The sequence below is a fragment of the Rhinolophus sinicus genome, linkage group LG07 (genome assembly GCF_036562045.2).
Source record: "Rhinolophus sinicus isolate RSC01 linkage group LG07, ASM3656204v1, whole genome shotgun sequence".
NCBI lineage: Eukaryota > Metazoa > Chordata > Mammalia > Chiroptera > Rhinolophidae > Rhinolophus > Rhinolophus sinicus.
In genome coordinates, this window is record NC_133757.1 from 37,283,197 (window position 1) to 37,427,375 (window position 144,179).

At 33.5% G+C, this 144,179-nt stretch overlaps 1 pseudogene; it reads left to right on the forward strand.

Annotated features, from left to right (window-relative positions):
• The first annotated feature begins 55,263 nt into the window (after window positions 1-55,263).
• LOC109447400 (apoptosis regulatory protein Siva) lies at window positions 55,264-55,786 on the forward strand (annotated as a pseudogene).
• The last annotated feature ends 88,393 nt before the right edge of the window (window positions 55,787-144,179 follow it).

The window sequence follows — 144,179 nt, forward strand, 5'->3', positions numbered from 1 at the left end:
AAAAACTTGGACAGGCTCTATATAAAAGGTATATAATTGGCTAATCAGCATAGAAAAAGATGGTCAATACCATTATTCATTGGAATAATGTCAACAAATTCCACAATAAGATAGAACAATGCACCACCGCTATGGAAAAAAAGACTGTGAGTAATAAGCAAATATCAGAAAATGTTTGATCTTTCATACATTACTGTTAGGAGTATAAATTTGTACAACTTTGGAAAACTGACATTTTTAAATGAATTTATTTTATACTTCTTCATGATGCAGCACTTCCATCCTTATGTTACTATTTGTTTAAAAATAAAAACCTCCACAAAATGGACTGATTACAAAAATAGTCATCGCAGCTTTATTCATAAAAGCAGTATTTTGAAACAACTTAAATGCCCCTCACTGGAAATAAATAGGTTATGATATAGTCATATAACGTAGTATCACTCAGACATTATGAGAAATGAACTACTGATTCTCACAACATGAAAATTTTTATTAAATGTTGCACGAAGGACCTCAAAGCAAAAGACTACAAACATATTAATTTCATGTACACGGCATTTAAATAGTCTACAGAGATATAAATCAGAATAGTGATTGTCTCTGAGATGAGAAGAAAGGGGAGGGGGGATGAATTTCTAAAGTGAAGACAATATTCTATATCTTAATTGGTGCATTGCTTAAACACGTGTATACATTTGACACAACTCGTCAAACTGTGTCCTTAGCACATGGGCATGTCATGATAATGTAAGCATATCTCAATTTTAAAAATAAAAGGAAATAAAAGAGTTAACACTGTTCCTCTCTTTTTTTTTTTTTTTTTTTTTTCATTTATTGAATTCTTATCACTGGTATTAAGCAGGTAGTCAGATCCTGCTGATTTGTTATTCTTACGTGGCTGATACATTTAAAGTTCAATTTGTTGTCTTTGAAATGTGTCCAAGGACTTATCCTCCTGAGTTATAGTGTCCGTGACACTAATTCCATACTGCTCCATAAGTCTATTTACAGGCATCTCATTCTTACCTGTTCTTACCTATTGCTGAGTTCATTAGAAAGCTTTCTGTGCAGCATGCTTATTTTCTCTAATTTGGACGGGTGCTTCTCCAAGGACAAAGAGGAAAATTTTGAAATTATTAATAAATTATTTGAAGAGAATCTCCCATCTCTCTCTAGGAATCTAACTCTTTATTTTATAATAATATAAATGCATCTTCTATCAAACCATCTCTTCCAAAGCAACTAAATATTATTTTCTAACATTTTTGTCTCCCTTTCTAGAATATAACAGCCAAATTAATTTCCCCTTTCAAACTATTAATGGCTTGTGAAATTGGACTCAGTGAAATCGTCTAGACAAGTCACATAAACTTTTTTCTCCCACGAAGACTTTCCTCTTTAAGTGCACTACTTGGTTTGTATTTCAGAACCTCAGAGCCCTATAGAGATAGGGGGTCAGGAAAAAGGGAGGAAAAAAGTGAAAAAAAAAAAGGACTTCTATTAAAATGAAGAGAACTTAAATTAGAATAAGAAATTTTATGATAGCTATGAAGAATGCACAGACTTTTTATTTTTGAAAACGGCAATAAAATCCAGTTTTGATTATTTAAATGTCTTGCTTATGGAATAGCAAAAGAACTTTTATGTGCTTCTTTATTCATGTATTCACTATCGATGTATATTGTAAAGTGATACATTAAAGCATTTTCATTTTATAAGAATAAAAACAATTGAGGTACAATAAAAAGTTATCAGAGGAAAAATATGGCTCACATAAGCAGTACATTCCACATTAGTATACTCATCTGGAATGAGGACTTTTCCTCCCAAATTTGCACAATTTCATGCAAATCAAATGAATATTAAGCAGAATGGTCAACTTGCAGATTTCCGTGTTAATCACTGGAAGATTGGGAAGCTTAGATACAATTTAATCTGAATAAGTGTTTCATATAAAAGCCAAATTGCATTTCAAGACATATTTCACAAGCTACCAGCTAGGAAGACCTTTAATAAGTGGCCGGCATCTCTAAAATGAGCCATTGCTCCTAGTTATAAATAATCCAACTGGATAACGCTGTTCCTAAGAATGCAGAAATGAACCAAATCAAACTCTTTCCAGAAAAGCTTTCACACAATCTTCCAGGGTGTAAGGAGCAAGGCAGGCTGCTATTGTAGAATGTTTTTAGCATGCCTCCTATTCTATCTCACTTGATCCAGGTGAGAAAATAGGAAACAAAACAATTGTCTGTTATCTTAATTGCTTTTAGTGTTATGTTGACTCTCTCTACCCCTGGAGCTATTTCAGTGTGGACAGTGAAAATGCCATCAGTTAACATCTTACCCAGTGGCATCAACTTGAACACTGACATCTTCCTTTTGCATTCTGTCCAGCTCTGCACACTCCACAGGAGACAAGGGATTCTGAATGGAAATGCTGGCACCACCTGACGGATGTTGTCAGAGCTCACCAGTGTGAAGTGCATTGCTACTAATGATCATGCCACGGACTGCCAGCAGGATATTATTAACGGCACTGTCTGAGGTCGCAAATCTCTGGCATATCAATTAGCAGAAGTATACACTATCAATTTTATTCTCCAAATTAAACATAAAAAAAGAGAGAATCTTATAGGAGGCACAGGGCGATTTTCTGGATGTTCTGAATGCTTAGCATCGGTGTTTTCTTTGTTTTAGATTAAAATTATAGTAAAATTACTCAAACTAGTCTGTCTCCTCAAATCCATTTAAGGATACTGATAGGGTGATGTTAGGAGGAGGCTGGGGGGTGGGTGGTGACCTAAAGGATCCTTGTAATAATTTAAAGAGATTATCTCTCCCTTTTTGGAAGGTGCCTGCAGATAAGGGCACTTAAGAATTCATAATAACTTTGCTCAAATGGCCTCCTTCTCAGGTACATACTACAATCATGTGTGCACAAACTACACACACATACCTGCAATTCACTAACTACCTTCTGTATTTCAGACACAGTCCCAGGTTCTGTGATAGGAATCAAATGAATAAGGCAAGACACTGCTGCTTAAAGTTTACAATGGGGTTTTTACTTTTTTACTCAAAAATCAATTAGTCGAAACAACCAAAGTTAAACCATTTCAATGACACCTCTCTCTGACCATGGACTTATTTTTGCATATTGAATTAAAAATTTCAATTCAGAAATCCCTCCATTACACAACATGATATGCTTTTGAATTTATTAGTGATTGTTTACATACCAAAGTTAATCTTTGGATATTATGAGAGAAAGAGTAGTGGCTACTATTTACCTACAATTAATTATGCGCAGAGTATTATGGTTATAATACATAATTCATGAGTTTAGTAACAATTATTGAGTTTCTACTCTTCACAAGATACTAAGCTTTGCTGAAGAAACAATGCTGAACAGGAGAGACAAGCTCATTTCTACAAGCTGCATATATTCAGGTTGGGGAGGATATATTTATAAAATAACAAATGACAAGGTAGAGAGAGATAAGAACTATAGTAAAAATAAAATATTGCAATAGGCTAGGAGCGTGTATAGCATTATACGAAAATCCTCCATGTTTTCATTCCAAATTTCCAAATGAGCAGAATTATCATGTATTTCCCTCATAGAGTTTTTCACTCCCCCTAAATTGCCAAATAAGAAGGCTTTATTCAGTTAGAGGGGATTAAGTCCATCCACCATAACCAACTGTTTCTGCTGTAAACAAGTTAAATCTCTGGCTACCTCTTCTACTTTCCTGACTCAATGGAATGATAAAGGGTATGGAAAAATTAAATCCCAAAAAAATACTTTCAATTGTGCTCTTAGTGTTTTTATTCTATTTTATGACATTTTAAATATTAGAGCTGATAGCTACAGAAGTTCAATCTTCATTATGTAATCTGAGTTTCTTTTGCCTCTTTTTGTGGGGAAAGGGGAATTTATAACATTGAAGTGTAATTACAGTGAAGAAAGTGCCAGATTATGATTTCAATTTGACCCCTCAGAGTTTTAGAATATGTTGGTTGTCAATCTTCATCCTTAGTGATGTTATATGCTTGTTTTTAAGTCTTTCTTGATATATATATATATATATATATATATATATATATATATATTAGAAGTATAGTATTAGAAACTGAATTACTGATCTAGAATCCTATTTTCTAGTTCAAAATACACACACAGACAAATATGCGTGCATGCACACACACACACACACACACACACACACACACAAACTATTTCCTCTTAAGGAGAAGGATGTACAGATAAGAGAGGCACAGTATTTTAGTACTTAATCACTTGGGATTTCTTAATCAGAAAATCCAGACAGGCATGCATGCATGCATGCAGGTATTTCATTCATTCATTCATTCAACTGAACCTGATGCCCTGGAATGCATAGCCATAATATATAAGGTAGAGGAAGCCTTAACTTCAGCCATAGGAATTCAGAAGAGATCACTGTACTCATCTTAATAATGATTTTTAAAAGCTAAATTTAAAGTACAAAGTGATAGTTGTAAAAATCTTATCAGAGATCTACAAACATAAAGAAATTGAAATAAAATAAACTTCAGAAAGCAACAAGCATTCCGTATGAGAGAAGAGGCTCAATGACTGTCCTCATTCCTGGAAGATTTGTGAGGTAAAGAAATCTGCCATAAAATGGTGTATGGCAAAAATCACCCAAACTGTTAAGGAACTTTGAACTGCCACATATGAAATACCATTATAGATTAGAATCCTGAGGAACCACATTAATAAAGTGAATCACATTATTAAAAATGAAGAAGAAAAACTATCAATGAAGAATTCTATATCCAGTGAAATTATCTTTATAAATAGGAAAGCAAACTAAAGCTATCTGCAGACAGGTGATGAGATAATTTGTTTCCACAGACTTATACTTCAGGAAATGCTAACAGAATTTCTTTGGTTGAAAAGAAACAATGCCTGATGAAATACTGGACTACAGGAAAGAATGGAGAACATTAGTAAAGGTATATATTTAGGTAAAAATAAATAAGAATATTGACTTTTTAATGCAGAAAGTATACCACTGTCTTGTGACATATATATATATATATATATATATATGTAAAATAAAAGACACATATAATTAAAATACAAAAACTACAGGGAGGGAAGGGAATAAACAGAATTATATAGGTGTATGTCCTTTACCTGGTTCACATAGTATATTTGATGGTAGAATATGATACCTTAAAGATGCATATTGTAATTTCCCCAGCAATGACTAAAGAGGAATACACTAAGGTATAGTTACGTGTGTGTGTGTGTGTGTGTGTGTGTGTGTGAGAGAGAGAGAGAGAGAGAGAGAGAAAGAAATGTAATAATTAATACTATATATTTTGGAATTAATCACAAAATAAGCAGGAAATAAGTTATAGAAAAAGAAACAAATGGTATCAATTCAAAGCAAAAGCCAAGAAGAGATTTAAAACAAATATATCAATAATTATACTGAATATAAGTGAACCCCACAGTATAATGAAAAGATACACAATAGCATGCTATATTTATTTAAAACAAAAATCCATAAAAAGCAAGATCTATATCCCACTTACAAGAAACAAACCTAATTCAAAAGGCAAATAGTTTCAAAGTAAATGGGTGAAATAAATATACCACAGAAACACTAAGCATAAGAAAACTGGTGGAGTAACATTAATATACATTAATATCAGAAAAAAAATACCTTTAAGTTAAAGAACACTACTAATGATATAGAGGAACATTTTATAATGGTAATCAAAGAAGTACACCTCACAAAAAGAAAATGAAAACACTACATTGTGCATATATAACAAGATATCTTTAAAAATTTTGAAACAAAATTGACAGAACTTAAAAGGAAAATTAGACAAACCCATGGTCCAGTTTGTATTATTTCTACACTCTGTCTTAGTAATTGATAGAATAAGCAGAACAGAACCAATAAAGTTACAGAAGGTATCACAAGTGACCTAACTGACATTTATAGACCACTACACTTACAGAAAATGAATGCATAAGCCATGAACAGGGGAAAATACTTTCAGCATGTATATCACACAAATGCTTTCTATCCAGAATACACAAAGAACTCTTTCAACTCAAGAATAAGTTCATAATCCTTTCACAATGTATACGTATATTAATCATCACATTGTACACTCTAAATATCTTAAAATTTTATTTGTCAGTTACACCTCAATAAAGCTAAAGAAAAAATTCACAGACAATTCAATAAAAAAGATAGGAAAATTTAGACAAACACTTCACAAATATGGTGGACAGATGGCCAATGAGCCCATGAGAAAATGATTATAATAATTTATAGGAAAATAACAAAACTAATAAATTTAAAAATTGGGCATGGAGTTAACCAAAATATTACAAAGTAAGGTAATGACTCACCAATAGACATGAAAAAAAGATATTCAACATGAATGATTAGCAAGCAGGAAATATTAATTAAAATCACAATGGAGAACTGACTTTGGGTAGTGAATACACAATGATATATATAGTTGATGTATTACAAAATTGCACACCTGAAATCTATGTAACTTTACTAACAACTGTCACCCCAATAAACTTTTAAAAAGCAAAAAACAACATGATACAGTTAATTAAATCAGAATTCAAGTATAAAAAAAAGAAACACAATGAGATACTACTTTAAACCTGCTGGAGTAACTTAAATTAAAAAAAAAAAAATGATTGGCAACACTAAATGTAAAGATGTGAAGTAACTGGAAATCTCATAACTTGCTGGTATACGTGCAAAATGGTACAACCACATTGCAGAACCCTTGAGTGTTTTAAAATAAAATTAAACATATATCTGTGCTATGACCCACAGATATCACTAGGAGGTATTATAGGTACCCAGCGGTACATGGTTTGAAAAGACAAGTCATATCCTCACTCTTCGGACTTTGGAGGGGCTTAAGTGTTTGGACTTGTATTGGTATTGTGAATCCTATAAAGATGCTAATTTATATTAGTAATTGATGGTTTTAATAAACTTATTGGTAATGATATGTTAGTTAAATGAATATATTAGGGGTAAGTACAATAGATATTTGTTGTATTATTTTGGCAATTTGGGATTTTGCTATTACAAAGAAGAGTAAATTGATAAAACTCATATGAAATATTAAACATGCATAGTAAGCAATCTTGTGAATTCAATTGGAAACTCAAAGGATGCAGTAAATATAGTGATTAGATTAAGAACCATCACGATTGGAGTTATATTCATTTCAGGAGAGCCAAATAACACACTATCAGACATATATAAGACTCATAAAATATCAGTGATTTGGAAAATACCACAGTCATTTGACCAATGGCTCCAGTATTCTGCTTATAATTTTGATCATTCTTTCTTGCATTTTTAATATTCTACAAATATACTGTTTCTGAACATGTAACATCTTTGGATTCTAAGTCAATGTTTTCCAAACCTACCTTTACCATCTCGGAAGCCTTAGACCAATACTGTTTCACAGAGTCTGCCCCCAGAAATCATGTTTTAATAAGCCTATATTAGGGTATAGGGAACAAAATTTTAATAGCTTCCTGCTTCCTACACAATTACATTTGATGGTTAGACGGTTTTCTCCTTAGCTAGATCAATCATAGAACCACTGACTAAAAACTATCTTGGTTTAGTTTGCTGCATCTAAACCTAAAGTATTTTATTAATTCTGGATTACTGGAATATTTTCTTACTGGAAGAAAGGAGATTAAGTGGCTATACTAGATGGCTGAGTGACATTTTAATCTGGCTCCATGTATAATATATTGAGACTATATCTCAGAATGTCTAGTGTATCAATAAAGGGTTGGCACCAATATTTTCTTTCCTGTTTCAGAACTGATACTAAGGGGAGTAAGATTCAAGGTAAACAAACGTTGTCCAGTAACTTGAAATATCAAAGAAAATCAGTTTTCTTCCATTATTATACTATGAGTCCCAACACTCTGCTCTTTTGGATATGGAATCATGAAATCATCTTTTCCCTCGATGATTAGAGAAGTTACAGATCTGGAGAGTGAAGAGGGAAACAGATGCCAAGGTGTCTGCCTCTGTAATAGAGATCATATGAGTCAGAGTTATACCTGGGGCTCTCTGTAGAACTTTGGATTGATCCTAAACTCTAACAATACATCATCATTGTAAACTAGAGATGTCTCAAAGAAAACTGGAGAAAAACAATTTACAAAAAATAAAATAACGATGGTAACTATGCTCATGAAAAGTGGTTCACAGTCATGAACCATAAAGTAAATACAAATTAAGATCACAATGGGGTCGTATTGCATACCTAGCTGATGTCTAAAACAAAAAGTAGGATAACACCAAATGATGGTGGGAAACTGGAGAAATTGGATCACTTATACATTACTAGTGGTAATAAAAACGTAAACTATAACAGTCATTGTAGCATTTTGGCAGTTTCTTAAATAACTAAAAATGTAATTACCATCTGACCCAGCAATTGCAGTCTTGGGAATTTATCCCAAAGATATGGAAATTTATGTTCACATAAAAACCTATACATAAATATTCAGAGAAACTTTGTTTTTAATAGCCAAAAACAGGACATAATTCAGATGTCTTGCCATGGGTAAACTTACCCAAACTATGGCACATCCATACCATGGAATACAACTCTATAATAAAAAAGGACAAACTACTGATATAAGCAACAATTCAGATGCATTTCCAGGGAATTATACTGAGTGCAAAAAGTCAGTCTCAAAAGGTTAAATGCAATTTGATTCCACTTACAAAATATTTTTAATGACATTTTTAATGTGGAATAGATTATTGGTTGCTACCGTAGGAGTTAGAGATGGGAGAGATCTCAGAGGGAAGTTGATGGGGTTTTACAAGGGAAACACAAAAAAATGCCTGTGATGAAATTGTTTCGTATATTGACTGTGGTGATGGATATATGAAACTATACATGTGACAGAATTACATAGAACTAAATACACACACACACACACACACACACACACACACACACAGTAAAATAGATGAATTTTGCATACAGTTATTTTATTATATCAATGCCAATATCCTGTTGTGACACTATGCTATAGTTTTACAAAATCTTACCATTAAAGGGAAATGGGTAACATGTACATGGGATTACAACTACATGTGAATATATATTCTCTCAAAAAATTACTTTTAATATTTCAAAAACATTTCTCAAATCTAAAAGATAGACATTGTTATGTTATAATTGTGATCTAAGTACTCCCCAAATCAGATAAAAATTAATCCACACAAGAGTTCATTAACATGAAATTTCCGAACTCAGGACAAAGAAAATATGTTTTCTTTGGGGTCCATCAATGAATGAATAAAGAAGAGGTAATGCACACACACACACACACACACACACACACACACACACACAGACACACACACCATGGAATAAATGGAGTACTACTCAGCCATAAAAAATGGAATCCTGCCATTTGTAACAATATGGATATACCTTTTGGGCATTATGCCAAGTGAAATAAATCAGAGAAAGACAAATACAAACCATTTCATTGATACATGGAATCTAAACAAACAAACAAACAAAACAAAAGCAAACAAAGCAACCAAGCAAATCAAAACAAACACCAAGGTCAAAGATACACATTACAAATTGGTGGTTTCCAGAGGGTAGGGAGGTGGAGGGTGGGTAGGGAAAATGGGTGAAGGGGGTCAAAAGCTACAAACTTCCAGTTATAAAATAAGTCATGGGGGTACAGCATGGTGACTAGAGTTAATAATACTGTATTGCATATTTGAAAGTTGCAAATAAATCTTCAAAGTTTTCATTACAGGAAAAAAAATTATAACTATGTATGGTGATGGAATGGTAACTATACTTATTTGGTGATCATGTCACCATTTATACAAATATCGAATTATGTTGTTTACCTGACACTAATATAATGTTATACATCAATTATAGCTCAATTAAAGAAAACCCTACTAAATTATATCACTTCTGAGATGATAAAAAGGTCCTCTTCCCCTTAAGTATATCATTCAGACTGCCTGAAGTGCCATCATTAGGCATCCTGTATTTGGGAAACAGGATAAAAATAAAATGTGAATTTAAAGACTGCACCCTGCTGTGAATTATTTGTTATCTTGCTAAAAACAAGGTCATTATAAGTACCAGAAGGATAGAACAAATTATTTAAGTATAAGTAGAAAATTCCCCAAAGCAAGATTCCTAATTTCACATATTTTCAACGTTGTTTCCAGCCACATGATAAAGGACTATCAGACATACTCTCAATATTTCTGAGGAAATCTAGAATCTCAGTCTCAAATAAGAATTAGCAGTGCAAAGTACTCCCAGGCCAGATTTAATTGTTTAGATTCTCTTACAGGTAATGACATAGAAACTCCTGAGCTCCTAAAAAATTATCTAAGGATGGAGAATTTAGCATTTCAGAAATTAGAAAGGTAGAAATGAGGTTGTATTCTGGCTTTTTTCTTCTGTTTTGTTTTTGTTTCCTTTCCAGGAGTAACGCTTAAGAATATCTGTAATTACTCAGCTGCTATGCATATATCCTCTTTACTTTCTTTCGCCATCAGAATGGCTGGAATGGGGAAAAAAAGAGAGAGAAAGAACAATATGTGGAACAAAGACAACAAACACACTTACCTTGTGTTGCCACTTCTCATTCTATGCCTTGGGAGAACTATTAATCCATCTCTGCTCTGGTTCCTACTGAACTGTATTCAGCGGCACAATCCTTATCAACATATTGACAAGGAACCCCCTGCCAGGGAATGTTGGTGCCAAAGAGATTAAATAGTTTTTCTACTTCTGCTCAGGTAGGAAATTTGACTGAAATCTAACACTGACATCTACGAATAGTGTATTATTTTTTGGGGCAGTAAGTTTAGTCAACACTGTACTTCCTTCACTTCCAACACAAAAAGATAGCAGAAGTTCATGTGGACTTAAAAGTACCGGCATCTTTTCCTTGCAATATATTAATGAATAAAAGGAATATTAATTATTAACAATAAATAACTTTGGGAGAACTGTGGTAAGTAATTTCATGGATTATATCAAGTTTTACTTATAAGAATAGTATGAAAGAGATATCTGCATTTACAGATGGGAAAACCTCATATAAGAAATGATTTGACTTTGTGGGAAAAAACATAGATATTGAGTGGTAGAATCATGATACAAATTTGGCCAATCTAAGTCCAAAGCTTTCATTTTTATGATTTTGGGTTTTACTAACTGTTGTTCTGAAAATATCCTGATTAATGTTGTTAAATACTGTCCTCCTCTCTCTAATATTTATATATTTCTATAGTTTCTTCAGTAAAAAAAAAAAAAAAGAAACAAAAAAAAAAAAAAAAAAAAAAATGATCTTTACCTGACTTTTATAACTGAGGAATTGAAAACAACAAAAAACAAAAACATGCTTTTAAACACAGAGCTATAGAGGTGAAATTTCTCATTTAATGCCTGATCTCAAAAGTGCTATTTTCTAAGTAGGATTATGAATGCTAGAATTCTGTTCAATAAAACATTTATTAGGCCAAGGTGATTGATGCCACACTTGCTCTTCATATAAAACACACTGCACAGGAAAACAGATAAATAAAATGGATTGTAAACACGGCTCCATACAGACAAATCAAATAAGTGACAAAATAATAGAGTGAGGACACCATGAAAATAAAGAATGGATTGAATGAAGGGCTTTATCTTTTATTTATACTGATGAACAAATAAAGCAGGCTTTATATTGAGAGATAAATTATCTTGAAATAAGTGATGATCAAAGAAAAGCAATAATTAATAATTATTATGCTTTTAGAAGGATGAGATGAGCTTTTGAAGTGTAAGTGACAAAATAAGGGTACTGAAGATTTTGGTGAATTTGACAATCCACAAAGTCACCTTAAGTTTGAACTTGAAACTATATTCATTCTGAATCACTGAGAGTATTAACTCTGAAAACGATTATAAATACTGGATTGCAATGTTATGTTTTTCAGGAAACATTGGGTTAAGGAAGATATTAAAATGGGCAACATTTGCTTTGCTTCTCGAAATCAAGTTTTTGTTTGTTTTTTTAATCTCACAAATAGGAAAATCTTCTAGAGATAATTAATTACACTTGATAAAAATTACGTATGGTAAAGAACAATAAGAAAAGCTAAACCCTGATTTCATTAGTTGACATATTACCATTTGTTCCAAAATGTCCCCTACTATTTAAAAGAGAACCACACTGGCTTGATGACTATATCAGCATGTTAGCCCTTGTTTTTCAAAACAACATATAGACACACAGAAAGATTTGAGGGGAAATATTTAATTTGGGTCATTGACATGCAGTGGGGAAGAAATATTATAAATTGGATATTCTTTGTCCGTCTGGAGTCCATTAAAGTCGATAAGAATGGTAAAATTTTGCCAGCAGGTAGAAAATGGTTCTAATCTATTTCTAAAAGTATGAAAGGACAAGCTCGGGTCTGTGAGTTCAGATTGATACAAGAGGTTAAACTCTAAAGCTAAATGGTAACCTCTTATAGGAAGAGCATAATCTCAAATAATCATTAGGAAAAAAACAGCTTTCAGAACAAGCCTTTCTTTGGATGTGTCCAATATTTAGAAACTTGGTATTTCATTTTTTATGCAATTTGGGAAGTATCAGAGACTGATAGAGAAGGGGTAACACTGAAAGGCTTATTGGAGCCTAGAGCGAGATGTAACAGCTAGATATGTCTGTGAGAATAGTTCTTCTGTTATTCTCTGAGGGCTCTGCTGTTTTGTATTTAGGGACATAGAGCTTGTTCTTCTATATTGAAATAGCCTATGAACACACAATGTGATATACAGATGACGTATTATAGAATTGTACACTTGAAGCCTATATAACTTTACTAAGTATTGTCACCCCAATAAACTTTAATTAAAAAAAAAAGAAATAGACCATGTTAATGTCTTCTCACACCTATATGTGCTACTATATTTGGGAATGACCCTTTGGTGGTATGTCGTAGCTTACCGGGGGCTCAGGTTTAAAAGGTGACTTAAGATTTGGTTACTAGGACCCCTCTAATCACCACAAATATCTGCCGAGCACTAGAAGGTTCTCAAGCACATGAAGTCCAGAGAAATAGCTTAGAAAAGGTATTCTGAAATTAGAACTTCATATTAATATATCTTTTCAGCAAAGTAGAAATTTGAGGTCACCTAGAATTAGGCAATATATTGGGAACCTAGAAATCATATAGGTTGAAAGTGGTCAACATAATGTGTTTCAAAACAACTGTTCAGTGTTACACACAGCAGTGCCAAAGCACCACTCTCTATACCTCAGGATATAGTTCTCAGCACTCCTTGCTGAACTGATTTTCATCCAAATTCTGCTCCTTGGGAAACCAAAGCTGGAAGTTTTCCCCAGGCCAAATAGAAATACAAGAAATTTTTGCATTCTCTCATTTGACTCATCAACCTCACATTGCTTTTTAGGTCTTTTCTCTTTTGTGTGTTGTCTTCATTCTCTGTGGTATTCTTATCTGGCATTGAAAATCCCAGCTGTAAACCAGTTGTCAGGAAAAAGCTGAACCCTGCGTCTCTGAATTTCCAATATCTTTTTCTTTCTCTTACAGATAGCATTTGTGGTGGAGAGGACAGGCAAGGGCGTTCGTTAATAATATTCATTAAAACAGATTAGCTTTTAGATGACAATTTAAATAATGTTATTTCATTTACATGAATACCTAGTTTCATTGCTGAAATATGAATATGAATAGAACAATGCCTTATTAAAGATGAATGGCCTCTAATGCAGAATGGTGAAATGCTATTGTAAAGTTGTCTTTCATGAAAGTCTGAGGGTAGTCTAAAAAAATAAAAAACAGATTGATTACAGCGAAACTTTCTAAGTGACAGTTTCAAGTAATACTATTGCAGACACAGAAGTTGGATATCTAATGAAATTACCCAACTGCCCATTTTCTCTTTTAATGTTGATACCAAAAGCATTATTTTCTTTAATAATTTGATTTCCCTTGTATGTGTGATCTGGGCTATCCTTTTATGATGTTAAGACAATTATTCTGTGTAATACTTTGTGATGACCTTTTATTTATACTTAACTTTTCATATATCTGTGCCTTTAGTCTCCAAACCAAACTATCTTGAAGTTGATATAGGCTCTGGGATTATTTTTTTCTGCAGAGAATTTTTATAATTTATTTGAGCCAAAAAAGTGAATACATCTGGAAGCAACATCACAACAAAGAAACTGGTTCTGATTTTTTTTCTTTATTTTAATCTCTTCCTATCATCTAGGAAAGTGACTTGCACATTATACAAAATTACTGATATATTTGTTTGTTGTTTGAGTATACAATTTTCTCTACTAAATGCTACTTCTGGATTAAATGTTCCTGCATTCATACATTTTTGACATTGCATAATCTATGAAACCCTAATATTTTGGAACTAGCATATTGTCCTAGTAAGTTACAATTAGTCTCTGGTATTTATCCCCAAATTTAGTAATCCTTTACTGTCCTTTGCTGGGAAGATCTTTTGACAATAATATCACAGAGCTCTACACTATAAATTTAAAAGGATTTGGGTATAAAAACAAAATTTCACCCTTTTAAATAACATTATTATAAATATTACATTCATTATTGGCCTTAGTGTCCTTTCATTGATTTAATTCTGCATCTGAGAACACTTTTAGATTTTATGATAATTTCTCTAATCGATATTCACCTATTCTTAAACTTCAGGACAAAAGGTATAACTTGATGTTGTCCTTTGATTCAAAATAACTTGGTAGCCCTAAGCTTATTATTAATTTTCAATTTACAAGACATAGTCTATAGTATTACCTCTACTGAGGCTTTAGAACGTCCATCAAATCAAGTGGACAGTTAATTTACAATGCAAAATAACAAATTCCATTATGTACCCATCTAACAAGAATTATCATCATCCTGTGTATGGGGCTCTAGATCTGTTTCACCACACATGGTAATGATAACCTGGAAATACATACTCTTGTAAAACTACTTCAAAATTATATCTGGATAGTGTCTGACAGCAAAATAAACTTTATAAAGTAGGCTGAGTCACAAGGCAGAATAGTATATTGTCCTCAAAGCTTACACATAATTTTAACTTTTGCTAATTCATAGTTGAATAATCTATATGTGTAATACAATATGATTATTCAAAGAGCAAAACTCAGTTTTGATCCACACAAGAAATAATTTCCTACAAACATGTTATCTTCCAAGGCACTCAATTTCTGAATGATGGTTTACTTTTCTATCTTGAGCACTCATCCCCAGCACTCAATTTTCCCCACCCCCATTGCATTTCTGTGAGAAATAAGTCAAATGCACTGCTCGGTTTTTCTTTCCACTTTTGAGTTCCAAGTAAATAAAGTACCCACAAAATGAAGGTAACTTACTTGCCAGCTCTATCAGAATATGGGAACAGACAAGTCCTCAGATATATTTCTAACATTATCTACCCAGCACTGATTAGTTCTGGAGATGCGCCCAGCATGTATAGCTTTTAAGAACAACGTATGTAGGTGAGAGACAGCAGGAAAGAGTGTACAGGCTTAACAAAATCATGTTGATTACCAAATGGATCATGGATCATTATTTAATGATCTGTTTTTTGAGACAGAAGTCAGTGTTGATTTAAATATGAACTATATAATATAGGAACTGGGTATTAAAATGTAATCTGCATAAATCTGATTGAGGCCAAAACCTTTCAAATCTGGAAGTGGCTTTGTATCAGAATTGAAATTAAGATGGCTCCTATTAAAGAAACATGCTTCCAGAACAAAAACACAAACAGACAAATATTAAAAAAAACAAAAAACAACAACAACAACTAGAAGCATAAAAGTTGAAGAACATGTATTTTCTAATTTTTGAAGATTCTCCTGAAGCCTCATGTATTCCAGTAACATCTGAATTCTTCAGTGTTCATAAATGAATCATAAAAGTCACCAAATAGCAACTTACAAGAAAGAGAAGGCTTTTGTCAGGATGAAGAATTAAAGTTGTGACAGCAAGCTCCACTTTTCCTATCCCACTAGCTCCACCAACATATAGACAGAGGTGAAGTCTATTGTTTAGAAGAAGGAGAACCTTAAAAAAAAATGACAGGAATTTTAGTGAATTTAGGATTTATTTTAATTTTAGGCTTTGCAAAATCTAGTAAAATCCTCTCGAGGCCAGTTTTGATACAGACATTACTTGACTACTACAGCTTGGAGGACCCTTTGCAGCAAATCAAATATCCTAAAATGTTGATGAATAAATGGTCTGTCTTAACTACAGAAACCCAGGAAGCATTACTGTGGAAGAAAGTGAAGATAGGAAAAGGGCACAGGTCATGGATACCCATATTATAATTGCAGGATCTATGAATTATGACTTGTGACTTGTAAACCAATGACTTACAATTATTCTTTAAATAAAAAAAATAAAAAAAATTGTTCAGTGTTGGAGTGAGATACCATACTAAGTGGTATAATCACATGTAAATAAGAAATGGATATATAATATTAAAGCTGGAAAGATAACATATTAGTGGATCACATAAAAGAGACATAAAAAAGTGGAATTGGAAAAATAGAGAGGGAAGAGATGTAACAACATTCCAACAAGTAAAATTATACTTCTAATTCCATCAATCCTGAATTTCAAAATCTTCTGAAGTGTTACTTTTATACATAGCATCAAATGTTTTTCTGCTCCCTGGGTCATTTCTTAAAGGTTCAAAGTCAAGTTGACTCTTGCTAGAGTAGAGAATCAAGGCAGTATCAAGGACCAGTGGCTTCTTTCTAAACTTATGCAGTCAGAGGTTCTCCATTAGATGTATAACCTGAAGCCATGACTCAAGACATGCAGGAAATGGATCACAAAATTATTGGACTTAAGCAGTATCACAATGATGGATTATTCTGAAATATTTTATACATACTCATATGTATAATTGTAAAAGGATGACTTAAACATGTCTGTTTTCTGACTTTGTACTACTTGCTCTCTGCTCAAAGAGTCTGACATCTGTAAGCTATCTCCTGAAGATTCATTCAGGTCTCTCACATAAACAACAAAGAATTTCCCTTTTGCACTATATTTCATGTAGTAAACTTTCAGAATTTTGCTCTTTTTGATACATAGCAATCCCATGTTCCATTCCTAAAAGAATTATTCATAAAAAAAAGCTAATTTTTAAATCAATAAAAATATACAAGCCTTGCCCCACAATGAGTGTTTTCTCTAGAAATTACAAAATTATGATGTGGAAATTAGACATTTTGACAAACAATTAAAATTCACTGAATAAATATCTTAGGTAAAAGGGTTTTTTGTATTCCATTATCTCACACTATCTAGTAAGATTTCTACATAACACTCATGCTGCCTACTGACCCTACAATTGGATCAAATTCTTTTTACTAAAATCACACCCTGCAAATTATTTTGAAGGTATAGCTTTAAAATAAGAATCCATCACCTAATCATTATTACTGGGAGGTATTTCTATCCATGATCCTAATATATACTATCATCTTATTTTTTTCTAAATGCTTAAAATTTTCCATTAAATTTCATTCCAGACATAGTAGGATTTAAAAACAAGGCTACAAGCAGACTATCATGACTCTTGGAAGTAATGTAGTATATATGTAGTAATCTTCAATGAGGAAATGGAGAGAAATTAGCTTGTTCCAATTTAACTAAAAATATACATATACTTGAATGTCCCTCCACACTTGTTCAAAACTACTACGAACTCTATACTTTGGTAATAAAGTTTGGCTTTGATTTGTCACTTCCTACTTTTTCTCCCATTCTCTCTGCACTCCACTCTCTTGTAGTCAGTTAGTGTTACTGAATATTTTCAATTTTAAAACAGAAATGTAGTTTGGCAATGTAATAATAATAATAATGAAATACCCTACAAGCATTGGGAAGTCAACCTAGCAACCAAGATTAAATTGCGTTTTTCTACACACTTCCACTAAAAGAATTTATATCAAAACATTTTTTTTTTCCTTTTTGTAATTGCTCATGATCCACAATGGAAATGAAATCCCTACTTTTTTGGGAAAATGTATTAGCTCTCTGTTATGGGCCAGCACAGTCCCCAAGCTATACTACACCCTTGACTCTACACAGGACCGCCTGAATGTTTATAACCGGGAAATACATAAAATCAGGTGAAAAAGATATGCTCTCATTTTAGTGTTCCACCATTTGAGAACAATTATTTTGTTGCTTTCACAGTTATTAGTCTATATATCACTTCTGCCCAAGAAAAAATAAATCAAAATGTTGAACATCTGAATGACCAGCATAGCATAGGTATGAATACATTCTCCATATGATAAGTTATTTGTCAATATTTCATACACCTACATGGTTTTCTTTGTCATAAAGGACGAACATGATTTTCATATTGTAGATTTCATTAACTTATCATTATGGAGTATCTTTTAAATAAAAATAAATTCCTAATCTATGATATTTAGAAGCAAAGAGAGATTTCGTGAATTTTTCATGCAATTCTATAGTAAGACATAAGCTATAGTGAACTATGTAAAGGTAAACAGTAATTGATGTAAATGCACACAAGAGAGAGAAAAAAAGTCCTTAAGAAGCCACTTGGGGAGAGAAACAGAGAGGACAAAATGGTAAAGTGGTATCAATCCAGGCCTGGTATCCTACTTTTAGCAGGAAAAATCTACAGATGATCTCTGATGGCTGGGATTAATTAGCAGTGATCTTATTATTTGTAATGGATTTGTGCCTCCCCAAAATTAAATTTTACATATACTTATGGGGTCATTTAGAAGTGTTCTGGTGAAGAGGTGAAGTCAGAGAAAAAAAGAAAAAAGAAAAGATCAACGCCATTTAATTCATCAGTTACAAATCTTTGTGAATCTACCTCCCCAACTATCCACCCCCACACTTTTACCATCCTGGAATGTGTTCAAAATTTATAGTTCTCCCCATTTCCCTGTTTTTCTCCCTATGGGAACAATAGTGATATACTTTCTTATTATCTGTTTATTTCTCTGACTATACTGAACACTTAACTGTGAGTCCTTTGCAGTGCTAAGAGGTTTAAGCCGAAGACTGAGCAAGACTTAAGTCTGAGTAGGGTTTAAACTAAAGCATAAGAGGTATTTCAATCATCCAAATGTTAGAATGTTAAGCTTGACTACAAAGATAAAAGTTATTACCACTTAATTAGCTGTTAGACCTATGGAAATGTTACTGTCCCTTGGAAACTTTCATTATGACGTAATTACATCTGTTTGAAACAAATGTTTTGTTGCAGATGTAATTACGTTAAGAATCTCCAGATGAGGGCATTCTAGATTAGGGTGCATTCTAAAACCAATGACAAGTTTTCTTATAGAGAAGAGAATGGGAGAAAACACACAAAGGAGAAGGCTGCATGAAGACAGAGGCAGAGACTGGAGCGATGCTTCCAGAAGTCAAGAAACAGATAGAGCCACCAGGAGCTACAAGAGCCAACACTGCAATTTCAGATCTGTGACCTACAGAACCATGAGGGAACACATTTTTGATATTCTAAGCCACAAATGTTATCATAATTTATTAGAGAAGCCCTACGGAACTCAGACAAAAACACACCTCCTTCATAAAATAAACAGAACTGAAATAAGCAATTGGCATATTTGACAAGTGGGATCACATATGTCATTGTGCTTCGATAGCCACAAACTTAAAAACTTCTGTGTAACGAATACCTAGTGTTTCAAGTGAGAGAGAACTGTGGCCTGGAATTAGTGGCAGGAGTGGAAACAGAGAGAAACCTGAGAAATACTTTGGAGGCAGAAGTGCCAGGAGTTGATGATTATTGGAATGCCGAAGGTTGAGGAAGAAGAAGGGATCAACGATGACTCTAAGGTGTCTGTATTGATGAAAATTAAATACAGGCAAATTATGCACCTACTACTCAATGTGTAAATGACAGAATAATATTAAACCAAAGGGTAAATTATATGGCATAGAATATGCCACACTCCATAAAAAATTAAGTTTGGATAACTAAAAGACTGCAATAGCTATTAAATTCTTAAAAGAATACAACTGATACTAAAACAATGCAAATGTTTAACCAAATGGCCCAAAGTATATTTAGTTGAAGAGTTGCATTTTTTTAATAGTACCTTAGATATTTCTACAGTGACATTTTACTTTAGCTCTGGAGCAGTGGTCTGAGCACAGACTTTTTTAAATTTAACATTTGAAAATCCTATTAGATTTTATCATTTTTGTGGCAGAAATTTTAAGAATGTTTGCCCTTGTTAACGTAAAGGTTATTACTCTTCACTGAGTAGCATCTCTGCTTCTACCTCATTCCGAAGACCTGTGCATTAGCGTACAAGAGAACCCAAGCAACACTGCACTGACCCTTGGTGCAGAACATTCACATAAGCATACTACAAAGGTAAATCAAAGGTTCCTGTTGTAAGCACTGCAGGAAGCATTGAAAGAGAGTGAACTAAAGCTTACAACTAGAGTCCTATTAAAAAGGTCTAGATATAATCCAGTGAACAATCATACAGCAGCATCTGTTTACGAAGCTAGTTGAGAACCCTGCAGGCGTAGTGTAGGAATGAACACTGTCTCCCTGGGAAAGCACTGGAGGACAATGGCTGTGCTTTTCTTATCTGATCAATCATTAAAGAAGAAGAAGAAAATAATGTGAAGCTTTATAATGCAAGCTTAGAAAAACAAAACAAAATCAGATACCATTTTCTTAAACAATTCTTCTGATAGAACAAAACTGTTTCACTTGCCCGGTTATTACTTTTTAAGGCCAAATGAGTCTACTCTGGCTCTGCTCTTTTATGCAATATCCATTTTACCTCTCACTGGCTCCTTTAGAAATTCACCAGTGCCTTCAAAAAGTTAAGTTAGTGCATTTTCTATTTACTTAGCCCTAACAAATCACTTGCCGTTTTTAATTTGTTGTAATTACCAATATAATTGTTTTTTCTTCTCAAGTGAAAGTGTCTTTAAGGGAGGCTATCCATTATTACTCCTATATCCCCAAACCCTAATTCAATACCTAGTGTTTACTGACCACTTATTTAGCATTTGCTAATCTGAATTAAAGACAAACTCCAATCTCATGCCATGAGATGGTCTGCTTCCATTATTTCACTCTTTACACATCTGATTCAAACTTAATCTATTCTTAGAAACAACTCAAGTTCATAGTAACTTAGTTCCCCTGCAGTCTCCAAGAGTTACAGAAACTACTGGTCTTAGAGTTGTGAAGACGATCTTAAATTTAAATTAATAACTTATGTAAATAAACTTCCAAACTTGTTGCTTAATCTTCGTTACTGTGTTATGCAAAAATGACTGGATAGATTTTAATAAATTTGAGATTGGTTATAAAATATAGACTATATATAGCATGTGTTAATAAAAAAAGCTAAAAAAAACTCCTTTAGGAAACTCTTGAAGGACATGAAGGATAGAAATATTATTCTTTCAAATAACTAGAGGTGCGAATTTGTGGAAAGAGGTGGGCAACTCTGGGAAGCCTATTTCACGTTAAGCCTCAGCACAATTTCCATATTACACAAAGGTTAAATAGGCTGGGGAGGCGAGCTTGTTTTCAATAATGAGATGCATGTCCAATGTGGGTTAAATTTCTCCATGGATTTTTTTTTTTTAAATCCTCAGATCCACATTGTCTAGAAGAGTGACTAGCAGAGCACCTAGTACATTGTTGATCATCATTTAAAAACAGCTAATGTGTGCCCTTCTTCCTGATGGGAATGTTGTGTTTGACAAAGGAGAGCTATATTCTAGTAAATTACATCCACAAAGATGTAGTCAGGATTGAAGTATCTCAAAGTCAAGGTTAAGAAACAACTTATATTCAATATAAGTTTCAACAAATGCTTTAAGATGAGTGAGTTAATACATAATATAAATAACAAATCAAACAAAAACACATGTTAACCAAATGTTCTTTTAGAAAAGATGCAACCTTTACTATGAGACCAGTTTTTTTTTATTTTCTGTTATATATTTATTTACTAAATATATGCTACCCTTAAACACTATTTTTCTTTTAACATGTCCTTTCTTCCCAATTTGACTGAGATCTTGAAAACAGATTTTCTCTCATACCACTTTAAAACATCCACTCCTGTCACTATTAAATCCCAACAATTATTTGTTGACTAAGTTGATATATAATATAATTAATGGCATTTTTTTTTTTATAAATGAAAACCCTTATGACTAAAGTTTTAGAAATTATATGCTGTCACTAAATAAGAAACGGGTAGCTTTAGTGAAGAGGAAAGCATTGTAAGGTTTAGAGGCCACATATTCACGTATAGGTCACACATTGCTTTTATCACTTTTTGGTATTGGAAGACGATTATCTCACTTTAGTATCCCAAAATTGGTTTCTACAATGTCTCTCTACAAACGCATTCTCCTTCCTCTTGATACTATGCTGGAAGAACTTTGGAATTGGGAAGAGGAATTCTCTAAATTCAGTCAAAACTAAAAAGGACTTGACAAACCAACAAAATGATGATGATGATAATGATTGATTGATGAAGACAATGATAAAGATGTTCATAGTATCAAATATGTATTGAGTGTGCACTAGGTGCTGGTTAGTTTGCACTCATTTGCGAGTATTATGTTAGGAAATCTTCACAACTATTTTTATCACTATTTACAAGTGAAGTACAGGCAGATACAAACACACCACTCAAGGTAACACAGTTAATAAAGGGTAATAGAGCCAGGAGTCTGACTCCAGAGTCTGCATCCCTTATCACTGAGCTACAGCTACCTCATCTGAGAAGTGTCACAGGTGCTTGGGAAAAGAAGATATAAACTGATGAGCATCAGTCTAAGTTCTAAAAGACTGTCATGCTTTTCTGTTAAAATGTTAATCGAAAATGTATTGTTCATTTGAAAACAGATAAGATGTTTTTGGTGTAATCAAGTGTGTAGCTTCTAACTAAGTTTACCTTCAAGAATTTTTTTTTAAAAATTAATCTCTAATATATAGTCAGAATAAATCATGATGAAAGACAAAAATGGGCAGAAAATTCACTCAAGAAATATGATTAAGAATCATGAAATTCATTAATCCAATGAACAAAGACAAAATGACTGATGATGGTGGAGGAGAATGAGCCTTCTTCGGGTTAATGATTGGATTTATGTATATGAATCATAAGACTGAAAAGTATGTATACTTTATTAACTAGGAAACTTACTTTAAAAATCCCATAAGAAATAATCATTTAAAATTTAACAAATATATATATATATATATATATATATATATATATATATATTATTATTAATAACGAGAACTTCCATTAAGCCTATGTATCTGAAAACAGGAAGTTCCACACAAGAAACACGCAAGTAAATAATGTTAATATCTAAAAATAAATTACTCCTGGTTACATGGAATTCATATTCCAAGCTTCCGTTTCAAAACATACTGTTTCCTTTTTACCAGTTTGGCAAGATACATGATATTCCCCTTGCTTTAATGCAGAATAAGTTCATCCACACATATCTCTGTCCTGCATATCATCGATGTCATTACAGATTATTAAATATGTGCCCATTTTCTAGTAATGTAAACAAGTCAAATATAGCAGTAGACTTAACTCTTCCTTACATCTACTTAGACTATCTAGTTCACGCTATTATCTCCACCCCCTCTATCTTCTCTGGTCCCCCAACCCTTGAATAGATATGTCTTAAATATTCCCATTGTTTCAACGCAAAACAGTTCATCTGCTTCTGAAACACTGTCATCAGTCACCATCCTGTTTTCCAAATGATACTTCAAGAACTTGTAAGAAACTCTTCAAAACAAAGACAGACTTTCCTTAATGGTAAGACAATATATCAATACTGCATATATATTTATTTTTTCTATACCATCAATCCTACTAGCCATTCATACTGTGCGATATCTCCCCCGCCCCTACTTTATAATACGTGGTAAATTGTTTTCAAGAAACAGAATTGTGTTGGGAAAACTGTTTTGGACACCACAGATATGAAGTAGGTATATCTTCCAAATCTATATTAATGTAAGTCTCTAAATACTAAGTTCAGAGAGGAATCTAGATCCTCAATACCACAAAAAACAAAATGCTTTCAAGAATGGATACTTTTGTAGTAGGAAAAAACCTGGGCCTGATGAAGAGATTACATTCAACTTTTTGATGAAATTCACCAGCATCATTTAGAACTATACATCATTTAACTGCTATCTATTTGTTTCTTGCCCATATATGCCAAGTAGCATGCAAACTCCATGAAGGGAGAAATTTCTACGTTTTTAAAAAGCTCATATGTTCTATTTCCTAGAACAGTGATAAGGGCATGAATGTATAATAAATATTCATTATAGCAGCAGTGAATACTTAATTCTAATGTTTTATTTTTGTTGCTGATATTATATTTGTTTTAACCTGATCATATGAATTTCTTTTTTTGACTAGGTTTACCACAAATAATTATGGAGAGCATAAGGAATTATGTGAATGCTCCGGTAAGTAAAACACCAGAGATATTCACTCTACACATAAGACAAATCCTCCATCATCTAAAATCTTGAAATTTAAATGGTTAAAAGTACATTTTAGAACAGAGACAATATAAACTTTGAATTTTGGCCCTGCCATGTCAACCATATAACTTAAGCACATTTCTAAAATTTGTCATGGCTGTGCTCTTTTGCATAAACTGTGAGATTTTCTAACACAATTGTTGACCATTAAATCAAATGACATTTCCTGTAGCTATCAATGCCCCGGCTTTTCTGAAAAGTTCTATAAATAGTAGTTCTTGCAAGGATTATCTATACAGAGATATAGTTAAGTATTCTCAAGGTTAGGCTGATTAACAAATAGCTTTTATCATTAATTCCTCTTCTGTGTGTAAAGAGAAGAGTGAGACTGGTATGTAGTTAATGATAATATAATTGTTCCGGTTTTGGACACTGGGGACACTTTAAGGTTGGCTGTATGCCCTTTGAGATAGATTGCATTGTTTCACTTATTTATTTCTGATCCCTTTCTTATTTTTAGGAACATAAGATGCCCCAGGTCATTTTGTATTATCTCTACCCTAGCGCTGGAATCAGTAAGTTCTCCATAGAGGGCTGATTTATTTTATTTTATTTGAGTGCAGGGTTTTGCTCATTGCACTATTTCCAGGAACTATATACATAATGTATACATGCTAAAATGCTCTCTTGCAAATATGTATGCATTTATATTTGCTTTGCATTTAGCAGTCTCTATGAGTGTGTATATGTATATATGAGATACACACATACATATTCATACCACAACCTCTAACTCCAATCCAACATCACAGGGTGGATTCTAGCACTCCCTCTTTTTTTTTTTTTTGTTCTTCTTTCTCTTTCAGTCAAAGAGAAATCAGTCTCATTACATACAACATATTTACATATTTAATCAATGCTAGTATACATGTAAATTAGTTCTAGAAATGCTAACACATATCTCTGTGAAAAACAAATTCAGCTACAAGAGTACAGTATTTGTGTAAAGTTCTTTTTAGTCTTTAGCCTCAAAATAGCCAAATAAACAGTGTTTTCCAAAGTTAGTTTAGCTTTCTTCTCCACACCCTTCACGGCAGTTTTGCAATTCGTCTTAATGCAGTTAGGTTTGTCCGTCTGCATTCCGTCTACATTCTCTTCACATCCTGCTTATTTTTAAATTTTTGCATAAAGTTTTAATTAGGCCCTTCTAATGAAGGAGCAGGGCCTTATCCTCCAGCTGCTCCCAAGAGAGGAGGTGCCACCCACCAAGTTAGACCCCCAGCTTGCTGCCCTACCTGGTACTGAAGGTGTCACACGATGAAAGGGAAGATAGCCTCTCGCCCGGAAACCAGCTTTGTACAGGCAGGAGCTATTTGTGGTTGACGAGGAGCTGTGGAAAGAGTCAGATCATGAGCAGGAGGTGGTGGTATATGTGGGGTCCGAAGGGCTGCCCCACCCTGCCCTACTCACTTCTGGTGCCTTGAGCCCTCCACCACCTGGGGCCATGTGCACTGGTTTTATTTACATATAGTATGAAATTTACTCTGGAGTGTACAATTCTGTGAGTTTTGACAATTGCATCAAGTCATGCATTCAACATCACAGTTTCTTACAGAACAGATCTGTCAATGCCAAAATCTTAGGATTCCCCTTTGTCATTAGCCCCATCCCTATTGTTTCTCCTATCCCAGAGTATCCCCAAAATAGAATACTACAATAAGTAGCTTTTAGAATGGTGATTCTTTCACTTAAATCACTTCAGATTCATTAATGTTCTTTTGCAAATCAATACTTCATTCTTCCTACTGTTGAGTAGTACAGATGCTTATATATAAAGTAAAGATGATCTGGTCTGTGTCCAATTACTGATGATTATATGAATAAAGCTACTGTAAACACCTGCTTACTGATATGTTTGTGAATAAAGTTTTCATATCTCTAGAAAGGGAATTCCTATGACATATCCCTTTAGCCATATAAGAAATTGCTAAACCGCTTTCCAAAGTGACTTACTTTGTACTCCCACTAGCAAAGAGAGAGAATTAAGGCTTGTCTGCACCTTCATCAAAACTTGGAAATAGCAGTTCTGATTTCTGTGTATATCTGTGTGTGCTGTCATTCTATTACGATAGGTTTATTGTGGTATCTCACTGAGTTTTGTTGCATGTTTCCCTGATTACTAATGATGCTGATCATCCTTCTTATACAATTTTTTGGCATTTCTGTATCCTCTTTGATGAATTACTTTTTTCAATCATTTGCCTATTTTAAAGTACTGACATATGATTGACTAGATAGCAACTTTTTTGAGAATTTAACCTCTGGGTAGCCGGGTAGTGAGATAACCTTGATTTTTAAAAATGGGTATGAAATACACATTTGTATTTAAGTATTGTTTTAAAATCTGCTTTTTTTTTTGGAAATTAAAATGTCCAGGCAAAGATGTAAAATTAAGTGAATCATAGTACATGCACATGATGGGATACTATGTGGTCATCAAGAAATACAATAATTACATTTCAATTATGTATTTAATGTATACTGAGTATGCATAGAAGTAAACTAATATAATATTTTTCATATACATCTACATATGTACATAGCTGGAGATATCTTAATTTTACATGTCGTTATTTTCAAATTTTTCTATGTGGATAACATATTGCTTAATAAGAAGTTTAAAACTTTTGGAGGATTCTAGAAAGTTTCAGGAAGGGATAGGTATGGTTTTCAGAGATGATTGACAACAATGATAGATTCAAAATTATCTGTTACTCTTTTGCTTTCACCTTCTCTATCAAGGAACATGATTTCTGTCTAAAATAGAGTGAATTAGTATTATCAAAAGAAACCTGAATTTTCAAATAGTTGCAGAATCGCTAGGCAACTTTTATGAAATAAATGATACCATGTCTTTGAATATGAGACAGACCAGGAATTAAGTCTTGGCACATCGATCATTACAGAGTTGGGGCGAACACGAGAGGAATCAGAAAGCTAAGGTTGGGCAAATGATCAGTTTCCCAAAAAGATGAAGGAGGATACTGTAAAATATATATCAGTGAATTTAAACCATGTGAAAATAAGTTTTACAAATGATTATTCAAGATGATTTATCAATCATATGTATAATTATCACAAGAGTGTGAGTGTTCTAAAAAGATAATTGGAATATTCTAAAAATATTAATTATATAGTTAATATAAAATAAGTTAAAAATCAAATTATCCAACATGGCTCAGAAGTATAACATATTCAAACTACCATTGTTTTAATGGACATTCTACAAGAGAGTTGATCATTCTATGATATGTCCCACAGAAAGGCCATTCATGAGATCGTGTATTTCATTCTAGGTAGCACTTATCAGGAGACATAATCTAGAGCATATTTATAGTAAGGTAATAACAACAATAAAATGAGAAACTAAAAGATTTGTTTTTCTGTAAAAAGAACAGTGATGAGGCAAGAGATATAATAATTGTTACAAGATATTTCATAATCTTTTAGATGAAGAGGTACAATGGTAAGTGACATTGGTTGTGCAGAAAGAATATAAACTAACACAAGAAAGATTTCATCTCAATAATGTGTTGATTTTTTTTATTATAGAATAAGTTATCAGGTGCTATAGCGTTAAATGAGCAACTTTTTCATCAGACAGATATGAATATCCAATGCAGTTCCATCACTTAATATATGAGTGATGCTAGGAAACTCAGGCAACCCCTCTGAGCTTCAAATTCATCCTCTGTGAAACATGGGTAGCAGCATTTCTATTGAAGTACCGAAAGGACCAAATGACAGTTTGTATAACACACTAAGGACAGTGGCTGTCACAACAGAGAATACTCAATATGTGGTGACTAATTTTATAGTTGATCTAATTCGACAAATGTGCCTCCTCAGTCAGAGTTCTGGGTAGCAAACAACAGAAATATACTCTGACTATTAGGTAGAATTAAGTTTGGCTGCAAGTGATAACATACAAATTCTAAAATGCCAGTTGCTTAGAGTTATACTCTCTAAACAAAGCATTTCATTGGCTAGCATCAGTTACTTTTATTACCTTTGCACTCACTTATCACCTTCTAAATCAATACTAGACTGGAACACACAAACTTATTTCAGAGTTCCTTTACGTGAGAAATCTTAAAACAACTAATACCAGAAATGGTCCTTAGAACTCTCCACATAGATTTAGTGGAACTGAATTACTCTCTGGGAAGATATTAACAAGGGTCTCTCTGATAATATGATAAATAGAAGGAAGACTAAGTTAACAACCCTATAGGTATTCTACTAAAAACCAGGACAATAATAGGGAAGAAGTGGGATCTTGAAACATAGGGAGTACCACTTGGCCAAATGTTTTTGAGGCCTGCAAACCCCCAAACTTCTCAGAGCACTCTGTGATAAAGAAATTCTCACCCTCTCTTGCTAAAATAGAGCTGTTTCCTCTGGCCTGGGAACTATACAAAGCTTCACTTAGGTGACAATCTCAGAAGATGATGTTTATCCCCCTCAAGATCTGTCCCAATGTCCGCTAGTTGTTCTTATCTGAGATTCTTATCAGAGATTGATATCTGTGATTGGTATTTACAAACCCATTAAATGAAATACTGCCCCTACTTGGAAAAAAGAGACAGAATAGAACTGTGGCCTTCGGCTAATTTGTACAACTGGAACTAGAATAGTATGTTTAGGAATGGATTTTTGAACCTGTTGGAGCAAGGACCCTGAGGCTTATTGAGAAGATAACAAACTCAATAACTACCCAGCTAAGAATACTGCCATGGACTTTGCAGGAAGAAGAAATACTTGTTTTTTTTAAAATCATTGACATTGTTATTCCTTGCTTGAAGTTATCTCACAACTAATATAAAACGAAACTAAGGTATAAACATATGCTATCGTAGGCTAAAGACTCGAAGTTCAAGTTCTGTATTTAGCATGCAAACGTGAAATGTTTAGAAGACACTGTCCAGTTGAAAAGGGAGGAAAAAAGGAATGAATGAGAATGCCTGGAGTTGGATCATGCTTTGTTAAGATCATAGACAGCACTGTCTCCCACAATCTTATATTTTTGCAGCTTTGAGTTAGCAATATAATTCCTGAAGACATATGGAAACTGTGATCCTCGTTTCAATGTTTGGATTTATTTTCTATCTCTTTATGTACATAATGTATTATAAATTTCCAAAATGAGTACACCCAAACCATTTCTGGTTTTCACATTGTTTAGCACAAATATGAAACCAAGAGTTCTTATGGCTTTGATCAAATTTAGTTTTAAGTCCTAGCTCTATAAACCATCTCTCTCACTAAATAAACCCCTGAAGGACATAGCCTTTACCCTGAATAATTACCAACCCCTAGGACAGTGGAGACAGTAGCGTGGAACTAATGGTCACAAAGTCTGGACCTCTGGCAGGCTAAATAGCATCTTGACCTAAGTGATGTTTCAGCTCCTGAGCTGCAAGGTAGAATGACACCCACCCCGCCCCGACTACTTTCCCATGACAGCAAACAGAGGGATACTGGAGCAGACCTCAAAACTGTCCTCAAGACCTAAAGAAATGATTTATTACCCTTTCCTGACCTCTGACCAATCAACTCCCAGCCTAACCCTGAACCCCGTAACCTACTGTGTATTGTGATTTTGCCCTATATGATCTGTACCCTACACAGCATCAGGAAGGTGGGTCTTAAGCATTAGCTCCCTGTCTTCGGATTCGCCAATTTAATAGTAAAGTATTTTTCTTTCTATACTGCAAACTTCTGCTTGTTCATTTCTTTGGACCAGTGGGGACAAGCAGATGGACTCAAACACTGGGGTCCTAGTAACAGACATGTGCTTAACAGGTGTTCATTTAGTAATGAATATATTAGAATTTCATATAATCTTTGCTTCAAGTAGAACACATCATGATTATCTAATTATTATTGCAGAGGATAGAAATATTCTTCATGGGAACTGAAAACCATTAATTTTTTTATATAATCCTGGACTCTTTTACCCCTTTTTTCCTTGTATTTGATTTTTTTTATGACTGATCAAATCTAATGTATTTGATATTTTAGTATTTATTTCATATTTGTGTTTCTTGTGCCTTGGGAACTTAAGTTTCATGTGGGTGATATTTTTGACTATTTTATTCACTCTATTTCCCCAGAGCCTAGAACAGTGTCTGGAATATAGCCAGTGATTGACAAATATTTGTTTAATCAATAAATAAAGTTTAAATATTACTTATGTAGAAATTGGAGAGATTATGTCAGCATTCAAATTTACACTGGCTACACTGTATTCCTTTAGTAGTGAAGCCATCCTGATGGAACCAAACAACGAAATTTTATCTCTCTTACTTATAAAGTCAAGTAATAATGTCAAATGTGGATATAACATGCTGTATAACAACTCTAAACTCTCCACAAACATCAGTAAGCATTTTAACAGCTTTATGAAGCTATTAATTGGCATGCAACACACTGCATACATTTAAAGAGTATAATTTGACATATGATCACACCCATGAAACTATCACTACCGTCAAGATAATAAACCTCTTCATCACCTCCAAAAGTTTCCTCACATCCCTTTGCTATCCTTCACTGCTGCTCCTTTCTGTCCATATATAAACCATCTCCAATCTCCAACCACGACTTTCCTTTCCATCACTGAAATGCGTTTACATTCAGCACAATGAGCTAGGATTTAGTATTAGCTGTAAGCACTTAGTAATTCAATAATTTAAAGCACTTAGTAATTTATTTAGCTCACAAGTCTGCCAGTTGTTTAAGGGTTAACTGATCCAGGCCAGACTTGTATGATCCATGTATTGATCATACTCAGGCAAGCAAGTTAGCTTAGGTATGTCCATCTCCTGGTGACAGTAATGGCACAAGGGAAGAACCCCAAGTCTGCAAGCGATTTTCAACTTTTTGGTCAAATCACACCCACTGACACTATTGGTCAAAGCAAGTTTTACAGTCAATCTAAAAGTCAAAGGCTGGGAGCATAAACTTTTCTTTTTCTATGGAATAAGCTGTGAGGCCACCTGGCAAAGAATGTTGACTCATAAAGGGAGGAGGTGTGAGAAGTAAAAAAAGGTATTGTTAATAAAATCAGCCACATTATGAGATAAAGTCGCTTACTCAATTTTGTGAACTCCCATAGCTTCAATAGAATGTTCTTCTGAAATTATACTAATGATGTAGTGATTCCTTGTGCCAAACAGAGCCCTAAGAAACTTTAAAAACAATTATCAACAGTTTTTGCTACTCTGTATCAAAATTTATTCGAAATTATTATATTCTATAAATTTAGATGATTTATAATTTTTAAGGCTCCAATTTCCTCAGAACATTTTTTAATATATAATAATGAAACACAGAGTCATAACAAATGATGAGTAAATGAAAAGATTACTAGTTAGGCCTTAACAAACTTATTTCATCATAAGCATTCTACTAATCTTGGAATTATAAGTAAATTTACTAACTTATGACTTCTTAGGGTTATCACGTGTCTTGGTACCAGAAGTAGTCTTTTGTGTCTATGTTACCTGTTTTTCATCTTACATTTTGCCTTCTATTACTATTTTTTTTAATTTTAAGTCTGCTTTATTTTCTTAGATTAAGCCAACAAAAAAAGACTTGTCTGTACAGATCATCTTATTTATCAATGTGCTAAATGATCAAATATAAAATTAAATACTGAACCACTGAGATAAATGGCTTGCACTGCTAGTCATAAGCAGATATCAGCTATTATGCTCTAAACATGCTAAAAGAGCTTAAGAGTGAAAAAGAATATGCCTTAGATTATTTTAGATTTTAATCAACAAAAATCAATAATGTAATCTTCATTGAAAGTTTTGCAATCATGTAAACTTTAAAATGCTAACTCATCACTGTTTAAATATTGGGTAATTGTTTTTTGTATTTTGGGGGGTTGGTTTTAGAATTCCTATAATTCTATGACTAACTAGTTAATTACATATTATGTTTTATATTAGAAGAAAAACATTTTAGAATACCAAACTAAAAATTGCCTTTCAAAATTAAGCTAATAGGGAGTGCTTGAAACTCAGCATTATACATGCTTATATCAACCACAGGTCAAATTAAATTAAGGGTCCTCTCAGAAAGGTCACATTAAATAGCAGTCACTTAGTGCAGCATTTAACCTGAATGAAAGGAAGAGACAAGAAATGAGTTTAAAGCAGATAGTCAGAGAAGAATGTAAACCAAGGAATCGGTTCTGGAGAAAATATTTGACAAAAACGGGAGTCAGAGGTTGAATGCAAATATGCAAGATTGATGTGGGTGTATGAGTATGTCCACATGTATTTCCACCAAATCTGAATGTTAGTACATAAGGCACTTTCAGATAACAGTGTGATTACAATTCTTAGAATAGTACCAGATTCAATCTATTTTACCGCACAGTCTATAACTTTTCTGTCCAATACAGTAATCATTAGCTAGACATGGCTATTGAACACTTAAACTGTAGATAGTATGAACTGAGATATGTTATAAGGGTAAAATACGTAATATCTTTTGAAGACTTAGTATCACAAAGGATCATCGAAGAATATTATGAAGGACTATATACCACTATATTCAATAACCTAGAAGAAATAAATGGACAAGTTCTTAGAAACATAGCCTTTCTAGGCTGAATCACGAAGAACTGGAAAACCTAAATAGACCGATCACCAGTAAGGAAATTGAATGAGTTATCCAAAACCTTCCCAAAAGCAAGTCTGGGACCAGATGGCTTCAGTAGTGAATTCTACCAAACATTCAAAGAGGATCTAATACCTATCCTACTTGAACGCTTCCAAAACATTGAAGAAGAGACAATACTCCTTAACTCATTTTATGAGGCCAACAGTACCCTGATACCAAAACCTGGTAAGGATAAAACACTAAAACAAGAAAATTACAGACCAGTATTTCTGATGAATACAGATGCAAATATCCTAAACAAAATTTTAGCAAATCGAATGCAACAATGCATTAAAAACATTATACATCATGACCAAGTGGGATTCATTCCAGGGGCACAAGGATGGTTCAACATACGCAAATACATCAATGTGATATACCACATAAACAAAATAAAGGACAAAAATCATATGATTATATCAATAGATGCAGGAAAAGTGTTTGACAAGATACAACATCCATTTATGATTAAAACACTTAATAAAATAGGTATAGAAGGAAAATACCTCAACATAATAAAGGCCATATATGACAAACCCTCATCTAATCTCATAATTAACAGTGAAAAACTGAAGCCCTTTGCTCTACGTTCAGGAACACAACAGGGCTGTCACCTATCACCTCTACTATTCAACATAGTATTAGAAGTCCTAGGCAGAGAAATCAGGCAAGAGAAACAAATAAAAGGCATGCAAATTGGGAATGAAGAAGTTAAATTGTCACTCTTTGCAGATGACATGATGCTATATATAAAAAAAAAAAAAACATAAAGACTCCACCAAAAATACAATGGAGAAAAAACAAAAAGCTATTAAAAACAATAAAAGAATACAGTCAAGTTGCTGGCTACCAAATCAAAGTACAAAAGTTCATTGCATTCTGATATACTAACAATAAAATCTCAGAAAAGAAAAATTCCTTTTGCAATTGCAACAAAAATAATAAAATGCATTGGAATAAACTTAACCAAGGATGTGAAAGACCTGTATACTGAAAACTATAAGGCTGTTTTAAAAGAAACTGAAGTAGACACAAATAAATGGAAAGACATTCCATGTTCATGGATTGGAAGAATCAACATAGTTAATATGGCCATATTACCCAAAGCAATATACAGATTTAATGCAATCCCCATCAAAATCACAATGGTATTTTTTTTTAAAGAAATAGAACAAAAACTCACCAGATTTGTATAGAACCACAAAAGACCCCAAATAGCCAAAGCAATCCTAAGAAAAAAGAACTTGCTGGAGGCATCACACTACCCGACTTAAGCTAGTACTACAGGGCAACAATAATCAAAACAGCATGGTACTGGCAGAAAAACAGACACAAGACCAATGGAATAGAATTGAGAACCCACAAATAAACCCACATAAATATGGACAGATAATTTTTGACAAAGAAGGCAAAAAAATACAATGGAGAAAAGACATCAATGGTGCTGGGAGAATTGGAAAGCCATGTGCAAAAGAATGAAAGTAGACTGCCACCTGTCACCACGTACCAAAATTAATTCAAAATGGATCAAAGACCTATACATAAGGCCTGAAACAATAAACTGCATAAAAGATAACAGAGGTACTAAACTTATGGCCCTTGGGTTCAAAGAGCATTTTATGAATTTGACTCCAAAGGCATGGGGAGTAAAACCTAAAATAAATCAATAGGACTATATCAAACTTAAAAGCTTCTGCACAGTTCAAGAAATCATCGACAAAGTAAAGAGGCAACCAACCGAAAGGGAGAAGATTTTTGCAAACAATGCCTCTGATAAGCGGCTAATATATAACATATATAAGGTCATAACTCAACAACAAAAAGCAAACAGTCCAATTAAAAAATAGGCGGAGGACCTATTTTTCCAAAGAGGACATACAAATGGCAAATAGACATGTGTAAAAATGCTCAACATCACTAATATCAGAGAAATGCAAATAAAAACCACAATGAGATATCACCTGAACCCCAGTCAGAATGGCTATCATCAACAAGGCAAATAGTAACAAGTGTTGGAGAGGCTGTGGAGAAAAAGGAACCCTCATACACTGTTGGTGGGAATGCAGCTTGGTGCAGCTGCTATGGAAGGCAGTGTGGAGGTTCCTCAAAAAATTAAGAATAGAATTGCCATGTGACCCAGCAATCCCTCTCCTGGATATCTACCCCAAAAATCTGAAAACACTTATCTGTAAAGATATATGTGCTCTGATGTTCATTGCAGCTTTATTTACGGTGGCCAAGACATGGAAACAACCAAAGTGTCCTTTGATAGACAAGTGGATAAAGAAGTTGTGGTATATATACACAATGGAATACTATTCTGCCATAAGAAAAGATGAAATAGTTCCATTTGTGACAACATGGATGGACCTTGAGACTATAATGCTAAGCGAAATAAGTCAGACAGAAAAAGTAGAGAACCATATGATTTCCCTGATATGTGGTACATAAAACTGAAACCAACAAAAGAACAAGACAAACAAATGAAGAAACAAAAACTCATAGACATAGACAATAGTTTAGTGGTTACCAAAGGGTTAAGGGTGCGGGGGGTTCTAAAAGAGGATAAACAGGGTCAAATATATGGTGATGGAAAGAACTGACTCTCGGTGGTGAACACATAATGTGAGATATAGATGATAAATTACAGAATTGTATACCTGAAATCTATGTAACTTTACTAACAATTGCTACCACAATAAACTTTAATTAAAACAATAATAATAATAATTCATAATATTTCAGTAATAATTTTAAATCACTTATGTCCTTGAAAGATATTTTAGATATATATTTAATTTCTAATGTAGCAACAAAAAAATTTTCAATTATATATCTAGCTGGTTTTGTATTTCTATTTGATAGTGCTAGCCTAAAGAGAGGCTCCGTCTTCCAAAGCAAATTTTCCCCATAGTAACTAATTAGATTTCAGATGTACTTAACAAAAATATCAATAAGAACATAAAAATATATGTATTACAATAGTACCTTCATATAAACTATATTTTAACAAAACTGGAAGAAGGGTATTTATTTTTTTATTTGAAACAGGCATATTTTACCAAAGATATCCCAATAATTGTATACAAATTAAAGATTGGCATTTTATAATGGTTCTTAGAACAAATGATATCAGTTATATACTCCAAATTTTTAAATTACTAAAATCAAGGAATTTGACTGAAAATATTTCTGATTCAATTTTTGTTAAACTACGGAAGCTAAGAGCGAAACTTGTGTAATGGATCACAAGAACCCTGAGAGAGCCAAATCCAGACTATAAGATTTCAGTAAAGCAAAGAATAATGTATACAATGTATATAATTCAATCTAGGTATGAACAATTTAGGCCTCAAAGAAGGAAACTCTTTAGTTTCAGTTAAATTTCACTGTAAGAGATATGGTTCATTTGATCTTGAAATACATAATCTAATACAAGTTTAAAACCCATGAAAATCAATTTTAGTAAAAGCCTTTTAAGAGGATGTTTCATGTTTTTACACAGCTATGGTTGATGTGCTTTTGGGTGAAGGTAAAACCACTTTACTTCTCTTGGCATATGGAAATTTCCTCATCTCCATTTTCTTTCTGTAACATATCCTCTCACATCCTTGGAAACATAACAGGTTGATTTTTCTTACTATGATAGTCACAGTTCATAACATAATTGTGTATAAATATGATTGAACAACTGAACCAAGCATAACTAAATCACTCAGGTAAATAAAAATGTATAAAGAGGGCAAATACCAGGAATATTCATTTTAAACATTAGTCCTTTCTATCGTAAGCAAATTTGTTATTTAAAAATACAAATAGCAAAAGAAGCCAATTTTTCCCTGCAGCCAAAAGGTAAATTCAGATATAATTATCTGACATTGAAAACAATCTTTCAGACTATAAAAGTCCCTATCATTACACTAAAATGACATTCATATAAATTTCTCAAATGAAATTTAAATACAATTAATTAAAATACAATTTATTTTTAAAACTACTTCTTATTGTACTTTGGGGGTACACAATAATTACTGTATTTATCTAGTATTTATTTTATATAGCAGTAATGGATAAGTAGATATTTAAGGTACTTTCTTTTTTTTCATAAGCCACAGGTGTAACTGGGAAGCATCTATGAGATTCCATGATGTAAGCATGAATTGGAATAAATCAGGACCAGGACTAGAAGAAGTGACTGTCCCCAGAACAGCTGTATTCCCAGAAGCAGTGAGCAGCAGGACATGTATATCCATTATATGGGCTGATGCCAATATCTAAAACATTGGATCTGGTAGCTTAGTCCTCCACATTATTGTCAATATCTATAAGCAGGAAGATGGGCCAGGCTTGGTCTCCGGGCCTGAACCCTTTGTTAAACAAATTCCACAGCCAACAGCAACAGAAAAAGATTATGGTCCCCATGGGACTCCATGCTATAGGAGAAACTTTTGCAATGGTTTATTTAGCTCAGGATTGTGTTTGGTTTTGTGTGATAAGAAGATTAAAAATGGAAGGTCAACTCAACTCAAGATTATCTAAAAGGAGTATTTAACCTTCAACCAGGTTCTTTTTCAATCCTCAGGAAGTTCTGGATATAACCTTCTGAATTATTTTGTAGACATTTCATGGTAAAGTTCATTGTTCTGAGGTTATTATGGATTGAAGTATTACTCTCATTTCTTCTTGATTTTCATTTTCCTCATTGAAAATGAAAAGATAGTATCTACCTATGTATATATCCAGGGCTATAGAAAAAATTATGCAAAATTATTATCTAGGCAATGTTTTACAAATCTCCAATTTTTTCATCACTACTATTGTTACTATTGTGATAATAATTTGGCCTCTGAACACCAGCTAACAAACCTATTAATATAAATATCTGATTTCACATTGACATGAATACATATTTTATTTGATTTTATATTATAAAGTTAATCTTCTATTTTTATGTAATGTTAGCTATTTACTTTTCATAATGTTTGTGTGGGGTGGGGGAGGGCAGGTGAGTAACACAGTCTCAGTGTCCTTAAAAAGAGAACGAAGATATCTCCTCCACAGATTTTTAGGGTCCAGAACCCACGCACAGGATTCAGTCTGCCTATTATTGGCTGCTTTCAGTATATAGCCCTGGATTTTTGATTAATGAAGAAGTGTTACTTTTGAATGATCAGTCTGTGATGAAGACTAGATAAAGAGCAAAGGCAAGATCTAAATTAAAGCACATTCCCAATTTATGTGACATTAGAGAAAGGGCTGGGCAGGAGAATTATTTTTAAGAATATTTTAGAAAATGACTACTCTAAATACCAATACGCTATACTCTCTCAATAAATCCAACACTGACAGTGTTGTTCCCCCTACCACCCAGCAATTGTAGTTTACTCTTTCTTTACTTTAAGTATCAACACATAAAGTAGTTGGCTTTTTCTTAGAAGTTATGCTGGATTTAAAACTTACAGTTACATTCTAGGGCATAAATGCTTTAGGTAAAATAGTGAATAGAACTACTCTCACTATTTAACACATTTTTCATTCTTTAGTTTTTTTCTTTATGGCTAATGATATATAGCTTCATTTGTGCAAGTAATTTAAATATGCCTTTGATATGACTTTTCTGTATGATAGAAACTGAATAAAAGACTATAATCTAGACCAAGGAAAAAGATCAAAGCTAAGGGTATAAAGTGGAGCCTGGAGGAATTATAAAAGTTGGGCAGATGCTGCAGGCTGTTGTCAAATGTACTCATAAGCTTGGCTATTGTGAGGATGCAACTACACTAGACCCTTGAACAACATGAGTTTAAACTGTGTGGGTCCACTTATATGTGGATTTTTTCAACAAATAATATAAATGTATTTTATCTTATGATATTTTAAATAACAGTTTCTTTTCTCTAGTTTATTGTAAGAAATATATATATATATATATATATATATATATATATATATATATATATATATACCAAATATGTATTAATAGGCTGTTTATGTTATTGATAAGGCTTCTAGTCAATAGTAGGCTATTAGAAGTTTCTGGGGAGTCGAAAGTTACACGTGGATTTTTAACTGCATGAGCTGTCGGTACCCCTAATCCCTACATTGTTCAAGGGTCAAGTGTATTAAATTTATCGATCCAGTAAGAATAACAATACAAGATACAAGTTTGAGGGAAGGAAGAGAGTGGTGTGAGCTGGAGGGCTTGCAGAAATTCTGTTAGATGGAGTTAGAAGGGATTATATTTAGATTATGAAGAATGTGATTGGGAAGAACTATGAGCATTGACAGGAGTAAGAATAACAGAGAAAATATATGAAGAGGAGCATATGTTGTTTGTTTTGGAAAATCATCGTATATGATTTGGAAGCAAACGTAGTATAAAAGTAAAATTTTACACCAGACATTATTAAAAACATGACAGATTTAATTTGTGCTACTGCAGAATGGGAGAGAGAGTTTAACATGGAACTGAGCTCAACTCCAAATACATCAAAGACAGTGGTGGATTTATAGTCAATGAACAGAATGAGGGTGTCAGCGGGTAGAAAATCACTAAGGAGAACTCGATTAGTTATCAAGGTTAGGGGGGATGCTTGCTAAATTGGCTTGATAGAATTCTTGCTTAAGGCAACCCAAGGATTTAGATATCAAGAGCTGAGGCACTGTTGAGAAACTGGGTTAGCAGGATTTTACTCTAAAATTGGGTTCAGGCCAAGATCAAGGTCTAGCTGAGAACAGGGCTCAAGAAGTCGACTAAAGTTTGGTCAAACAGGGGGTCCTCATCAGCAGGATAGGACCTGATTACAGAGAAATTTTCAGTCATTAAGCAGTTTCAGCTATGCAACTATGGAATCATTTTCCTTACTTTAGTCTGATAAGATATTTTTGCCTGGGGATATCATCCTGAAAATTAAACTTTCCTTCTTTTTTCTCTTCCTTGTTATCTGTTGTCTACTAACCCTAATTTCTATATCTTGCCTTTGTCACCCAAGGTGCTAAACTCAAGAACACCCACATTCCTATATAATACTCAGATTGAGGGTTTGCTCTATAGATAATGGGAGCAAGCAGAACGATTTTAAGAAGAATATGGGTGGTGTATTTCACTGAAGATTTTGAACAAATATCAGCATGTGTTACATGAATATCAACAAATTGCGTGCTTCACAGTTAATCAGAAAAGTGCTTTTATGCTAAATTTAAGTAAATTCTTATTGCTGGGAATTTAGAAATTATAGACTTCATTCCTTAAGGCAGCCTAATAGAAATAATACAGACTTTGATAATATTAATAGCAGGTATCGACAGACACTTGACTTCACAGAAATCCTGTCCTTTCCTTTATCAGGACTCTGCATACCAAAAAAGATGGCAAGATTGAGTTTTAAAAATTCAATGATTTTTTTTTTTTTTTTTCAAATATCTTAGGATAGATATTTTTTTAAAAAAATATCTAGGAAACATTGTTTTTTGTATTTGCCTAATTATGTGAAATTTATAAATTTTTATTGTAATGAATAATTCAGAAAACTCAAGTATGCAAATTTAAATATGAAGGTGTTCAACCTCCCAGAAACGTCCCTTAAGAGGTACCATAGAAACACATTAATTTACAACCTTGGAAAATTTTCAATGTCTATAAATTTGGTGTAAATAAGAAAATTATTTATATACTGCTCTGTAACTTGATGTTTCCATAGACAATACATTATCTCCATAAATATGTATAAATCAACTTAATTTTTAAAAGCTAAAGATTATTTCATTACATCAATATAAAATTTAAATAATGTATAGTACAATTTACATAATATATAGTATAACTTACATAAATGGACATGAGGTTTTTTCAATTTTAAACTTTATTCCCAATACTTTAATAAATATGCTATGTAGCTAACTGCATATTTGTGCATGTGCCCTAAGAATTCTTGTGTCAAAAAGCATATCTCAAATATTGATAAACATTGCCAAATTTCATGAAGAAATACTGCTTCACTTTATAGCCAGCCCATGAGGGAATAAATGTTTTTCTCAAATCCTTGTGAACGTATGCTATTAATCCTTTTAATTGTTGAAAAATAACTTAAAAATATAGTTTTATAGTTTACATTTGAGTATTTAATTTTATATCTCAAAAGGAGAATTTAGAGATAAATTATATATACATATGTTATATATATTACATATGTTATACATATTATATATACATATATATATATATATATATATATATATATATATATATATATAGCTTGTTTTACTAATGTACAAAGTAAAATATTTGTAAGATAGGTAGGAAAGACATGATTAAAATATTGTTTTCCTCAAAAGGATCTCTATAGTCTATACTGCTTCCTGGATTTTATAGTGACTTCTGGATTTTATATTGACTTCTGCTATAGTATAGAAATACACACACACACACACACACACACACACACATACAATTTTTTGTGTGTGATAGCCTTTATAAACACAGCCTTTGGATGTTTCCAAAATAAATAAATGTCGCTTATAAAATTGTGCTCCACTGAGAATAGATTTGTGATGTCTTCATTACATTTTAAATGATTAAACTACTCATCTGGAAAACTTGCTGACACGCTGTGTAACCTCCACCCAGTAAATTCACCTCTCTGCTGTGGACATGAATTTTCTCAACTGTTAAATGAGGGTATTGAATATATGACTCTAAAATCCCTTCTAGTGGAAAAAAAAATCTATGATTCAAAGTATAATTTTTCCTGTTATATACCCAATAAATTTGTGTGTGTGTGTGTGTGTGTGTGTGTGTGTATACTTGGGGTGTGTGTGTGTGTGTGTGTGTGTGTGTATATATATATACATATATATATATATATATGTATATATATAATTAATAAACATGTAGAGACACCTACACAAGCCTAAAAATAGGTAATAAGAACACAAACCCATGTGATTCATAGTATTCTCATTCAAGGTCTCAGAATTGTTGTTTGTTTGTTTTCTTAACTGCCTCTTTGTCTTTACAAAGTACATATGTATTTATTTTGTAATCAAAATAATTTATGTAAATCAAATAATAAATAGAACACTGAATTATTGAAAATGCTATATAGCAATGAAAATGAATGAACTATGGATCCATGCATCACAGATGAATCTTAGAACAACAATGTTAGGTGAACAAGAAATATCCAGATGGCTACATAAAGCTACCATTTATAGAACTAAAAACCTAAACAACGTAATGTAAATAATCATATGTAATAAGGTTATAAAAGTAACTAGGGGGGTTTAATCATAAAATTCAGGACAATTGTTACCTATTTAAATCAAGGGAAGAGAATGCTATAGATGAGGAGCAGGGAAATGGACACAACCTATTACTGATAATCTAAGTTTTCAGTTAAAAGTTTGTTAGAAGGAGGTTTATTTTCTAGTTATACTTTAAAAGATAAAGCTATGTTATATAGTCTTTGAGATGTATCAACAATTTACTTTTAAAAAGAAGATAATGTGAAACCAACAACACTAAGAGACATAACATACCATTTGCTACATGTTTACTTAAAGTAATTCTGCCAGACATGTGTAAGCTATATGTGAAGAAATTTATATTTATTGAAACACTTTCAAAAGAAGACAAAACTATGATTTTTTTTTCTTTTTCAAGAATATGTTATTGTAAAATTGCCGGTTATATCCAGTGTGTTTTAAAGATTGGGTGAAAATCTAAAGTCTTTCATCATAAAAAGACAAGGTTGTTCTAATATATATGAACAAAAGGGGCAAATAATAGTCAATAATGGCCTTAAAAGGGGGAGAAACTTGCCCTACTAGATAAATTATATAATTATGTAACACTAAAAATGGTCCTAAGTGCTATTTTACAATTCTGTCATCCTTTAATAATCCTTACCTCAGTACTCTAAAATTAGCTAATGCATTCCTCCAAATATTTCTGATTTTTAGCAGTGAGGTGAGCTTCGGAACAGAAAATATTTTCTTGAGAGTTTAGAGTAGTTACAGATAAGTTTAAACAAACAAATATCCTTAGTTTCACATACACACACACAGAAAGAGAATTGAATTACAGTCAGTTCTTTCCTCAAGAAATGGCCCCTCTGAACACTATTAGTTGTAGAGAAGGTTAAGAAAAAAACAACAACAAAGGTATGTCTCACAAAAGAAACTAGGTATGTTAAAGTCTATAGTGAATTACTTGCTACAGGCCGCTATTTCTTACAGGTGATTCAAGCTTCTCAATAGCTTAATAAGGAATCTGGCAAAAGTGGTAAACTTGGGCAAGTTCAAGACTCCAGAGAAAATACATAGAGAAACAATGAAAGAAATTATTTAAGCTGTAAAATCATCTTCTACTGGGGCAACAGTCCTGTTCTTTCATTTAAGATGGAAAAGCAAAACAAGATATTCTTTTTATTTTCCCCTCCAGTTTATTATTGCATTCATTCGGAGAAAGTAAGTAAATAATAGGGGCATAGAGAGTTTGAGTACTGGTCTCATTAAAATAACATTTTGGTGGGGGGAAAAAGCCTTCAGCATGGAAAGTGCAATAATGACAACCTATAAAAACAGTAACTATCCATTTTACTTACAGGAAAAGAAACATAGGTTCTAAAAATGGTGATTTACCAACAATGTAGGGGAAAAATAAACACAAAAATCTTAGGCTACTATCCAATCAGATAAAAAGGAAAGAAATATGTCCAATGTTGTTATAACTTCAAAAGACATTGAAATTGGTTTTACATATTTTGACAATAATTAGACAAAGCAAACCATTTAAATGATGAGGAATGAGTCAATAAATGGCAGAGCCATAACCTATTGTAGCATGAACAATGGAGAACATTTAGGGTGGTAGCAAGGAGGGGTGGAGGTGGGAACACAAGTGTAGAGTTAGACCTCTCTTTTCCACACAAATTCCCTGACATTTTCTAGAACTATGAAATTATATCTTAGATATACATTTAACAAAAAATACCTGAGACAACTGTCCTTCTCACATCAGACTGAGTGGACAAAGTATTTTCTCTTACTATAAATCTATCATTAGTTTTATGAACTATTACTTTATCCTTTTGAAAGGGCATATGCAATCCATAAATCTCAAAGAAAGGCCAGTGGCATGATAAAAGAAATTGCATCTGCTTTGTCAAAACAAATGGGACCAGCATTTTAAGTTAAAAGTAAGGATATATTTTTGTGTTCTTACTGGGAGTACATCTCAACATATTCCTAATTTACACTTCCACAAATAAGATAGACCACAGAATAGACTTGTGGTGAGATTACTTTTTTTTTTTTTTCTTTCTCCTGCTCCCAGCATCACAAAACACTCAGATGGGCTGCTGTGTTATAAATTTTTCATCTACATGGGCAACTGCATCTTCCTTAATGGAACTACTGTTTGCCAACAATGAAAACTGCTTAACTATTGTCTTATTTAAGGTTGCTGTTGCTGTGTTTAACAAGATTTGGACATATTCCTCCATATATTTATTCCATATTCTGACAGAAACTTCCATTCTCAATCAGTTTCAGTTTCTGCATTACATATTCACTGAATCCATTTTTCTTCCATGGTAAGGTTTCCATATTAAGAATATTTTTTTCTCTCTTTGTATTCCTCATCACTATGACGGTATTTTAAACAATTTTCAAGTAATCATCAGTCTTTAGTCTAATGATACTTAAATGTGCTGGTTCTTCAAGTGATAATTATTAATAAGTATTTGCCATAGTATGAGGTCTGACAATTAAGTGTGAGAACTCATCCTAGAAAATTGCTGAATATCACCATAATCACCTTCAAAGTACTCCCCTTGGGAAGCTATGCACCGATGCCAGTGCCTAGTCCACCCTTCAAGCAATGGCCATCAGAGCTGTTGCTGTATTACCCTTGATGTCCTGAATGTCATCAAAATTTCTTCCTTTCTATATTTCCTTTATCTCCGGGTAAAGAAAGAAGTCATTGGGGGCCAGATCAGGTGAGTAGGGAGGGTGTTCTAATATAATTATTTGTGTACTGGCTAAAAACTCCCTCACAGACAGTGCCATGTGAGCTGGTGCATTGTCATGATGCAAGAGCCATGAATTGTTGGTGAAAAGTTCATGTCGTTTTCATCTTACTTTTTCATGGACCCTTTTCAGCACTTCCAAATAGTAAACTTGGTTAACTGTGTGTCCAGTTGGTACAAATTCATAATGAATAATCCCTCTGCTATCAAAAAAGGTTAGCAACATCGTATTGACTCTTGATTTGGACTGAAGGAACTTTTTTGGTCATGGAGAATTGGCTGACTTCCATTGTGCACTTTGACGCTTTGTTTCAGGGTTGTATTGGTACACCCATGTTTCATCATCAATGATAACACAGCCAAAAACATCATCTTGTCTCTCCAAAAAGACTTGGCAAACTTCGACTCTCCTTTGCTTTTGTTCATCAGTGAGCTCCTTCAGGACCATTTTTGCACACACCTTCCTCATGCCAAGATTTTCAGTTAAGATTTTCCTGTTGTTCTATTGATATTTGCTTGGTCTGCTATGCTTCTCACAGTCAGTCAAGGATTCTGATGTACAATTTGATGAATTTTTGCAATGTTTTCGTCAGTTCTGCAGGTTACTGGCCGCTCTGACCTCTCCCTTCATCAGTGACACATTCTCTTCTCTCAGAAAAATGTTTAATCCATTTGTACACTGCCATTTGCTTCATGGCATTATCCCCATAAACGTGGACTAACATGTTCCTGATTTCACTTCTACTCTTGCCAAGTTTAACAAGAAATTTAATGTTTGTTCATTGCTCTACTTCAAGCTGAGACATTCTTGTGATGGCACACAAAAACACACAACAATAATGAACACCACTCAGCAAGACACTGCCACATGTCAACACAAACACAGCTGTGAGACCCTGATATACCAAGGTTATGAAACCTTACCAAGCTGTTTGTACAGTGCTACCAATGTAAGGGCATGGTGGCAAGTTTGCGAACTTATTTGACAGATCTCATGTAAGCCTTTCAGAACATGTATAATGAATAATTATTGCAGGATATTCCTTCAATGAAAGAAGAGGTGAAATAAATGAGGAAATTATTGAATCAGTCTTATCCCCTGGTGAATTTATTCAAACAATATTTCCTGAGAAACAAAAATATAATAAATAGTATGTTAGGAGTTTGCAATGTAAGTATGCAAAAGGAATCTAAAAGTATGGAATTAGCTCATTTTTTGAGGGAGAGACAGACATAAAAGAAAATATTTTCTATGGAGAGAATTTAATGTAAATAGCAGCTATGGAAGAAATTACTTATGAGTATTTGTCTGGGAAGTCTTTTAGAAGATAAAATGCTCAAGCAGCAATGGTAGAGCAATATTCTTAGGGAAGTGTGCTGGAGAGTATCTAGGTGTCCTGAAATAAAATTTTAAAAAGGTACCAGTACAAATATTGTGAATTGTAACTGGGTCACTTCTGAAAGACTCATAATTCATGCAAACGGTAGAATTTCAAATATATTATTTTTTTTTAGATATCTAGTTGTCTTGTAAAATTAGCACAGTGCAACAAAAATGATTCAATAATTTCTATACAAGTATCCGTGAGAATTCTTTTTTTATTAAATTGTCAATAACTATTTTTTGCTAAGCAATCATTAATACTTGTAATTAATCATCTGGTGGAGTGTGTTAGTGTCCATAGAATATAGGACTTACTACTTTTTTGTATTGCAGACAAAGATGTCTGACAGAAGCAGCCATTTTCACATTGTTTGATTAAATTAAAGCATAATTTTAATATGATTAAGATTATGGAATCCAATGCATTATATTTCAAGGGAAATTACTCAGTGGAGTTTCAATTAAACATAACAGCAAGGGGATGAAGAAAGCAGTAAGTAAGAAAGATGAATCCTATTATTTGTCACTGTACCTATATCCATTTGTTAATTTGCTAATGAAACTGTCAAAAACTAGTAAAAAAAAGTGGTGTACTTGATTCTAATTTCTGGAATTACTTTATCAAGGAAGTACTTGATGTATTTTGTACAATTCAGGAAAATAGGTTGAGGTATAGATATTTCTCTTATATGTACAAACACATGATAAAGGCATGTCCCAGCAAAGGTAATTTAATTATTAATAGTAAAGAAAGTATAGCAATTTTCAGAAATAAAAGCAAGAGCACTGGAAATTGGCCACTACATTTTCTTCTAGAGTGGAGCATAGATAGTCTCGGTTTAGAAAAGTTATACGCATAGTATCCAGTGGTTTAAGGAAGTTGTTTTATTATGCCACTAAACAATGTCTATAGTACCTGGAAATGAAGGCATATCAATAGAATAACTGTTCTGTGTGCTCTAGTAAATGTGGATTTCTCTTCATGGTATGGGGTCAGGATTTTTTGTTTAGAAATGTAACATGCAGTAGTGGAAGGGAGTTAATAACCGGGGAGCAGGATCATCGTCTCACAATATATTTTTCTAATTTTTGCTGCAAACTGGCAAAATTATGCAACTAGGACATATGGCTCAGCCCCATGATGGAGAGAATGAGTCATGCTATACTTTCATAGGAAAGCTCTAAAGAAAGCTACCAAAGACCATGATACTAACCCATCCTTATATTATATTTTCAAGATTGAGAGTTTTTTCTAATATATGATATCTCTTTACTCATAGTCTAGAGATTGTAATTTTAATTCTCCAGTTATTTATTGAACATCTATAAAGTCTTCCTCTTCCCTCCTACACCATACTATTCATTTGCTGTAACATAACAAAAACTAGTGCAATAGAGCACTCCAAAAATCCATCCTTTCACTAAAGTAATAATTAAACTAGCAAAATGGTCAGAATCAATTTTTCAGAACTCTAGAATCTAATCAAAACCTTACAACAACCAAAGAAATGCTGAATGAAGAAAGAACCTGCGAAATTGTGTTAAGAGAGTGTTTTAGCATTTTAACTTACCCACCTAACAGAACACACTCCCCAGTGAGAAAGGCAGCCCAGGTTCCACGTGTAGCTTGCTGGTGCCATAGGAGGCCATACCTCAGAACTTTCTCAGGGCTGGAGGGGCCTCCTAGTCAGCATGTAACAAAAGTCTTTAAGGGCAGGTATATTAGCCCCGACCATCTGGGGCAAAGAATGAGTTGGGGAAAGCAGCATACACAATGAAAAGCTTGGGAAGGAAGAGACTGGGAAAGAAATATATGGGGATAAAGGAACATTAACCTATACAGTAGGAAATATAGAAGGCGAAATGTATGTCTAGGACTGCACAAATGCTATAAAAGACCTTAAAGACCTAACTTTCACCTTGGGTTGACCCTTAGACTCCTCACAAGCCCTAAGGGAAGGATAAAGCAGAATTGTGAATAGCTACACTAAGCTTTGGAGGATTGTCCCAACAGACAGCCAATAAGCAAAGACTGGGAGATTTTTTTTTTTTCCCTTTAGCTCCAGAAATATAAAGAAATAATTTCCAAACCACTAGCTGACCACTAAAGTAATAGAACAGAAACTTCATGGAGCACATGTGACAAATGATACATCTTTACAAAAATTGTTTAGAAAAGTCACTAATAAACAAACAACTACAACCCCAAATTAGCAGCGACAACAAACACTTCAAAGAGGGAAGAATTTGATTTTCAGAGTTATCACATTACGGTATTAAAAATGTCTAATTTTAAATGAAAAATACAAGGCATGGAAAGAAATAAGAAAACATGGCCCATTCACAGAAAAAATAAATATGACTGTACTTATGGAAGAGTGGACATTGCACTCACCATACAAATAAAATGAACTGTCTCAAATATGTAAAAGAGCTAAAGAAAACCATGGACAAATAAATAAAGCAGAAGAAATAACAAAAACTAGAGCAGAAATCAATGAAATCAAAATAAGAAAAACAATGGAGAAAACTAATCAATCAAAATCTGATTCTTTGAAAACATTACCAAGTTAAAATGTAATTTTTTAAATTTAAATAAATTTAAAAAAAAATCTCTAGCAGTCCAACCAATTAGAAAAACAGACAAAACTATCATCTGAAATAAAGGAGTAATTATTGTTACAAATCCTAAAACACTGAAATGACATAAAGGAATACTACACACAACTCTATGTCCACAAATTTGATAATTTTTATGAAACAGACCAATTTTATAAAAGATACAAACTACCAAGACTCACACAGAGAAATCAATATTATGGATAAGCTTTCATCTATCATATAAATCGAATAAATTGTTTCTAACTTTCAAAAAAGAAAGCAGCAGGACCAGATTATTTCATTAGTGTATTTTTCCAAATATTTAAGGAACTATTGCACTAATTCCCCATAATCTCTTACAGAAACAGAGTAAACTCTTATCCATTCTATGAGACCCAAATTACCCTAATACCAAAAGCGTTACTGGAAAACTACAAAACAGTATCTTTCATGAACCAAAGGCAAAAATTCAAATAAATAATTAGCAAATCAAAAAGGGCAATGAATGAAACGTATTATATAGCATGACAAAATGGGATTTAATCCCGAATTCAAATGTTTACTATTAAAAAAAAAAGAAAAATCTACCACATCTACAGCCTAAAGAAAAATCATGTGATGATATCTATTAATGCAGAACAAACATTTGACAAGATCCAACACTCATTCATGACAAAAAACAACAAAAACAACCTCACAGCAAATCAGGATAAAGAACATATTCAAAAATCTACAGCTAACCACATACTTAATGGTTAAAAAACAAAACAAACAAACAAACAAACAAACAAACAAAAGAACACTATTACTCTAAGATTGGGAACAAGTTAAGGATGTCCTCTCCCACCAAATCAATCCAACAATGGACACCACATGTCCTAGCTACTACAGTAAAATAAGAAAATGATAGTGTATGTTTTGTTCATAGATGGCATGATTGTCTATGTAGATAATCTCAAAGAATCAACAAAAATAGGTAGAATAAGCAACATAGCAAGGTTGCAAGATGCATGGTCAATATACAAAAATTATTGTTTTCTTATGTACCACAAATGACTAATTGGACTAGAAATTAAAAAAAATAAATATCCTTTACAAAAAATGACGTACTTAGATATGATTATAATAAAGTACAAACAGCATCTATATGTAAGCACAGCAAAATTGATGAAATCTCGAAGATCTTAAATGTTCGTGAACTGGAAGACTTACTAATTAAAATGACATTTCTTCACCACTTGATGTCTAGATTCAATGAAATACTAATCAAAATCCCAGAAATCGATTGTGTAAGTACTGACAATGTGGTTCTAAAGTATATATGCAAAGACAATATACATAGAATAGCCAATACAATACTGATAAAAGAATAAATTTGGAGGATTCATCTTACCTGAAAAAGCTGTAATAATCGAGATAGTGTAGTATTGGTAGAAAAATATAGGCACATGGATCAACAGAATAGAATAGAGAACCAAGAAACAATCCTGATAAATATAATGAACTAATTCTTGACAAAGGAACAGAGACATTTTAATGGAGAAATAAGTTTTATCAACAATTGGAGCTGGAAGAATTGGGTCTCTGAATGTGTTAAAATGAATCTATACATAGACCTTATACACTTTATACAATTAACTCAAAAAAGATCCACCACAGACCTAAATGTAAAATGTAACACTGTAAAACTTCTAAAAGAAAACATGGGAGAAAAATCTATGTAACCATAAATTTAATGATGACTTCTTAGCTATAGCATCAAAGGCATAATCCATGAATGAAAAATATAAAAATATAATTTGGTTTTAATTATATTTAAAGCTCTGTGAAAGACACTGATGAAAGACTAAAGTCACAAACCACAGGCTGAGAAAAAATGTGTTCTAAAACACATATCTGTTAAAGAACTTGAACCGAAAATATGCAGACTCTTAAGATACACAATAACAAAAACAAAAAAATGTAAATGGGCAAAAGCACTGAGCAGGCACCTCATCAAAGTAGATATTAAAATTGATAAGCATGAAAATACGCTTAACATCATTTGTCATTAAGTAATTGCAAACCAGAACAAGATACCACTACAAACCTATTAGATTGATTAAAATACAAAAAAATTTGGTGATATCGAGTATTAACTGGATTCAGAACAAAAGAAAACCTCATTTATTGATGGTTGAAATGCCAAATGATACAACCACTCTTAAAGACCATTTGTTAATGTCTTACAAACCTAAACATAGTCTTATCATATAATCAAGCATTCATGTTTAAAAACATCTACCCAACAAAACTTGCATATGAACATTTGTAGCAGTTTTATTCTTAACTGTAAAGAAACTGGAGGCAACCATGATTTCTTTGAAGTACTGAACTGATAAACCAACAGTGGTGCATCTATATAATGAATACCAGGACTGGGGGGTGGGGCAAAAAATGTATACAAGTGGACACTTTGGTCAACATTGCTCAAGTAGTAGTTTACCGTAATCAGAAGTGTCTAGACGCTGATGGCAACCACTTTGAGCACGTCTTGCAATTGCAGAAGTCAAATGTGACTTGTATTCATCTTTTGTTAACAGTATATGTTATTACAATTTTAATACAGTTTTCCTTTCTTAAAATGTGTATACATTTTTTTGGCACACTCTGCATTATTCAGTGATGAAAATATTCAAAATATGAAGCCATGAGAAGACCTGTATGAATCTGAAATGTATATTTCTGAATGAAAATTATCAATTTGAATAGGCCACATACTTTATAATTCCAATTGCATGATATTCTGGAAAAGGCAAAACTATAGAGATAGTCAAAAGATGACCAGTTTCAAGGGGAAGTAGGGAGACCTTAACAGATGAAGTGCAGAGGATTTTTAGGGTGTTGAAACTGTTATGTATAGACCATAATGGTGAATACATAGCAATAACCATTTATCAAAACCTTTAGAACTTTACAGCACAAAGAGTAAACTAGACTATATGCAAACTGTGAAATAATCATTTTAAGGTCACAGGATCCCAGGATCAAATGCAACAAGCTCTAAAATAAACTATACCATAACTGAATAAAACAACATAACTGAATAGTGAGGAGGGAAAAGGTTACTGACACAAGTAACTTTGGAAATGAGTGGAGTTTGTAAAACTAAATGCAAAAGAAAGTGTACATAAGCAGAGTACTCTAGTTCATGAAGTTGATTCCTACAGGGATATGAATTCTGATACCACTATACATGTACACCAAAACTTAAAAATTAATGAATAAAAAAGGAGGAGCCAAAATTCACACTGTTGAAGTGGGAAGGTTATAGGTAAGCAAGTGGAAGGGGCTAGACTCATGCAAGTAGTGAGGGATTAAAATTTAAGACATGAGCATAAGCTTATATTTAACTTTACATAGGTATAGGTACCGTTTCCCTGAAAATAAGACCTAGCCGGACAATCAGCTCTAATGCGTCTTTTCGAGCAAAAATTAATATAAAACTCAGTCTTATTTTGCTATAATATAAGACCGGGACTTAAATATAATATAATATAGTATAATAAAATATAATATAATATAGCATAACATAATATAATATAATACCGGGTCTTATATTAACTTTTGCTTGAAAAGACGCATTAGATTGATTGTCCAGCAAGGTCTTATTTTTGGGGAAACAGAGTAGTTACACATAAAAAATACTTACTGACATGTATATGTGGATGGACTAATACACTCACAAGTATTTTCTTGCTGTCAGCTTAGAGGGCCTAGAAGCAATACCACTCCAGTAAAAATGAACATACCCCGTGTCAAGATCTTCGTTTCTAATACAATTCTCCAATAAAAGGAACCAGGAGTCCTTAGGGAAATGGCATTTCTAATTCTAGAGATGGGGCAAGAAATACAGGAAGTACTCGAAAAACATACCAACAAAACCCACCTTGACAGGAGTATATCAAATGGGCACTGAAGCAAACTGAAAGAGCTCTCAATGTGATTCCATACAAATTTGATGATTTTTTGTTCTATTAGCCAAAGCAATTCTGAGAAGAAAGAACAAAGCCTGAGGTATCACTTCAAATTGTACTACAAAGTGACAATAATCAAAACAGTATATTATTGGCAGAAAAACAGACACACAGAGCAATGGAACAGAACTGAGATCTCAGAAATAAACCAACATACATATGGGCAAATAATTTTTGAAAAAGGATCCAAAAACATACAATGGAGAAAAGAAAGCCTCTTCAATAAATGGTGCTGGGAAATTTTAAAGCCACATGTAAAAGAGTGAAACTAGACAGCCATTTGTCTCTGTATATAAAAATTAACACAAAATGGATGAAAGACCTACATATAAGACCTGGAACAATTAAATGCATGAAAGAATACATAGGTACTGAACTTGTGGACCTTGGTCTTAGAATTTTATGAATTTGACCTCAAATGCAACAGAAGTAAAAGCAAAATTAAACGAATGGGACTATATCAAATTAAAAAACTTCTCCACAGCAAAAGACACCATCAACCAAATGGGACAGCATATTTACAAATGACACGTCCGACATGGGGCTAATATTCAAAATATATAAAGAACTCATACAACTCAACAACAAAAAACAAACAACCCAATTAAAAAATGGGCAGAGGACCTGAACACTTCTCCCAAGAAGACATACAAACAGCCAACAGATATATGAAAAATGTTCAGCTTCACTAGCTATTAGGGAAACGCAAATCAAAAGCATAATGAGATACCACCTCACCCTATTAGAATGGCTATTATCAACAGGACAAGTAATAACAAGTGTTGGAGAGGTTGTAGTGAAAAAGAAACACTCATACACTGCTGGTGGGAATGTAAACTGCTATAGCCACTATAGAAAACAGTATGGAAGTTTCTCAAAATATTACGAATAAAATTACCTGATCATCCAACAATTCCTTTTCTGGGTATCTACCACAAAATATGAAAACATTTATCCATGAGATACATGTATCCCTATGTTCATTGCAGCATTATTCATGGTGGCCAAGACACAGAAACAACCAAAGTGTCATTCAAAATATGACTAGATAAAGAAGATGTGGTACATACATACAATGGAATATCACTCAGGCATAAAAAAGATGAAATACTGGCATTTGTGACTACATGGATGGATCTTGAGATTATCATATAGACAGACATTAAGTCAGACAGCAAAAGTTGAGAAGTATATGATTTCACTCATATGTGAGATATAAAACTGAAAGCAACAAATGAATAGGACAAACAAGCAAACTCACAGACACAGGCAACAGTTTAGTGGTTACTAGAGCAAAAGAGGGAGGTAGAAAAAGGTAAAAGGGTTCAAATATACAATGACAGAAGGAAATTTGACTTTGGGTGGTGAACACAATGCAATATACAGATGATGCATTATAGAATTACAAATTTGAAACGTATATAATTTTATTAACCAATGTCACTCCAATATGGTTAATTAAAAAAAGCTCTCAATGGCCAAACCTGGAATAATTTGAGCAACAAAATAAAACAGTATTAAATTATAACCTAAAATATAAAATTAATACCCATGTGTCCATACTGATATCAATAAACTATTGAAAATCTAAACAAATTGAGGGGGAAAAAATATCCTACCATAATGAGCTAGCACTTCATATCTGTTAGAATGGCTATCATCAATAATATAAGAAATAACAAATGCTGGTGAAGATTTGGAGTAAAGGGACTCCTTGTCCACTGGTAAGAACATAAACTAGGGCTGTGACGTCACCGGCGAGGCGCAGGGTGGACGCTAAGCTCCCGGCCCTGGGGTGATGCCCAAGCGGGGCTGCCCCTTCGTTGACGGGCCCCGCTACAACTCAAGGTCCGAGTGGGCTGGAGGGAGGTAGGCAGCGGCATGTGCGCTGAGCGCTACTCGCAGGAGATCTCTGAGAAGACCAGGCAGCTGCTTTTTCGCGGGGCCCAGGCCTACATGGACCACATGTGGGAGGGAGGCTGCGCCATCGTTGACCTGCCGGAGTCCCCAAAGCCCGGCCCCACAAAGGCTCCATGGGCCACACATGGACAGATGCTGATCGGACCAGACGGCCGGCTGACCAGGAGGCGAGTCCAGGCCTGCGAAGCCGACGCATCCGGAGCGGTGTCCGGAGCCTGCTCCTCGTCCGTGCGAGCTGTGGATGGGCCGGTGGTGTGTGGCCAGTGTGAACGCGCCCTGTGCGGGCGGTGTGTGCAAACCTGCAGTGGCTGTGGAGCCATAGCCTGTGCCCTGTGCACACTCATGAATTGCAGTGACATGAGAAAGTGCTGTGCGCCAGCTGTGCCATGTTCGAAGCCTGAGGGCCTGGAGTGGACGACAGCCTTGCCTGGATGACCTCACGGGGATCCACGCAGAAAACAGCTGCGGGGGCATGTGCTTTCTGTTTTATGTTTTGTACTCCTGGTGGCAGAAGTGAATAAATCCCTTTATATGTGTGTGTGTGGGGGGGAGAACATAAACTAGTACAGCTATAGAAAACTGTATGGAGGTTCCTCATGAAATCAAAAATAAAACTACCATATGCCCTAGAAGTCCCATTTCTGGGTGTATATCCAAAGGAAATGAATCCATCATCTCGAAGACTTATCTGTACTCCCAAGTTCTCTGCAGCATTATTCACAGTAGGCGAGGTATGGAAATAACTGACATTTCTGTTAACAGATGAATGGATAAAAAAAAAATGCGGTACATATGCAATGGAATATAACAAGCCTTAAAGAAAATGGAAACCCCGTCTTTTGCAACACTGGATAAACTCAGAGGGCATTATGTTAAGTAAAATAAGCCAGACAGAGAAAGACAAATACTTCACAATATTGTTTATGTGGCGAATCAAAACAACACGAAAGGTTGAACTCATAAAAACGGGGTAGAAAACTGGTTGCCAGGAGTTGCGGGTAGGCGGGAGACATAGGGAGAGGTTGGTAAAAGAGTACAAACTTTCAGTTATAAGATGAATAAAGTCTGAGGATCTAATGTATAACATGGTGACTATAGTTGATAACACTGTTTGTATAATTGAAATTTGCTAAGAGTAGAACTTAAATGTTCTCATAAAAGGGGTGGTGGCATTTACAAAAAGGCTAAAAAAAAAAATCTCCAGTATAGAACATTTCAAAATAATTGACGTGTCTATAGATACTCCACTCTCAAAAGGTAGACCGTAACTCCCCACTTCTTGAGTGTGGACTGTCATGTACTGTGCTTCCACACTGTGCTTTCTTCCAAAGAGTACAGTCTGGAAAAAAGGAAGTAGTAACTAATAGAAGGAAAGCCTGACAAACGCTACCTGGGCCAGATATCAAGATTTATATCAACAGTGATAAGTCATATTGATAGTATACACATTTGCTATGATATGATGAAAACAACACTTTATTTCTATTATCTTTCTCCCTAAAACACACAACCCCATTCAATCATCAGAAAATTTCAGACATATATCAATTGAAGGACAATCTACAAAATATCCTCAAAACTATCAAAGTGATCAAAAACAAGGAAAGTCTAGAAATTGTCACAGCAAAAAGAGCATAATGGCACATGATAATTAATCATTATGTAATATATATGATAGGGTATTCCTAACATTATCCTATGTTAGGAATGGATATGATGCCCATGATAATCAAGATTGCCATTTTATTGGAAGTTCGTTACATCAACAAGTTCATGGTTTGATCATTCTGGTTTTCAGTTTCAGGGTTAAAAGTCTCTTCAGCTGTCCCAAGTAAAATTGTAGAATAGGTCCCAAGTAAAATTATAAAATAGGACGTCAACATGCTATAACTTTAAGTTTCACTTTAAAGGACTTAAGATATTAAAAAAGTAGTCAATATTACCTTAGCCTCTAAACTTCATATGAACAAATCTACTGAAAAGTAGCTGAAACTTTGGAAAATAGAGAGCAAAACTGAGAGTATAATATTCTGAGCAAACATATTGGAAGAGAAAAAAAAGGAATGTATATTAATCTAGATAAGAAAGTCTTATTTCAGAGAAAATGAGACATGTTAATGGTACCTTTTTCCAGTAGGACTTCAGTAGAAAGATAGTAGAATTTGACTCAGTAAAAAGAATTTAGGAGAAAGGATGTACAAAATTAACAAACTGTCAAATGTTCTCAAATGACAAACATTTCCTTGTGTCTTGGTTTTGCTTGATGATGGTTCTGATAGTATATTAGAAGTATATATGAGGCAATTCCATTTATTAATGATAAAATATTAGTAATATATGATGAATTGCATCTATACTCATCTATATAGTCCTATTCATTACAATTTTGTTTGGTAAAAAGTATTTGGAAGATTTAAGAAAAACAGATGTATTTGAGTATATTTTACGTATTTGGCTGAGTTATTCAAGATAGTAAAACAAAGAAGAAACTTTTGCATTGGTTATTGGCAGATAAAACCAATTTATATTGTATACTTTTGGCCTCAAGACTGAAATAAGCAGAGTTTTCCTGGATTAAGTGTCTCTGGTCCAATTTAATGGCAATATAATGAGATAACTATCACAAAATTAAACAGTAGTTATTGACTGATCAGAGGTAAAATAGCAATCTCATCCTTTTTCAAAAGTCTGGAAAAAGAGTTTGTGAAGAAATTCTGAGGAGCAAAGGTTGAAATTTCAAGTGGATGAGCACATGTTGCAGTAAAAGATTATTGAGCCTGTTTCTTTGAGAACTTCTTTGGTATAATAAAGGTGTATTGGTTCTTCCATTAACTGAACAGTCAATGTAATCAAAACAAGGAATTCTGTGGGTTGCTGTTAGCCCAATTATTCTTTCTGTTCAATCTTATCATATGGCAAGAAACATTGTCTGAAACACAATAGAAATCACCCAGTCTTAGGCCTGTGTAAGCTGTTGAATAAGCATAGCAAACATTGCACACTAGTGCATAAGATGTTGCTCCTGTTTCTTACTTTTGCAAAGGCGGGTCAAGCCCCCTTCACAAGAGGGCTATAATTATGGAATATGAGGTCAACATGCTATAACTTGAAGCTTCACTTTAAAGCACAAAAATAAATCTTTCACGTGCTTAGGAAAATTGGAGAAGTATACTCTAAGGGCTTTGGTTTTCTAAAGCTCTTTTTTAGAAAATCAATAGCAATATCAGGCAGCACTGTACTAAGAGAACTTTCTAAAGCATTTATGGAATCCTATATCTTTCAATAGAGAGCTTTTAAGTCCCTGCCCCATTGATGCAATGTATTGATTTTTCTTCCCATTGTTCCTAAGGTCCTTTTATTTTTATAAGAATACTGTTACAATACGTCTATCAACTCAGGAAAACAGAGGGTAAATATACAAACTGCAGTCCAGAAAAATCTTCACTTTGTAAAAATTTAAAAAGAATATACAGTCGGCCCTCTGTATATACTGGTTACTCAGCCCTGGATTCAACTAACTGTGGATTAAAATATATATATTTTTAATATTATATTGTTGCTGAGATGTACTGTGTCTTAGGCCTATAATGGTTGTATCTGTACTGAACATGTACAGACTTTTTTTTGGTCATTGTTTCCTAAATAATACAGTACAAAATATATTTACATAGCATTTACATTGTATTAGATATTATAAGTAATCTAGAGACGTTTTAAAGTATACAGGAGGATGTGTAGTTTATATGCAAATACTACACGATTTTATATATGGGACTTGAGCATCCTTGGATTTTGGTATCTGCGGGGGTTCCTGGAAGCAATTCCCCACAGATATGGAGGGATGACTATAATTTATGTTTTCGCACTTCATGGCCACTCTATGTTTATGACTCACAAAGTACCATATGGCTGGTCTAGTATGGAAATCATTACTTTTATCATTACTCCAGGACCAATAGCAAGACAGATGATGTAGTTAAAAAAACAAACAAACGAAAAATAGTCTAGAGTTTGCTGATCTAAGCCCTGCCCTTCTCTTCACTAGTGGCTACAATTGAAGCATTATGCAATTTCAATGAAACAAAGAAAGAAAATGTCTTATTTTTTTCTTTATGGTTGAAAGATTAAGATACCCTTATGTAAAAAAGATTTGCAAACCTCTGAACTAAATCACCTTTTCCAAAATTTATTTTACTTTACTTTATGTTATTAACCCAGACCCAGAGGACATATTTCTCTGGGATTTGTTTATTCTTAAACCACTGTTTCCAAGAACTAAGCCATTTGACTAAGCTCTATCCTACTCCCTGCCTCATATCTGTTTTTGTTCTATTTTCTCATGACCAAACTAGGAGATTTTAATATAATTCCTACTAACTGTCAAAAGGTAAGGACAGTCTCACTTTTTAACTAACCTTCCTATTCTCTGGTGGTCTTCCTTTAGAACTTTCAACACTACTGACATTTTTATCTCCCGAAAGAAGTATGGTATGAAGATAAAGAGAGCATACATATGCAATGTCCATGGCTTTAACACATAGTTTTGGCATTTAAACGACATAGTCAACACAATATTGAGGGATCAGAATAAAGGTGGAGGACAAATGCTATTTGACTTCAGTCACACTATAAAGCTACAGTAAGCCTGACAGCGTGATATCAGCTATAGAATAGACAAATAAATCAATATAACACAATAGAAAGTCTAGAAATAGACCCCCACAAACACAGTCAAATGATCTTTGACAAAGGAGCAGAGGCAAGACAACTGGACAAAGATAATATTTTCAAAAAATGATGCTAAACAACTGGACATCCACATGAAAAAAAAACAAAAAACAACATGAATCTGGACTATAGACACAGACGTACTTCCTTCACAAAAGTGGACTCAAAATGGATCACATATCTAAAGGTAGAATGTAAAACCAAAACTCCTGGAAGAAAACATAGGAGAAAAATGTAGATTACTTCGGATATTGCGATGAGTTTTTTGTTAAAATACCAAAGACGTGGTCCATTAAAAAAATAATTGATAAGCAGGACTTCATTAAAATTAAAAATGTCTGCTCTGCAAAATATAATATCAAGAAATTGAGAAGACAAGACACAGGCTGGGAAAATATTTTCAAAGGACACATTTGATAAAGTACTCTTATCCAAAATACACAAAGAACTCTTAAAACTCGACAATATGAAAACAAACAACCCAGTTAAACAAAATGGGCAAACGACCTTAAGCAGACACTTCAACAAAGAACATATGCAGATGGTATATAATCATATGAAAGAAATGTTCCATACCATATGTCATAAGGGAAATGCAAATAAATACAACAATTAGATACCACTGCACACCTATAAAAATGGCTAAACTATCGAACATTGGCAACAACAAATGATAGTAAAGATGTGGAGTAAAAAGAACTCACATTCATTGTTGGTGGGAATGCACAATTGTACATTCATCTTTGAGATAGTTTGGCAGTTTCTTATACTCTTAACCATATGATCCAGCAACCATGCTCCTTAGTATTACCTAAAGGTGTTGAACATGTATTCTTACAAAAATCTGCATACAGATGTTTACAGCATCTTTATTCATAATGCCAAAACTTGGAAGCAACCAAGATGTCCTTCAGTAGGATGGATAAATAAACTGTGTTATATCCGGACAAGAGAATATTTTTCACAGCTAAAAAGAAATTAGTTATCAAGCCATGAAAAGACATGGATGAATTTTAAATGCATATTACTAAGTGAAATATACCAATCTGAAAAGGCTACATACTGTATGTATGTATGTATGTATGTATGTATGTATGTATCCAACTATGTGACATTCTGAAAAAGACAAAACTATAAAAAAATAAACAAACAAACAAATAAATAAATAAATAACCAGTAATTGGGAGAACCAAATGAGCACAGCACAGAGAAATTTTAGACAGTGAAAATACAGTCCATGGTACAATGATGGATATGTGGCATTATACATTTTCTAAACACACAAAATAATCACCACCAAAAATGAAACACAATATAAACTATGGGCTTTGGTGATAATGATGTGTCCATGTAGGCTCATTAATTGTAACAAATGTACCACTCTGGTGAGGTATAGTTATCATGGGGTAGACCATATAACCACATAGCTGTTATATATGTGTGCCAGCAGAAGGTATATGAGAGATTGTTATACCTTTCTTTCAAAATTGCTGTGAAACTTAAAACTGCTCTAAAAAAAATCAACTCTTTAAAAAGTAATAATGCAATAAATCTGATTTACATAAAATGTATCCAACTTTTCTGATATTTTGTTAGAGTTGTGTTATAGGTTGAATTATTCTCCCTTAAATTCTTATGTTGAAGCCCTAAACCCCAGCGCCTAGTATATGACTGTATTTGGATAATGTGACTCTTCTAGGAGGGTCTTAAAAGAGATGATTAAGTTAAAATGTAACTCTAAACCAGTCTGATTGGTGTCTTTATAAGAAGAGGAAATATGGATACACCAAAAAAGATACAAAGATGTGTATAAGAGAAAAAGCTATTTGAGGATATAATGAGAAGGCAGACATCTATAATCCAAGGAGAGAGGCCACAGAAAAAACAAAACCTGCCAATACTTAGCCTTCAGAACTGTAAGAAAAATAAATGTCCATTGTTTAAGCCACTTAGTCTGTTGTTGTTTTTTGTTTAGGAAGCCCTGTCCAACTGATACTGACGCGTTTCCATAAGTGGTACCACTGTATGAAGACTATGAACTTGTGAAAATCGAGATTCACAGTGCCATTTTGCTTTCCAGAAAAAGTATGAAGATCCCAGTTTTATTCTGCATTTACAAAAATAGTTCCTTTTGATAAAAACAACAAAAAAAGGAAGGAGGAGGAAAAGGAGGGAGTGGAAGAGGCAAAGGCACTGCTTTAAAACAAATTAACTCTGAACAGAATCAGATGTCTACCAGACAAGATTCAATCTTTCATCTGATATATTTGTTCTATTTTATAATAGAGTCCAAAACAATTTATTTTCTAATAATGAAAAATGGAACAACTACAGGTTATTCATAAAAGAATATGTAGGGTAAGGAGTTATACAGATTACCTTTCATAATAATCACAGTCTACAGAATTTACAGAGAACATCAGAATGGTAATAAATATGTGACCTTTTGATAGGAATCTTACCAGGAAATCAAGTAAGAATTGCCTGCTGAAGGATAACCAATGGTAAATAAAATTATATGAAAGAACGTCTTATACAATACTGAACTTTGATTAGTTCTTTTCCAATACCAAGAGAATCTGAAAAATTATCATACCTACATTTTTCTACAAAGCCCTATGATCATGTGATATATAGATGATAGATGATATATTATAGAACTGTACACTTGAAGCCTATGTAATATTACTAACCACTGTCACCCCAATAAATCTAATTAAAAAAACAAAACTATGCTCTAAGGCAGTGAAGTGGTAGAGAAAGGGGAAAATAACTAGCAAAGAATAAAACCCTGGAAATATAAGAGACTTTTGAGAATGTAAACAAACTGAATTTATACAATTGAATGGATATTGTGATTTCTCATTTTTTAAATATGTCTCTCAAATGCCACTGCTTTCATGTAGAACTAAACCTGGTAGTTAAATGTTACGCTGGCAATGTAATACAATCTCTAATTTTACAAAATTAATAATGGAGTAGACATATTTAAATTAGTCTTTGAATTTCAAAAGGTTTGCTTGAGGGAGAATCTTTTTATAGTCAAAAACTGATAAAGGCTGTTAACATATGTAACTTGGGGAAATGAGTCCTTGTTAAACAGTATTAGAACGAGATGTACTAGAAGATGCTATATTAACAATACTACTCCTGAGGCATGTTAATCATATGATTTTGTGTTGTTTCACAGATGTAATAAGGGAATTAATTTTTATTTTTAAGATGACAACTATACCCAAGAGTGAAAATTTTATATTATTTTTTTTGTCATTTTATAAAGATGAAATAAGGCTTTCAACAACAAATATTCATTTACAGTGTTGATGTATGTAATTGCATTTAGTTTTAATTCTACGCTAATAGGATAGAGTTTTATCAACAGTCTCTTCTTAAATTCAACTCAGAATATGTTCATACTAGAGCTATATATTACATACTGTTTATTGCTATATGGAAAATGTATATATTTTATCAACATTTAGCAAATATTTTTACATGAAATATTTTTACTTGATAGATGTTATGTGAAAAAGGGACTCAGAATCTAAGAAATTTGGAAAATTCTAGATAAAAGCATTTAAACAGTTGTGTTTTTTGTGTGTTTTTTTTTTCTTTTTCCTTGAAGGAATTGTCAGAACCATTAATATGTTCAAAAGCATTAGAAATCCTCAGGGAAGGTACAGACTTTTCAATATTTGCCAAAGGTCAGATCGATAATATTAATTATCAAATAAGATTTTGGTACTAACCTTCTTTTTGTTTTATCACTATTAAACACCCCCTACCCCCAAACACTTAAAATTGTGTTCTATTGTTGTTACCTAGGAAATGGCTCTAAATTTTATCAATTCTGTTTTCATACGTATTATTATTCCACTTCTGGCCCTATCATGTTAGTGTTGCACTAATGCAGTAACTTTGCAAACATCCTCCTCCCACTGAAGTCAATTTTTCCCACAAAGTATCTTTCTAAAATCATATTTTATCAAGTAGGCTTTGAAACCTTCAAGGAAAACTCTCAGTATCGCAGCTGGCTTACTGCACCATGGCCTCTATCGTCTTATGTCTTTGCTTGGGTTCTGAAAAATCACTGCCTCACTAGTTTCCTTATACTTCAAGGGTTAGCTGAAATTGTGATGCCTTTGTCTGTATCCTTTCCTTTGAATTAATTTTAAAATCATCTTCCTGTAGTATTTAATACTTATATTTATCATAAAAACCACCCCAGATGTACAGGTGTTTCTCTTAGTACACTGAGAATATAACGGCCTGCAGGTAGGATATTTTAGGTAAAGTGATGTCTTTAAAAGATATCAAGTTCATTATGAATTTTTTTCACTAATTCTACTACAAGAGCACACCCCTTAATTTTAAATTCTAGTTTCACGTACTATTATCTCTTATACTTTGAGATAATATTGCTGTCAATAAAAAGCAAACTCAGGCTGTGCAACTGGAGTAGGAACACCTGGGTATTTTAAGTAGGGGAATGAAAAATCAGTAAGAATGGAGTTATAATCATACTAGCTTGATTATGTATTGGGTGCTTACTGTGTACTATACAACTTTCTAACTACTTTATATACACTATCATAGCTATGATTATAGAAAGACAGCACTAATAAAAGATGAATAGGGTATCCTATTTAGACTTCAAAATGCTGTAGTCCAGATCCTACATTCACATAACCATATGGATTTTTGAGTTTTCACTATGTGCCAGGCACTATGCAAGAGCTAGTGGTGCAAAATGAATAAGTAATTCAAATTTTCACAGAACATACAAACTAATGCTATGTGAAGATTATTGTATAAGAGGTCCATAAAAAAATGCTACGAATGACCATAGAAGCTGACTATTATGGTTGAATTGTATCCCCTCCAAAAAATATGCTTATTTTCTAAACCCAGTATCTCATAATGTGACCTTATTTGGAAATAAGGTTTTGCATGTGTAATTAACTAAATTAAGATAAGGTCATACTGGAATAAGATAGCCTCCTAACCCAATATGACTGTGCCATTATAAGAAGAGAAGAAACAGACTATGCACAAAGGGTAAAAACCATGTGACAATGGAGGCAGAAACTGAAGTGCTGCAACTGCAAACCAAGAAATACCAAAGATTTCTATAAAACCATCAGACAATAGAAGAGGCAATGAAGGATTATTTCCTAAAAGTTTCAGAGGGAACATGATCCTGCCCACACTTTGATTTCAGACTCCAAGCCTCCATAATTGTGAGACAATAAATTTCTGTTGTTTTTAGCCACTTGGATCAGGGTACTTTATTACAGAAGTCCGAGAAAACTAATGCACTAAGCTCACATAAGGCTAATATAAAATTTCCATATTTGAGTTAGCTTATCAATTAGCACTCAAAGGAGTAATATTAGTTTGCTAAGGAAAACAGACATTCTGGTTAGAAAATAAGTGCAGAGCAATTTGTGGAGCAAGTAACTGATTTTTTTTGAAAAAGTTTTGTTCACTTAAAAAAATTTAAACTATTTTTTATTTTCTGGACAGAGCAACCCTACCAAAAAATACGAGTTTCAATTCAGAAGATAAGAGATCACCAGTAACATGATATAAAGAATTTGAGGTGTGCCTCCTGTTTTATACCATCATTTCAGGCAATCTAACATTAACGATGAAATTACCTTACAGTAGTTGACTTTATTTTCTTTCTCATCATGATCTCATTGGTTACTGACATACAGTATTTCCTTTTATTCCAGCATTATTTAGCAACTAGAAATTCAGTTTGGACACTAAAGAGCCTATTTATTTCCAAGGACTCATCACCATGGAAAAGCACTGCCAATAACCACAAAATGTTCTACATATGAAAATACTCAGTAAAAGGACAATGAAAGTCCTGTGTTAGAAAGCTTTCCCCAAAATACCTCCTCCCATGCCTGTATCTCCCATTTCCTTGGAATGCATGGGTCAGTTCAGATCATTTTGTTCTGCATTTTAACTTGTTTGGAAGTGTTTTGTTGTTTTATTTGTCTTATTTTCTATGTCCAAAATATGTGTTTTTCTGTACAGGAATTCTGGTGCTCTTCTTACCTTGGCATAAGCATTTTTAAAGGTAGACTATAAAGGAAGTAGGACAGAAAGAAGACGCAGGATGCACATTTCTAGGAAGTGGTTGATTGTGGTACCAGGTTGAACATTTTATCATTTTCATCAAAAGATTCCAGGGATTAGTGTATGTTAGAAAATGATACATTCTTCAATTCTCTACCGTTTTTAGTTTAATAAACTGATTAATATTTAAGAAGTGCCATTATCAACATTGTTCACTGTTTTTTATTATCAGGATGATATATTTACCAAAGTGTTACAAATCTAACTCCTTTCTTTCTCAAATTGGTACATTGATTCGTACCACAAATAATCACTCTATCTTTATAATCAGAATTTTAATACCACTTTCTCTTTCCTACTGTTTCAGCTATATGAGAACATTTAAAAACTGCTTCATGAGTTTCAGTCTGCAGAAGGTTAATAGCTTTTAGCTTTCCAGACTAAAAAAAAAAAAAAATCTTCCTTTTATTTAGCTTGCCATTAATCAACACAAGCACATATGATAAGTGTTCATGGACGCTTATTGCTTGATGACTTTTATACAATTCTTAGAATCCAATTGACATTTTGTGTTATTTTTCCTTCTTGTTTATACTTTACAGCAACTTTTTGCTTTTCAGGGTCTTTTTGTTTGTTTGTTTTTGTTTTTTTAACGTGCTTACATTATTGCATAGAATTAATATGCTTCACTTATCAGTCCTTAAACCATCAAGCAATCATGATGAAACAGGAAGAAAATTATTTAAATAATATCATATCAGCATCCATTTTGGAATTACATTTTACGATATCTTGCTTAAGATTGTCATCTGTTCTTTCATCTCCCTCAAAGTGCCAAAGGTGAAATTAGAACTCACCATACTTAAAAGTAAAGGCATAGTTGAATACATCTGATTTATATCCACCTGATCATGGGATAAGGAAAAGGTCTTCCTTCCTTGCTAAATTTCTGACTTTTATTTTTTATCGCTTCAAATCTGCCTTATCTAGAATTCAGAAAAATGGAATCAAATTGTATTTAGTGGTTTATATCTAGATTTCTTCACTCATCATAATGCTTTAGAGACACATCTATTTTGTTACATGTATCACTACATTATTCCTTTTTATTGCTAAGTATCATTCACCACTTGATGGATATTTGCATTATTTCAAGTTTGTGCTATTAAGAATAAAACTGATATGAATATGCATGAACATGTCAGGTTAATTTGGGGGGAGTTGTGGAGAGGGGAAAGGATGAAGAGTCAGTGTATATTAGCGATTACATACACTATAAAATTATGATCCAAAGTTAACAGTACCATTTGTATTTCCAAAAGCAATGTACAAAAAGTCCAATTGCTAAACATTTTTGCCAATGTTTGGCATTGTTAGTCTTTAAATTTTAGTAATTCCACTGGTGTGTAGTAGTGTTTCATGGATTTAATAGTCATCTCTATAGTGATTAAAGATGTTAGAAATCTTTTCATCTCTATATTTCCAAACAATATATAATCTTTGGTGAAGTTTTGATTAAATTCATTGCCTTTTTAACTAGTTTTCTTATTATGAAGTTGAAAATATTCTTCATATATTTGGATACAAGACCTTTTATAGGAATATGTTAGACAATCATTTTCTCCCAGTGTGTGGATAGCTCTTTCATTTTTTTAACATGTCTTTTTGAAGAGGAAATATTTTAATTTTGATAAAACACAATTTATCAGGTTTTCTTTTATACTTTATGCTTTTATGTTTTACTAATCATTTCCTTAACTCAAAGTCCTTTACTTAAATCTTTTCTTCTAGATATTTTACAATTTTAATCCTGTCATTTAGGTCTATGACCCACTTTTAATTCATTTTTAATATGACATGAAGTACAGGTTAAGATAGGTGCTTGTTTATATGGATATGTTTTTTTCCAATCCCATTTATTGAAAATATTACTATTTCACCCATTGATTTGTCTTGTCATCTTTGTGAAAAAATTACAGTTGACTCAGAGTTTAACTTATAACTACAGACCTTCAAATAATATTGTACCACTTTATACATAAGAAGCATAATAGTGTATTTCCTTCTTTCCCTTTGTAATAGTTTGCCATATATGTTACTTCTACATTTTTTCTATAACCACAATTCACTGTTATTATATAACTTAAACACTGAAGTATTTTTAAAACAATTAAAAATATGAAAACAAAACATTTGTGTTTGCCTTCATATTTATATGTCTGTTGTTTCCCTTACACGTATAGATACAAATATTCACTGGTATCATTTCCTTCTGTCTGAAGGATTCCTCTAAAATTTCCTTATGTGCTGATATGCTGGCAAAAAATCTCTTTACACATTTCTATTTCTGAATTGTGTAAGTTTTCAATTTGTTTTTCATTTTGGTAAATAATAAAAAAATGGGACTTTTATTTCTTCAAAGATATAAATTAATTGTCTGTGGCTACACTGCTTCTGACAATAAATCCAATGTCATTCTTACTTTTGTTTCTCTATATAAAATAAATTTTTAAGGTTGTTGTTATTGCTGCTTTTCTTTTTTTTTTTAATTAAATTGTATTGGGGCGACAATGGTTAGTAAAATTACATAGGTTTCAAGTACACAATTCTGTAATACATCATTTCTATATCACATTGTGTATCACTGCTTTTCAACAACTTAATGGTAAAATGCCTCGGCTTGATATTCTTCATGTTTCCTTTATGATGGCTTCGTTGAGCATTTTGGATTTGTGGGTTTATAGTTATCATGAAATTGCATATAACTATGGTCGTTATTTCTTCAAATGGTTTTTCTTCACCTCCATCTTTCCCTCTTTCCTAAAAACCCAAATACACAGATAACTAGACCTCTTGCTGTTTTCGTACAACTCACTGATGTTGTGTTCATTTTTTCCCAATATTTTTTCTATTTATTTCTATTTATTTTGGATAGTTTCTAATGTTAAATCTTCAAGTTCCCTAATCTTTTTTTTTAAATTTAAATTGTCTAATCTATTTTTTTTATCACATACGAAGTATTTTCACTACAGCTAGTTCATTTTTCATTTCTATCAGTTTTAGTTGGGTTATTTTTATGTATTGGCATTTCTTTCTTCATCATACTTAATGCTTTTCTCTACCTATTTGAATATTTGAAATATATTTATAAAAACATTTTAATATCCTTATTTAAGATTTTTATCAGTTGGGTCCTTTCTAGTTCTGATTGATCTTTCTCCTGGTTATGAGGTATATTATTCTGCTTCTTGTATGCCTGCAAAAGTTTGATAGAATAACATATTTTCAATTTTAAGCTTCTGATTTTTTTTTCTTTTTATATTGATTTTGATTTTGTTCTGGGATATAGTTAAGTTCCCTGAACTTAGTCTAATCCTCATAATTGTTGTTTTTAACTGTAAACTTGATTAGTGTGGGCCAGGAAAAGTCTTTAGTCTATGGCTAATTTGCTTCTTTTTCTAAAGACTCTACGGGTCTGTACTACTTTCTTAGGGCTACTATATAAAACACTACCATAAACGAGATGGCTTAAAACAACAGAAATGTATTCTCTCATAGTTCTCTAGAAATGTATTCTCTCAAGTAAAATGTCTAGGCTAAGAAGTAAAAACATGCCAGTCCTAAGAGCCATGCTTTGTCTCCTAGCTTTTTCTGATTGCTGGCAATCCTTACCACTCCTTTGCTTGCAGCTGTGCAACTCCAATTTCTCCTTCCATCATCACCTGGTCATTTTCCCTCAGTGTTATCTCTGTTCCCACATGGCATTCTCCTCTTTATGTGTTCGTTTCTGTGTCCTTTCTGCTCTTCTTATAAGGACACCAGTTGTGTTGAATTAAAGATCTCCTGTATGCTACAATAACCTCATCTTAACTTATATCTTAACTATACCTGCAAAGACCCTATGTCCAAATAAGATCACATTTACAGGTGCCAGACGTTAGGACTTCAGCATCATTTTTTGAGAGATGCAATTCAACCCACTGCACAGCTGTTCCATGTGCTAGGGGGTCTTTGCATTATGACCAGTGTAATACGGGCAAATTCTGGGTATCTGTGATATACAAAGATTGTTCTAAATATTCCTATGTTTTTTTGCCTGGCTTTAGTGGTTTAATGAAACACCTGCACAGTTCAGTTCTCAGCTAAAGACTTAAGAGAATCCCTCTGCAAATCACCAGAGTTCTCTCTACAGTTTTCTTCCCTTTCTACTGTCTCAAATTGTAGCTGCCTTGGCTCCTCCAACTCCAAATTGTGCTTCTCCAACTCAGGGAGATTGCCAGGTTCTATCTGGGTTCTCACTTGGTGTAATGAAACCTAGAAATCTTTTTCCAAGAGGTACACTTGGGAACTCAAGGAGGCCGATTCAATTACTTTCAATATCTGTCCTTTCCTTACAATTTGCTTCCTATTTGCCACTTCCTATTGTCTTTTGTTTCATACTGGACACTCAAAGTGTCCCAGGCCATCCTCTCCCTGCCCCTCATTTACGCCCCCCGCCAACACCCAAAGCCACATAGCACACCCTGCAGGCACCAACAGTGCCCTTTGTATTCCTAGGAGACCCTACACTCCACTCACCAGTACTGGCTCCGACCTGCCGTCCACAGGCATCCCCCACGGTGCTCAAAAGAGGAGAACATTTCCTAAGGCAGAGGCTTGGGTGAAGGGTCCACTCCACAGTGGCAGGGTGCTGGCAGTTGTCTGGGTCAGAAAAAATCAATGCCCTGAAGTATTCAGGGGAAAGGCTGAGGAACATGCAGCAATGGGCTCCTGGAACAAATTCAAGATACCGCGCAGCTTCTGGGAGTAACAAATGGATCAACGTTGTTCACGGGAAACAGTACATTCAGGTTGCTGTAGCCTTAGACCTTGGCGGACATGGCATTGGAGACTCAGCGTTCCGCTCCAGAGGCCTGCGTCGCTGTCCTAGGGCCTTCAGCCTCCCGAAAACTTTAAATATGGGACCAACGCATCGCATTTCACTTGCCACGGACTGGCCTGGGGTGGTCCAGCCCCAGCACAGCATTGGCGTGAAGACCTGGCCAGTCTACTGTGGGCAGGCACTGCTACGTTGTGACTCTGGCAGGAGAGGGGAAGCTGCGGCCGTGGGTTTGCTGGAGAGGTAATGTAAGCCAGCGTCCTTACAGAAGTTTCTGGGACAAGAAGCCTCCGCAGCTGGGGCACCCAGGTATTTCACATTCACATCACGACTCTCCTTTTCAGCACACAGAATTCCTGAGATCTCGCGAGATCAAACTTCCTCTGAAAAGAGTAGCCGCTGCAGCAGTGCTTTGTACCTTGAGTTCGTTGTTCTCTGGGTCTCGCCCAGTGCATCCTCCTCCATCATCTCCCCGACCCTCCATCAGGACCCGTACTTCCTTTTTCCACACTCCTGAAGCCACGTAGCCCGCTGTGGGCTCCAACTGCACCCTGTTTGCATCATGGGAAATCCCACATCCACCCCCCTAAACTAGGCGTGGCCCCGGCCCCAGCCTACCTGTGTCCCCTGTGGTGTTGAAAGGAGAACAAATGCTGATAGAGGGCCTTGGGTGAAGGTCCAGCCCCTCCATCATAGGGTGGGGAAAAAAATGGTTGATGCCAAATGTCTCAAAACTGTTTTTCCATACTTTTTTTCTGGTTTTCTAGTTGTTTAAGGCAGAAGGGCATCCCTGTTATTCTTCCAGAACCGCGAGTCCAAGTGGTAAAGACATTTTTTAAGACTGAGATTGTTTACTATTGCCTTATACTTTCTTCAGTACTAAACTTACACTTACATTTGAATCATGTAATCTGTGTGCATAAATGTTTCCTATGTGTTGCTTTTATATGACTTCCTTTAGTATTTGCTGTACATATGTTTGCTGAAAATATTTTATATTAGACAAATGTATATGCCTCAATTTGGTGAAAATGTTTTAACACTACTTTGTAGAAGTGTTAATAAAATAATGCAGTGTTGGCATATGCTGACAATGACTACATCATTTATTATCAACAAAAGAATTCTTTACTCCACTATGATATTTAACATAATAAAATTGACTAAATTAGAAATTTTCATACAACCAATAGTAAAATGCTGTTAACACCCTTATCTCTAGAAGATAAATCCAATGACTACCCTGCCATGTGAGCATATAACCATAATATTGGCAAATGAACACAACAGACTCATATTGTCATGCATTTATGGCTGAGTAATACAAATTATAGGATAAATAAATAATAAATACGTGATCAGATAAATTGATAATATTGAAATGTCTACCTGTAAGTGTATAGTATCTGTTTGTAACTGCTAAAATCTGGGAAATAATTTTGCTGAAAAGATGTTTGACCCAATTAGACATATTTGAAAACATCTACGGCACAAGTGCAAATGAAAATATATTTTTTTACAAGTGTAACTTACAGACCTCATAAGGTACTGTTACATTTACTTTTCATACAGTACTAATAAATTTGAGTATTTAGTTTTCCAGGTTTCACTAAAGAGAGATAGCTCACTGAAAAGGCAGGAGAGTTGAATAATTAAAAAGTGATCTCTTAAAGCAAAAGACAAGACTATAAAATTCTACATAATGTTGACACAAGAATCCCTCTGTGATTTGAGATTGTTTAGCATAGCATACTCACATTACTATTGAATATATCACTTGTTTTATTACTGTTACAACAGAGTGCTACAAAATTATATATGTATGTATATAGCAATGAGTCATAAAAACAAACAAACAAACAAAAAACATTAAGAATAGAATTATCATATGACCTAGCAATCCCTCTCCTGAGTATATACCCCAAAAATCTGAAAACATTTATTTATAAAGATATATATACTCTGATGTTCATTTCAGCTTTACTTGTGCTCACCGAGACATGGACACAACCAAAGTGTCCTTTGATAGATGATTGCTTAAAGATGCGGTATATATTCACAATGGAATACTACTCTGCCATAATAAAAGATGAAATACTGCCATTTGTAACAACATGGATGGATCTTGAGATTATTATGCTAAATGAAATAAGTCAGACAGAAAATGTAGAGAACCACATGACTTCACTCATATGTGGGATATAAAACTGTAAGGAACAAAGAATAAGACAAACAAATAACCAAAGCTCATAGACACAGACAATAGTTTAGTAGTGACCAAAGGGATGAGGGGGGAGTGAGGAAGGTAGAAGAGAATAAAGGGGGTCAAATATGGTGATGGAAGGAGAACTGACTGTGGGTAGGGAGCACACAATGTGATATATAGATGATCTATTATAGAATTGTACACTTGAGACCTATATAATTTACTTACCATTGTCACCCCAGTAAATTAAATAATAAACTAATAAATAAATAAAACATGGCATTGCCATTACACCCTCCAAAAAAAAGCAATAATTGTTTTTGGGTGATTCCTATGATGAGATGAAATAACTTTCTGGCATAAAAAAGAGTAACATTTTCTTGTCTATAAAATTTACATATGTGCCATTATGCAGAAATTTCAGGAAAATATACATATGGTTTTTGATGAGTGAAGTATTAGAGAAGAAATAGCTAGATTTCCATGTTCATATTAATAGGTGGTTAACTGATATAATTCTCACAAGCTCCTTAATAACAAAAGATCTCCAAAGTGTTTATTAATTTATATCATTAAACATTTATAAAACAATAAATCATATCCTGACAGTAATCTATCGTTAATTGCACATGTATATAAAGCATCTGTTTCTAAATCCAAATTGAATTGTAGAATTGGATTTATTGGGTAAATCATCATTTTGCCGTTGGAGAAATTGTCCTCTAAATATATACCCACTGTGTAAGACTTGCTGGTTTTCTTATTTCCCTGACATTCTTCAAATTTTAAATAGCACAATTAAGTGATATCTGTTATTTCACCATTTCTAGAGCTTTTTTCCACATCTACTTTTAAAAATTCACAGTGACGTAAAACTGATGAATTGAGACTTTTCGTTTGTTTGTTTTAGGTTGATCTTGCATTATTCTAGTTGCTGTTTTTAGATACTCCACCTACTTTCATTGATAGCTTACAGTAGGATGGCCAAAAACATCATAACTATAATACGTTTAATTTATTTTTAAGTTTCTCAGTGTCCTTGTGTTAATATGCTGAATCAATATACTTATTGGCTTTATTCACACTTTTCTCATTTTACCATTCAGTGATTAGCTATTATATTGAAGTTTATAAACCCCACCTAGCAAAATAAAGCCTAGTTTTATAAGAAAGAAGAGAAATATAGAAAATTTTGTTCAAATAATTAGTTCTGCCAGATTTCCTATAATTTACTAACTCCCAAAACCACTATAGATGATATTTATAGCACCTTTACTCTTATACAGAAGGAAAACTGTTCAGTCAATTTGTTCCTCTGTAATTTCCCAGAGTTCAATAAACAATAAACCCAAATCTTTAAATAATCTTTCTTCCAAATGAAAAGTCACAGAAACTGTACTGTTACAATGAGGATACACTATTAAGCTTTAGTCTTCTACTGCTAATCATTCTGATACAAAATGTGAGCAGAAATTTTCCATGAACTTTCATGAGACTGGGAATTCAGAGTGTGGCTCTACGTGTGAGAAATATGGCAGGGCAATTTTTAATCGATTTATCTCATGTCTTGCAACTGAATTTTAACAAGATGCTATTAACCTTGTAGTTTGTAAGTAACACTATTCAGCAATACACAAGATATTTTGTATCCTAAATGGTTTCTTAGTGCTTATAATGAGAGGTCTGAAACGCTGTGGATTCTTAGCGCATAATCTACTGCAAAAGTTGGCCCAGAGTGTTGGCTAAGGGATAAGGTAACCCTAAATGTCAGTTTCACCCCTATTGTTCTTTGTTCACTTCCCTTATGTTCTTTTAAGTCATTGGCTTCATATTCTCAACCTGCTACATAATACTTTACTCACCTGTATTAATTCACCTCCCTACCCTGTCCTAAACTGCCCAGTCAGAGACATACTGTAGCCCCTTTCACTTCCATCTAGATTAGAAGCCTTTGATTCTGGGGAGATGGTCTGTCTTGATGATTTAGGAATGACCTAGAGAACGGCCAGGGTGTGATGTATCTGCTATTTCTCAAACCCACCTCTTCTTTGGAATGCTAATGCTTTAGTTGGGAATATAAAATGTGAAGCTTAAAGTTAGTTAATAAATTAAGCATAGCATTTCAAGAATCAGAAGATGAACAAAAGTGGAAAGTCTGTACTATGGTCAATGCTTTGGAGTGATCTGCTCAACCCTCTCTCACTGGAGTTAGATAAATTAAATCAACAGTTTGGAAATAAAATTGGGTTGATATGATAGAGAAATGACACTTTCTCCACTTTTTACACAGTGAACCTGAGATGATGATGATAGCCTTAAGAGAAAAATAGATCACAGAAGAAAAAGAAGAAAAAGGATTGAATGAGGAGAATAAAGATAATGAACGTAATTTGTGTAAGTATTGACTTGATGATGTAAGGATGGTAAGACAAGACGCTAAATTGGAGATATTTAGAGCCTAGTGCTTGTTAAATGGTTGGGATAGAATTGTGTTTGCTATTTAATCGTCATTTCCCCATCTTGTCTTATTGACAAGGACCGGAATTTTCTTCTTCTTCTTCACTAGGGAATTCAGGGGCAAATCCTGATGATTCTAACTCTATTAGGCTATTCTCATTCTCTTTGACAGCAATACGTACTATAATAAAAGTCCGGATACAGTGAGTGACTGAATTAAACACAGTTGTCCAAAGTGACTACTGTGAATCATACTATTTTATGGGTGAATTCTGTTAGGGCTGCTGTTCTCCACATATCATTTTCTCTTAAAGGCCTGATTCAAAGGTGGTGTCTTCCATGGAGATTTCCACTTGCTCTTATCCCCCTGAAGCTAAATATTGCTCTATATTATATAGCCTACTTGAAGCAGACTGAATAATTGCACCCAAAAATGTCCATGTCATAGATTATTTTAGTGGACCCAATGTAATAAAAAAGTTACTTATAAGAGGTATGCCCTAGATAAAAAGGAGTAGTAGAATATGTGACAAAGGAAGCAAATGTGGAAGTGACACAAGGAAAGGATTATGAGCCAAAAGAATGCAGGAGGCCTCTGGTAGCCAAAAAAAGGCAAGGAAACAGATTCTCCTAGGAAGTCTCCAGAAGGAACCTCCACAACTGTGCGAAGAAAAAAAAAAAAAAAGCTATTGATTTAACCTACTAAAGTTTGTTGTTAATGTGTTATATTAATGTGTTATAGCAGCAGTAGGAAGCAAACACACCATGATAAACCATTTTATTTATACCGATAGCACACATTACCACAATTACTTGCTTGTATATCTGTGACTCCATTCAATCCGTGCTACTACACCTAAGGAACCCAACTTATTCATCATTTTCTGTAGTCTAAACACATTTTGTAATACAGGATAGGCACAACACTGTATTTTCCGTAAATGGAGAAATGAATTAGTTTATTTGATAAGTCATCTGGTATCACTTGGGGGGCACCACTGGATTATGTATAAGGGCAGATAATTAAACGCAAGACATAAACTATGCAGAAGATACTAGCTCTAAATCCTGAGTGGTTATAACCAACAATAGGACTGATTTAATTACATTTCTAGTTTCTTCCAGATTTTCTCTAACTTGCTTACCCTGTTATGTCCATAGGGTGGGATGTTCCTGAGGAAAGAAAGGAAGCATTAAAAGATGAACGAGTGTACAAGGGAAGAAAAGGAGAACACAAAAAAAGAAACGTTGCTCCTTTTCATTTTTGCTTGTGACAGAAGCTCCTTCAAATGTTGTTATTTAATGATTAATCAACCATAGTAGACTTTTGCAGCAAGATGAGCCGAAAAAATGTCTAGTACAGTAACTAACTTTTTTTTTCCTGCTAAAAATGCACTTGAAATGGTAGAGGGGAAATTAATTATATTTGTTGAAATCATTATTCATTCCCTGTCTTGCTTTTTTTTTCTCTATTTCACATGTGTATAATGCTGTTATTTTTCATTGAATTTATTGAGGTGACATTGGTTAAAAAATAGGTTTCAACTGTACAAGTCTAATACATCATCTGTATATTGCATTGTGTGTTCACCACCCAAAGTCAAATCTCCTTCCATCTTCAAACATTAGACCCCCTTTTACCTTTTTCCTCTTCCCTCTCCCAACTGACCCTCTGGTAACCACTAACCTATTGTCTGTGTCTATGAGTTTTAGCTTGTTTGTTTGTCTTGTTCATTTGCTGCTTTCAGTTTTATATCCCACTCAGCCATAAGAGAAGATGGAATCCTACCTTTTGCGACAACGTGGATGGAATTTGATATTATCATCCTAAGCAAAATAAGTCAGACAGAAAACGTTGTGAACCATATGATTTCACTCATAAATAAAATATAAAACTGTCTTGACTTTCAAAAATATAATCTAACTGATCTTCATGTAGTATTTTGACATTCTGAGTAAGAAGTAACATTTTATTCTTAATTAAAAGAATTACTGTTTATATATGTCCATTCAATTCTCTATTAAATCATAAAATAACTTACAACTTCATAGAATAATAATTTGTTCTGGTTGGTTTTGAAATAAGCAGAATGGAAGAAAAACGTGAGATTGTTTTTATTTTAGAAAGGTTTGAAAAGCTCCCACCCGGGCAGAGAAACAGTCAGAAAGACAGGGATAAAAATACTCCAAATTGTAAAAGCTCTCCCTAGTGGCCACAAATACCACAGGACAACTTAGGCATATAGAGTGTGCATTATAACACAGAATTAAAAAGCATAGACACCGCTATCTAATAAATACTTTATTCAAATCACAATGTTAGAATGTACAAATATTATTCTAATATAGTCACTCCTTCACAGTAACATCAAATGAAGTAAACTCTTCAACTTTGTATTAAAGTATGACTTAGTTGTTTCCATCATTAACAGAGAAAACAGAATTGGATTTGAATATTAAAAGAATCACAAAGTATGACAAATAGAAATCAAGCACTATTATTTAACTGATAAATTAAGTTCCTTGAATGTACTTTCTTCTCATTTTGAGGGTGGTTGGTTAGTGTTAAAAATATGACCTCCGGAAAGGAAGCAATCAATTCATTTCCACCACTGACTAGTTAGGTTACCTGGGTAACATTAAGTTCCTCATTTGTAGAATTGTAAATGGAATATCTTGTCATAACACTTATGGGCTATTGTAAATATCACTATGCTAAGTAACCAATTGATTTTAGTTTTAACATTGCTATTTATTGAAGAAAAATGATACATTTCAAAATTAGCCATTTTAATAATACCACACATAAATGAAGCAATAATTTGAATACTTGAAAGATTTAAATTGAAATACTATACACTGTTAGTTAATCAATTCCTATTAGAAAAGTCAATAATTTTAGAAGGTGACCTTCTGTACAATGAACTATTATTGTATTTGTCTTAGAGACGAGTAGTAGAAAGAGAATCATTAAAGTGAAACATGAAGCGTTTGATCTGACACTTCAGAAAATGAATCTCCTTTATTTGAATGCCTATGAAGCATACTCACATTCCTTTTCTTTGACTTGTTTGTGTCTTTGGGCAAGAACTTTTCCTTTTCAGAAAAAAACACATCTGTCTGGAGTAACAAGGCTTTTGGGCAAAGACTAAGCAGAATGTAGACCTGAGCATCTGAGAAGAAAGGCATATTTCCTAAATGACTTACCTAAACCTGTCAGTTAATGTACCTATGAGGTATGTTGCAGATCTGAACACTGCTTTAGGGATCTCATAGATAATGTCTTATCTTTAAAAGTGAAATCTTGGACACAATATTAGCTATGAATTAAATGTGTCCCCAAATCATTTCCCATTTAGCTAATGTCACAGAGGAATAATGGTCTTAGTGGCATTCTGTGTAGCTATGAGATACTTAAAGGGGGTGAATAGGATATAAGCTACAGTGGTGGGCAAATTCCATGACACACACGTAAGGTGATAGACCTGGTTGTCACCAATAACTGTGTGTGAAGCCATAGGTCAAGGTCATGAATTAGTGAAATTTTTCAATTACCAGTGTCTCACATGGGATTCTATCTGGTCCCCTACACATAAACTATTCATGACAAATATGTCTTTCTCTTCTAAAGGTAAGATTTGGCATATTAAATATGGGATTCTTTCTTTACTATAAAATATATAAAAGATAAGAAAAGCACAAAGGAGAACTGCAGTTTAATGGATAAAGAGTCTCGGTTTTGTAAGATAAAAACACTGTAGATCTGTTGCACAGAAATGTGCATATAGTTAACACTACTGCACACTTAAAATGGTTAAGAAAGTAAATTTAAAGTATGTGTTTTCGACCACAATAAGATGATAGTAAAAGTACAGAGAATATTATAACAAACACCAATGTAGTTATCACCCAGATGTAACATGTTAATAATGCCCCATAAGTATTTGTTTCTAAAGAAATTTAACGCAATTGAAATTGCTGAATTTCCCTTGCTATTCAATAGCAAAGGGGAATTCTTCAAAGGTAAACGCAATCTTAAAGTAGGTATCAATATTTTTCATCCGCGTTCTTATAATTTATTGTAAAAGTGTATAACCTTAAGTATTAAATGAAATACACATTATACATGAATTATATATGTGTACAGATATACATTATACAGATATATATATACATATATATGTATATATAAACATAACAATTTTCAAGACAGAAGAGAGAGAAATAAAAATGAATACAATCTCCAATATAAACTGCCCTAATTTTTTAGATTTTTAAAGCTACCTTTGGCTCTATTTCTTAGATAATTGCCATGTTACTTTTTTTTTAATTTCTCGGCCACTGTGTTAATTGCCTAGGGCTGCCATAACAAAATATGACAAACTGGGTGTCTTAAGCAAGATAAATCTATTGTCTCACAGTTGTGGATGTTGGAAGTCCAAATTTAAGGTACTAGTCGAGTCAGTTCCTTCTGAGGGCTGTGAGGGACAATCTGTTTCATACCTCTCCCCTAGCTGGTGGTTTGTCAGCAATCTTTGGTGTTTCTTGACTTGTAGAAGCATCACTCAATTCCTGCCTTCATCTTCACGTGGTTTTCTCTCTTCGTTCTGTGTTCCTTCAGATCATCTTCCCTCTATGCATATCTATCTCTGTGTCCACATGTCCCCTTTTTATAAGGACACCTGCCATTTTGGATTAGGATCCACTGTAATGATTTCATGTTCTCTTGATGACCATTTTAAAGACGTTATTTCTGTACAGGATGACATTCTGAGGTCCTGAAGGTCAGAGCTTCAAGCTATTCAGCCAGTAAGAGCCAGTACTGCCTTACTCTATAATCAAGTAAGATATATTAGCCCAAGGCTGAAAATTAATGGGTTTAAATATCAAATACTAAGGCATATGCACTTAAAGTGAATCATCTTTAGGTGTTGCCAAAGTTTTATGCTTGGACATTTACAAGGATGTTTACAAGTTTGGAAAGGGACATTTCTAACCTATGCATACATACATCCATTCCTTCCTTCCTTCCTTCCTTCCTTCCTTCCTTCCTTCCTTCCTTCCTTCCTTCCTTCCTTCCTTCCAGGTAATCTTTCTGAAGCATTTACTTTATAAATGCAAATACATATAGAATAAACTATTTTAAGATTTTTTTTCTCACCTTAAGCAGCAGAGACTGGATATAGGATGGTGGTAATTAAGATTGGGAGAACATGGAGAAGACGGCTCCATGTTCTACTTATAACTCACTGTCTTCAGGAATCTTACACGTGTCAGGGATTACACTGTAGCAATAACACCAGATGGATAAATAACAGACACACATTTTATTATCCATCGGTCAATAAAACCTTCCAGTTAAGGAACTCAGCTCTAAGTTTGGAAATTACGCGTTAAAGTGATAATTGTCCAAGAAATTATCAAAAGTAATTAAACTATGAGAACACAGTAGGTTTTTAAAATGTCACTTTTTAAAATTAAGGCATAAAATGTTTTATGATAAAGCCATAGTTCTCTATTTCTCCCTTGTGACTAATGATTAAGTCTGTATAGGAGTGCCGTTTTCACACATGCTTTTGTGTAATGAAAGAAAGAACTGTCTTCAATTATGGAATGCCATCACCAAGTTGTTAAAATGCATAGTGCTCAATTCAATTCTTATATAATTGGATGAGTTTGATTTCACTTAGGTAATTTTATGTAATTTATTTCAAAAAATATATTTATTGAAGGTTTTTAAAAATGTAGGAATTCATGTCATGTTTTAGACTCATGGTCATGCTCTTTGACAATGAACCAAGTTATCAAAAACTACATAGAGATTGTCACAGAGGTGAGTATAATTGCACAAACTTAAAGTAATTAAATTGAAATTTTTCATCATAGTTTATAATAATCATTAGAAATTCACTCACATTGCAATTAAATTATGGAATATTTAATGTAACTAAAATGGATCTTTCTCAAACTTAGACACATTGTATCTCACTATTTTGCATATCACAAGGGACTAAGATACAATATGATGGTCCTACTTCCTGGATAAGATTGGAATTTGAATCCTGATCATTCTAAGACACATTTTCTTTATCTGTGAAATGAAACAATTGAACTTAAGGATATCCAAACTCCATTCCAGTCATTTTGTTTGAGTGGCAATTTAACTCTCAGGTTATGTTTATTCAGCTACAATTACTTATACAACCAACCAACCATCCTTCATCCATCTTATGATTCATTCATTCAAAAATGTAAGTGGTTGCTATGTGTCAGGCTCTGTATTAGCATCAGGGAATAAAATTTTTAACAATGCAAACAGTGTCTCTTCCACTATAAAAAGTATTCCATGAGAATACAGGCTGTTAGTTCTACATGTGACAGATCATCTGTTCCATCAACAATCTATTCCATCCACAAACACAAAATCATTGCTTGTAATTTACATTGGCGTTCAGGCACAGCTGGCTCCTAACACTTGTTCTGCTCAAGATGGAACTTGGTAATGAGCTACTAGATCAATGAAATTTTGCTTCACCCACCACCTTCATTTTTGTTGCTTTTTAACGTCACTCCATGTTACACTCCATCACTCCATCACAACTGGATTGCTTGTGTTCCTCACTCTCGCCTTATGTGTCATCACAGAAAACTCTTCACTCTATACAGTCATACATACTTGATTATCTTAGATACTCCTCTGTGCCTGTGTTCTTTTCTTCTACACTGGATTCCCTTGATTTTGGAATCTCTAACACCTCAGGTCTCTATTTCTAAGTGATGCCTGATGCTGTGATGCTGCGATCAGTTCTATTGTTTCTACCTTATCAAAGCATTCTCTAAACAATCATGAGCCCTGATATAATGCTTAGTCAACTTTATTCTTGTTAGTTGATCAAATCAGATAACCTATGCAATGTAATACCAAAGATATTATTAATGATCACACTTTTAATCCGGATCCTTTACTGAAGTGATATGAAAGGCCAAAGTGAAAATAGTCTGCAAAATTATTTAAATAACCCACTCACAGTCTATTAAGAATGAGGTCACTTTTGGCTTAGTGTGTCTGGTCATTATTTATATTAATAATGTTGGATGCTGTTCAACTCGCCATTCCATTTCATGAGAGGATGAATATGATGGACCAATTGCCAAAGTGTTCCAGAACCAAAAATGTTATGATTCCTTTAACTAGTTTGTCATCAATGGTTTTATTTAAAGCTTGGTTGTTAAGAGCCAGAAAAGCATGTTTTTGTTTTTTTTCAATTTTCCTCTATTCATTATTATCATTCTGATTTTGGCACGTTATTAAACATTTCTGAGGTCAATTTCTTTATCTGGAAAATAAGAGTAGTAGCATTTAGTTCATAAAGTTATTTTTATGAATATATGGGCCAACATATTCAAGTCCCTTGTTATAGGGGTCAGAAAGGTATAGGTCATGTTAGTATTGGCCATTTTCTCATCATCCTTATCATGAGTAGGTAGATACTCTATGAGTTTAAACCCTGAGGAATTATTTTTCTTTAGTTCTTCATAGTTTAGAGCAGAAGTCAGCAAATTGTGGCCCACAGACCAAATCTGGCCCTCTACCTGTTTTAAAAATAAACTTTTATTGGAAAACAGACATACTAATTTGTTTTCATATATTCTGGCTGCTTTGGTATTATAATGGCAGAATTGAGTTGAGTAGTTGTGACAGAGATCTTATAGTCTGCAAATCCCAACGTATATACTATTGGAAGCTTTCATAAAAAGTTCAACAAACCCTGATTTAAATGGAAAGGGAATTCCCAGTATAGGCTTTTGTATCATCAAATTCCCTAAAAGTGTTGGTAGCATAATCAGTACAAATTCCACAGTCTGATTCTGAAAGGAGTAACCAGAGGAAATATCTCTTTGGAAAATTACACTGACAGATCAGAAGTAAACTTTTCTGCTACTGATAGGGATACCCCTTACCTTATAAAAACAAGCAGTATTACTTCTTCACATGTATTATTAAATCAGTATTTCAAAAGAAAGAAAAATAAAAGCGAAAAGTTATATATGGTTAGAACTTTCACAGCAGTGCATTTACTGGCTAATATAAACTAACATGAAGGTGATGGATTATCTGTTAAAAAGAAAGTGTTTCTGGCTTCATTCAAGAGGAAAGTGTATTCTTTAGAATTATAACTAAAGTACTGAAGGGGAACTGTAACTTTTTGTGTCAGAGAAGAGGAGCAAAGTGTATGGTTTTGTTAAATTTATTTTCCTCTCCAAGTCTACTATTTCTCACCTGTTAGAGGAATGGGTTGTGCTAAAAGGACTACACTTCCATTGAATTTGAACATTTTAAAATTTGGTTATATTTTTTAAATTTCTATTTTAGCAGCTTTATTGAAGTGCAATAAACCTTAAAATAAGCTACATATTTATAAAGCACAAATTTAATTTAAGTTTTGACATCTGTCTCCATCTATGAAACTGTTACCACAGTCAAGATATGAAACATGTTCATCATCATCCATGAAAGTCTCCTCCTGCCTCTGTTAATTCCTCCTTCCTACTCTCACTCTTCCCCCATGATCTGCTTTCTGTCACTATAGGATAGTGTACATTTTCTAGAATTAATATTTTTAAAAATAGAAACACACAGTAATTTATTTTTTCTGTTTGGGTTCTTTAACTGTGAGTAATCATTTGAGAATTGGTCACCTTGTACCATGTATCAATAGTATAATACATTCCTCTTTATTCCTGAGTCGCATTCCATTTTATGAATTTAATGTCATATATTTAGTCACATGTTGACCGACATGTTGACAGTTTTGACTATTACAAATAAGACTGTGAACACTGATATACAAATATTTATATGTACATTTACTTTCATTTCTCTTGGGTAAATATCCAGGGATGAAACATTTAAATGTTTTGGGTGCTGCCAAACTGTTTTCCAAAGTCGGTGCAACATTATATATTCCTATCAGCACTGTGTGAGTATTCCCATTCACCTACATGCTCATGGGCATTATACGAGTTTTCATTCCAGTGATTCTAATCGGTATGTAGACATTTCATTGTGGTTTTAATTCACATTTCCTTTATAAGAATTATGTTCAGCATCTTTTCATGTGCTTATTTGCCATCCAGGTATGCTCAGTAAAATGTTCAAGTCTTTTACTTATTTGTAGTTCGTTTATTATTTAGTTTTGGTAAGATATTATGGATACAAGTTCTCTATCAGATATATGATTTTCAATCATTTTTCCTAGGCTTGTTTATTCTGTGGCTTATATTTTTCAATTCCCATAGATATTCACAGTCTTTGTTCTTGAACATAGTTACACTAGCTTTCCTTTAGAATCTTGCTTCTAAATTTTTTTTTAAGCAAGACTGAAGTTGTTCTCTGTTTAGTGCTAAGTACTCCCCACCACTAAGGCAAGACCGTTCTTTATATTCTCTCCAATGCCTTGTGAATCATGAGGTTTTCAGACTAACTGTTGGGAACAGGCACTATCCCAAGTCCTGCATCTCCGGGGAATTGTATCTCTAGTCTTTTTGGTGGTTCTTTCCAACAACCTTGGGTAGTTTCATTTAACAAATGTGTTAATCAGTATGTAGCTAAACACTTGAGGAGGTCCCTTAAGATCAACTTTCTCCTCTGTTACTTTGCTGACCAACTCTAGTTGCTTTGTTTTCCCCAAGCCCTGATTTCTCAGCTCACGGAGGATACCTGGATTTGCCTGGGTTCCACCTCTTTTTCTCTTAGCCTGGAAACTCTCTCATGGCAGCTAGCTGGATTAACACAGAGTTCACCTCATTTATTTCTGATTCAGCCTGGTAACAATAAAATTTACCACATTTGTTTCTCATCCCTCATCTCTCAGGAAACACTATTCTGTTTTTTACCTGATAGCATCTTGAAAAACATCAATTCATATACCTTGTGCATTTTTTCAGCAACCTAATAAATTTAGCCCTAATATTCCATCTTCTCGGAAGTGGAAGTTGTACATTTTATTTGTCAATGCTTTGCCGCTGAGATGAACTTTGGAAATTATTCTATTTAAAGTGTGAACACATTGAGAGAAACTTCACTTTAAAAATCTTTTGGATCAGCAGCTTCCTTGACTCCATTGTATTACTAAGGGATTGGAAGAAGTAATTAATCTAATGAGCTAATATTGTTTCTATTTCCCAGCACTCAACTGTAATTAATCTAGCACTGAATACATAAGAAATTGTGTATTTTACAAGTACCTGATGGAATTATACAATTAGATTCACTCTAGATAATATGTCAAAGGACAAAAATGTGTGTGTTTTTTAACTGAGCATATTTTTATATAGCCTGCAAACTTTGCAAAAAGCAATTATTGTATGTTAATTGTATTAAATTAAATAAAGTACAATGATTTATTTTTAATTTGGATAATTTGTATTAAAATAATATATGGATAATATTTTAATTGCTTATTGATCTTTTGTCTATGTACATTATTGCTAAAACAATTACCAGTATTCAAATGAGAGTAAATATATTTTAATATTTCAAATGAATTCAGACATTAAAGCTATTAACAATAATCTATTTCCTTTGGAATTTTTAAAATCTAATCTAAATCTCATCTAAATGCATGAAGTTTATATTTCTAAAAGTTGAATTAGTTGAATATTTTTACTATTGCATCTTACTGGATATTATGAATAATCCTTTGAAAAATTCAGTTCAATTCTTGGTAACATGAAATAAGCCAAAGGAAAAGTGAAACATCTTTTTTCTTGAGGTTTTTGTTGCTATTATTGCAGCTATTTTTCTCATGTACATTACCTACCAGAAGACACTGCCAAATAGCTGTTTCAACTAAAAAAGTGAAAAATGCAAATGCATTCAGCTTCAGTAAGAAAAATAAAATTCTACTAGACATTTGACCTCTCATTTCCCCTTTATAAAGAAGGTGATTAGGTCATCTCTAACAGCTAAAAAGAATCACGAGGACTATTAATGAACCTTAGTAGGTTAGAAAACCATCACGTAAAAAAATTCCTATACTGTCTGGTAGTCAAGATTAAATAAATAAATAAATAAATAAATAAATAAATAAATAAATAAATAAAACATTAAACTCTTCAATTCAATGTAGACTTCTACTCCTTTGGTGAAAACCTGATTTTGTCTTAATTGGTAATTTGGAATACTATTTGCTTACTGAAGCCTGCATACCTTGAACTTAAAGCTACTGGAAATATTTAGCTCTTTACTATCAAGGTAATAAAACTCTTAGAAAAAGAAAGAAAGGAACTTTGACATTAAAAGATTAAACAGAAATAAAAATTTGTGAATGCCTTATCAGATTCTCAGAGTTCAGAGCTTAACTGTGGTAGGCCTATTTGTTCTTTTCTTACATGTGGATAATATTTGTGTTTTGGTATTTATGCTATAATTAACTAAAAAATTATTAGATTGTTTACAATTTCTTTAGTAATTTATACTAACTTTTAGCAGAGCTACATCATGTGTGCAACAGAAGGTCAAAATCATTGACTGTTTTGAAATAATGGGAAATTTTAAGTTAAATTTCAATCTTAGCTATCCAGTGCTGTCACAAATGAGAGACACATTTACCTTAATTATAAAGCCTGATAAATGATTCTCTATTGGAAGGCTATCTAGCAGTTTGTTTCTGACTCAATTAGCTACAAGAGTTTACTTGAGCTGACTAAAAGTGAACATATTATTGGAATAATTTTAGTTCTGTTTTCATAGTAATAGTTTTACACACAAAATAATGCTGTAAATATCCAACAGTTTGTTTTTGTTGCATATGATAGCAATATTGCCTTATGAACAAATCACGTGTCTGAGGTAATTGAGTGTTTGAGTAAAAACCAAAACTCCATCATACTTTGTCATTTCTATCTCTCTGTTATTGAACATGATCATTACGTAGAGTTACATACAGTTAATTCTTTTTTTCTTGATTTTTTTTATCTGAAATTTAATAAGCATCATTAGGAAAAATTCTATAGAGATGGGTATTGAAGACCAGGTGAATTATGCAAGTATAAATACAATGTAAATAACATGTGAATAGATTGAAACATTTCACAAATAGTAGTACATGTGAAAATTTAGTGTGGACAAGCTCAATATGAGTCATTTTGAAAAATTAAAACTTTTCACTGCTCTCATCATCTTTAATGGATGTCTGTTGTAAACAAAGAAAGGGACACTTTTTTATCTAGTACTAATTAAATCTGCTTGAGTGTGGTGCTCATTTCTAGCTTTTCTTCTTAGACAAACTGAAGAAATGTCACTAAATGAAATTTAATTGTCTGAATATCTTAAAACAACTCAAATGTTAAAGAAACTCAAGATGGGTAACTTAGGGACTAGAAGATACAATAAGGTTTAAGAAACATGGGTGCCTTCAAATTATGGAGAAATTCTCTGTGCGCTTTTTGAGGACAGAAATAGACTTTTTTAGATATATGAAGTTATATGCAAACAATTTTTGATACTAAATAGAAAAAACTTGTATTCTTATTTTCCTTCTCTATAAGCACTTTATTATCTCCTTTATATAAGTTATGAAATTTAATATTGCAAGTTTTTCAAATACATATTATCATATTGTTTATAGATAATAAAGTTGTAGTTCAGAGAGGGTAGGTAACTTGTCAAAAGTCACACAAATTGAATTAATGAAATTGAGTCCGTACTACTTGTTCCATGTTTCTTTCACTGTAGCCAGCCTACTTCTCTATAGACTCTTTTATACTTTGAGGAATGCAATATGGATATTTTTTTTTCCTCTTCAGTTTATAAGAAAAATGAAAGCCTTTTGGATTGCTTCAGTTTTCAGTAAAACTCCCGATGGACCTAATTTTAGTTGTTTGAAAAAGCTCCCAAGCATACACATTCTTATGTCAAAATTGAAGAATTTTGGAAAAAGTTCTCAAATTTCTTCACAATGTATAGGGTTCCATCTTTTGAAATAGATGAATTAAGAGATAGATTGAAGTCCAATCAACACCCTTTACTTCTACAGCAGGTGCTATGTTTCTTTAAATTATGCTCATATAATGATGGATTAAATCAAGGAGTAACTATTTGGCTTATGGTCAAATAAAATGAATTTATGCTTATTTCCAGAATGTTCTTTCTTTAAATAGATGGCTTATAATATAATGCATTTTGCTTTTGTATTTTCTAGGTTACAAAATCTGAGTTTATTCCTTTGCCGATTTTAATTCAGAGCTGCAAACTGATCCTAGGAATCCTTTATAGTGGTTTACAGAAAATTCATATCCAATATTTGGTCAAATAAACAAGCAAGAAAAATGTCTCATACCCAATAAAACATGCATCAGTGGCTGCTTCCACACTGTTTATTTACCCTACTAACACCCTATATTAAGTGACATACATTCTCAGCACTTGTCTGGTTCTGATAAAGGGTGCAGTATGCTTCAAGGAACAAAATACACTGCATATTCCACATGAAATAAAGCAATGTATTCCAGATATCATCTCTTTCACATAAATTAAACCACACTTTATTTCTGAATTTGTGAATGTGTGATATTCATATTTAGAACTATGAATCAGTGGGCTGTGTTATGCAAATGTAAATGTATATTATATATCACTTTTTAACTGGCAAATAATTAGGCTAGAGCTTATCCTGAGAGTTGATTATGAGGTTTATAATATTACTGGCAAACAAAATAACAGCTATTTTCATCTAAAAAGATAGTAGTCATCAAAAATAAATTCATAAAGGCCATTATAATATAACAAAAAAGCCCTTTTGTATTTATGTCACTACATGCTATACTAAATGTACATCCTAGCAAATTGTGGTAAAACCTGTTATAATTACTATGAGAACATATTTATAAATAAAAAATATCCTTGGAAAATCATTGGTTGGTTAATTTGAGTTATCTTTACATCTAAAGTAAACCATGTATGGTATCAATGTTTGGCATATTGACAACTTGATTGTGGTAGACAGAATTCTAAAATGGTTCTCATTGTTTCTTCAATTCCAAATAGTCTCCAATGAGAAATGATAACCATGAATTTCAATCTTCCAAAGCCACTTCTCTGAGCAGACCCATAGTGCATAAATCAACTTCATGAGAATTTGAAAAGGTCTCCAACTCTGGAAATACAGAACAGAAAATTTGTCCCATGTAAGTGGATCCACTTTATTGTAAAATGAATGGATGGAAATCACAGGCTTAATTCCAGCCTTAATTCCCCTTCACAGAATCTTTGTTTATGTAACAACCTTATTTCAGACTTCTATATTCAACTGCTTACTAAAGATCTCCACCTAAATTTATAGTATCTCAGTAGAAATATCATCTTCACTCTTTATCTTTGCTTTTCCACATTTATTCACTCTCTGTTCATAAATAATGCAGTTTCTCAGGACAGATATATAGAATTAATTCTATCTATTTCTCTATCCCTATTCTATTCTCTCCATACACCTTCCAGTCGGGCCCTTATCACGTCTTCCCTAAATTTCTCCAGTAGCCTTCTAACTGAGCTCTCTTTTCCCAATCTATCCCCCCTAATTTATGACTCACAGTGATGCCATCATGGTCTTTCTGTAATGCACACTAAATGTCTGCATATAACCTTTCCATGTTAATCATAGCTTTCACAGCAAGATCCAAAGTTATGTGTTTGTCACTCATGACAGTTCCTGATCTTCTTCCATTCTCTTTAGACTCATCTTCTATCACTTCTTCAAACACATTGTTTTGTCCAGTTGTACCTTACTTCCTGATTTTTTGGAAGGCATTATGTGTTTCATGACTATTTTAAAATTTAATTTATTTGCCCCTTCTCCTTAGCCCCTTTGCATTGTCTGCTGTAGTCCTTATTCTCTATACTGTGAACATCGATTCACTTGTTTCTCTCTGTCTTTAGATTCTAAGTCCCTTGAGGATAACTGCCATCAAGCAAACCATTTGATATGTGTGGTCACTTATCTGAAGAATCTAGAAAAGAGAAGAAAAAACAGTATTTATATAGGGCTTTATTATATGCCAACTGTTTTAAATTCACATAATTGTACTTTGAAAGTGAGATTCAAGCAAAGTATCATTACAGTTCTGAAAGAGAACAAAGATATTAAAATAAGATCCGTGAAGGTGGCACACACTGACATAAACCTTGAAGAAGAGAATTTTCAGTCGTGTGAATGATATTCCAGGGCATAGACAAAGGCATTGTCAGAAAATTATAGGTTGTGGCCAGGTAATATAAATCTAAATTCTATTTTATTGGGTATTTACATACACAGTCTTGGGAGATAATGGTAGAAAGCTTAGATCATGACATAATGCTTTTAGAAACAAGTGGGAACATCTAAGCATATATTTAATTCTGAGAGCAACAGGGAGTCAGTGAAGATTACTTTTGATTTCTTTGAGACCTAATTAAATCTCAGTTTAAGACAGTCTTGGAAAGTTCTCTTTCATTACTCAAAAATGATATTTATCAATATCCAACCTTCTGGTCCTATTTAAAAGTAAGAATTTTCAAACTATTACTATCACACAAATGTGCAAAATAGTTGCATGTTTACTCAGCCCACAGATAAATTATAAGCAACTAAGAAAAAAAATGTAGCTTATTTATCTTTTCCTCCCAAATCATAGCACATTGTCTTGTGCAGAGAAGGTGACTGATAATAAAGGTCTGCAGCATTAAACATTCTCCAACTATTGGCATTCCAAAAAACATAAATAAATAAATAAAAAATAGTTAACTCAAAAAAGAAACCATATCTAGTTTATTTTGATTTTAAATTTCTCAAGGCACTTTAGGATCTTGCAGTCATCTGAGTAATCATTATACAGATTAATTCTCACTCTTTAGAATTTAAAGGAATGCATATGTGAGTATTTTTCCTGTTTTCAACTTTAGTACATTCAGCACTCAGCAAGAAATCTTTGTGCAGTGCACAACCCAAGAGTCAGACCTGTACTTATTGAACACTTCCATTCAAATTTACCATACTATGCTATATATTTAATTGATTTAAGACATTTTGTGTGTTTATGATTGTGCTATACCATTTCAAGAGTTTCCTATTTAAAATACCAGCTTGCATGTTGTTTAGAAATAATTCCTATATTGCTACACTCTGTTACCCTGTTAGTATTGTTTGTACTTGTTCCACTTGTGTGCATTGTTGTTTCTAGCTGTTAGGCTGGAAGAATGATAATGTTTTTGCATCAAAGCTGTGCAGGGAAGTTGGTAGTTACTTTACAGTTAACATAATCCTCGTTGTATTTTCAAATCTTCTGTCATCTTGGCTGTGTTGTACACAGGATGATACAAGATCAGGGGACACAAAAAAAGTCTACAAAAGACAAGCTCAAATATGATCACTTGGTACTTTTAGTTCCAGCCTAAATTGAAATCATTCAAAGGCGCTTCACATGTAGATGATATAATCCTCTAGGGGTTTACTTATTACATAAATGCCATTATCAACTAATTATATAAAAAAAATCAAGTCAGTAAAAATTTATTGAGCACCTTTTATTGTGCAGAGTACTTTCCTGTACAACCAAGTGTACTGAGACTTTCAAATATATAGATATATGTATTCTCCTTTGTTGCAGCTTAAAATTATTTTCAAATGGTCAACATTATGTCTCTAAATTTTTCAATCTACTGTCACATTTTCTTGTGGTGGAAGTCTGGATATTTGAGAGTTCAGTTTAGTTTGTTGAAAATATGACAGCACAGAAAGTGATAGGCAGGCTTTTTGTTCCTTAGCCTATTTATCCATTATGTCTCCAGCAGTATATTAACAGGCCAACAAGTATGAATGAACCTCCCAAGAGGATAAGCAGACCATGTTGCCCAGTGCTGAGGTACTTTATAGAAAGTACATGAAGTCCTCCTTGCCCTCAAGGTGCCTATACTTAATTTGATTCATCACTTGTGATTTTTTAAAACTAAGATGGGGATACTTAATTTTGGGTGACCCATTACTTGTTTGAAGTTGGTACCATCAGGTCCAATACCCTTGTTTTACTGATGATATAACACTGTCTCATTTATAGATGGGAGCCGGGGCAGAAAATTGGGAGAGTAGTTATTGGCTACAGCGCAGTGTGCTAGACATTAAGCTTACAGCTTAGAATCTAGATCTGTGCCCATATCGTACTTTATTCTAAGTCTAAACTCAGAAGAAGACATATTCAGTGACTATCTGGAAGCCCCACATTGCCCAGAAAGCCCCATTTACACAGCATGTTAAGACACACAGATACAAACACACACACACACCCACCCACACACGGTCTATTCTTGAACCACTCAAAAATGAAACAGTTTAAGAAAACTCAAATCAAAGTATAGTCTGTATTATATAAGTAAGTGCTGCTGTCGAATAATAGCCTAGAGAATGTGGGGAAGAGTGTAGGTTTCCAGCAGAGTTATCGGCATCTCTAATGAGATATTCCTATGAGAATTCCTGGATGTTTGCATGGCATTTAGTTTGAATTTGTAAAAGTGAAACTTCTTGAAAGAGGTCTTTCTGTCATGTTTGGAAGTCCAGTGGGTGATGGAGTCTAATGTGAACAGTTAGAGTAGCTGGCTGTGAGGAGGATTTCCTCACTGAGTTAACGTACTGCCATCGTCTGCTGCCTAAACTCATTTGCGGTCACCAGCTGTCAAGGGGAGATTTTACATTTAACAACAGGAAACACACATCTGGACACCAGATTTCTAGTAGTTTTTACAGAAATCTGTCACATGCTTTTAGAAAGGAGAAGAGTCAGTTCAGTTTTAGTTGTAAAATTGTTTCAGAATATTTATCATGGCTTTATTTATGTATATGCTTATGTGTGCATGTTTGTGTATGTCTATATAAGTATATACACGTGTGTGCCTATAATTTTAGTTTCAGATGACACCTCCATTCCAGAATTCAAAATGTTTCATTGGTCTGGAATATAGTCACTCAAATAAAAATAAAGACAGAGATTGCAATATTTAAATGACTATAGTATAGTATATTTACTGACAGTCTTCCATTCTTGGATAATGAGTTAATCCACAGTTGTGAATTTTCTATACAATTAAAATCTTTAAAGTTCACTGTGAATACTTTAAATTTTTCAATGGAAAATACATAAGATTCTTGATGATCTTAACAAACAGATTTTAATGCCATTGTAAATCTTATTATTTGTTACCACTTTGATAAACAGCACACTAAATGTAATAAAGTATATTCTAAATCTTGTTTTCTATACATAACAATTAAAGAACAGCAATGTAGTACTGTATTGTAGATATAGACAGTGTCTGGGCTTCTCCCTTCACATGTTAGTCTTATTTACATTTTGTTTTTCAGCAAATGCCAAGTAATTACATGGTATTGAACTTCAAGGTAACCCTTAAATAATAATTTCCACAAATTTTAAAAGTAAAAGAATTACCCTGGCTATCTCTAATTTTTTTTCAATCATTTATTATTTTTGAAATTTGATATAGCATTTCGAGGTTACCAGTAAAAATTTATTGAGCACCTTTTATTGTGCAAAGTACTTTCCTGCACATCTAGAGTACTTAGACTTTCAAATATGTAGATATATGTATTCTCCTTTGTTGCAGCTTAAAATTATTTTCAAGTGGTCAACATTATGTCTCTAAATTTTTAAATCTACTGTCACATTTTCTTGTGGTGGAAGTCTGGATATTTGAGAGTTCAGTTTAGTTTGTTGAAGAGATGACAGCACAGAAAGTGATCGACAGGCTTTTTGTTCCTCAGCCTATTTAGCCATTATGTCTCCAGTAGTATATTAACAGGCCAACAAGTATGAATGAATGACCTTTATTATTTTTTAATTAATTTTATTGGGGTGACATTGGTTAGTTAAATTATAGAGGTTTCAAGTGTACATTTCTATAATAGATGTATTATAGAAATGTACACTTGAAACCTCTATAATGTTGCATTGTGTGTTCACCACCCAGAGTCAGTTCACCTCCCATAGCCATATATTTGACCCTCTTCACCCTCTTCTACCACCCCCTCCCCCCTTATCCTCTGGTAACCACTAAAATGATGTTGGTGTCTATGAGACTTTGTGTGTTTGTCTTCTTCATTTGTTGCTTTCAGTTTTATATCCCACATATGCGTGACATCATATGGTTCTTGACTTTTTCTGTTTGACTTATTTCACTTACCATGATAATCTCAAGATCCATCCATGATGTTGCAAATGGCAATAGTTCACTTATTTAAAGGTTATGTCCCCCTAGCACTTGGATGGGAGGACATAACCTTTAAGTAAGTGAACTATTGTTATTTCAAATACATTACAGGCTATAAATTGTCCAATGAGCCATTTGTGGAAAAGAAGGACCAAGGAGTACAGTATTCTAAATATATCTCTAAAGAATACAACACACTCAAAAAGAAATTCAGTATAAGATAATATGATAGGCATGTGTATTTAAATTATGATGATCTAACAGTATTTTTGAGTCATCAACAGAAGCCAAAAATAAGTTTTAAAAATGCTTAGTAATGCATCGACTAACAATTACCATATCAATCTTCAGTATATCCTTTCAATTCTTATTCTTAGTTAATAAGATCTATCCCTGAATACAATGTGTTTGACTTTCTTAAAATAGACATAAATATGGGGGTGGCCAATTGGCTCAGTTGGTTACAGCATAGTGCTGCTAGCACCAAGTTTGACCCCCACATGGGACACTGTGAACCGCGCCCTCCTTAAAAATGAACAAACTACGTATATATGTGTGTGCAAAAAGTTGATGACATTATTTTAACTGGACAAATAAATGCCTTCGGAAGAGACACTCCTTTAGCACCCACCACAGCATTCCCCCTACTTTCTTCTTCATCAACCGTACCCTCAGATCCTCTCTCACTGGGTTTTCCTCTTCTACTTTAAATGTTAGAGTCATCCTGGGCTTTTTGCTCTTTCTTTTCTACACTACCTTGCTGATCATATCTACTCTAAAGATTAAAAATAAGATCTACATACAGAAGCATTCAAAATTCCTATTTCCAGTCTGGATCTCATCTCTGACCTCCAAATTTATGAAAGCAACTGCCTACTTATCCACTGCACTTGAATTTCTAATTGACATCTCATAATGGATACATCCGAAACTAAACTTCAAATATATAGATCAGATCTCCACTCCACAACATTCTTTTACATCTCAGTATGAGGTAATTCTTTTTTTTTTTAATTTTTATTTTATTAAATTTATTGGGGTGACAATTGTTAGTAAAATTACATAGATTTCAGGTGTACAATTCTGTATTACATCATCTATAAATCCCATTGTGTTTTCATCACCCAGAGTCAGTTCTCCTTCCATCACCATATATTCGATCCCCCTTACCCTCATCTCCCACCCCCCCACCCCCCACCCCCCTTACCCTCTGGCAACCACTAAACTATTGTCTGTGTCTATGAGTTTCTGTAGAAAAAGCGGAGAACCATGTGATTTCACTGATATGTGGTATATAAACCAAAAACAACAAAAGTATGAGGTAATTCTATTTCTCCAGTTCTTCAGAACAAAAAGTTGGGAGGCCCTATTTAAATATTTTCCAAATCAATGCCTCACCCCACGATTATCCTCTTCTTCCACTGGCACTCCCTCTTCCCCCTCCCTAGTGTGTTTTTATTTGTAGCACTTTTGCCACTGCATTGTATTTATTACTTTTGTTCAATATCTGCACTATAATGTAAGTAGCAAATACTGGAAGAGAAGAAGGTAAGAAATTCTGAACACAGAACTAACTACCACCTAGAGAGTTTAGCTTAATGAGCTCCTAGACTTAGGAGGTGATATGAGAAAGGAAATAAGACTGACCATGAAAAAGAAAAAGAAAAAAATCACATTTCTGCAATGGTATTTTGCTCAACACTTGATGACTGGAACTCATTTTTTTAAACATATAAATCATAAAGAAAACACTGAAAAAGAAAATTGACCCTAAAAACCAATACTACAGTATGCTAGGACTTATACAGTTACCTCCATTTTTCATTATTTACTTAAGCACAAGAAATTCTAGGAAAAGCTTTCTGGCATTGTGAAAAGAATGTGAATTTTAGGAAAAGAAAAACTGACAGTTTTCTGTATCTGACTTCATTAACACTTCTGAAGGTAGTCTCTCATCTGAATTGTTATTATCAATTGCTACCAGGGATAATATTTGCTATAGTGTGTGTGATTGGCAAGTAAGCATATCCCTAGATACTCTGCAAATGAGCAGAATCAAATATAAAACAGAGATGATGTGCATCAAATGTGCCAACAGTCATACCCAACTGAGGGGGCTCCCATTTGTGCGACACAAGCTGGTCAATCACTTGGTGGGGAGACCTGATGTTCCTCCGCACCTGGCTTCTGCTTATGATAATAAGCCAGGTTCTTCTCAGCAGGACATTGGCTTGCTGAGCAGCTAGAAATTAAGTTGTATAGTGGGTACATTTATCTTTAGGTTCTAAAAGTACCACAGAGGGCTTGATATGCCTTCCTCATAACTTGGCGTCCAGCTTCTCCATAGCCCATATTTGTGAGTTATGAAAAGGCAAATTTTGACAAAGTTGGTGTTTTTCCTCTTAAAAGTTTTGAGAAAACATATTGAAATCTGATGGTAAAATCGTAAGCATTAATGTCAAAAGTGTGGATCACATGGATCAGAGGGGAAATAGCGTCTCTTGCCCTTAAGTATCACACCTCACATATCCTCAGGATTTTCGGGGGGGATTCTATCAAATATCTGATTCCTCACAGTGGAGTCAGCCTTTATGAGATTAAAGACTTTTTTTTTCTTTTTTCTTTTTTCTGTGTGTGTGTGTGTGTGTGTGTGTGTGTGTGCCAGAAATTTGCAAGAGGAATTGAATTATATTTTCAGGAGGAAAATTCAAGGAGGTAATCTGAGAGTGGCTGTTCCTGTTTCTCCCAAGACCAAAGATGAGAACTGAGTTTAATATAAGAAAAGAAAAAAATGCATTTTACTCACAAAAAATAAGTTCCAAGAGATGCTTAGAAAATAATAACTTTACTGTTAACAGTTTTATTAAATTGTATGACTAATTACTGAATGTTCAGCCATTCGAAGAACAGCTTCTTTCCTATTGGAACCCACAGCATGGAGGAAAAAACAAATGAGGCACTGGAGACAGTCTTCAGTTTGAATCCCTGATTCATCACTGACCTAATCATTTTGAAGAGGCTACTTAATATCACTGAACCTTAATTTCCCTACCTTTAAGATATCAGCAAAATATCTTAAAATTTGAACTACTAAATGATCAAATCAATATAGCACAGTGGTTCATCGAAGCAGGTGTCCAAGACATAGTTATGAGCATGAATTAATGAATGTTAGGAATGGCATTTATTTGTAATTTTAATGTTATTAAGACAAACATAGTGAATGGCAGACTTTTCATAGTACTTTAATGGCTCATTATTTACAGAATAAATAAGATAATAAAATAAGAAGGAATATAATAGTAAGGAACCTGGGAGATCACGTGGGAAGCACACATTTTGGAGTATTTTTTCTTTTTTCTTTTTTTTAAATTATGAGTTTCAGGTGTACAAAACAATACAATGATTAGACATTTACACACCTCAAGTCTACTACCCATCTGACACCGTGCATAAATATAATAATACCGTTGTGGAATACTTACCTCACCATGTTGCTAATGTCCTCCAGCTTTTCTTTCTGTCAACTCTACTCTCAGCCCTCTTTTATAAATATTGGTTATTCATCTCTTTTATAAGAATTTACATTTGTTTCTAAATATGTCTCTAAAAACACAACATGCTTAAAAAGAAATTCAGTATAAGGTAATCTGATAGGCATGTGTGTTATTTAAATTATGACAATCTAATAGTATTTTTGAGTCATCAACAGGAGACAAAAAATAAGTTGTAAAATGCTTGGTAATGCATCAACTAACAAGATTTGCACTTACTTCCCTGAGATGATCCTGCAGGCTGAAACCATGATGGGTTTAGGGCTAGTGATGTGGGATGCATGAAAGAAATTTCCCATAATTCTGGAGATGATTTTAGAGTATTGAGCGTAATTCTATTGAGAAATATACACATATTTAAATGTTCTTAAAATTCTTCCACAATACCAGTGGCCTTAAGAAGGTGAAGTGGCCAACTGTACTATACTGGAATCACCCAGGGTCAGGAAAAAGCCAATATGTACACTACCTGTTCCATGACTTTTCACAGCCATACACGTTGGTGGTAATAAAGATCATGTTTATTCATGTTCCTGAGAAATGATAAGGTGTAACAAAATAAAATATGTACATCATCTCTTTTGAAAAGGACTGTCCAAGACTTTGGTATCACAGTGGCTCTTTTGGAGAGGTTGTGAGTAAAGAAAACATATCGATGCCAGTTGCCATTTACTGTGTTTTATTGCAGTCAAAGCCTCCAGGATAATTTTTCACAATGACCCATAATAACAAATAGCAAATCTTGTCAATATCAAGAGACTTAGAAAATAACTGCATTGGATATGGATTAGAAAAAAATTGATGAATATCATATTTATAACTGCTTTTTTGGAAATAATTGGAGGCTATAGGTGAGTGAGACTTGCACCCTCAATTCTCTTTACAACAATACAAAGAGAGTCTTGAAAACCTCATGAAAGATAAATCTGGGTGGAGTAATAGAAAAATGATATACCATATATTTTCTCTATAAAATCACTTTACTTTTTGTTTATTTGTTTAAAACTATAGTTCATGAAAATTGCTGCCTTTATTTTCACTCCTTTGTGGCAGCGATGGTTATTGTCTTATATAAAATACAGGCTACATGGCATATATGACATTAACTGCAGACAATATTGGGGCAATAAGAGGTGTGTAGGGTTGCTGTTTGTGTGAGGCACGCTCCGTCACCGGCAGTTGGCCTGTGCAGTCTAGGTAGAGAGATGACTGACTTCTAATTTGGTGAGACACGCCAAATGTATTAAGCTGCCAAACTCATAACTCTAAAAAATGTAGTATTGCTTTTATTTTAAAACATTGCGAAGATTGGCAGGTCCTGAAAAGTGTATGTTTCCCTACCAGTAAGACCAACTTGAAGCCAATTTCCAAATTCCTAGGGAAGAGTGGAAAACATTTTTAAAAAAGATATACCTAGACTTGACATTTAGAAAATAATGAGTACATTTCAACTAGATAAAATAAGAAGAGATGAGTTTGCAGCTCTCTGGAGTTATTTTTTATTTTTTATAGCCATTAGTCCGGTCAATTGAATGATAATTGGTGACTCTGGAACATAAATCCTGGGGAATAAGTCCAAACTCCATACTCTTAACCAGTATATACATGTCCTCCTTTCCCACACTCTCTTAGTGCTTGATATCTCTAAAATAAAGCTCCAGGAAGATTATAAAGCATTGGGGTAAGATCTTAAAGGAGGTCAAGGTCAAATATATTTCAGGAAGAGATTATACCATTTAAATACTCAGTTCACAGCTACCCTATATCTTGTCCCCATTAGATTTCCCCCTAAACAATTAGAAGTATGCTATTTTTGGCAACCTCAATGATATGATAGAAAGTATATTATTTGGAGTTTATCCAGTGAGCATATGGACTATGCACAGCTCATTATACTAAGAATTTGAGAGATCTGAAGACAAAAGTAATGACAACGAGTTTAGTGTAAGTTCTCTCCCATATTTGACCATGTCTCAAACTAAAGTTAAGGGTTGGTTTTAGTGTGGTTACTGCATTCTGCTCTTCCCAGTATCACTGTGTTATATTGGTTCACATTGTTGCCTCTACTGGGATGTTTGTTGCCCCATAGATTGGGAGCATTAAAATGTTACACAATATCCACAATCCTAATTAAATACCAACCCCTCTAGGAAATACTCTCTTCTCACCCAGCCCACATTAAGGAGTGTCCATTCTAGATTCTTATTACCATAAGAGTATGACCCTTGCAATAGTTAAGATAGGAAAGCAACCTACATGTCCACTGATAGATGAATGGATAAAGATCACACACACACACACACACACACACACACACACACATACACACACGACTATTACTCATCCATAAAAAGGATCTTGCCATCTTGCCATTTGTGACGACATAAATGGATCTAGAGCATATTACCCTAAGTGAAATAAGTCAAACAGAGAAAGACAAAAAAAAAAAAAAAAAAAATCAAAAAATGATTTCATTTATATGTGGAATCTAGAAACAAAACAAAAACAGACTCATAGAAACAGAGGACAAACTGGTCGTTGCCAGAGGGAAGCAAAGTAAGGGGTTGGGTGAAAAAGGTGAAGGGGAATATAGTCAATAATATTGTGATAAGTTTTTAGGGTAACCTCTGATTACCAGACTTAGTAAGGTGATCGATCACATTGTAAGGTATATAATGTTCAATCACTACATTTTACAGCTGAAACTAATGCAACATCATATACTATTATACTTAATTAATTTTATAAAGGAAGAGTATGCCCTTGTTTCACAGTCTTCAAATAAATGTATTGCAATACCTTTCTCCCCCAAAAAAGCATTTGAGCTGAAGGATCCAGGGACCATGTTATATTTTGTAACTTGATAAAGCCCGTAGAATACTAATGGGCATGCTATAAGGTTCAAAGATTAGCAGATTGACTATAGTTTATAAAGTATTCTTATTTACTGTTCCTTGGAAAAATTAACTTCTACAGGTCTGTTTCCTCTTAAGACATAGAAGTTTTCAAAAAAAAAAAAAAAAAAAAAGTCACATATTTAAAATCAGAAAAAAAAAATTAAATAATCTCCTCTCTATTTGAGAGCTGAGAAATCAAGACAAGTAGGTGGACTGAGTTACTAATGGCATAAAAAGCACTTGAAGGAGAGATGTGACACATGAACGGACCATATGGCCCATTTATATATTACAGGTCAAAGGAAAAAGAGTTGAAAGTCATAAAAATTATACAAAGGGAATGACTGAAATGCAATAAATCCTTAAAGGCCAAGTATGGACTTGCCTGCAGTTTAGAATTCTTGGGAGGACCAGACTCATAGGACATACACACCGTTTGACATAACTTTTCCACAGGTTTTCTCTGGGTAATGATAAGAAATACTTAGAGCAGAAACCCCAGGGAGCCCTCTTATAAGTTTATATGTTCAGGGCTTGATAAGATCTGAGGGAGGAACAGGAGAAGCTGTTTCACAATCCTGACCTTACATAAGTGGAAGTGAGTGGTTTACTATCGCTGGCAAGTCCTTTGTGATATGAAGCAAAACTCTATGCCACTGGGGCAATGGTATAAAACACCCTTTCTCTCCCCATCACCTCCCACACACACTCCCAAGCAAAAGTCACCAAGAAAGAGTAGAATATACTTTTTCCTACCCTACACTGACACTATGCAAAATCCACTGTAGAAAGAGCAGGGCACTAGTTCTTAATATCCTATACTGATACCAAGCAGAGACATGCTACAACTGGAGAAAGGTCAGGAAGCTCATTCAAGCCCAAAAAATCCCACCAACGAAAGGTAGGTTTTGTGAGCCATGAGGGAAAGTATAGGAAACCTGAATAATGCAAAGGCCCTGCTCCTTAGGCTTAGGTTTACAGGGCCTGCCTAAGACTGAGGCCAAAGCAGAAGATCTGAGAAACACACACTGTGTCTCTCTACCCCCATCTCTGGGAGGCTTACAAAGCATCAAGTGCAATAAGCGCTTATCACTAGGTGAGGGGCAAGAGTATAGAGAGCTACCTCTTCTATGATTTGTAAGTAGTACATGCTGAAAGTTAAAGATGAAGTTGGAGAGAAGCACTAAATAAATCTCTTCAAAGCACACACTAAACACAAGAGAGTTTCAGTCAATCACTGACATGATTTAAAAGATTGAAGGGAAACAGAGCAACTACAAAATCCACACCCAGCTCAACTACTGGATACAGTAGCCAACCCCACATGCTGATGACCCAAAAGAAGAATAATCATTCATATTTTCAATTACAGTCATGCGTGGCATAATGACGTTTTGGTCAATGATGAACTGCATATATTATGGTGGTCTCTTAAGATTATAATGGAGCTAAAAATTTCTTATCACCTAGTGACATAGTAACACAACGCATTACTCACAAGTTTGTGGTGATGCTGATGTAAAACCCTACTGCACTGCCAGGAGGATGTAAGTAAAGCACATGCAATTATGTACAGTATACAATATTTGATAATGATAATAAAGGACTATGCTACCAGTTTATGTACTTACAATACTACACTTTGTTGTTATTTTAGAGTGTACTCTTTCTACATATAAAAAAAACGCTCTAAAACTGTATGCCACATTACGCCAGCAGCAACCTCATACATCTTGCATTTATCACATCATTTTCTCTTGTGCTAAATTTAGTCTTGTGTTGTTTTGTACAGTAACATGTTGTCCAGGCTTGTAGCCTAGGAGCACTAGGCTATACCTTATAGTCCAGGTCTGTAAGAGGCTAGACCATCTAGGTTTGTGTAAGTGCACTCTATGATGTTCACAGGACCACATTGCCTAATAACACATTTCTCAGAATGTACCCTTATCATTAAGTGGCACACGACTGACTGTAAGTACTTTATTTTCTAATTGTTCTTTTTTTTTTTTTTTTTTTTTTTTACCACCAATACCTGGCATTCAATACAGTAATTGTGAGACACACCAAAAAAGCAAGGATAAAAATGATCCATTATGAAGAGAAAAAATAGTCAGTAAAACTAGATATGAAGCTGGTGGTGATGTGATGTTGGAATACTGCAGAGCAATTACAAATAAAGAAAGAATCCAAGAACTGTGGCAAGAACAAGGCAGAAGAAATAATACAAGTGATAATAACTGAGGATTTTCTAAAATTAATATCAGAAAAAGTAGATTTTTGATCAAGAAATAGTTCTAAGGATGAAGAACTAAATTACAAATAATAAAAAGTCAATTTATCAAGAAGTCATAACAAACCTAAATATGTATGTACATAAATAACAGAATTTAAAATTCCATAAAGCGAATCTGATAGAATAGAGATGTAATAGACACATGCACAATTAAACTTAAATATACGTCTCTCAGTAACGTACGGGTTTATAGTAATGCATAGAAAAAACTCTGGAAGGACACAAACTTGCACAACCCTATCATGAAAATTGACTTGACTGGTATTTATAGAAGAACCACTAACATGAGCAGATGACATATTAGAGACATTCACCAAGACAGACCATAAAATGAACCATAAAATTAGTAAATTTTAAAAAATCATACATATTATGTTCTCTGAAAACAACAGAATTAAATTAGAGATAAGAATGAAAGAAAAAACAGTAATATGCCCAATATATTTGAAAAATAAAAAGCGTACTTTAAAATAATGCATGAGTAAAAAGTAAATCATGAAATGTAAAAAAATATCTTGAACTGAATGAAAATAAAAGCATAATATATCAAAATTTGTAGGGTGAATCTAAAGCCACTTAAAAGGGATATTTCTAACATTACATTCTTTTATGAGGAAAAAAATCTTAAATTTAATGTAAAGTAAGCAGAATGAAGGAAATAACAATGACAAAAGAAATCATGAATTAGAAAACAGAAAATGAATGGAACTAAAAGATGGTTTGTTTAATAAATGTTAAAATTGGTAATCTAGCTCACTTAATCAATAAAAACAAAACAAGACTCAATATAATAATTAGAGGAATGAAAGTAGGAATATCCTACAAAACCAACAGACATTAAAAATAAAAAAGGTAACATTATGAACATTTAATGGCAATATATCTTACAAATTTGTTGGCATGGGTGAATGTCTTGAAAGACATTCACTTAAGAATTAGGTATTCTGGAATTAAATAAAATTGATAGTTAAATCCTTTGTACAAACAACAACAACAACAACAACAACAAAATAACACCACATTCCAGGCCTAAAAGGATTCTTCATTAGTGAATTCAACAAAATAAAAAATACCAATTACAAACAAACTCCTTCAAAAATGGAACAGAAGGGACAATGTACCAAAACACTTTATAAGAATAATCTTACATAGGTAGTGTGGCCGAGCTGTCTAAGAATAATCTTACACTGACACTGAAACCAGAAGAGACAGTATAGTAACTGAATAAAATTACAAACCCAGATTCTCATATATATATATATATATATATATATATATATATATATATGAGAGAGAAAGAGAGTCTTATCCTTTGTAAGCATACAAAATAGTAACAACTATTTTGTTACTTTGAAGCCAGCAATATCTAAACTAATACATAAAAAAGTAGCACATCATTGCCACGTAGGTTTAAGAAAAGCAAGATTGGTTTAATATCTCAAAGAAAACATCATTATCTACATCAACAAAGTGGATAAGAAAATATATAATCATCTCAGTAAGTACAAACAAATCATTTGTTAAAATACAATAGTGATCCACATTAAATTTATCAGTGAACTAAGTATAGAAGATAACTTCCTAGACATGATAAAGTACATGTACAGGAACCTCACAACTAGCTAATATTTAATAAGGGATGGAATGCTTTTATCCTGCATTTGGAAATAAAAAAATTAAAAAAAATAAAAAAAACTTCTCACTCATACCATTTCTAATCAAAATAGTACTGTGGTCTCAACCGGTGAAGTAAAGCAAAGAAAGAGAAAAGACTTAAATATTGGAGTGAAAAGGTACTGTCTTCATATGCAGACAAACAAAACACGTAAGTAACAAATCATAAGAAATCTTTCAAAAGAGCAACCAGAACTACATGTAAATTTAGCAAGTTAATAGGATACAAGGTCAATATGAAAAAAAAAAAAAAAAAAAAGTTGGATTTCTACATAACAATAATAATCATAAAAATGTTAAACATATTTACATATCATAATGAAATTACAACATTAGTGATACATTTAGTAAAATATATCTGAGACCTGCACATTGATATCTACAAAATATTGCAAGTGTTAAATAAAAAAGACCTAAAAAAAGATTTACCATGTTCATAGATTGGAAATATTAATTTTCTTAAGGTGTCATTTTTTCTAAAATTGATCATTGTATTTTTTTTAATAAATTGAAGTTGGTTTTAAAATTCATGTGGAAAATACAAAAGACCTAAGTTACCCAAACTCTTCTGAAAAAGAACAAAGTGGAATAACTAATACTACCTAATTTCAAGAACGTATAAATTGCTACAACAATCAATACAGTGTGCTATTTGCACGAGGATAGTCATATAGATGAAGAGCACGAATAGACAGACTACACACACACATACACACACACGTGAGTTTTTGGCTGTACTTTTTATTTTAAATACTATACTCTTTCAGATTAAGGAAGTTATCTTCAATTGCTATTTGTTGAAAGTTTTCATCATGAAAGCATGGTGAACTTTATCAAATTAATCTACTGTGATGATCCTAGGGTTTCTGTCCTTTATTCAACAAATATGGTAAATAATGTTTAATTATTTTCTAATTTAATCTAGTTTTACACTACCAGAATAAATTCCAGAATCATGATGCATTTTTCTCATGTATACTTCTCTTGATTTGCTAATGTTTAACTTAGATGTTTATTTGTATCTATGCTGATGAAAGGTAGACTTGTGATTTTACTTTCTTGTAATATCTACTTCAGATTGTAATATCAAGGTAAGATTGATTTTATTAAATTAGTTGAGATGTGATCCCTTTTCTCTCTATTTTCTGTTTGTTACGTGTTATTTTTTCCTCATATCATTGGCAGTATTCACCAGTAAAATCATCTTGTCCTGGAGTTTTCTCTGTGGCAATTTTGTTTTGTTTTAGCATACTGCATTTTAAAAGTATTTAGCATTCTTTATTTTGCAAAACTAACCTTTAAAACATCCCACCGTCATATAAGCTACAGGTGTTTATTTCAATGCTAAAAACAATCATTAGTAGCATTTTTTTAGTATGAATTAAAATCCATATTAATTACATGTTCAGAGAGTTGCTATAGGAACACAGAAAAATGTAGCCCCTATGTCCTTGTTTTTCAATTGCTTCATTTGCACCAATCTTAATCTTATAAAGACATTTCAAAACTATCAAGAATTAATTTAGTTGCTCTGTATACATACTCCAAACCCATGTTAAATTTCAGTTAACAACCACAAAAAAATGCTATCTATAGACACTACCAGAAGTCCTGACATCTTTCCCCTCTTGTTACAATGAAATTTTGATTTGTATTTTACTCTGTCTGTTGCCATCATGGCCCAAGCATTATTGCATAATTAGCCTCTGAAATCCATCAGCTTTATTTATTCATATCAGTTTTGTTTTTTTGTTTTTTCTATTGTATATATTTTTGCATCTTTGTACTTTCAACCAATTAGGGTTTCATATTTAAATATGCCTATTATAAACTGCATACAGTTGTTTTATGGTACTTTTTAATTCAGTTTTAAAATTTATTTCTTTAAAACACAGTAAAAATTCTAGGAAAGAATGGCTTAAAATAGGCTCTCAGTCTACAATTATATAAAGTTTCATGAAGTAAAAACTTCAGTAACATTACAAACATTAGAATGACAAAGTTCAAACACAAAACAAAAAGCAGAATTCAAAAGATATCTTGTATATTTCTATGCCTATGCTGTTATAACAAAGGACACAAAATTATAACACATATTCAGAAGAAAACATGGCTTGTATTCTCTCTTGCCTGGAGCTATCATTTAAAAGCCAATCTTTGAAGCAGAAGCTATATAAAGCATTTACATTAAAAATAAAGAAGAAAAATATGTGCTGTACAACTTCTCCCTAATTGCTGTATATTTCTCTTATGAAAATGTCATACAACACAAGATGAACTTAAAGTCAGCTTAGGGCCACGTAAATTTGAGTTGAGGACAGTGATTTTCTACCTAATTGTAATACATAGAAAACTGATTCGCAACAAAATCTTCAAAGATGATTTCTAAAGGAATGATTTGATTTGAGTTGTGTAAATAATAAAAATTTATATTTATTTATTTATTTATTTATTTATTTATTTATGGATTTGCCTCCAGTAAACCCAGAGGCAAAAGCTGCTAACACATAGCAATTTTTGAATCTCCCTTGAAGGCAAGAAGTACATTACATTGGTGCTCACCAGTCAAACACACAGTATATTCATAAATGATACTTTAATAGTAATGGAGAGGCAATGAGACACAGTAAGAAGGATTGGAAAACAGGACAAAGGATTCCTGCCCTTTCTCTGCCACTCATAACCTGGGTACATAAGTTTGTGTCCCTTCACCTTTCCAGGTCTCCTGACTGGTTAACTGTTAAGGTTGGATTAGATCATTTCTAAGTTTTCTTTTAGTAAGAATGAAGTTCAATGCAATACATAGATGATATATTATAGAAAAGTACACCTGAAACCTGTGTAATTTTGCTAACTAATGTCACCCCAATAAATTTAATACATTTCTTTTAGAATGAAGCTAACACGTGTTTTTTTTAGGAAATTTTCAAGCTTTGTATTCAAGTATGCAAGAAAAAAAGGAACTTCAAATTTTATGCTTTAAACTTAGTGTTTTTTTATGCCCAATCTGCCTGATGTAACTAACCTAGGTAAAATACTTTAGGTTAATTTTAAATATACTCCCATATGGTATTTGTCTTTCTTTGTCTGACTTTTTTCACTTGGCATAACACCCTCTAGGTCCATCCATGTTGTCGCAAATGGCAAGATTTCATTCTTTTTCATGATAAGTGCTATTCTATTTATATATATATATATATATATATATATATATATATATATATATATATATATATATATATATGTAATTGATGGACACCTAGGTTTTTCCATATCTTGGCTATTGTAAATAATACTGCAATAAACACAGGGGTGCATATATCTTTTCTAATTAGTGTTTTCATTCTCCTCAGATAAATGCCCAGAAGTGAAATTGCTGGGTTGTAGGGTATACCTACTTTTAGTTTTTTGAGGAATCTCCATACTTATTTCCATAGTGGCTGCACCAACTTGCAGTCCACCAACAGTGAATCAGGGTTCCCTTTTCTCCACATCCTCGCCAAAATTTGTTGTTTGTTCACATTTTGATAATAGCTATTCTGACTGGCGTGAGGTGGTAACTCATTGTGGTTTTGATTTGCATTTTTCTGGTGATTAGTGATGTTCAGCATGTTTTCATATGTCCGTTGGCCATCTGTATGTCTTTTCTGGGGAAATGCCTTTTAATGCCCTCTGCCCATTTTTTGATCAGATAGTTTATTTTTTTGTTGCTGTTATTAAATCATACAAGTTCCTTATATATTTTGGATATCAACCCCTTATCCAACATATCATTTGTGAATATATATTTCCCATTAAGTCCATTTGTTTAAGTCTTTTTGTTTTGTTGATCGTGTCTTCACTGTGCAGAAGCTTTTTACTTTGAAGAAGTCCCATTTATTTATTTTTGCTTTCATTTCCATTGCTCAAGGGGATATATCCAAAATTATATTACTGATGTCAAATAGTTTACTACTTATGTTTTCTTCTAGTAGTCCTATGATTGTAGGCCTTATACTTAAGGCTTTATCCATTTTGAGTTTATTTTTCTATGTGGTGTAAGAGAAATCTGTATTTAGTTTACTTCTCAGTCAAATGAGTCAACTACCTAATAATAAGGAAGTAGCCAGCTAAAATCCAAAGTTCTTGGACCTCTAGAGCAGGAAATAATGATGTAATAATATAGGGTATTGAGAGGCCACCATCACATGTTTCTTTGCCAGAAAAACAGCAAGAAGTGAAGCTACTGAAAAACTGGTTTCAGAATTTGAGTGTTATTATACTAGAAGAAATCCTGTAGGGAATATGTGGCAATAAGATTGGGAAAACAGAAATATAAGATTTGTTTACTACTTTCATCTAGGTCACATTATCTTAGAGAATCAAGGAAAAAAAGTGAACTTATTACTATAGATCATCTAGTAATTCCAACTTTCCATATGAAGATGGATTTAAAGCCAAGAAATTTGTGGAATCTATGAAAAAGAGATGTTATATAAATAAATAATATGTGACATGTATATGCACTTATCCAAGAATTTCCAAACCACAATTTTTAAATATCAGGGCAGACTTCAGGATTTATAGGAAAAAAATAGATCTTGTACGCTAACATTCTTATTTAAAATTCCTCAGAGAATTAAACCTACAAATAAATCAAGGAAACCGGAAAAACAAATGTGGAAATCAAAAAGCTTCCGTAAAATGCAAATTTATAGCACAGATTAAAAATAGGTTAAAAAAGCAAAATGATCCAAACCTAGGATAAGACAGACGAAGACTTTCTCCATTAATTTTCATATCCTCACTTTCTCCTCACATTGTACCCATGCCCTGTTTGAGCATTAGATCCAGAGAGCGTGAGGCTGAACCATCAGGCCTTCATGTAACATAAGACCTGTTAATAATAAATATCACATGTGCTCTATATGCTCTATTGGACACTTAAATATATTATTACTTCTCATAAGGAACTTAAGAAACAGGAACAATTATCATCAGCTTTCTACAATTGACTGCACTGAGGATTACTGAGGTTAAATGATGTGCCTGAAGACATAGGTAATTGATGGTTGAGATGGGTTCAAACAAGAAATCACCAATGCCAAATTCTAGGAGTGCTACAAGAGCTTGAATGGTTCAAGGTGCTGAAGACTTTTTGAACTCTTGGAGTATGGGGACACCCCAGTCTCCAAGAATTTTAGGACCCAAGTGAGAAGAGAGCATCCACAGGAATCTCTTATTTATCTTAAATTCACACGCAGGATTTTTGAAACTAACTCTCTAAAATTTGCTTAGCAATAGAAACTAGGAGTTAAAGTAAGCATCCTCTAAAGTTTCCCTCAATCACTATTTTTTTCCATCTAATACTTTATAATTTAAATGAGTTAATTCTTCTGAAATTATCTAACATGATAAAATATATAATTCACTAGTAGAATTTAATAAGTTAAAGATTTAATAACATGTAGAAATTAACCCACAGATTCTCTGGGGCAGAGGAAAAACATCTCTCTTTAAACTTCAATCTTGCATCTACAACTTAATGAATATACTTGCCAAAAATTTATGAAATGTATTAATTATTATGTTATACATAATTTTTCTATTGTTCATATTGAAGTTGTATAGTTTCTATGGAAGAAGACTTATTGTAATATATCTTATTTTCTGAAGATAGTATGATGTGATAATCTATTCATTTCTAAAACAGCTTTGTTGAAAAATTAGATTGTGTTTAATACTTTGATTGTTGAATTCTACTTTCAGGATCATATAGCCAAAAGATGTCTTTACACAATGTTCTTTTATAAGAATCTTTCATCTTAAAAAATGATGCGATTCTGGTGTTTAGAATGCAATGACTTTTCTCTACCTGGAGATAGGAGATAACAAAACAATACAACTATAATCATGAACAAAGAAAAACACACTAAAATTGTTTGGAAAATGGGTTTGAAAATTTTCAGGAAACTATTTTCACTGTCACTAGCTAAGTGTTACTCACTTTATGAACTTCAGAAAACAATTGCAAGTTTTTTTTTCCTGAAATCTTATTTTTTAATGCATTTGAAAAAACAAACTATTGAATATAGTTTCTGTCTTCAAGGACATTTGAGTATCTAAATGTTTTTGCTTAAAATATATTCTGATTATACATTTATTATTTTCAGTTGAATCTTAGCCATCTTACTTATACAATGTAATCTAAGTTTGAAAAATGGAAGAAAAAATTGAAAGAAAAGTCATCTACAATACCACTAAATATTAACTTACCCAAATTACTGTGGTAATCATTACATCAGTTTTAAGAGAAGTCTTACTTTGTCACTAATATCACTGCAGAAAATAATTTGTCAGATCACAATCTGATGAATTCTACTTGAACGTTCCTGGAGATCATTGCTGGAGTGAAAATTGCAAGACCTCATTCACTGATTAAAAAGAAAAAGAAATATTTCATTAGGTTGGTGGAAAAGTAATCACGGTTTAAAAGGTTAAAAATAATTGCAAAAACCACAATTACTTTTGTACCAACCTAATATTATCTTTATTCTTCCTCTTTTACCTTGCTAATGTCTGAACTTGGTCATTTAGGATATGAAAATGTTAGAGGATACAAAATATCCTCTCAATCCAGCATACCTTTTCTTAAAAAAATAAAAATAGAAAATTATCCAAATCGAGGTTTGAGAAGATAACTCCTCTAAGTTAAAAATGTCATGGTAGCCTACTTCTCATACTGAAATGTAATTTTCTCAATGGCTATTTCCATGCTCTGTCTTTACTATCTTTAGGTGTGAATTTTGACTAACAGCTGAGATTTACCTTTTGCCTCTTTAAACTTAACAAATAGAAATCACTAATACATTGGGTATCAGTGCTAATACATACTGTACTTAAATTATATTATCTTTTTAAACATCATGTATTGAACCTCCTTTGGTGAACTATGTTTTATTCAGTCTAATTTATTTAATATTCTCCCGGTAGTAGCCAAATGGTAGCACTTATTTTCTGTATAATATCAACCCTCCCTAAAACAATCAGCATAAAAGAAAATTAAGTTGAGTAAGGAGAAAAACAATTGGCAGTATACTTAAAGATATCTCAGTATGGATCAGTTACTTTAGAAACACAGTGTCAAAAATTAAAATAAAGAATAGTCATTTTCATCTTACTTAAAATATTTTCTAGATCATTGTGAAAGAGAAAACAAGGTCTAAAACTGAGTGTTAAGTAAACTGTGTGTTCAGTATCTTTAATTCCTTGATAAAGATTTTTCTAATACACAGAGAGTGCAAAAAACAACAACAACACATACACATTTTAAAAAAGGAAAAAGCTGTATTAAAATTGTAATAGTATATACTGATAACAAAAGATAAATACAAGTCATGTGTATACATTTTTTTGGCATCCTGGTATACTTGAGAAAATGTAAGACACTGTTTTGCATTCGTAGCTTTTGACAAATGTATTACTGCTTGCAATCATAAAGAACATGCATATACAGAATCATTGTACTGTCCTAAAAATCAGTAATACACTTATTCATCACCTTCTCCTTCATCCCCAATCCCTGGCAGCCACTGATCTTTTTACTGTCTCCATAGTTTTGTCATTTCCAGAATGTCACATGAGGTCTGACAATTAAGTTTGGGAACTTGTTGCAACAATGTTGCTAACCTTTTTTGATATCAGAGGGATCATTCATTATGAATTTGTTCCAAATGGACAAACAGTTAACCAAGTTTACTATTTGGAAGTGCTGAAAAGACTGTATGAAAAAGTTAGAGAACCTGAACTTTTCGCCAACAATTTATGGTTCTTGAATTATCTTGCATCACAAAAATGCACCAGCTCACACAGCACTATCTGTGAGGGAATGTTTAACTAGCAAACAAATAACTGTATTGAAGCACCCTCCCTACTCACCTGATCTGGCCCCCAGTGATTTCTTTCTTTACCCGAAGAGAAAGAAAATATTGAAAGGAAGACATTTTGATGACATTCAGGACATCAAGGGTAATATGACGGCAGCTCCGATGGCCATTCCAGAAAAAGAGTTCCAAAACTGCTTTGAAGTGTGGACTAGTTGCTGGCGTGGGTGCATAGCTTCCCTAGGGGAGTATTTCAAAGGTGACCATAGTGATATTCAGCAATGAGGTATACAGCACTTTTTCTAGGATGAGTTCGTGAACGTAATTGTCATACCTCATATATATATAAACATCTCTTAAAATGTGTATATATTTTTGGCACCACCACTTGGTGCCAAAAAATGTACAAATGTGGACACTTTAATGTTGTTCAAGCACTAGTTCACCATAATCAGAAGTGTCTAGATACTGATGGTAACCACTTTGAGCATCTCTTGTAATTGCACAAGTCAAACGTGACTTGTATTCATTTTTTGTTATTGGTATATATTGAGTATTACAATTTAAATAGTTTTTTCCCTTTCTCAAAATGTGTATATTTCTTTCTGGCACTGTGTGTGTGTGTGTGTGTGTGTGTGTGTGTGTGTGTGTGTGTGTGTATTCTTAAATACAGTTCATGAATGCAGAGACTCTGTCGTTATTATTTCTTTGACCCCAAATTGCCAAAGAGTTACCAAAAAGCCTGATGTACAGAAGACGGTCAATAAATGTTTGCTTAAATTGACGATTGTAGATATGAGGTACAGTGGATGACTGGTATGATGGACTTATTATTTTCCATTATAGTGGATAAGAATTTGTCTAAAATTCTACCACATGTAAATTATTTGCTATAGATAGTATAAAGTGAGCTTACCCCATAGGATGCCCCCACAAAAATGTCAAATCTTTTCAAAACTTTTTGTGGCAATGATATAAATTTTTGATATTGTACTCATATTTTAAAAATACTTTAGTAATCTTTATACCTGTATATTAATGTCTTTGTTGATAAGGACTTATATTAGCATTTAAAATTGAATCTTTACATCAATCATGAAATTAGATAGCATAGACTTTAGTTTCCCACCTTCAGATGATAAAATTGAGTGTTACAGGCATTAAAAAACTTTCACAGGTTCACACACCTAGAGAATTGTAGTCTGTTACCTGTGTCCAGGATATCTGATTTTAACTTTGAGTCTGTTCTCTTTTTTCTAACAATTTTGTAGTATTTAAACTCTTTTAGCAGTTAAATGTCAATACTCTAATCAATTTAAAAGTGCCTCATTTGGGTCACTTGGAGACTGAGAAATTTGAGTTCAAAAGTATGTTTCTAACTTTTTAATGAAATGAAATATTCTATGCAATTTAAAAATACTGAAATCATGGACTATTTTTAATGTTGAACTTTTCAGTCTCATTAGTTTTTTACCTTACTTTCTTCCTCTGAGCATTTAGTTGATAATAACTATGTATTGAATATATAAGTGGTATCAGTAGATCAGTTAAATGCATGGAAATATACAATTTTAGGAAATCTTAAGACAAATATGAAAAAAATAGGACTGGTGCATGCAGAACATCTTTGATAGTCCCAGATGATTTATTCTGTTATTACCTTTAGGAGAACTCATTAATGAATTAATGTACCAAGAGTATCCTAGACATGTGGAGTGAAAAATATCAGTACTAATCAATATTTTGTGAAAGTAGAAAAAAATTTCATAATCAATCATCATTAAATGTAGATTAATCTCTAATAAATCAGAAATAATGAAGTACTCTATTTCAGATTAGAATATTTGACTAAAGCACAGGATAATGTAAGTGATCAACCCTGAATATGTTCATAAAGAGAAGCCAAGCAAAAATCCATTTATTTATTGAAGTCTACTACTGGGAATACAAACATTGGCCTTTGAAGTGCATGCTCTCAACAGTAAGACAATTCATTTTTTTGATCCAAGAATCCAGTTCCTGATAACATTTCACGCAAATATGTATATAACATAAGAGAAGAGCTTTTTCTGTTTTCTCAGCCAGTTCTTCAAAATCGTGTTAGATCACATCTCAGTGGGCAATGTATGGGTCTGCAGAATCCCTTAGCAAGAGCCACTGATGCCTCATCTTCAGCTTGAGGTGGTTTTCATGAAGTTTACTAGGATGCTTATTGACACCAATCAAAAACCTGAGCTTCTGTCTTAGTTTCAGAGCCTAGCATTGTCTCTTGGATACTGGAACCCTACTTTGTACCCTTGGTTCTTACACTAGTTCCTAACAGCATTCATTCTCATGATAGTATACTGTGTTTACTTCAAGTTTGACATGTAGCCGCTGTCCTGGTGCTAGAAAATTGATCTCCTAGCAACAATTATAATGAAAAAGAGATTATACAGAGAAATTAGATAGCTACAGTACAAGGACCACATGTAATGTAATGCACTATTCTTCTATTTATTTTCCCTTGAACTGACCCAGTATCTTTACCACCCTTTAGCTACTAATACATAACTCTTCAGGTTCCAGATTGTATGTCTCTTATGAAGCTTTTACTCAACACCTTCTTCAAACACACTGAATCTCAATTTCTCTCTCTCTCTCTCTCTCTCTCTCTCTCTCTCTCTCACACACACACACACACACTAGGCTTTCTGTTATATTGTCTCACAGTACCCTCTTTTTTACCTTTATAACATCAATCATAATGTCATTAACTAATTTTGGTAATTATTTGATTGATTCCACTTTCTTCAAGTGATAAATTTGATGGAGGCTGGTAAAAAGTCTCTCTTGTTTACAATTTTACGTTAAGACTAACACTGTATCTGCAACATTGTTGGCAGTAAATAAATATTGTGGAGTAAATAAATGATTTCAGTAAGCTTTGCCTCCCAGGCCCCTCCATTTCCTGGATTATGCCACTAATTTTAATCAAATCTGCACTTATCATCTCTTTGGATGATCATGTTGGACATCCATGCTATACTTGGTTCAGTTTTTCCAATCTCTTTTCCCTGCTCAGTCATAACTATGGCTTAACTCTTTTTCTTTTCTGCAGCCCTTACATGACTTCCGAGAAACTATTCTTCAGGCTTGCCATAATATAGACACCAAACTTCTCTTTTGAATTCCTTTACAGGTCTTTACCAGTGCCAAGACATGACACATTACACCAAAATAGCTAGTTTTGGGTAAGATTGCAACTCATTGTCCCCTATTACCTTAATCCCCATCTCACCTTCTCTAGAAAGCATTCTCTGAATCTGAATTAATTTGATTAATCAAGCAATATACCATACTTTGCCATGTATAATGTGCACTTTTTTTGTCCAAATTTGTGAGGGAAAAATAAAGATGCCCATTATACATGGGTAGCACTAATTCTGTACCTATATAAATGGTTTTAGTTCTTTTATTTATGCTTATGAGTAAAAAGTGTAACTCTAGAAATCAATAATGGTATCTGTATGCAAAATAATACCTTGGAATATGATCATTGGTTTTGTTGAACTTATGGCGGACTTGCAACAACAAAGAGTTCTTGGCCTTCTATGATGAATAAATACCGTACATTTGTTACCAGTACATAAAATTTCTTGTACCTTGTATCTGTCCTTGTGTTTTGTAATTATTTGTTACATAAAATTTCTTGTACCATAATATGTTAAAAAACAAACGCTAAAATTCCTTTATAATACAAAAAACAAGTACCTAAATGTAAACAAATAAAAATTTGAATTAAAAAATTAAAATGAAAGATTTTCCCCCTGAAAGTTGGGGCCAAAAATGTGGTTCACATTATACATGGGAGTACATTATACATGGCAAAAAATGGTATGTGTGTGTGTGTGTGTATATATATATATATATATATATATATATATATATATATATATATATGTATAATATATATTATACACACACCATATATATACATATATATATTTTTTTAATTTGCTGCTTCCTCCCATCTAGTGCATCATAGTAATTGCATTTTTTTAACCCCAGTTTTCTCTTATATTATGAATTAGTAATCTAGGAACCATGGCATATAAATAATAGCCACGTGTTTCCAGGTGCCCAAAACTGAAAGCATGGAAAGAGTTTAGGTTGGGATGCTATGGTGAGTTGTATGAAACCAAAGGAAAGACAAAAAGTGGCTGAGATTTGCAGTAGTAAGGGTCACGTAAGTCTCATTGTCAATTAATATACAAATGTTTTAGATAACATTCTGACAGTAGGATGAATTGAAGGAAAGTCAAGTGTGAAGATAGGAATGGGAAATTATAAACAAAGAGTCAAGAGTGGTTAAAATCTGGTGCAGGGATCAGGATAAAAGAACTTAGTTGACTAATTTTTTCTTAGGTTTTCAGCTTCACAACTGAGAACTCTATGATTCCATTGGACTCCACTTGACATTATAAGAGCTTTTTCCAGAGGTCAGGAAGCGTTTGTAGTCTTTGCACCAGGAAAGTGGAGAGATATGTTATTGTTATATTGAAAGTCTCCTTAAACTTTTTCTCTAATCGTGCTAGCACTGAAACATTCCAAATCACCCCTTTGCCAGCCCATTAGCACCTCCCTTCCCCAACTCCTCAACTTTCATTATTTCTTGCAACTCAGGCTCTAACTAGTTGTATTTGCCAAATTCATTCCACCAAAATACAGGTCACTGATTGGACAATTTTCCCAAAATATCAACTAGCTAAATGTGCTTATTTTTTGTTATTTATACAATTTACAACAATTCAAATTGAATTATATGGTTTTAACAGCTTTTGAGACTTTTATAATGCTTTTCTCCAGCATGCTTTTGCAACTAAATCTAGAAGGACCTGCACGGGGGAGTGGGGGGAAGGGAGAACTTTCATTTGGAGGGAAAAACTAAGGAGAGTTCAGTCAGAATTTTTTTTTTTCTTCATAATTTAGGTATCAGAATAATTGGCTTTGGGAAAATTGGCTCAGGGAGAATTGGCCTGCTTTCTGCAACTTTAGATAATAAAGCTAAAAGTTTGCCTACCAACTTTCAAAGAAGAGAACGCTTTTGCTTTTTTTTTTTTTTCCTTTGACTGTATATCAGGTTCCTTGAAAACTATAGAATAAAATCCTGCTAGAGACAGGATCTAGATACAGCAGAACTAATTGCACATTATGCATGCTTATTTAAAATCTTGAAATATGCAGCAACATAGAAAAATAATTTGTTAAATTAAATAAATTGGGGCCAACTTCTTAAAGAAACAGTAGAATGGGATCTTGGATATGAATGAAATTGATTTGTGCTGGAGAATAATAAGACTTCTCTGACAGCAATCCTACAAATCCCAGCAAGGACAGGAATGGTTTTAGAGGTTAAAAGTAAAATCTTTTAACTAAGGATAGTTTCTCTTAACCTTGTAAGAGAACGTTTTGATGGTCCTAAGTTATCCAGCAGTATTGAAACTGTCAGAAGGTAGCAGCTGTTGGTCAGAGCAAGAGAAATTTAAAATCAGAATCTGATCAATGTTATGAAAATTATTAATCTAAAGATGGAAGTCCTGCTTCTGAAAGTACTCACTAGCTGTTATGAAGTGAGAGCATTCAAATGAGGAGTTTAAGAACTGCCCCATTTTCCTCTTTTTCCAGAAGCCTATTACCAGCACCTGAGTTACCCCTTGATAGGTCAGAAAAATCAGACTTGCCTTCTGCTTACGTGCATATTTACCACATTACCAAATAGCTTTTTTTTTAATTAAACCCAAAATTAGTTTAGAGGTTATGCATATGTAGATGATATAATAGATTATTATACTTTAAAATATTATCAACTTATTTATTCATTGAATGTGACAAAAAACACAATTTTGTTAAGACTAAAATAAGAATAAAAAAACTTATTTTCCACAAATATTTAAGGCATTACTCAAATTTATCTGTTGTCTCTTTCCAAATGAGATTAAAAATTGAGAAACAAACAGGAGGTTCAATGGTCAGTCTGTGATAGCAGCAATGTAAATTTTGCTTTTCAGAGGTTTTTCAAAAATGTTCTAGACAGCCAAATAGACAGATGATTTTTATAAATTTCAAGTACACATTCTTCATGTTATCTGACTTAAAGGTTATATGGAGTCTCACATGATTTTTAAGGAAATCTAGTGTGGTGATTGAAAAACACAATTTAAAGGAAAGAAGGTAGGGGTGGTAATGTAGAAATCAGAGTTTCAACATTTGAGGTTGGAATTTTAACAATTAATAGCACTAGGGAAGTAGAGGGTAATTCTAAAGATTACTTTCTTCTCTTTCTTGACTTTAATACAATGGTAAGGCAAGTTCATGGTCAGAAATAGATGCAGTGTTCTCCATGGTATTGGAGACTATACTATATAGAACTATTCCTGTAGAGACTGTGTGTGTGTGTGTGTGTGTGTGTGTGTGTGTGTGTGTATTCTATATTACTTTATTGGATTTTAAGGTGGCTTACATGAATAACTGTCATCATCTTTTAAAATATCATTCTCCATCACTTTTGAAGTTCAGCATAAAAGTGTAAGAAAACCCATTCTTATCTCACTTAATTTAAATGAGAAGTTAGTATGGGAGAAAAAGAAAACCTACCTAAACATTTATAGTCATGATTACCTAAATACTTGTAGGCATTTTTTTTCACTAAGTTTTTAAAAAATAGTAAAAAATACTTTTCTCATCTTTTCACTCCTATCATTCTACTTCCCATCTTACATTTTCTCAATGTCCAGCACTTTGAAATGTATGGTATATTTATGTTCTGATTACTTCACCTGTCCTGAAGAGCATCCCCTGAATAGTATAGATATCATCACAATATCTGATAAAGATAAATATGTCAAATTGATTCATTCTTCAATTTCTAGCCATGTAAAATGCATAAAATGAAATAGATTTCTGCAGATATTTAACTAGTCTAATGGATATTATAAGAAGCATAGGAGTCACCTAGGCACAGATATTAAGAACCACTTCCCAAAAGGTCTCTGTTTCTTATACTGTTTCTTCTCAAAGAATGAGATAATTTCCTAAATACAAAAATTAATCATAATAAATGCTAAATCATCAGGCATGATACAAGCTGAATTTTATGGTTCATGATAATTAGTTTGGATAACTGGAGGCTATAACTAAATAGATCCATGATAAGAACTTAGAACTATGTTCATTTTATTTTGAGATTCAGCAGTCAAGGAAGATGCTTTTTAAAAAAACACACACAAAAAAAACACACACAAAAAAAAAGTCAGTAAGATTTATTTAAATATTGTTGCAAAATTCTCATTTTTAAGCCATGGAGCCTCAGAGTCACATTGTAAATTGATATGCTACCTAAAAGATAAACAAATTACTGGGCAAACAAGCTAAGAGAAGTTTGATTTCATTTTTCTTCTACTCCCTTTCCTGGCCATCATCATATTTCCTTGTGATTCAATGTCTTTTTCCTGTCCCCTGGCTGCTCCTTTCAAGAGTTTTAGAATAATAGTTTGTAATACTGCAAGTCCCCAGCTCACAATCCTCAAACGATATTAGCTAAAAATATCAGAATAAAATTCCTTCCAAAGTCAAGGGAGTGACTGAAATACCTCATGTGTTTGCAAATGGATTTGATCCATTTCTTTTCTAATCTTGTGCCATTTGCCACTTTTTCCTTATACTCACACCATAATTCACTCATTGTCTGTGAAGAATGTTTTACTGAGGTGACTTTTGGTATCACTGATATTGGCTCCCATATGAGGCTCTAGTGTTTCTGAATTTGGAAAAACTATTGTTTGGTCCCACTACTAGATATCACATTGCCAAGGAAGAGAAATATCTTCCCTTATCACGTATGCCACCCTATGTGCTTTTTCTACCACTTTATAGAGTCCTAAGACACAGTTCTGTGATACCTCTTCCCCCCATCGTCTTGTGCCCAGGACTTACTTACAAGGCACTACAAACTGGGCCAGAAGACAACCTGAATGATATTCAATTGTCCCTCCCTTTCAACCCATCTTCATCATCTCTACACCAAGCCATGTGCCCATCTTCCTTCCCATGGAGTTCCCGTTTTATCAGGTACACATTTTGTGCAGGGGTGTGTAAACAGTAGCCCTTTTTGATTTGTGAATAAGAGGTTTCTTTGTTTTGTTTTGTTTTCTGAAGGGTTAATCTTTAGCCCAAGTAAAACAGGTGATTTACATGGGACTCCTTCATCCATCATGAAAAAAATAAACAAAACAAAACAAAAACCAACCAAACAAACAAAAACTAATGACAAGACTGTTTTAGAAATTCAGTCTAAATGTCTTTCATCCAATTAATTAAATTATAAGACAAGTCTATTATCAGGTACAATACTGGATATATCTGATTATGCTATGGCTACAAAGCTTGGGACATCTTGTGCAAAACTCCCACAGCACAGACATTACTAAATTACAAACCAGACCACATTGTTAACTACTGAAATATTTCCAGGAGCTTTATGTACAACCAAGAGATGGATGTCCACCCTTGAAGTTATGGTATATTATTATGTGAAAAGAAACAGACTTAATTTAAATTAAGGTGATACGATAAGTAGAAAAACATACTACTGCATTAGCCCTTAACATTTATATGGTTTTTCACCATCACTTTTTAAAAATAACTGTAGCCAGCCTAGTATTCTTCATTATGCTGATTAGGAAAGTGGGCCACAGAGAGGTTAAGTAAGTCACCTTTTATTACACAGAAAGTCAATGGCAGAACTAGAACAGAAATTATTATTACTGAATCCCTGGAGTCTTTTTTTGTTCTACTGAACAGTGCTGTCTCTTACTAAAATAGAAAACCGTAGCTATCCCATTTAGAAGCCTGCTGTAATTTAGTCACATTCTAACAGATTCCATTTCGTATTTCACATTGATGAAATAATTAAAAAGTGATTTAAATTATTTATTAATAACTTCAAAGGTGATGCTTCTTCAAGACCACAAATCAAACCCTTTTAAATCTAGTAATTGAGTCAAGATCACAAATGTTCAGATCACTGTTGCTATCAGCAGAACGGAGTTAAGGCAGGCTTTTTTTTTTTTTTAATTAATGAATTTCCATAAGAATTTTAATGGCTTTCTAAATTCAGTCTTTCATCAAATGATCACTGAGTACCTGCCATGATCCAGACATATTGTAGGTACTAATAGTACCTAGTACAGGAAACAGAAAACATCTCAGCCTTCATTGAGATAACATTTGAGACAGATGATAAGGAAGTAAATAAAATGTACAGTATGTTACCTGGTTGTAAATTGTATGGACGCAAAAACGGGATAGGGGATAGGAATTACTGCATGTCAGAGATTAGGGGACCACAGAAGACCAAATGGAGAAGATGATATATGATGAAAATCCTGAAAGACGTGAGAATACAAGCCATCTGTGTAACAGGTGTGGGAAAAGCATTCCAAGCAAGGAAACATTAAATGTATAGGTCTTATTGATGAGCGTGCATCTTGTGTGAATAAGGAACATCAAATAATCTTCTTGTCTGGACTGAAGAAAAGTAGGGGGAGATAACGTCAGAGAGGTGATAGAGGACAAGATAATACAGAATCTTGTGGATTATAATAAGAATTTAAGCTTTAACAAAATTCTAAGTGTGATGGGAGTAAAAAAGTGACTAGGTTTTAAAAAGATAACTCTAGCTGCAGTGTTGACAATAAATTCCTAGACACTGAAATTGGAAACAGGGAATTCTCTGTTTCTTAATACTCTTAAGACAAGTTTCTGCCATTGGATTATTTACTTAGGAATCAAAACTCTGTGTGCAATGATAGTGTAACATTATTAAAGATTAATGGATTTCTGTGCTGGCTAAGTGGCTTGATCTGGAATGAGAGGTATTGGATGGGTTCTGGTACTGTTTGTTGTCAGGTCCTGTTGATCATTGTTGGCAAATGACGGTAGAGCTACAGTGAGGAAATAGAAGATAAGCTAAGCCAGCAGAGTTACTTAGGAGTTGAGGTGAACTCACTCAAGAATCAAACTGACTGTTAGATACTGGGATCTACCAGGTAATAATGACTTCAATGTAGACAGAGTCTGTCTAGGGAGGAAGCTAGAGATGGATGTTAAAGATGAGAAATAACAGGTATTCAGATGGCCCAAGACTATCTTTTGGGAGATGTTCTAATTACACTAGAATCACTACAAACTATTTGGAAGAAAAAAAAAAGGAGGGGGGCTTGTCAGATAACACACTGGCATCCTTGAAGAATAGCTGTTTAAAAATGACAACGTTCTGTATTCAAGAGAACCCTTAACAAACACACATTCTTATCCTTATAGTAAGTGCCATCTTCACCACTAACTGGGTAATATGCACAAATGATGAAAAATGTTTTCAAAATGGAAAATGTGAATTAAAACAATTCTGTTTGTCACAGAGTAAAGGCAGAAAAGAGAGCTTTGAGTGCATCTCAAAAACCAGTTTTGCATGAGTCATTTTATTCCATTTTTAGTTTCCTTTTGATATTGCTATCTCATTTGTAAGCTCATTTTCAAAAGATTAAGTTCTGCCTGCTTCTGCTTTGAATGCTTTCCTTTCCACCAAGGCATAAAAAATATGAAGTTATTTTCTTTTTCCAGGTTTATATCTTAATGTCAATCTCCATTTATTTGATTCTTCTAGCTCTGGCTTTTAATTTCATTTTCCCTCTTTTATTAGCTTTGTTTGGGATTACATCTGATTTTTTTACCTCTACTTTTCTCCCCTTTCCCTTTTTTGAGGAATACTTCCTTGAAACTCCCTGTGGACAAGGCAATGATATTTACTTTTGATAGAATAAAGGTTAGTTATGAGTCTCCTTTATCTCTGAGAAAGATCAATTTCTGAAAACTGTTGCTCATATAAATATCTGTTATTTTATTTTGAGCTCTTGTTCAACTTTTGAGTTAGATAAACTAGTGGTAATCCCAAATATGTCAAATAGTTAGTAGGAAGCAATCTGTGATCTATTCACTGCTATCATCATTTTTTTTTATATTATTGTCATTATAATTTTATCAATAGAAAAGATGATCTCATAAATGCAACAGTGTATAACAATTAACAGATGCAAACAAACTTGTAAGAAACTAATTTAACAAATAAAAGGTAGCGATTTTTAAAATAATATTATTAGGCTCCAAATGTTACAAAGTGAAATTAATTAATTGAATCAACAGATATTTGTTTAGAACCTAAATTAAACTAAGGACAGTGATGAGGCATGTGACCACAGAGCTAAACAGTTTACACTCTGATAGTAATAAGTTCACAGTACTATTAAAGAGGGAAAAAAAAATGAAAGCAAGTCTTAAATGGATGCATAAAAATACATTACATTGTTTCATATAACATGTAAGCTGAACTAATGCTTTAGAAGATTGTTAAGTACCCTACATGATGTTTACATTCTGTACCATTTTTATTTATCTGTTTCTTATACCGAATAGAGACATTTTCCCAAAAAATATACATGATTTTCAGGTCAACTTAAGCTGAGTTAAATCAGCTAATGACAATAAATTAGAAAAGGCTCCAGGTGGAAAATAAATAAGAAGGATAGTTAATTAGAAATAGGATGAATTTCAGTATTTTCTGTATAGTACTTCTAATACAGAGAATGTTTTAAAAATTATTTTCTCAAACACACTATATATTTCTACCTTTGCTAGAATGACCTAACTTGCAGTTCTCTATTAAAATATGATTCAAAAAGTACTTCATGTTAAGATGTCCCTAATTTCTACCCTTATTTATGAGAAAATTTCTCTTCTGCCATTGAATATTTTTGTTCTGGGTGAGTGTCACTCTTTCCCTGGAGATAGGTTGTGATACTTCCCAGTTCCATGTACAAGTGATTGCACTCAGGGTCAGCTTCCTGAGTGTGCAGCCTGTGCAGTCACATAAAGCCCCACACTTAGAAGGATCCTGAACTTAGTTTAAGACTCTGAACTCAATGCCTTGAAATTCTTCATAACTGTATCTTGAACTTACGTTTTATAAGCAAAGTTTGTTGGGACAGTGGAGCATTGTGTGAGCAGAGTAGATATAACGGTATCCATACCCGATGTTCCTTGCTGTTCCTTTTGCATATGGGATTTGCAATGCTCCATCAAGCAGAGAGTGCTCCCTGCTTGGGAATCCAGACCTATGGAATTCAAAGTAAGTGTGTGTCTCAGTTAGCTTGGGCTGCCATAATAAATGCTATAGACTATGTGTCTTATGCAATAGAAATGTATTTTCTTGTGGTTCTGGAGGCTGTAAGTCTGAAATCAGGGTGTCCTATGGTCAGGTTCTGGTGAAGGCTCTTTCCCTGACATGCAGACTTCTGCATTCTCACTATGACCTCATGACAAACAGAGGGCACTCTGGTGTCTTCCTCTTATAGGTAATAATCTCATCATGAGAACCCCATCCTCATGCTCTCCTCTAATTCTAAGAACCTCGCAAAGGCCCCAACTCCAAATGCTATCACACTGAGAGTAAAGTTTCAATGTAGGAATTTTGGAAGACACAGGAGAGTCCACGGCAACACATTACATCTATGACTAACTAAAATGAGGTGGTGACATCCCTGACCAGGCATGCTTTTAGTGCAAACCAGAATTTCCTTTGGCTGCAGAAAGAAAATCATGATGTTCTAACAGACATAAAGGACCAAAGAACACTATAGTATCTTTTTTACTCATGTCACTTCCCTGCATTAGCCAATTTATTGTGAAAAAAAGAAAAGACACAGAAGGAAACAGAAAGATCAACCCGTAGTTCATTTTCCTTTCAGTCTTTTCTTATTCCTCAGTGAACCAAAAGATTGAGTGTTGGTAGGATGTGCACATATTGAGAAATGAAGTAAAAACATTTTTAATTAGTTCATGGAATTTTTTTTTTTTAAAGGGAAGATTTTTGTTTTTGTTTTTGTTTTAATTTTTTAAAAATTAGTATAGAGCAGAAGACAACATAAACAAGCAACGGATGATAAGATACTGGCGGGAGGAGGGAGAGAGGCTGAGGGAAGGGAAAGAAAGATGGAAGACAGGAATGAAGTCAGCAACAAAGAACCAGCATCCTACAAAGACAGCGGTAGTGCAGGGCAGGGTTCACAACAAGCCACCTCAAGATGTGCCTCAGTGGTATGCGGATTATTTGAGCTAAGGGCAATTGATACCCTGTGGCTCAAGAGGAACTACTGCCCCCCACTCCCTTATCTAGAAGAATTTAAATTAGGAACTTGGACCACAGTAAGAGTTCCCACCAGAAAAAAACTTTTGACCTACCTATTTGGTAGGGCAAACTCTAACTACTGCAATCTCTCTCCCTGCAATGACCTTCTGAAGCCTCACGGTGCATTACTCATCCCTAGCTCAAAATGTCTTATATACTCACTTTCCTCTTCTGTCCCTGAAGCTGCCCTTCCTGTAGGGTCTCTGACTCTCTCATGTATGTGGGGTTCCCATACATACATATGTAATTAAATTTGGTCATTTTCTCGTTAAAAAAAAATATTTTAAGTGTGTTTTTCCAAGACCCATCAGTCCGTCAGCTCCAAATAGCTGTTTCAATGTAGTTGTGGAGAGCGCAGCTCACAGTGGCCCATGTGGGGATCGAACAGCAACCTTGTTCATGGCACCACGCTCTAATCAACTGAGCTAACTGGCTGCCCCAGAACATTTCTATTGTTCTCATAGGATATAAGAGCTTCAAACTACAAGCTGTAATTTTAGTGATTCATACATGTATATATACCATGTTTCCCCGAAAATAAGACCAGGTCTTATATTAATTTTTGTTCCAAAGGATGCATTAGGGTGTAATTTCAGGGGATGTCTTAATTTTTCATGTACAGCAATCTACATTTATTCAAATACAGTTATGTCATCTTCTTCTGGACCATCGTCATAATGTACTAAATGCGTCTGTCTGGCTGACGATCTTAACTGGGGCTTATTTTTGGGGTAGGTCTTATTTTTGGGGAACCGTGGTAGTAAACATTCAAGATAACTGCATTTAAAACTGGTATTGCTCAATATAAAGATGAATAGTAAAATTTATGCTAATAACATTTTAGTTTTTCTTACTTAGAATAACATTAAATAGCAAAATAAAAACACCATGAGAAATCAACAGATTTTAATAACCTAAAGGACATGTTTTATTTTCACTACTAGAAGCAGAAAACGTGTGGCATTTAATTGCAAGGAAGAGATTCTGAGTTACACCCACTAAAAAGGAAAGAGAATTGATGTGCAAGCAGAGGCCTCTGCTACAAGTTATAGGTAAAGGCTGGTTAATGAAGGATTAACTCCTTGCCTTCATTAATGGAGGACTATTTGAAAATGAACTTGGTCTCCACACCACTGTTTCCTTTAAAACAGCTGAATTAACAGAAATTAGCTGTGTTGTGTCTGCCTCAATTGCTGTGTGGAACTGCAACTGGTAAGGGAGTTGTAAGTTGACGTGCTGGTCTGAGGGCTGTGTGACTAAAGTGGTATAAAAGGTTGATCGGTGGGAAAAGGGGTTCTGGCATCTACTTATTAAGGTGACCAAGAGTCATCGACCCTTCTGGGTAAGTTATACAGGCTGTGTTTTAATAAGGGGGCAAAAGATAATCAGTGATTTGAAGCTGACAATCTTTCTGACAAGATGAAGAAAGTGCTGCCTACTGTATCTGCTCCCTTGCATATTTCTGTAAAGCTTAACAAATATAGCATTAGATGAAAACATGCTCGGGTCCTATAAGTCTGATTGCTAGAACAAATTCAGAACTACAGCTGTTCAGCCCTGAAACGGAGTCTAAAGGGGGGCGTGGCTTTCAGATTCTTGATTCTGTATGTCCAGTCACATTGGTGCAGGACAAAGGACAGTGGTGGGAGGTATGAAGATAAGTTGATGTTTTGGAGCCATACAACCCACCCATGGTTTGAGGTAATGAAACCTCCGAGGCAAATAACAGGGAAGAAACACAGCTGGTGAACTGTACATGATTTCATTTTATCGCATGGGGATTTGTCCAGTGTTTGAGACAACACATATTTACACTGTAAACCAAAAGTCTTGTTGGTGATCTGAAGACATCACTTTAATCATTATGGCACCACTTGGTGGCTGCTCATCATAAAAATGTAGTTCTGGGGCCAGATGGTGATGGGCATTTTACCCCCAGCAACCAGAGGCTACAGTATAACTGTCATTTAATTGTTAAAAAACTTCAGATGCTGGAAATCTCCTGTGTTTCTTCACAGGAACTTCAGATAAAATTTCCAGTGGCTAATATTTATTTATGGACACAACAGAGTAGAAAGGAATGTTGGATCTGAGTAATTTTCAAAACTTGCTATATAGTATTTGACATTCAGAAATCACCAATGCCTCATTTGGATGGATGAGGTGAAGTTGGAGTCAGGTTAGTCTTTGTAAAGGAGGGAAATGGCCACTTCCTCCTTGGCTGTGAAGTGGTATAACTCACAAAAGTCATAAAAATAATGATAGTACTTACATATATTAATTATGGAATTTCCAAGTCATTTGAGTTATCACCTACTTCCTTCTTTATCAAGGGTCCAATATTCATTAATATGTCTCTTTCCCTGAACAAAATTTAGTTTCCTTAATAAAACTGACCCTGCCACACATTGGTCTTAGCGTTACAAATCATATTTTAATGATCCCACACATATTCCGCAGCAAAGTGCTCATTGAAATGAAGAGATTAGAATAGGATTTGACTGCCTTTCACCTCCTTTTTTTTTTCTTTCTCATTTGCAATTTGCCAGCAGATAGTTTTCTGAAATACTGGAACAAGAGAGAACTGACATCATGACAAGAACAAATAAAGGGTTGGGAATTTCCCCCTGTAAATAGCAAGTTCCATCCTATAAAAATATGGTTCGTTATTTTAGGGCAATAAGAACTTCATGTAGTTTTTATATCCTATACTTATCAGTGCAATTGCAAGACCACTGATGGCAGCCAATGCATACTTTTTAAAGGACTGACAAAGTGTAGACTGAGTTGAACAACTGCATATTCTCTATTAGGTTGTTTAGAAAAGAAGGGCTTGCTTTTCGAAATAGGGCAATTTGCTATCTAACTTTCAGTTGTGACCGTATAGCTGCTTTTCAATCCCACGACACTATTCAGAGGAGAAGCATCCAGGGCGTGTTTCTATTTTCTTTCTTTTTTTTTTTTTTTTTTTTTTTTTTTTGGCAATTTCACAAATATGTATTGAGAAGAACTTATGCATAAGTTCTAAATTCAAAAACAAGTGAAATAAGGTGAGGTTCGATAGATGATGCTTGAAGAAAAGAGGAAAATCTAGGTGAATGGAGCAAAGGAAGTATGTTGTGGCCCAGATTCACAAGAACTTCCATTGCTTCATTGTTAGTGTGCAAATTGCTCCGTAGTAAATTTGTTTCCTCTAAGGTGCTATTCCCAAAGGAGGGGAAAGGTATTATAGTGCTAGCTGTGTGATCTTGTGCAAGTTACTTAACCTCTGTGTGCCGCAGTTTTCTCAACCGTAATGTAGGAGCTAATAAGAGTACACTTCTACAATGCCACCCGTTATTTGAAGACAGCTTTCTAATTCCTATAGTCCTCAGAGGTAAACGATCCAACATCTCCAGTCATTCCTCAAACTAGAAGCTTTCAAAGATCCCCACTGTTTTGATCATTCTCCTTCTGTCTATGTTCAAGTTTTGAAAATCTTGTAATGAACAGTGGATGCTCCAGGATGTCTGAGCTGCACAGAACAAGACAGAACAACTCTCTTCTCCACTTTCAACCAACAATAAAACTTAAACAGTTTTATTTTTAAATGCTCAGCTTTCTGGTTTTATCTACTTTTCTTCCTATCTTTGCATGATTTAAAAAGTCTGATAAATGCGCTGCTGATTCTTTTCAATGCCCTCATATCTGCGGATTATTGGGCCTGTTGCCAGTGACACAATGTAGTAATGCCTGCTTAACCACTGCCTTTCTAAGAGTGTTACACTAAATAGAGTCAAGGGCTCAACTTTATTTTTGGTAAGTCAGTATCTTCATATATAGTGAATAAATACATGCTAATTTGATCAATCCCTTAGTGGGAACAGTTCAGAAGAACCAGAATTTTCCTGTAGAATGAATTGAGAAGAAACAGAAGAAAAGCTATTTATAGATATTTTAAAGACCATGATATGGGAAAGGGGAATAATTTACTTTATGCATCTCCAAAGTGCTAATCTTGAATTGATGGCTCAAAGTTACAGTTATCACAAATATTGTAGAAAAATAAACTTCAATAATAGGTTACCTTTTTGACTTCTATGGAACAATTCTGCCTAAGTTATACATAGCAAGTATGGTATGACAAACAATACCACAGTATTTTATACTGTGCAACCTAAACCTGGAAAAAGATTTTGAACACTTTCTAATATTGACATGTATTTCACTGAATTAATGCTTATGTAGCTTCAGATTCTGAATTGTCCTAAACACACATTGATTAATTTTTCATCACTCATACAAAAAAGTATAATTGACCACCTACTTGAGTGCAAGCAAAAGCTGGCTTTTGAAAAGAGCTTTGTAATAATATTTAAACTATAACTTTTAAAAATTTTTTATTAAATTTATTGGGGTGACGTTGGTTAGTAAAATTATACAGGTTTCAAGGGTACAATTCTTTAACACATCATCAATATATTACATTGTGGATGGAAGAAGAACTGACTCTGGGTGGTGAACACAGTGTGTTTCTATTCTTAAACTTAAGTCTTAGATTTGACTAATGTTAAGAATTTGAGCTTTGATGTTAAACAGCCTAGATTTGAATCCTTTAAACAGCCTACATTTGACACTTTACCTGTGCTGTCAGATACATGATTTACTTTCTAAACTTCCATTTCCTTGTCTAAAAACATTACTAAATTAAATTACACAGTGTAGAATATAACCCACTAGAATCATAAAACTGTAGAAAGTACTTATTGCAATTACTGTCATATTTCTTGTTCCACGTATTGTATTTCTCTATACATCCTTAAAAGGGACGTATAGAGGTGGATAAAAATTAGAGAAAATGAAAATTAGTAGCTTATTAACACTGTGTAACAAAAGAGTGAAAATTTAAAAATAGATTGAAATTATTCTATCCCTCAAATTCCTATCTGAAATTAGGTTTGTTTCATTCTTTTGAACATTTATAATATGTGGAATCCTCATTCGTGATGTATGAGGTCAGACAATTAAGTTCACGGACTGTTGCAACAAAGTTGCTAACCTTTTTTGATATCAGAGGGATTATTTGTTATAAATTTATGCCAACTGGACAAACAGTTAACCAAGTTTACTATTTGGAAGTGCTAAAAAGGCTGCATGAAAAAGTTAGACGACCTGAACTTTCCATCAACAATTCATGGCTTTTGCATCATGACAATGCATCAGCTTTCCTGGCACTGTCTGTATTGTAACACCCTCTCTATTCACCTGATCTGGTCCCCAGTGATGTCTTTCTTTACCCGAAGATAAAGGAAATATTGAAAAGAAGACATTTTGATGACATTTCAGATATCAAGGGTAATTCCAGAAAAAGAAATCCAAAATTGTTTTGAAGGGCAGACTAGATGCTGGCATTGATGCATAGCTTCCCAAAGGGAGTGCTTCGAAGGTGACCATACTTATATTCAACAATGAGTTATGTAGCATTGCTCTAGCATGAATTCGCGAACTTAATTGTCAAACCTCGTATATAACACCCTGTCCAATCTGTCATGCCAAAGAAGTAAGGGTAGTTCAATATTTAGTAATATCTATAGTTAATTGTACATTTATAATGAGGTATGGAATGTTTACCCCTAAGATTAAAAATAAGGTAATGATGTATGTTCACATCAAACTTATTCAACATAGTGCCACAAGTTCTAGCCAGTGCTAAAAATATAAGGTTTACAGTACAGAAAGACAGAAAAAGCTCTCTTTGTAGGTGACATGATTGTCTATATAGAGAATCTCCAGGAATCTACAAAAAAATAAAACAAAACAAAACAAAAAACACCTCTATAACTGATATTTCAGAAATGTTGCCTTTACAAAAGCAAGCAAACATATAAAGAGTTGTAAATACATGGACACTAAAAAAAAAAAAAAAAACATTTCCACTTAAATCACTCCCTTCCCCAACCAAAAAATCACACTTAAATTTCGTAAAGCTAACAAAATATGTACAGGATTAGTATTTGTATGCTGAAAATTACAAAACAATGACATATGAAATAAAAGATGAAAATAAATGGAAAGATGTATTTTGTTAATGGATTGGAATACTCAATATAGTAAAGACGATGATTTCCCCTAAAGTGATATACAAGTTTAGAGTAATTCTTATCAAAATTCTGGCAATAGTATTTAGTAGATAAACACATGATTATTCTAAAAGCTATTAGGAATATCAAAATATTAGATAAGCTAAAACTATTTTTTTCAAAAGATGGGAAAAGTGGAAGGAATAAACCCATTTCATTTTAAGACAACATATAGCTACAGTAATAGTGACTGTCTAGTATTTGCAGAGGAGTAGACACATAGATGAAAGAAACCGAATAGAAATGCTAAAAATTGTGCATAAATGATTGTGACAAAATTGCAAATGTTTCTTTTTATAAATGGTCTTGGCCCAAAAGGACATGTATTGGGAAAAAATGCACTGACTTAAAACTTATAACTTATGCAAAATTTGATGTGACTCATGGACTTAAACGAAAAAATATAAAATTTTAACAATAGGAGAAAATTTTTAGAATCTAGGGCTAGAGAAAGTTTTCTTACATTTGATTCCAAATACATTATCCACAAATAGAAAAATTGATATATTGGACTTCATCAAGTTACAATATTTTGCTCTACAAAATAGCCTGTTGAAAGGATAAACATACAAGCTCTAGAATAGAGAAATGATTTGGAAACCACATATCAAAAAAAAAAAAAAAAAAAAACACACACACAGTCTAGGAACTAAAATATATAAAACATTCTAAAAAATCAAGTGTTTTTAAAAATAAATGCTCCATTGTGAAGACAGGCTTTTTTGTTTTGTTTTTTTTAAATGAGACATTTTATTGGAGAAGATATAGAGATAGAAAATAAGCACATAAGAAGACAGTGAACATCATTTGTAAAATACATATTACCTAAAAACACAGTGAGATATCACTAAACACATATGAAGACAGCTAAAATTTAAAAGAAACATAGTGGCAACACTGAATGCTGACAAAGATAGTCAGACTCTAGATCACTCATAGATTGCTGCCATACAGTTCAAGCTACCTTTGAAAACCTTTTGGCAGGAAGTCACAATGAAAAAATAATAAAGACAGGAGCAGCTTCCCAGGTTTATCACAAGGTTTTTAAGTCAGTGACAAAATTTAGATTCAAGTTGCATCTAGGTAGTATTGGCAGTACTCCCCTTTAAGACACTGATGGGTCTTGTCATATCTTCAACTACTGGGAGACAGGAAGATTAGAGAAGGCAGCTTGAACAATCAGAGGTTTGAGAGACAACCAAGAGCTAGGGCTGGGCTAATAGATAAGGTTTATCTCCTACAGAAGACCACACAACCAAGACTGGGAGAAGTGTGGCTGTTTTGTCTAATGCACAGAAATCAACAGTAAGATTCAGGGAAAAAGAAGAAACAAAGGAATATTTTCCAAACAGAAGAACAAGATAAAACCCAGGAAAAAGACTTTAAGAATGGAGATAAATGATTTACCTGATAAGAGTTCAAAACAACAGCTATAAAGATGCTCTGTAAGATCAGGAAAACAAAGCAGGAACAAAGTGAGAATTTCAACAGAGACAGAAACTCATAGAGGTGAAGAAAACAGTAACTGACTCTCTCACATTACTTGAAAATGGTGACTACCCACCATGATCTGCCGGAGTAGGAATTTATGATCAAATTACCCTGTGACGTTACTTTCCGTAGATCCCCTTTTTTGTCTACAATCCAAATAAGAAAACAAACAAACAAACAAACTAACAAACAAAAAACTTTGGTGTAATCAAAGAAAAATAAATCATAGTGCAAATGCCAAAATTTTCTTCGAAATAAGGGAATGTTCAAGAAATTGATTTTGAGGAAGTACCATATGATAACTTGTTTAAATTCACTAGTATTTTGTATATTGACTTTCAGTGTTCTTATTTAATCGAATCTGTACTTCCTAAAACCAGACTCATCTTCATAAAACAAGTAAATTGTACTATATTAATATAAATGAAAAAGGTTTAAGTTTGTTTTTTCTTCAATAAATATATGTGTGTGAATATAACCAGTAATTCAACTTTGGTTATAGAACACATTTGCTTTTCTTTTTTGTAAGCCTTCAGTTTAATTTTCCTTTGGCTTTTCTTAGCCTGTCTCAGAAATAAAGCCTCCAGAAGTCAACTTTTAATTACTAGTGTAAATGGAGTGGCACTAAGAAGTGAAAAGAGGCAGCAAATAATTAAGCTGAAATCATCCATTATTAGTGAATGTGTCAATGTTTTCCAAAGTCTCAGTGATGGGGCTAAGACCAAAAAAACATGGAGTCTTATTAAGAAGACATGTTAACATTTCAAAAAAGAATAGCTTTCTAAGTCTTCTCAGTCCCAACACAGACATTTATTGCTTTTATTTACATTGTAAAAGTTTCAAAAAGCATTTGAAATGACCCTTAAGGAATACATAATATAGTCTGTTAAAGTTGTTTTGCCTTTCAGGGTGAATTAGTAATAACACTTAATTGTTACAGGAAAAATAATTTTCCTCTACTCTTGTACTTGAGTGTTATCAGAACCCACATGTCTGACACATGTTTGCTGGAAGGATAGGGACCGTATGTCCCCTGTGCTTATAATGCTTAGCTTATATATAAAGTCTATATATAAAAGTGATAGCATATATAAAGCAAAGTGATATAAATGACAAATTTTGGCTATGGACACTGTTTTCTCTCCTTGTTCAGAAATTCCCTCCTTCCTACAAGTCCCTCTTCTATGCATTCTCAGTTCCTAAGAGGTCTTATTATTGGTCCTCTGAAACTATCCTTCATACGAGTAAGTAATCTAGATGTGGCTGCCCTTGACTTTGCTGGTACATTTGTTTCTCAAAAGTTCCTACCTTATGTATCATTGTTACGTAGCTTGATGTCATTGTTGTAAAATGTCTTCTTCTACTTGTTCATACTAAAAACATGATGAATGGTGTTTTATTTTACTATTTAAATAATCCATTTTTACTATTATATGGATTTTTATTAATCCTAGAAATTCAGAGAATGGAGCTCTGATGATGGGATTTCAGTTACAATGTTGAATGGATTCGAAGAAGCAGTTCTTCATCGTGTCTTTCAAGTTCCAGCACATAAATAGCTGTTGATCCTATTGGCCTTTAAAGTTAATGCTGCTTATAAGTCGTATTCTAGCTCTGCTGTTGTATCAAATGATATGACTACTGTCTGATCACTTAAATTAAGGAATAGAAGGAAAAGAGTACATATAAGTGACTTAAGTAATATCTTAAATGCGTTATACTTGTTTAAAACCTAATAGAATGTTTAGGTGGAAAAAAATAATTTCCCTTAACTCTTCATGACACAGTGTTGCATTTGAGTGTGTGTGTGTGTGTGTGTGTGTGCATGAACATATACACAAGTGTTCAGGCTAAAGGTGGCGGGTGGTGTGGTGGTTTTGAAATCATATGAAACATTTAATTGATTCATGTTCCCAGTGAAACTAGGTTGAAAGATACTGGCTTCTGCAAGTGATAGCGAAGCAAGGGACCTCACCATTTTACATCCGCAAAGATTTTCTAACTTATGTCACCATCTACCAGCCCATTAGAAGACCACGTACTCTGGGCTGCGTCTCCAAGAATACTGACACTGTCAGAGACTGCTTCAAGGGTGAGAGTTACCTCAACGATAGGGAAATCACAATCAAGCAAATATATGAGTATAAACAATTAATAGGTATTGAATTTGTTCCATAGCTAAATACAAAAAAAAAAAAAAAAAAATCCAACACTGTTCTCATTTGTCAAAATGGTAATTATAAGCAGATTGGTAATTATTGGAATGAGAATCATAAATATCTGCACCCTCAAAAAAAAAAGCAAGTTCCTAGAATTTTAAAAAAGAAAATCTTATAGTAATGTAGTACACAGTTTAAAATTACAGGTTCAGTTCTAATTTCCTTGGAGGTAGTATCATTTTGCTATAAAAAATTTTAACATATGTATAAAAATTGAATGATATTTATTGAGTGCTACAAGATGTTTGATACAGTTTTTGGCAGGTACTTCATATGCTTATGCACATATTATCTCTTGTAATATTTTAAAAAATATCGCCATTTTTCATATGAGGAAATTGTGATGAGACAAGGTAAGTGAATTATTCCGAGTCCCAGAACTAGTAAGTTATGAAATCAGAAACTGAACCCGGGCAGACTGACTTCATCATCCACTTATTTAACCACATAATACATCAATTTATTCTTGCTCAATAAGTATTGATAGATTTATCAAAGATGAAAATAATATTGTAAACTGACACAATTTTTAACTACAGTGAAATCCAAAATTAAAAGATTAGAAAACTATGTTAGATTTAGCTTAATTTTGATAGTATTTAATCGGAGTAGACCTCTTTCTCTCCTCCATACAGCCTTTGCCTTAAATATATACTTTAAAACACATTTATTTATAGTATGAATAATTACCACAAAATTAAAATATACGACATTATTTATGCATCATAGTGCTTTAGATTTCCATTTGTTGAAAAACAATCTGTTTATGTATAAACTGCTTTGATTTGATGACAAACATTTTGGGGATATAGGAAACTCATAAATATCCAGCAGTTTGCATCTGTACTAGACCTTAAATTGATGAGAAAATAATGAAGGCATTGAGGAAAACCCTGCTACCTTCATTTGAATGTAAATTTTACTAATCTCATTTCATGTTATAATCCCAGAATGTACATTTTCCTCTTTGGTATACATGTAGCATTCCATTTTAATTTCCTTCTTGCAAATGCTCTTTCTGTCAAATATTTCAAAATTTTCCTCGTTCGATGGATGCTAGGAAAGGTGAGACTTCCACAGGCAAAGCATTGTTATAATGAGCATAAATTCAGAAGTTCTTGGAATGGTAACTGTTTCACTCTCATGGTGTGTGGAGTGGAGTAGGGTGGGTAAGTGGGGATAGAAGTATTAACAAATTATTTCCTCTTTCTGGATTTTATTTGCCTCCTATCTAATTTGGGGTGGGAGATTGCTGTGAATGAGGTGATTTCTAAAGTTGTATTTAAAATTAATTTTGTCATTTCATTTCTATATGTTTTCATCTTATAGAATTTGTTACTTTCCAGAAAAGCAAACAAATAAAAACAAAACAAAACAAACAAAAAACAAAACAAACATGTTGTTCTTTTACCAATATGGCAGCTGAAGACCAGCAGACTAAAATGGCTTACTGAACACAGCACATGTGATCGGCAACGACAATGCTATAGTAGACACTGACTTCTTGATTCCAGTTTCGAGAGCCCTATGAAATTTAGCAGCACACAATTCATTATTTCAGATTTAGTAGTTTTATAGGAATACCATTGCCAAAATGCCATTGTTGATAAAATTTCCTTAGGTTATATATTGAGATGTTAATATTTTTACCATCAAAATTTAATGAAAGCGTTTGACAATTTTATTAACCAGCCTTAAGTCAATCATTTTATTCACCAATCCCTTCCACATCTTTCACTATATGCCTGTCATTATTAGTATTTTAATATTTTTAAAAGTGGCAAATATGACATTTATGTCAAAAATAGCTTATACGCAAGCACTGAAATTGCACTGTTAATATTATGTTTGGTGTTGAGAGTTTCTAACATCTTGATGGATGTTTACTTACTCCATCAAATGGGAGAAATAAAAAGATAAAGTCTTCACAGGGTAAGATCACCTAGAAAGGGAGAAAAACTGCATGGAGAGTTACTCTCCTTCTGCCAATTTCTACTTGATATTTTTTTCCAAGCCAGGCACTCTGCTCATTTTTCCAAATCTTTAGGACATGAGTTCGAAAATGCTATAAAATCCAGCAGCTTGAACTAAAGTACATATCAGTGGCCTAAGTTCAATTCTCCCCAGCTCTAGCTCATATGGAATGGAAATGGGCTACCCATTTCTGGATCTGATTGGCTACACTGGTCCACTCAGCGGGTATGTTTTGGATGAGTTTTAGAACATATTCAAACTCCATCCCTGCGGAGAGATTATCATCTGATCCTAGATTTGCTGTTCCCTGTCTACTCTGAAGATCCACTGGTAAATGCCTACCTTGGCTACCGTATTCACCAGGACAACTTGAGGGTAGAGAAAACTGGAATGATTCTGGAGAGAGTAGAAACTGAGAGCTGGAGGTGGATTTTATGAAGACCAAGCAGGGCAGGAATTGTAAAATAAGGTCTAATCATTGGGGCTACAGCTGATGTTTTTATATACATGAATTTATTACATCACAGAGGCAGCAATGTGCTAGGTTTGATGGGGTAGAAAGAATTTTAGTGAGTATCCTAATACCACATTTTTGGTTATCTGACTGTTGAATGCTTCTAGGGTAAAGAAGCAAAAGGAGCATTCCAAGTGACTATCAACCTAGAGTGGAATATCTATAGGACCTCCTATATTTGGTACGCACCCAGTCCCCAATATCTTTCCTACACACAACCACACACCCAAACACGTACATATCTACATATCCATACCTACACATTCAATCACACATGTACATAACATACTAGTAGCAGATATTTGCAGACTGGAACCTAATAAAAATGGAAGACTGACAGTTCATGTTTGGGCTATTGTACGGGAATGAATAGAATAGAAGTTCTACTGCTAAACCCTTAGTCCAATGTGAATTCAGTATGGTTTGGAAAATATGAACAAACCTACCATAAAGACTCATTTTGCACAATTTTCTAAATTATGTGCACACACGCATGCTCTTTAGTGAATAGTAATATCGTTAATGATGAAGTAAACCAATCCTTTCTAAGTTCAAATTTATAGGCTGACATCTAAGTCTCTGTGAGAAAACCCTTAATCTTGATGATCTAAAAAGTACATCAGAAAGGGACAGGAACACCTTTTGCCTCTCTCATTTAAGTTTTAGACCAAAAGCAGTACTCCTTTTCCACAGGCCCATTCTCTTATCTTGGCCTGGAATGAATTTTTACCAATGGTGAGAAGATGTTGTTTTCAGGAGACGTAGAAAGACAAGTCTCCAAGAAAAAAGGAAATACTTTACTCCCAAACAGGTATTTACATTTTTCCTCTGATCAAAGATTCACTTTCTGACAGCTTGGTCCTATACCCTACTCTTCAGAAGTCGTGAAGGATAAGACTTTTCAGCCTCCTCAGAAGTTCATCTAAAACCAATAGGAAAAATTAAACAACCCAATCTTTGACTTGTTCTTTTAAAAATTGCCTGGCAAACAAATTTTAACACCACACAAGTATGCAACTATTCTTTTATCTGGGATTTCAACTTACAAACAGTTAAGATCTTCACAATTGAGTCTTAATTCTATTTCTTCTTGGCTCATTAGGACTACAGAACATTTGGTCAGTCTTTATTTCCACATACTTATCAAAAAGTCATTATGTTTACTCTATCATCACGTGCTTAATTGAAAGTCAAAAATTCTAAGTAATTGCACATATTCAACCGTAAAAGTTCTTCAACATTGTAAATGTGACTTTTATTATTATTTTTTATTATATAAGTTTCAGGTGTGCAACATTATAATATGACATCTGTATATACCACAAAGTGATCACCCCAAAAGTCTGGTTACATCCTTCACCGCTTTTGTGTACCCACTAATCCCCTTCCCCTCTGGCTACCACCGATCTGTTCTCTTTATAACTGTGTTTTGTTTCGTTTGTTCATTTGTTTTTGCTTTTAGATTCCATATATGAGTGAAATCATAGGGTATTTGTCTTTCTTTTTCTGACTTACATTACTTAGCATTATACCCTTTTAAAATATCTTTTACAATTTAGAATATCTTTCGAATTTAAAGCATTTAAGCATTCCACTGAGTATAAAGCAGTTTGGTGTGATGCTCATAAGAGATGCATTAAGTCAGTGATAATAGGATTCTATTAGTGTAGTTAATGCTTTCAATAAAGGCAATAAATCCTGCACTATGATTTTGGTGTGCTCTGTATTTCTTCCAAAATGCAATTATATTTTTTTATGATCTTGTGAAGAAGACGTTTTAAAAAAGACATGTTCTTAGTAGAAAATTGAAAATAATAAATGCTAAGGAGATGTAAATATCACTTTTAAATGACTTATCTATTTTCAGAATTTTAAATTACCTTGTAAAATGAGAATTTTTTGAAGGGACCTACATATCCAACATGCAATGAGAAGAATGTTACTATCTAACATCTGAAAGTTTAAATGGATCAAAGAGATGCTTCTTTAAAAAGACTTTAGAACTTGCAGTATAGGAAATAAAAATTTTATATTAGGCAGTATTTAAATACTTATTGACAATTTATCCATGTTTGGCATAGTCAAGTTGTTAAGAAAACAAAAATTTCAAAAATTTGGAAATAAACAAAAAAGATGACTTTGTGTTCTTTATTTCAGTGTTTTACTGGCACTTGCTGCATGGATCACAGTCCTAATTAAAGATTTAATTTAATTTTCAAGGGGCATCCATTTTTCTTTGACTTGCTATTTACTATTTGATAGGATATTCTGCAACTCTTTAAAGGTTGACATTAACTTTTAGAACAATGATAGTGGTGCAAATTATCTTAGTACAATAGCAAATCAAATGAATTTTTGTCCTGCAGTGAAGCAAATGATTTATGCCATTGAAAAGATAATTCCAAAGGTTACAGTTGTATTGCTCTGTAGGATATTTACCGATTTTTAATCTATTCATCAATTTATTTCCAGGTTTTTTTTCTTTCAGTGCCTACAAATAATTTTATTTCTTTTACACTCCTTTCAACCAGCATATCTTTGTAACTAATTCCCTCATTAATAATTTAAATAAATCTTTAACACGTGCTTATATTTTTAAGAGCCATGTTCTTTACCTTCTGAAAGTAATATTTTAACACGACTTTTTTCCTTCTAATTACTTATTAGCTCTTGTTAGGTTTCCTTATAATTCCATTCCTCATTGTTATTTATCGTCAACTATCTTCAATGTCTTCAATTTCCTCAAAATACTTAATTTCTAAACTTTTTTCCTCTAAGGTTTCCCCCTGAACATTGGCTCCCACTACATCTCTGCATTTTAGGATTCACAAACTAAATTGGGCTTATGATCAAATTTGTAAGTTTTCTTTCTCAATATATTTTTATTTTTAGGCATACTTATAAGTGTTTCAACACTTCTAGTTTATATTGGCCTTCCTTCAAGTTTCCTTCTAATTTGTGCCGATTTCATTTTATTATAGTTTTTTTCATGTAAATCTCTAAATCCATTTAGAATGTATTCTAGTTCATTATGTGAAAAAAAAAAATGAGTTCAATAATGTCATTTCCTTGTGTTTCTTCATTTAGCCCAACAGTAATTACTGACAACCCATCCTTTCCCCATAGATTTGAATCACATACTGTGTGACAAGAGGGAAGTCTTGGATTCCATGGGGTAGCAATTTCCATACACCAAGATCAGATCCTCATCTGTTTTCATCAGAAACCAATTCATCCAGGGACAATCAGACTGTCAGTGGTAGATTGATGCATAATGCTAGTTTACAGTCATTTGGTTTACTTATTTACAGAGGAGAATATATGCTTTATACAGCTGTAGTGTCATACTGCTTCCTAGGGTACTTTCTACTTAAAAATGAAGATAATCATGGCATCTCTTAGTAATCAGGAAGTTACCTGATGTGAATGGAGTGACAACAGAGAAAAATGAAGAGCTTGAGAGATACTTAACTCAGGTCGTGGAGAAGCCTAAAAATATCAGAAGTTTCTCTGTCATAAGTGTGACAACACATGCTGGTGACCAATTTGATCATATATCCCATATTCACCACTCAAACATAATCACTGCTGCCCTTTTTTATGCTGTTGAATTCCTTCATTATATATATTCATTCTTTAGATAAAATACCATAGATTGAGGTATTCCTATATATAGCTGTTCCCTCACAATTATCTGCATGTTAATTTAATTAGTTCAACTCATAGAATTCAATATTTTTCCATTAAGGCATCTCACAATCTGCTGTGGTCTGCTTACAGTGGGGATAGAAAATAAATTGTTGCATTTTAAAGTGAATTCTCAAAGATTACTATGGACAATGGGATTCAGTACATCCAGACCAGAGCCCATATATCTCATCTTTAATAAGTACTATGCATAATTGAGCTTCCTCTTGGTACTTTAAAGGTTCTTCTGGCTTCTAACACTTCAGTTCTGAACCACTGCTATTATTTATTAAATGATTTAATCATCACTGTAACTAACAGAACAGTTGTTCCATTTGTTCATAAATGGCTAGAATTAGATTATAAGCTGTTTCAAAGGTGAGTAGCCTCAGGTAAAGGATGTCAAGGGTTTTAGACCATACTTTTGGATAAGAACACATTTTGCAGTCCACTAGCAACCTGGTTTTTGTTTTCATGTTTCCACCATTCACACTTGGCAGAAATCATGAATAGTGTATGGTTACAGTTTAGGACTATATGTCCAGATGTTCAAGTCACATTGTAGGCCATGGTTACAGTTACACAAACCCAAATCAGAGTTTTGTGGTCAGACTGAATGGGGGAAAACAGAATATTCAAGACCTGGATGGGAAATTGGCTCACTGAGTACTAAAACTGTCAGGTAGTTCTTGAGCCTAAAGAAAAGACTCCCTATATTTTTTCCTGGCTTTAAGCAGTCATAAGGTGGAGAAAACCTAACTAGCTTGCTTGAGTCCCTTCAAGAAGGGCAGGGGTGGGTGATGAGGAAATCTCTGAAGGCGATTGCTCTGCAAATCTACTTTCTCTGGCAAATCTTCAGAGTTGAGGCAGGTCATTTGGCATTTTCTCCAAATCTCTAGCTTCTTCTCCTGCCCATCAGTAGTGCAATGTATTTTGAGCAGGCCAATGTTTAGAATGAGTTTATCTCATTTTTAGGAAGAAGAAGCAATAACATATTGCCTAGTCAATAACTAATATTATCTGTGAGCTCTTTTCTTATGTGGTGCAGATATAATTCTCTAAATTTAGCTTCTTCTTTGAACATGTGAGGCTTATATTTATGAAAAACATATTGAAATTGTTACTACCTTGACTTTAGACCATGAAACAAAACTATTCTCTTGGAATAGAATCATTAATAAGAATAGACATATGGGGAAACATCTGATTAGAAGACTGAGATCTACCAAAAGAGTACGGAAGGAATGAGTTCCTAGTTTTGAGTCCAGTAGTCTAAGATTTCAGGATTTAGGACTTAATCATTTTCTTTATAGCATCATATCTCATTAGAAAGCAATATTTTTCATATTTATACACATCTTACCAAAGTAGGACAAATAAGATGTTTGGTCTCCCTACTTTCTTTTTCTGCATCTATTATGACTACATTATTCAATCAGGAGAGACAACATGCAATTGTTTTCAGTTGAACTATTTTCTTTTTGATTGCTTTGGTCCTGCAGACCTAAAACAAATCTTATCTGGTTCTTACCAATTGTTTTGCTTTCCTTTTATTTGTTTCATTACATTCTTGAATTGATTTCTTTTGTCTGTTGTGTATGTTCTTCTCTGAT